Here is a 144,179-nt window from a genome sequence, read left to right as displayed (position 1 = left end):
TTCAATTTTTGCCCCCTTCAATTTTATTGAACAATATAAACACAATTGCAAATTCATATTTCAAAATAAAAGATCTATTTTTCTCAGAATAAAGTACACAAAACATAGATTAGAAAAGAATATATAACAATAATGCAGGGAAATAAACCACACTAAAAAGGGGAAAGAAGAAAAAAGAAAAAAAATGAAAGATTTTGGTTGGGCTTTTGTTGATGTATATTACACAAACACTACCCAAATCACGCACCACTATTACTCCAAACCTAAGTGAAAAGCGTACTTACCAAAACGTGGTTCGGCACCACAAAAAGGACGGGGATGGGAAAAATTCGAGTTTAATACAATATTGGTTCAAAAAATGTAGTAAAAAATGAAAACACAAAAAAATGCATTAAAAATTTTGTCATTTACAAAAAATGTTGGAAAGTTGGGCAAAAAATGTATTGTTTAGTAAACAAAAGTACTAAAAAGGGGGTTTTTACTATAAAAGTTTTAAACAAAGTACTAACTCCATGCCAATAAAAAGAGATTTTTTTCAAAAAAAGAAAAAAAAAACTCTCCTTAAACAGTGTTTCGTTCACTACGGTTAAAAGATACTGTAACAACAACCTCCCGATAAAAACAACTTTGAGATATTTTTTAGCATTTTTTTAGCATTTTTAGTTTTATATTCCATTGAGAGCAATTTGTTGTTTAGTAATAAATGGAATGGGTTTTGGGTGTTTATGTCTTGATCATTTTTCTTGTAGGTATATGTGGCTTGAAGAGACTCACGATTCTACGTCTCAGAGATAACAATCTTCACGATCAAAGTCTTGCATCATGTCTAGGCAACCTCTCCTCCCTTCAAGGCCTGGATTTATCAGAGAATAATCTGACATTCACATCTGGCGCCATCTCAACAGGTACGGGGCATGATATTCCCACCCCCTCTTTTAAGATCTTTTGGCAGTAGCATTTCCTCACCCAAAATGATGATGTGTGAAGTATTTTTTGACAAGATTTTGTTATTTTTCTGACATAATACTACCCGCTTTAAGAAAAGTAAACTATAGATTTAATAAAGAAAATGGGAAATGATATTCCCACCCCCTCTTTTAAGATCTTTGGATCTCACAAGTCAAGTCACAACACAGAGACAGCCAATACAATGGCTGGGCCATATCTTATAGGTATATCATCTCCCCATGTTTACAGGACTAATTATGTTATTACTTTGAGTGGTCATGGTTAAGATGAAGCCTAAGGTCAACATTAAGTTCCACATATGGTCAGGGGTGTAATCAAGACCGTTGATCAAGTTGACCATCATAAGTCAATCCATACTGTCCAAGTCTTATGCGTAACTGAAAGAGTTAGGATTGAATCTTACGATCAAGCCTAGGGTCAGCCTCATGTCATACATAGGGACAAGGGTGCGATCATTGATATGGTGAAACATGATGAGGAAAACCCATGTCTTTTACCTTTTTTTTTTTGAACTAGTGAAAATTTATTACAAGCACCCACAAAAAATGCAAAGAAAACACCAACAAAAGAAATCTGATGAAAGTATAAGGGGAGAAAATAAAGCCTAGGATCAACATTAAGTTCCACATATGGTCAGGGGACTCAGGGGTGTAATCAAGACCGTTGATCAAGTGGCAACCCATATTGTCCAAGTCTTATGCCTAACTGAGATCCCATTCGTCAGATTAAGGCCTACAAATATCAAAGCTTTAGCTTCTTTTAGTAGAATCCTTAAGGCCATATTTTTTTAGCATGAAAAAATAATAAAAACATTGAAAAAGGATGCGGAATGTTTTATCATTTTCCTAACAAGAGGGATATTTTTGTCTTAAAAAATAATTATGACTGTTACGTTACACACATGACAAAGCATGATAACCTCCCTACATATTTTTGTTATGTTATTCTACGTACTACACTGGCCTTTTTATGAAGATAAGCAAAAAAATGAAAAAGGGAAGAAATAGCGAATGGGACCCCACGTTGGAGATTTGATGTATGAGGGCATCATCCAGAGGAAGTTGGTGGTCTTGAGGGTCCCACTTTTGATTGATCTTATCCATTCATCTTATAGGCCTTACAATGAGTCAAGGTGTGAGAATATTATTTCCCAAAATATGACTATTTACATTTACACTAATAAATTGGATAAAAAAGAAAAATAAAATTTTATTAGAAACTTGTTTTTTAGCAAAGAATTTTATCTTGCCTCATAATCATACAATGGGGCTTCCTCGTTATCATTTTGCAACATCAATCTAATTTTGTCACAATTTTCTCTCTGTCTTATTCTTACAGGGATTTGCAAACTAAGGAACTTAAGTTACTTGAATCTTTCGAGCAATTCAATTGAGGGCATTCATCCATGTATGGAAGGCATGCATAACCTGCAAGGGCTTTATCTCTCCAACAATCGCTTTACAGGGAAGATTCCTTCATTCATTTTCAACAACCTAACGAAGATATGGATTATTGATCTTTCAAATAATCAGTTCACGGGTGTGTTCTCATTTTCTAGTTTTGCCAACCTCTCGAAGCTTTCAGGTGTTGACCTTTCAAACAATGTCCAATTAATGGTCGAAACCCAACATCCACATTGGGTTCCTACTTTTCAACTCCAGTGGTTGTCCTTAGAAAATTGCAACCTCAACAAACATAGCACTCGTAGCATTCCTAGCTTCATTTCAACTCAGCTTTATTTACAGAATTTAAATTTGGGTCATAACTCTCTTAAAGGGATCATCCCATCTGGGCTATTGTACAATATGTCAAGTGATTCCTTGTCGTTGATGGGTAACTTGTTCGAAGGCTCAATTCCTCAGTCTACCCACAACACTATATCATTTCTCACTGTTCTAGATATCTCTGAGAATAATCTAAGCGGGTCACTTCCTACAAACATCGGCACACTCTTCCCTCAATTGAATTACTTCAACCTATCCAAAAATATTTTGCAAGGTAGGATCCCCTCATCCATGGGTGAAATAGAACGCTTATATATATTGGACCTATCTTCCAACAACTTTTCAGGAGAAATGCCAAATCAACTCACCAAAAATTGCACTCAGCTGGTTTACCTAAATATATCAAGTAATAGTTTGCAAGGAGACATTCTCCCAGTTGATGCTAATTTGACACGATTGCAATATTTATTTGCCAGCCACAATAACTTCACTGGAAAAATTCCATCTGGCCTGTTAAATAGCCCTGACTTGATGATTCTTGATATGCGAAAAAATACCCTATCCGACACTATTCCTAGTTGGTTATTCTCCCTCGCAAAATTGGTATCAATTCTTTTAGGAAATAATTTATTTCGAGGAAACATTCCAATACAACTGTGTCAACTAAGTAACCTCCATACATTGGATCTCTCCAACAATTCTTTTTCTGGAAATATACCTTCTTGTCTCAACAACATAAGTTCATGGAAGAAAACAGAGCAAATCCAAATTTCTGTTGTTTTCTTAAGTCGTACATACTTTCATCCTAGGCCTTCAACTTCTTTCACCACAAAGGGTGTAACTTACTTTTACGAGGGCCTTCCTTTTAGCTTGATGACTGGAATTGATTTGGCCATGAATCAATTGGAGGGTGACATTCCATTCCAAATAGGAGACTTGGGAGAGCTTCTCTCATTAAATTTTTCCAACAACCGGCTAACTGGCCATCTTCCACGATCCTTTCGAAACCTAAAAGGCTTGGAGAGTTTGGATCTTTCTCACAACAAGTTAGTTGGGAGAATCCCTTATGAATTATCTCAACTGGATTCACTTGGCGTTTTCTCCGTCGCCTACAACAACCTATCAGGTAAGATCCCTTATGAGAAACACCTTACCACATTTGGTAACGATAGCTACGAGGGAAATCCAAATCTTTGTGGACCACCACTAGAAAGAAATTGCTCATTGGAAATCCCTTCACAACCTCCTAGAGATGAGGGAAAAAATTCTAGGGTTCTTGAAAATCCTATGATTTTCTACTCATTCGTGGCAATGTCATATGGTTTTGGTTTTTGGGGAGTCATCGGCTTTCTCATCCTCAACAAAAATGGGAGGCATAAATACTTTAGAGTTATGGATGCATATATTGACCGGTCGATTGAGAAGCTCTCAGAATTCCGTAGTTACTTGAAAAATTGTTGTTTCAAATAATGGTACAATTTTCCTTTAGTTGTAATGCAAAATGATTGTTGGAACCAATAATAAGCTTTATCTTGAGTTTTAAGTTCATAATTTGATATTTTTGCAATGAATGGCTTATGACCACAAAGATCAAACCGCCTACCCAAAGCAATGGTGTTGATCACTCCATATCAACAACTATATGGTTGGGATGGCACAAAAAAAAAACTGCTTGAACTTTTAATAAATTATTGTTAGATAATCATCACCTGCATTGTGAGGATGTTCCCAGATTGTGTTGGTTGTTCCTAGCAATCTCTTTAGACTATAACATCCTCTTAGAGTGATAGCTGAGATATCTTCACTATATATATATATATATATATATATATATATATATATATATATATACTGCTTGAACTTTTAATAAATTATTGTTAGATAATCATCACCTGCATTGTGAGGATGTCCCAGATTGTGTTGGTTGTTCCTAGCAATCTCTTTAGACTATAACATCCTCTTAGAGTATCCTCTTAGAGTGATAGCTGAGATATCTTCACTATATATATATATATATATATATATATATATATATATATATATAGACACACACACACACACACACACACACACACACTAGTAAGAAACCCTGTGCGATGCAAGGGTAAAAAAACAAAAGCCCTAAAAACTTACACTTAAATAGCTTGATTGCATATGTGGAAGGAAAGATAAAAAATACCATAAGAGGTAAATAGAACTGAAAGAGAGATCCAAAGAAGCGGCAAGCCTGTTGGGAAATGAAATTAAAATGTAGCTAGCAATGTTTCATAACTAATATAAACAACCTAACAATAAGGTATTCACCTTTCTAATATGACTTCTCTCCACAGCCTATTGATATGACAGATGCGAGGAAAATAGAAAGACCAAGCATGAAAAGAACCTCAACCACAATATAGTACTATCAATTGAAGAGGTGGATATGAAGGAGGTGGATTTTGATATGGCCGTTTCTAGCACAACCAAACTGATAAACAATTTGGATAATTGAATACGTGGGCCCCACCTTAACAAACGAAAGACCCCCACTCAAAATAACAAAGGACAATTTACTATCCTTCTTTTCATTACAAGGACGAATCCAAATCTTAACCCGTAAAGTGGTATTAGAACATCACAAAAACTTTGAATTCTACATGGACACAGTAATGAACCTCAATTCTACATCCCGTGTGATGCAAGGGCAAAAAAAGAAAGTTTGGCTTAAAATTGTTTTAAAGGCAGAAATATGCATTCGTTAAAAATATTAAGTTTGGAGATGCAGGTTTTGCCTCAAAACATGTGAAAAAAGAGTAATAGCTCTTATAAATTATCTATTTAAAAATGGACATGAAAATGGAGGAAGAAAGAATAACAAATTCATTTTCTTGGAAAGAGGAAGGAATAACAAATTCAGTTTCGTAAACATAAACAGAATGAAAATCGAACAAAATCTCAACTTCTAGCCAACAAATCAAAGACAGACTATCAACAGAAAGTTCAAGTGGCGAACATTGTCTCCTGTTCTTAAGTGATGAAATAAGATGAAACCTCAATTTCCCACTCTACTCCACCCAAGCAACTGTCATTATTGCAAGTAGACCTCTCCAACTGCAACTCAAGCCTGCAAGCTCAACAACAAAGTTATTCACGTGGGACCTATGATCCAAATTTCAAAATACATACCATTTAGGACAAATGTGACAATGATCAAAAGGAGATGCTGCTTTGCTGATAATGATCCATACAGTTGGTTATTCAAGCACAATAAAGAGATCATTAACCTTGGTATGGTGGGTTGAACAGATGAGACTCCACAAACACCCCTTGTTCGGTCAAAGCTGTACCCACTTGGAGGGTAAAGCCAGCTCCTAAAGAATGGCCAGCAACACATACATTGGAGGTTCCTAATCTATCAACCGCCAAATTTAGTGCCTTGAAAGCTACATTATATCTGACATATTTGTAAACCCTACTTGGTAAAATGTTTGGGCCATCCTGTATGCAAACACACATTTGCAAACACACATTAGATTGAAAGTGATTGTATCTGCGTTACATTTTTGTACTGTTCATGTAATAGTAAATAAATTACGTTCTCCTTCTCATAAACATATCTATTTGGGTATGAAGGAAACAAACAGGATTGACATAGTAACATCTGCAACATGGATTCATGACAAACAAATCTGAGTATACTTACTCAAGGAGTCACCTTCTTAGAAGTTCTCCATAGAGTAGCAACCTGCCCTCGCCATTCTTGGATTCAAATGTGTACACATTCGTATCTTGTTACAAATCCGATACAGACACATAATCCAGTGCCGAGATATTGTTGGGTATAAATGGACAGCTTGTATGCCCAGAGACGAATAATCACTGTAAACAATACATGAGGATGTACGGCTTGCCTCTCAGAGGTAGCGGTAGATATCCTCGAAACGTGTCTATTTAAACAAAAATATAGCAGCAAACATAGAAAGAAAAATGTTACCTGAGTTCCGAACTCAAAAACATTGAGGACTATGAGATACCAAAGAAGAATTAACATTCTAGCAATCGTCATGGAAATTGTAATAACTTTTGCCAGCAGACAACTAACAGTCATGAATTTTCTAGGCAAGAGAAGTGAGGGCGGATTTTTATGGAGTGGAGACAAAGTAAACCTGTTTTAAATAAACTTCAACTCAATTTGTAGTACAGTAACTTGTGTTATGGCCATGGTTTAAATTTCAGTTCCGGTTATAATTTCGGTCTTGACCAAAACCAAAAATTTCGGCCAAACACCAGTAATTGGAAAATTTATTAATTAATTATTTAACAAATTTCGGCTGAAATTACCAAAATTTTGGAATAATTTTATATTAAAATTTTTTTTTTCTTAAAATTTCGAATTGTAAAACATGGAATTTCAGATTTCGCCAAATTTGGTTTTCGGTATTTCGGATTTTGGCTGAAATTTGAAACCATGGTTATGGTAAATCCGAAATTTGAAACCATGGTTATGGTGAGATTATATGTATCACAGAAAATACCTTAAGAGTATCTGCAATTGGTGACCGTATAAAATGAATGAGGGATCTGATTAGTAAAGGTGTAGAAATCAGAGGCATCAAAGTGGTCCTTGGCATGAGATTAGAAAGTTTTTGTGCATAAATTCCAAAGTTCAATTTCCTAATAAGTAACAAAAAAAAGGCCACAGAAATGTGGTTATCTAGCATCTTGAAACAATGATCTTTCCATGAAAGAGGGATTGTTTTTTAAGGTAGGGATGTAAAAAAAAAGACCTCGAAACTTAGTTTTCTACCATCTTCAAACAATGATTTTTCCATTTGGCAAGAATTCCTAATAGATGTTTGGACTTGGCAAAAAGTCAGCATAGTAATATTGTAACAAAGTTCGGAATTGGGAGAAAGAAACTTGGTAAAAAAGAAAGGAATATGGAAGGATGTTTGGACTTGGCATTGAATTCCCCTTACGAAAACCAGAGGAAAAAAATCTTAATAGACGCTGAAATACTTGAATCATAGTCCAAGTACACTTGACTTGGATATCTTCCTTTCAAAGAAGGTATCCCATATTGTCGAAGATATGTAAAATCGTTATGAAAAAGAAACCAATATTAACACTGGAATGACGATTGGAGTTGGCATTTCATCCATAACCACGTAAATTCCCCTTACGACAAGCAGCAGGAATTTTTCTATGGAAATATCAATGCAACAAACAATGGCACAAACATAACTAATCCCATAAACATCAATGCAACAAACATAACTACGTGCATGCCCACTAAGAAATGTGATGAAACTTCTTAGAAAAAGGCATTGAGCACTGACATGAATTTCTTCCATTTCAAAGACGGCTTTGAGCTTTGGACACCATTTTCTATAACAAAGCAGGTCTTGAGATAATTACCAATCCCAAAAAAATCAGCCAAGTAACACCTACCAAAATTTGACTGAAAAATATGAAGATAATCTAAATACCAACAGGCCATCAACATGGCAAGATAATCTAAACCAATTCAGCATATTGAGCATCCCATCCAACAACACCATAAAAAAGAAGATGAGACTAAAATAATAGCCCTGTTTGGGTTGCCAGATTTTTTTGGAAATGTTTGGAAAGTGAAAAAAAAATTTACATTAAAAATTAGTAGCCCAAACAAAATTTTTTGGATTGCAGGATTTTCTTGGAAATGTTTGGAGAAGATACCCATCCATTGTAACAAAAAGAGAAGATACCCATGATGATTTGCAAGACTGAAAAGGAATTGGGAGAAGCAGCACCCTCCTCGCTCCACTCTTGCTGATTTCATACAGGAGACAAATACCCCTAAAGCCAATGATATATATATATATATATATATATATATATATATAGCTTCAGCTACACAATTTAGGACACACCAATACATTTTGTGGCTATGTTTGAGCCTGATCCGGTACAATTTTGTACCATATGATATTAGTCCAAATTAGATTCGATGGATCGAACTATTGTGCCTAGGTCTTGAACATTGAAGTTTGGACCTTTTAGATCCATCGGACTGTCTACTCCACCGACACTTCTACTAAATATGTGAAAATAGCATCCTAGAAGATAACGCCATACACAGTATATCACCACGTTTCAACGCACGCCATTATCTTTGCCAGATATTGTTTGGTTGTCATATTTATTAGTGACCTTGAATGTATCCTCAATTTCAAGGTCATTTTCCCTATAAAACAAGGCCCCTTATCCTACCTCTATCTAAACCTTTTCTAGTTTCTTTGGATAGCCACCATGACCAAACTCCAAACCAAGCATTTTTAGTATCACGGTCCGTTGCCATCAATGCCATAGAAGTTGAGAAGCTATGGTAGGGCCATTCCATACGAGGTTCTTGTAATGATCCAACTCCAGAAATAGTCCTTACCAAATAACATTATGGAATCAGTGATATACGAAAAGAAAACGTGGGGATGTTGCAAGCAAGCCTGATTTCTGGTGGTCTACTTCCATGCATGGTTGTCTCAACTGGCAACTCGATCTACTTGGAGGTAATCATAAAATATTCATCCATTATTTGTATGTGTATGCAGATTTATATGTTTGTGTCTTGATGTATGCCCGTATGTTTGCTCATACATTTATGAGTGCATGTATGCAGAACTTTTAGAAAGGGATTTTTACCTATAAGTATTTCATTTATAAAATATACTCTGCTTAGCCATTCTAACATATTATTTAGCCAAAAAATAATTTTTTGAGAAAAAAGTATTTCTACAAAGTATTTATTTATGCTGCATGCATTAGACATTGAACTTGTTTTCTTCAACATGACCTTTTGAGTAACGCTAAAAAGGCAATGTTAAAGTCTGAAGAGTTTGTTGTTATATTCTTCTGTTGTTTTGAATAATTTTTATTCAAAAAAATTGTGTACATATGGGCCATGTGTCCAACAGAAAAATAATCGGAGACCAACATCGATCAAAGCCTTGTCCCCTAATTATTATGGTTCAAATGGGCAGTCTGCCAGACGAAATTTGGTCGGCAGCAGGACTCCACCTGGCATTGAACACATCTAATGGACATACTACTAATTAACCTTAACATTTAGTTGAAAATGTAACCCTCTAACTTTTTCTACTTTACCATTTCGACTTTTATTGGTAAGAAACTAGTGAGGGCATTTCAAGTTATTTTTTCGAAAAATGACTGAAAACCCTCTACATAAAAACATATCTAAAAGAGTATGCCCAAAATTTTCTTGATTACCAATAGCATAGTATTGTGTCCTAAATAGTTTTTAATTTTTTGTCTCTACCAATTTCAACCTTAATTATATTAGGGAAAACTACTAAAAACCGACTACATCACAACATATCTATAAGAATCTCCACGTAATTTTCTTAATTACCAATAGCTTAATCTTCGCCTTAGATAGATTTTAATTTTTTTTCTGCCCATTTTATCCTTATATTACCTAATTAGATAATGTTTACTTTTCCTAAGAAGGGACAAATTCTCCCTATCAATAATCATTTGGAATATCTCTCTCTCTCTCTCTCTCTAAAAAAAAAAGATAAAAATGCAACGGGATGGAAGAAACACCGCAAAGAGTTGTCTTTCTCCTCCTCAAAGAGTCGTCTTTGTCCGTTGTTTCAGAACAAAGGCTCCTTTGAAAAAAGTGGCTCTCCAAGGGGGGAATTGCTTTGTAAAAATAAAAGATAGGTAACCGGATACATAAGTCCCTTTAACCTTTTGAGTTAAAGGATCGCTAAGGGGCGTGAATTTATTGTGAAGAGGGGTGAATTATCAGTGCCCTTTCACTTTCGTCTGTATTTTCCAAACAAATTCCTGTTTTGGAAGTGTTTTCAAGTCCTTTATGAGATGACCTAATTATTGCTAGTCCCACGCCACATGAAAATCAAATCCATAAGATAGATCAACTTTTGATCACCTATGATCGAAAATATTTTTTTATGGAAGTTGGAGCAGGCGGTTGTTTATGGAGATTTTGGTTCTAGAAAAAATTCTTAAGAGGATGAGGACGATGACCTATGATGAAGAGAGGGCTTCTTTCAATGACCCAACCGATAAAGAGATGTCGAGAGATCTTCTCCGAAGCAATGGAAACTATTTAAGCTAAAGACCCAAGATTGCCCTTGGAAACTTTATAGCCTCTATGGGACAGACACGGTCAAAGACACCCACTCGCCGTTGCATAAACATCCTTTCTTCAAACTAATCTTGAATGAATAAAGAGTGGTGAGGAGGTAGAATTGGGAAGCTAACAAGGTGGTGGGCATCCAGCTGGTGGGGGAAATGATTGCTAGCAGAAAAATTCCTGGATTCTTGGATCGGGTTCCGGAGGATCTCCTCACTGAAATGACAGATTTCCAAATCCAGCACATTCTAGAGGAGTTGGAGAAGTGCTCGGCATAGGTGAGTAGTCTAAAGATGCGTTGCTGCTGGAATTTTCCGAAAGTAGGGTGGTTTCCATAGCGTTAGGGACATTGTCAGAATCTTAGGTCTTTTTGGTAACATAAGTACACTTGCGGAGGTTTAGAGGTAGTCTTTGGGTATTCGAGGTCATACTTTAGAATACCTTTTGTTCTGTACTTGGGACTCCTGGTCGCAACCCTTGTAAAGATGTTTGAAAGATTGAAATAAATTGTCAGTTTCAAAAAAAAAAAAAAACTTTCGGTCACCAGATAGATCAACAATATTGATCACATGCAGAAGGTACACATGGGAGCAAAAAAAGCTATAGTTAGGAAAGATTCATCTTTTAGCGAGATAATAAATGCACCTTGTCACGCCTCGACCCACTTTGTAAATATTGTTCGATTCTGGGTCTTCTACCCTCCTCGGTTTTATTTTCCAATAGCATTAACCGAGTCCGACCCACTCCGCGGGGCCCGCCCCTTGGAGATGCTGAAAACACATCTACACATGGAGAAGGAGAATCCACATATATAGCCTAGGAACATTCTGTCGCTTTTCGATGTGGGAACTTACACACCTCATTGTTATACGAGGGACATACCTCCTTAGATCTCCGTTTTGAAAAAAGAATGCGATGGTGGACATTGATCGAATGAAAAACAGCGGAGTATGGGTCCACTGTTTTGCACTCATGCATAGCATGGCCCCCCGGATTCTAGTCTAATATATGTTAGAATATATAAGATCCATTAAGATTTGACCGTTGGATTATTGGGTACTGATTAATTAATTATTTAGATTAAGAAACTTAGTTGATTAGGAGTACCTCGCCATAGTTCTTATCCTTATTACTTACCATGTTCAAGAGAATTCAATGTATAAGAGCATTCCTTCATCCTTCCAGGATAGAAAGTGCCTGCGTTCTTGTGGAACAGAGTTAAATAACACTCGATCTTTAGAAATATTTCCCCATTTTTGGATTGTGAATTGTAGAAAAAAAAATCTTAGGAGTAGTCACTACAACAATAAGCACATATTTAGCTATATCTCTAAGTATATTTGCTACATTTTCATCATAAACATTATTACATTAGGAAACTGAGTTTCCTTCTAATTTCAATTCGTTGGGCAAGATCCATATACTAGTTTAGATTATTTTTTTCCCCTTACCTTGTTTCTCATCCTTCGAATTCTAGAGTTGGATACTGTTGACACCCCATTTTGACCGGACCCTAATTCCCCAAAATCGAATAAGTTCCCGAAACCCGAGCCCCATATATCGACCCAAGTCGCACCCCAACCCAGGTCTTGGGTTCAAGTTGAGCGTAACATAAAGAAATGCGCAAGGGGGGTGAATTATCCAGCCCTAGTGTGCCTATATCAATCTCATGTGCCAAAAAAAAAAATCTAAATGCTACCCCTCCTTCCTACCTGAGCCACTCCTTTGTAGGGAAAAAAGTGTTTATAAATACACTAAAGTTGGGTTGTCTAGGGAGGAAAATGGGGGCAGAATTTATCACTTCCCTTAAAATGGATCGAATTAGGGGCTTCGAAAGGTGGGTTCCATTTTCGTTGAAAAATCAAGGAGAGAGGGGTTCTCTGATCTGCAGAGGGAGAATATCTCTGATTCATCACTTTTACATCAGTGCAAGTGCTTTACAGGTATTTCTCTTACTTGTATTGTTTGAGAGAGGAAAAGAGAGAAGAGAACATGACGAGCTTTAAACCATTGCATCTGTCATCTGTCATCTGTCATTTCATTTTTATTTTTTTTAAATTCGCTTTGGATTCTATTTTGCATGTTATAAATCATTGTGAACTTACTGATCTTATGACATAATGGTGAATCCTGTTCAGTTTCAAATATTTATATTATGTCCAGTGGTGTGTTTAGTATATTTGTGCTACATGGAAAAGACTTGATGAGTAGATCTGCTTTAGATTGCGTGATGTTTAGGTGTTCAAAATGCAGGACCATGTTGATGTCTCGGTTATATTTCACATATATTGTTTTTTCTTTTAATAGGTTATAAGTAGCTAATGATTTTTCTTTTGATAGAATTGACGGATAGTGCCATTTTATTTTGTGATCATTTGAAGAGCCAAATGAGAATTTCATTTCATCATGATTTCTTGAGGTCTTTGTTGTAGATTTCCTTTATAGCTGATTATAGTGTTTTGACTTTTCGCTTGATTCTCCTTATGATTGTGGATGTTATGATAAGGGGTGTAGAATGAGAGTCATCTTTAAGAATAGAGTTTAAGAACTCTAGTTTCAGCTATCTTATTAGAGATTAAACCAACAACATTTTTTATTATTATTTCATAAATGTGATACAAGCCGGTATTTTGACTTATAATTTTTCTTATTAAGTTCTTCCAGAATATACTAGAAGACAAAGCTTTGAACTTATGATTTTGTTTGAATTAAGGTACTGGAATGTATTGTTGTTTGTGTGATGTTTCAAATAAAAATTACCGAGATGGATATCTGAAAATGATGAGCTCTCTTTATTTCTATGGTAATTTTCCTAGTTTCAGTTGAATATTGTAATACAAAATCCTTTATTTCATAATCTTTCACACATCCTATGGATATAAGATAAATGTTGATTAGTTGAGAATTTTCATGATTACTTTAGGTTACCTTGTTTTTTACATGAGTTACTTTGATATGAAGGTATTCAATGCACGCATTTCTTCCTAAAAAAAAAGGGTAGCATTTTCATGATATGTGAAGAGTGAATAATACTCTTAATTCAATAGGTTATACAGTTTTGTGTCTTATTAGTTCATCAAGCCTTGAAGTAAGGTTGAAATAAAACTAACTAAAAGTTCATGGTATACATATCGGGTCATAATCCTTTGTGATATATAGGCGAGTTCCAGGGTATTTGATTATTTCATTCAAGCTGTTAATATGTTTTAGGAAATGGCTTTCACTTGAGAATTGGTTGAGACCTCTTCCTCTGCTTCCTTGAGTGAATGGGCTAAAATTGATCTGTTGTTTGTATTCCTTTTTGTTACTTCAATAGTTAACCACCGTAACCTTGGTCTTTGTAAAGATTGTCGAGATGAATAGAGAAGGTGTAAAATTTGTGTGCCTTGTTGATCCGTTTAACATACTACTTGTGGTGGCACGAAGTTTACAAGCTTAAGTTGGTTGGAAACAGCTATAGTTTTGATAAATACATGAAATTGGCTTGTTCTTAAATGGATATATACTTTATTACAGCAACTTTATCACAGAATTTGCATGCTAACTGACCTGACTTTAAGTTCGCACTAGGTGAAATGCCTAAAACATTAGCCATAATTAAGAGAGACATTTATAGAAATATTGGCTTGTGTTCTTGACTCCATATGTGTAGAGGACTACTTGAATGGAATTTAGGTTGCTTGAATGACAAATTCTTCAATTGGATAGATGGATAGATGATTTGGGAGGGTATATCTGACCTATTATATTCAATTTGTTCCATGATTGTTGTGAATTAAAATTATATGTGATTTCCTTTCTATTAACTTGTTCCAATTTAATCATCCATGGTATGTCATGATAATATGTTCATATTGTCTGTGTAAAGTATTACCCTTCTTCATTCTATAGAAATGAATGGTTTAGACCATTGATTTTATTATATCTTATCCGCATTCTCTTTTGCAAAGAGATTCTGTTCAATTAGAGTTAGTTCCATTTCATTTGTTTTGTAAAACTAGTTATCATTTGTCATTTAAGGTAGATGATGTTTACATTTTTTTTTGAAATCTGTATAAATATTTAAACTTGAGGGGTCTGAGGAAAATGTGTCTATTTGATGATTATTGGTCAGTTGTACATTTCATTGAAATCATGTCTTTACTTTTCTTTAGGAACTTGAGGCATGTTTTGGGTGTTCCATGTATTTCATTTTCAGGAGGTTTTTCAAAGGAATATAAAGGCATGTGTATACTCATTGGATTGGATAACAGGTGGTAGTTATCAAAATAGAGCAATATGTACTCTAACTTTCATAATGATGTTATTATAGCTTAGGCAATCATAAGTAATCTGTTCATCTTTTTCAAGGTAATTGTATCCTTCCTCGAATTCTTAGTTGTCCTATGAAGTCTATTTTGGTTTAGGATTTATCCAAGATATCTGTTAGTCTTTCCAATTGGTTTAGGGCAATGAAAGAGTCATCTAGAGCCCCTATAGGAGACATGCTTTGTCTCTATAGTAAGTTACTCTTTAGGAGACAAGCCATGTCTCATTAGAAAAGTACTCTCCTTTAGGAGACTATCCAAGTCTCATAACTTGCACCCGTAACTAAGTTAAAGACTAACTTAGTCTTTTAGTTGCCATATCCTATTTATCATTGCAAGGACAATGATAGGGATACTTGGAGCCCATCTCTGTGTCTAGGAGACTTGCTCATTCTCACTAGCACCCTTCTTTGTCTCATCTTCTTCTAGGAGACTTGCTTTAGTCTAGTTAGCACTCCCTTTAGAGCTTATAGACTAGGAGTCAGCCCCATAGAATAAGAGTCTACCCTCTAGTTAGGAGTCAGTTCTTCAGTAGGATTCTGTCCTACTATCGTAGAGAGTTAGGATTTTGTCATACTTTCATAGAGTCCTAGGATTCTGTCCTATTGTCATAGAGTCATAGGATTCTGTCATACCCTTGCAAAGTTTAGGAGCCTGTCCTACCCTTGCAGACTTTAGGAGTCTGTCATACCCTTGCAGAGTTTAGGAGTCTATCCTACCTTGATAGACTTTAGGAGTCTGTCATACCCTTATAAAGTATAGGAGTATGTCCTACCCTTATAAACATGATTCAAACCTGAATTTCCAAGATCTACAGCTTAGCCTCAATATCCAACTCTGGAATTCGAAGGATGAGGAACAATGTAAGTGAAAAAAAAAAATTTAACTAGTATATGGATCTTGCCCAAGGAATTGAAATTAGAAGGAAACTCAGTTTCCTAATGTAATAATGGAAATTTACTAAGAAAACACGGCAAATATACTTAGAGATATAACTAAATATGAGCTTATTGTTGTAGTGACTACTCGTAAGATTTTTTTTTTCTACAATTCACAATCCAAAAATGGGGAAACATTTCTAAAGATCGAGTGTTATTTAACTCTGTTCCAGAAGAACGCAGGCGCTTTCTATCCTGGAAGGATGAAGGAATGCTCTGATACATTGAATTCTCTTGTACAACGTTCCGAATTTTGTTGTACATGGAATTTTCTTATATATCTAATTGTATTGATTTGAGTGCAGTATATAGGCCTCAAATTATGGCATATGGATAGTTTTAGTCTATGTGGGACTAAACATCATATAATATATATCTAAAACAGAATCCTGGACGACATGGGGGCACCACATGGCACCCCTTCTACACCCAGTTTCCTTTCTCCATAGAATTCATGATTAGAAAAAGTAGCTATTTTTTGCCTAAATATTTTACGGGAATAAATACGTGCAAATTGGTAGGGTTTAAGAAAATAGAAACAAAAGAGTCCTCCAACTGTGGGATTTTAGGAAATAGAAAAAAAGAAGAAGTGATGACAGTATCCAATTTCCATAGGGGTGAACCAACCTTTTGGGTATGTGTATTGTGTAACACACAAATTAAGGCCCCCCAATTACAAACACGTTAGTGGAGGATATTTCTTAAGATTTAATTTAAGATTTATCTCTAAGTTGCCATTTTAGTTGGTTTAGTATAAAAGGTCCGGAACTAGTTCTACCTTAATTTCGAAATTACATAATTTTGGAAAGTTCTGCTAGAGTTTCAACCAACTTTTGAAATTTGCAGTAATTAGAGTTTCTCACTTGCCAAGGTGGGCCTATGACAATATGACCGTCTAGATTGGCCGAGGTGAGATTTAATGTTAGTCTAATTTATAACACGTTTAATCTTCATAGTTTCTTTACATAAATATTTTGGGAAATTATATTTTCACCCCCTTTTTGTCCTTGGCCACTCTTTCTAGTGTATTTAGGGCTACTTTTTTAAACACTAGAAGGGGGTGTGGCCTAAGGACAAAAAGGGGGTGAAAATTTCACAACCCTTAAAAAATATGGGATTACACCAAATGCTAGTTATTGAGACTATCACCCCTCACGTATGCTAGCAAGACGGGATACGTGCCGAAAAGAGCACAAGATCCTCTATCGTTACACGTGCTCAAGAGACAAAAAGAGAGCGTGTATCCCCACAAATCCAAAAGAAAAAGGGTAAAAATATCCAAATCCTTTGGTTATTCTCATCCCTTCTTTATTTTTGGCACAAGATACCGTTTTGAGATTGTCATGTGGAGTGTGTAGCAGGCCATAGAGAGATTATCTTGACTGTCTTGGTTTTCAGATCCCACACGGACAACCTTGAATTGTTTGCTGGATGGATAAGTAAAATACATTTCTAACATACATGCAAATTTATCTATTTCTTTAAATAATTCAAAAATTCTAATTAGTGGGACTATTTTCTATGAGGGTCTGTTTGGTTGCTTGGCATGGACTTGGAGAGTACTGGAATAAGTAGTCAACATGGAGGAGACAAGCATTGGATTTGCCTGGAATTACCTCGAAGAATAGTCGTTGAAAGTTTTCGGTTGCGTAGCATAGGCTCAGAGAGTAGGGGAATAAGGAGGGGAGGTCATTACCAATGCAGAGAGAGAGAGAGAGAGAGAGAGAGAGAGAGAGAGAGAGAGAGAGAGAGAGAGAGAGCACCGATCTTAAGAAATTTAAAGTGAAATTCCACCTTTTTGGGTGTGTTTGATTGCACAAAGCCAGGATAGTTTAGGGGTTTTACTTTGCATTTGGGTGCCACATCAGCAAAATCTCTTGTTTGGTTGCCAATGTAGCATCGAAATCTCTGGATACTACAAGACAAGATTCATAGGTCATAATTGCATGTCTAGTGACATGACATCCATGTCCCACCCTTATACCTTCCGAGCCATGTGGTGACATGGCATCCATCTCCCCTCCTTATAACTTCCAAGCCAAATTTCTCAAAAAAGGTGGATTTTGGCTCGGAGAATAATGCCTTTTCTCTTTCTCTCTTGCTCTCTCTTTCCTTTTTATACTAGTAATAACACCCCTCCCACTACTCTAAAAAGTTGGCAACCAAGCACAACTTATCACTATTCTAGGAGGTAAATCAAATGTTTGTCTCCTCCCTATTTAGTAGTTATTGTTGGAGAAAATATGTCGGTGGTGATGGTGGGAAATAGAAAAGAAAGAGATGCTTCAAAGCGTTGTCGCTTTCCTTGAGATAATATTTGCCCCCACTAGTTTGTTTGCAAGGGGTATCACGAATTTGCCTCCAACAAACAATGAAGCCTGGTGTTATCTATATCTAATGTTTGTTGATGCTTTGTAATAAACGGAAACAAACTCTAAATCACCTTTGGATAAACAAATATTTGAGACACCGGTTACTGTTTCTATAGAAAACAGTACACTAGAATAGATTTGTGAAAAGAAAGCAAAGAACAAAGTTGATAAACATCCAAGAGAGTAATTTTGGCTATGGATTTACTCAAACTCAAGTCCCACAAGTGTAATTTTTGTATTTTATTTCAAAGGCTGCTACTCTTTTAATAGAGTATTTGGCAACCTTTCTGTTTGATTTGCACCCCTACAAGGGCACCTTTTAAAAGCAGGTTGAAATTTGGCCGTAAGATTGCACCAATCGACGATTCTACAGTCCAGAGCAATCTTGGAGTGATTATTGGTTTGTGTAAAACCTCTGTCCTACCCTCTAACTGCTAGATCAATGATCCACGGTGCAGATTGCACCCTTTGGCTTTTGATCGTTGGGACGATATGGGACATAATCCAACAGTCATCATCACACCTTATCACCCACTAGCCGTTACACCACGATCTGACGCTTTGGATTGCACCCGCTCAAGCACTAGCCGTTGGAGTGTGTTGGACCAAAAGATCAACCACCCATATGACCAAAACCATGGCCCAACCCAACCGAGTGGGACCTTGATCGATCCGACGGTTCATTCGGCCACCTACGCGACCGATCCATGGTCAATCCGAGAGATCAACTGATATTGATTAGACGGCTCATATCAAATCTGGTAAATTTTAAGCGCTCCAGTCGCTCCTAGCGATGATGCGAAGTGCGCCAAAAGAGCGCCACTAGCGCCCTACAGACCTCGCCGCACGTGTAGATGGTGCGTTGTATTGTGTCGTGGGTCTACCTGTTGTGCAACAAAACAATAGAGAGAAGTGGATAACGCTGTATATACCCTTTTCCAACTCTTTGCACTTCCAATGTGGGCCTATCCCCCCAAAGCACTTTTAACCTCTTTTCCAAAGCTCCCACTTTTACAAACCAAATGCACTTTTCTATATAAAACCTTTTCAAAACACTTTTACTTCGAAAATACACTGACAGTTATACCATTAACCTGCAGCCAAGAGCCACATCTACATGCAAAATTCTTGTATGTTACAATGCACAAGAATGTCATATCAACATACATACAATAATTACCCAGGCTACATGTTAGGGAGTCTCCAAGGAGTTCAATGCTATATTGCAACCAAGAATGAAGAATTTTGCCGACATGACACCCAGATGCCAAGCAAAATCCCTAAGCCTCCCCTGCTTTTGTGCGACCAAACTCACTCTGAATGTAAGGATGTGGAGATCGAGGGGTGCCATTCTTCCCTCGAGAGTCCAATAGACTGGGGTGATTGAGACCTAGTAATGAGTGATTGAGATGGTCGTATGGAGTATAAGGCACGTCATAGACATTTGGTGGGGGGTTCTTTTCATGAGAGCAATATAATGGAAGAGAAATTATATGGTGCCCGACCGTCAAGTAGCATCAAGGTGGTACTTCAAAAGTACCACCCTTGATCTTTGATCCAACAGCAGCCTCTTTAAAAGTGGGCTTCTGTTGGATCAAAGATCAAGGGTGGTACATTTTTTACGCTGCTTGACGGTCGGGCAACATATAAAAACTTATAATGGAGACTGAGAAAACGAAGTAGATGGGTGTGTGTGTGTGTGTGTGTGTGTGTGTGAGAGAGAGAGAGAGAGAGAGAGAGAGAGAGAGAGAGAGAGAGAGAGAGAGAGCAACTCATGCTCTTTGAAATTGAGAAAAGTAATAAGAATAAAAAGTTGAACCGACCCCACTCCTCCCTAAGTCCAACTAAACGGCCTAAAAAATCATATTGGAGCCGACCCCACTCCTCCCTATCTCCAATCGCTAAACAGCCTAAAAAATCAAATTGGAAGGTAAACAAAATAAGTATACTCTCTTGATCATACCCAAAATATCTCTTGGATTTTAGATACCGTGGAGACTAGTCATGTGGGCCTGCTATCAATGAATGTAAGGAGAGACGAGTGATTGAGATGGTCATGTGGCGTATACGACACGACATCGACTATTAAATTTTAATTGTTTAAATCTCTATCAACAAGACTGCTTTTTCACTAGAAGACATTAAAAATAGTCCGACCCGCACTCCACACTAAACACAACCGTCTCAATTACTCATCATCTTCCATCCAAGGATGATAAGTCCCACAAATTAAGATATTCGATCTTTTGGGAGATGATAAATTCGCACCTCCTGGCAGACTATAACGCTTTCTTACGTGTAAAATGCGTGCAAATCATCCTACAAGGGGTGTGAATTTATCATCGTCCTTCTCTTATCCTTTCAATAGGAGTGAGAGTCGTCCACAGGAGATGTCATTTCATCATTTTCAGTTGGGTACCATATGCTTTTACTAGTCACAAGCCAGCAACGAGGGAATATCTGGCTAGATATTTTATAAAATTTACTTATTGAATTTTATTAAAAGTTAAAATTTAACCATAAGGAATTAAAAAACCTAAAATACATTTCCTTTTAAATACATCTGCTTGCCCCCATCCTTTTAGCTGGCACTTGTTTTTGCTCTGCCCCATACAAATTTTGTATAACTCAACAAATAGGAAATTTATTATGAAAACATAGTTCTAAATTTTAAATATGATGTCTGTGCTTAGATATGAGTATTTTTCAAAAAAAAGTAGGTCCCGCTTTGTTCAAAGATCCAAACCCTTCATATGGATTACCATAACATAAATATGTTGTGCCTCAATAATCATCTCCACGGGATGATCCTAACCCTGGATCAACAGAATGACGACATTACAGAAAATGGTACAGATCGGAGGGTTAGGATCAACCTAAGGGGATGAATTTTGGGGCACAACCTACTTACCTTACATTAAGGAGACCCAAACAAATTATTTAAATCTAGAGGAATGATAGATGCAAGGACACCCTTGCATAAAGAGCTGGAAAGGTCCCTTGATTTGACCCACATCATTAAGTAAAACTGAATTTACTTTTTTCAACTGATTTGGACGGTTATCGAAAATGATGTGATGCAATCAAGGGCACTTTTCTAACTCTTTACGCAAGGGCGCCCTTACATCTATCATTCCTCATAAATCTGTAAACAAACTTCGGCTCAACTATTTGTTTTTAAAATAAAAACAAAAATAAATAAGCATTATATAAAAAGTCATTCCAATCTGATAATGTTAGGTCATGTGATATGAGTGTAGCCATCTTTTCCTACTCACATGTGTGCATAATCCACACATAAATATTGTCCATGGGTTATCAACCTATCATTCTGCATTAAGATATTGAACAATCCAATGGATGGCCTGATTTTGAACAATTATGGATTATAAAATTGAAGGTACGATCCGAGGAAGAACCAATTAATTTGGATCCGCTTTGAAACAGATTCGATTGTTTACAGTATTTCCTTTTTAGGGTCAATTTGTTTTGCCATAAAATAGGCGTAAAAGTTTACAGTCGTGAATTGTTTACTTTAAAATTTTGCACCTTATTTGTTTTTAGCTGTGCATAACTCGTTTTCTCCTTTTGAAAAATGCCCAAAGCAACTCTCTCATGACAAAAATACTCATATCTCATAAAAATAACCAAAGTACAGCTCGTTAAAAAAATGTAAAACCAGGTGGGTTGTCCTCATTAACAAAACATCGTCGTGGAGATATCAGTCCCACCAGTTTTAAATATGCAGTTTATAGGAAGGCTATTCATTTTGGCACTACTGGGTTTTGATATTTGCACTAAGTTACCTTGTCTTTTATTTCATAATTTGCTTCTATAGCATTTTTTGAAATTGTGATAGCCATTGACAGCTGGATGAATAGTACAAGACAATGTGAGTTTGTGAAATTATCAAAACATTTTCCCAACCGAAATCTTTCTTGTATGGATGAATTACAATATGCATATGCATTACAATATGTATATGCCTGGTTTGGATTGTAGGAATTTTATGAAAAATGAAAGGAAACACTTATCCAATTTTTCCTTCTTTTCCATTGTTTGATTTTTCCTTCTCTACATATATATCTATGTTTAAGCTTAGAGTGAAACTACAACCGAGCTTTTAGTTTGGAGATAAACTTGTTAAAAATATGAGGGGTTTACACGCGTATAGTATTGTTGGGGTGTTGTGGTTTGTGAGTCTGTGTTGCTGCTTTTACGGGGGCCAAGCATGTTTGGAGGAAGAGAGAAAAGCTCTCTTACAATTGAAAGACTCCATCAACGACTATCCAAATAATGCTACTTATTCGGTCTTGGAAGATTGGGTTGGAGAGGATTGCTGTCAATGGGGGGGTGTATATTGCTCTAATTCTTCATCTCACGTGATAGGAATCGACCTTGAAGCTGCAAGGGATCCTTCTTGGTTTGGAGTGTGGTATCCTAATGCTACTCTGTTTGCCCAATTCAAAGAATTGGAGTTTCTAGATTTGAGTAGTAATCGGATCGGTGGATGGGTTATGCCAGAATGCAATGCTTGTTTCCTCCAATTTTATAAAATCCTTCCTCAAATTGCATAAAAACCGTCAATCTCTTTTCAAGAATTCAAAGATATTGATAGATGTTTAGCAAATCAGGTTTTTCTTTTAGTTCAACAAATACCTAAAATGGATTCACTGTCTATATATTTTTCTGGAATTCTCCAAAAGGAAAAAGAACAAAAACAACAATGGACAAATGGTAATTTGAAAGCAGTGGTATCGGACAATCATTCCCGGCATGAGGCCCCTCACTCTCTCATCGTCTCTTCCTTTTTGCAGGGTTCATTCAAATGAAAAACTTATAGACATTGTATCTTATGGGGAATATGCCCATCCTTGTCAGGTATCGAGTCTAGATCGAATTTTACAAACTCAAACACATACAAAAATTCGAATAAATATTTAGTGGAGTAACAGTCGATAGAATCATATTCTAACGACATGCTTTGGATGGAAATTGAATCTCTTTTATGATTTGCATGAAACATCTTCTATTCTTTTCTTCTTTGTTTTCTCATTTGTAAAAAGCTTGTTTTCACTATAATTTGCTCATTTTTTGCATGATTATGTGGTTTGAAAAGCCTCTATATTTGGATCTTAGCTACAACAATTTTGAAGCACTTCCACCGTGTCTGCTAGGCAAGCTCTCTCCATTGGAAACATTGTTCTTATATATGAATAACTTGAAAGGAGACTTACCTGATATTCTGCATTTTGCCATTTCATTTCTGTGTTTCTTGAAGTGGTGTGAAAAAATCAAATAGTAGATTTTTTCCATTTAGAATTAGTGATGTGGAACAGGTGAGTAGGAAATGGGTCTTAAGCTGAAAAACTTTAATCTCTATAGACTGAGGTGTTTTAGGTCAAAATTCAAGTTTAATTTTTAGAGAAACAGCACACTCTATCTTGGAACATTGTTATGAATGAGGATTTATCAATAACAACTCAGAACCGATCGGCCGAAAAGAAACACTTAAAACAGAACGTTAACTCCAACTCATGAAAGAACATGTTTCTATTTTTCTTGGCCCACTAACCGCTTTACCTTTGAAAACTGCCAAAAATGAAACTCCTCTCCTTTATTTATAGAGGAAGACAAGTCTACTAGAAGTTGTTGCCATCTTATGACAGCTCAAGCCAGCTGGCTTGCCGAGGTGGCATACCACATGGCTTCTTGTAAGGCTCCCAATCATGTGGTACCTTCTTGCCCAAAGGCCCTCCTTCTCGCCTTCTCTAAGCTCCCAATTGAGTGACACATGGTGTGTTCTTGTGCTTTAACGCCTTTTAACAATCAGTCCTCCCAACCGACTATGTCCTACCATCCTTTCTACCCGATATTGCCTCTCATATGACAACATTGACATTACTACATTTAACCCCCTGTACGCATAAAGGAAAGTAAAAATACGACTACTCTCCCACTTCAAAAGAGCATTCCCTCAAGCTCACGTCTTTCTCCAGGTAGACTCGACACAGGTTCTAGGAGGCCCTTCGCCCGGGGCCGATCCGTGTCAACACCTTGCCTCATTGTCAATGGTGTATCGCACCACCTGGCTACTTCTGATAGTGCCTTGTCTTTATCTCCATCTTGAATTTCAAGTAAGTTTTATGTCCCAAGGCTATCCTCGTGAATCAAATGTTTTTGCCATAATGTTCTATCATGATCCACAAAAGGATCATGAATGAAAAGTTCTATTAAGTCAAACTGGTCCCTTGTCATCTCAAGATCTAGGCCGTCCACTGCCCACACCCCTGGGCACAATATGGTCGTCCTATGCAAATGCCATCCATTCTCCATCATCCTCTATGAAGTGTTCCTTTTATCTACGACATCAGACTGACAATCCTCCCAAATCTCAACTTATGTACCACAATCCTCGCAAGTCTCACTTTGTGTGCCAAACTCCCCTGGCTCCACACAAGAATCTATCATCAACTTGCTCATGTACACACATCAATTGATGTAGATCGCCATGTTTAGATCAAATTGTGATGCTAGTTCCCAAAGGTTAGCGGAAAACTCTGAAGATCTGATCTTCAAGACTTGGATCTAAATGCAAAGCTTTCAACAACAGTGATGAAGTTCGATCTACTCACTCTTCATAAATGAGTTTTTAGAATTTTGGTTAGGCTGAGGCTTCGCTATCACTATATTCTTTGTGAAATTAATGCTCGCGAATGTATACTACTGCTCTGATTGAGCTCTCAGATTGAAGATTCGTCTAACCAAGGACTTTTGATTCTTTGGGATTCAGTTGTGTTTCAGTGATGGAAGCTGCAAAGCAATCTCAGATTTGCAAGCTTCAGGTTGAAACAAACTCCTCCAATGATTGCTCCTTAGTGAACTCAATTTGGCCAGATCCTCTCACTTGTTGTTTGACAATAGCTAGCTGGATTAGAGTTCAACGAGGTTTCCTTCACTCTCTGAACTGGTTCGAGTTTATTGTGAAGAGGAGAAGTAGATCCAGAGAAGATATTAAGAAGTATCAAATTGGTAACTGAATACCTTCAGCTCTGAGTTTTCCTGTTCTAGGAAACTCAGATCTAACACTTGAACCCAAGTATTGGAGGGGAAAAATACAAATCAGAGAGAAGGAGAAATAGGACCTAGAACTTGTAGAATTCTAGAGTGGAGAGCCGGAACTTGTAGATCCGGAATGCCTTTGTATTCAGGTGGACCGAAGCTCAGCTTCAGAAAACTATCGCCTCAAGCCAGGATACGACAAGCAGGTGGCGACTCAAACTCCACATAGTTGATTTTCATGATAACATAGCACGATGTCTTTTCTCCTTCCAGCTCAAAATGGATCAAAGGTTCATCAATACCAATTCTCAAATACCTGTTTGGATCGAACAACCAGAAAGCATAGAATTTTCTCAAAAACAGAGTGTCGGTGGTACTCTGTTTCTGTGTTCTTCTAGAATATAAGAAACAAAAGTTGAATCCTTTAAGATCAAGTAGATTTGTTGTTCTGTAGAGATGTAAGAAGATAATAAGTATAGGATCCACAATACTTGTTTTTAACAGTTAGCACTCTGTATTCCATTAAGACGAATGATCAGTTTTCCCAAAGACGAATTATCTGCCATGAAGTAGTGTAAAAGCACAGTGGTTTTATTGCCTCCTAGATGACTCCTTTCCTCATTTCAATTTTGTTCAAGGAAGGCTTTTGAAATTTCATGAAAAACATGAATAGATTCATGCATTTTCTATTTTGATCTATTAGATCTTTATGAGGAAAGATCTCAGAGATGAAGTCCAGCAATGAAGGCAGAGAGGACCGAATGGATTGCACGTCCAGAACAAAGCAAAAAAGAACACTCAAGGATATGGAATCGAACAACGAGGCTCTCCTCCAATTGCTAAATCTCTAAAACTCTAAGTCTAAATGAAAACAAAGAGAATTCCTCAAGTATCCTAATAAGCTGCAGTTCGTGTGATGGGGATGGTTTTCCTGGTATGATCCAAGGAAAACAACAATGGAGGCAGAGCAATGTGTGATGCTCTGTTTTTTTATTCTATGAATAAATTCAATGGAAAACTGTAACACTCACAATGGAGGAAATATGATCGACCAAAGAAGAAGGACTTTGTCACTCCTTGATGTGTTTGTCATGAGGCTTTCCATTTGAGTTGCTTGTGGAGTAATCTCATATTGACCTGAACTTAATCCACGATACTAACAAGCGAATCATTAGATTATAAATTTCAATCAATTTGGGTTTGGGATCAATCAAAATAGGGGTGATCGTTGAACCATTGGGCTTACAAAATTTTCTCAAATTTGGTGGACTTTTCGACAATTTCTGTGGGAATTTTGGTGGACATCTTTAAAATTTCGATGGGAATATTTAAAATTTGGGTGGAAATCTTGTAAATAAGCATGAAAATGAAATTTTGGAATTTCAATGAAACAGTGTAAAACAAATGACTCATTGTGAATTTTGTTTCGGTCTTGGCCGAAATTCGAAATTTCGGCTGAAATTTAAAACCATGCCACCAGTCTGATGTCTTGGAAAGCAGCCCTCACGTCCGCTTTGTTAGATTCCTTGATACCAAAAGGCCCAGGGAAGGCTCGCTTAGTATCACCAGTCTTGTCTCTAATAAGGCCTCCGACGCCGGTCAGGCCTGGTTGCCAAAGCTAGAACCATGGAAATTTAGCCTCAAACAACCGGGGTGTGAGTGACATTTTTAGCATTTTTCAAAGAAGTGATATAGAAATTTGTGTTAGTATCTAAGTCAAATAAAAAATGTGGAAAATTGATCGTACCTCTTGCCATGATGATCATATTGACATTGCTTTATGATATGTGCTACTATTGAAAATGCTCCTATCTTCGAGTATTGTTGATCACTGGAATGATTTTGCAATATAGCAAAGTCATGATGCTCATATCAATAGAATCTTTGGCCTTACCTTTGGTATATCAAAGAAAAATCATAAGAAATCCTGAGATCTGAATATCTCTTGCTCCCATCAATCATAAACCCATATTAATAAAAGAGATTAGGGTTAATCCTCCTAGTGAAACACACCTTCCTTCTTAAAGTTGAACTTCTAATAGATTTAATCTTTAATTTATCTAAAATCCATTTTAGCAAAAATCCTAAACACGGATTAATAAAAAATGTAAGGGGCAATGTCGGCTACCCTATTAGATCTCACGAGAGATTATTCCAGCATTCTCCCAGTGATCCATATTGACACTGCTATGTTCTGGGTAAAAAAAGATTGGGCTTTGGACATTTTAAATTTCTGATGTATGGGCATACATCATTTCCTTTAACAAATAATCTCTTTAGTCTAGTCTTTCAGGGAAAATATACATTCATGTAAAGAGAACTAAATATATAGATCATGGCAGCAAATACCCAAATAATGAGCATTACATTCCATATATCACAGAAATAATGATTTCCTTTTATGAGTACTTAATGTGGTGCACTCTTTATGATAAGACTAACTAATATCCATTCCTTTCCAACGTTATTTTGTGCTCATGGTTAATCTTCCTTTGACTATATCCAAATGTTTAAACTTTACCTATGATACGAATCATCAAATTTAGTTTCAACATTGTTTGTGAGTCCCAAACTGATTATTGGACTCAAAATTACATTTAATTTTTAGTCTAGTAATCAGTTTTGAACTCACAATCCATTCTCAAAATCTAAAACAAACAGGGCCTTAGTGTTTGATCTCGATTACGAGACGCCTTTATGTGTTCATACGGCCTTTCAGCATATAATTTCCTTCTACAAGGGGAGGGAGAAAGATATTTTGGTACAGGCAGATTTTAGCTATAATATAAAATTTTATTTCTTTCTAGATTTATGTATTTCAAATTTAGATGTTTACAACATCCTCTGTAGAAGAAGATGAAGAGATTAATTTCATACTTGCGCAGGGGTCGGGCTGTCTTAAATGTAAGCAAAAGTGTGAGTGTTCTTGATCTTTCTGGCAAGGAAAAAACTGCTAAACCACCCAGACGCCTCTCAATTCCTGCCAAGTCTTCTGTCAGCCCACTACCGAGACCGGTTAGCAGCATTATTAGAACAAAGAAATCAACTAGCAGCCAGGGAAATTGTGATACACCTGCCTTTGATGCGTCAAAGACGACAAACAGACGGAAATTCAGTGTTCTCTCATCTGTCTCTTATTGGATATCACAGATTAAGATATCTGAATCTCCTGCTCTATGCATTCAATTTCACTTGGGTTTTTCAAGCTTGCCTTAGAGTCTGGATGTGAGGTATCTAGGCCCGTATATTCTTCAATTTCACAATGACACGCTGCTTGTATTCTGTCACAAATATCTCCAATATTTTCAAATTATCACGTTTTTATTGCGACATTTTGATAAAACGACAATTCCGAAATAATCCCTAGATTTGAAAAATATAGCTATGTTTTTCATTTTTATCATAAAATATAGCCATAATATCATGATATTATCCTGACATTTTTACGATATTTTTATATTATGCTTTGGATATTAGGGCCTTATTATTTCCCAAATTTGTAGTTCATGGCTTCATGCATTGCCAAAATTTGAGCATGATTATCCTACCTGTTTGTACTTCTTCGTACTTCATATAAGTTTTGCATTGCCCAAATTTGTGCCTGTTACTATTACTGTTAGTGCTTGTAATTCATATATAAACAGGGCCATTGGTGAAGGTTGGGCAAACCCAGAACCGAACTGAACCGATTACATATGGTTCTGGTTCGGTTCGGTTCCACACATATATGGTTCAGTTCCACACATATATGGTTCGGTTCTGGTTCCAATTTCAGGGAACCGATTATATATGGTTCGGTTCTAGCCCAAAACCGAACCGAACTGAACCATGTCCACCCTTACTTAACAGCCAACAGATGATCCCTAATGTTCTCTCTAACAATATGATACTATATGTAATTATGCCTACTTTCATTGTCACCCTTCTTACTTCTTAGAGAAGAAACCTATTGTAGAATTATCCCAATAAATAACATATAGCCGAGAGATATGAGTTCACGACTCCAAGGCTTGTGATGAAATTTTGCAACCATAGTGCTCCTATCGCAGTCTTGTAGCACGAAACAAAGTTTGCCTCCATACTAGGAGAAAAGATCTGACACTAATGCTTCATGTTTTCTATGAGATGAGATTGCCCTCGTTCCACATAAGTAGGAGGACATACCCTAAAGTAGACTTCATATAATCGAGGTATTCAATTTATAAGAGAAAATTAGCAGGTTAGCCTTTTGTGACTGATCCTTAAACAGAACATTGCTCAAACAAAACCCCAAATGAGCCTTACGATCAAGCCTAGGGTCAACATCATGTCATACATAGGGACAAGGTTGTGGAATCAAGATCATTGATCGGGTGAAACATGATGAGGAAAACCCATATGGTTCTAGTCTCGCACCTAATGGACATCCCATTCACCCAATTAACTGCTATAAATAATCAAAAAGCTTTAGCTTTGATAGGGAAAACCTTAACGAATCCTAATACTCAAGTGCTAGTATCATTTAATCAAGGTTGGGCAAACAATAATGGGCTAGGTCTGTGTTCGCCAGTTAGTTAACGAAACAGATCACGTCCACAGGGCACAAGTGGCGAGCCCAGGAAGTGATATGTCTTCGTGGATGCGAAGATTTGATAATGACTATTTATCTCGTAGACTATGAAAATATTTTTGTTGTAAGGTGGGGTAATCTAGGATTATGCCTAGGCTCAACGTCAAGTCCAACAAATGGTCAAGGGTGTAATCAAGACCATTGATTTAACGGACTATCATGAGGCAACGTTAACTATCTGGCAAACCATCATTAAGCAACGCATATGGCCCTAGCACCACACCTAACGGCCAAGTGATTTTATATCACTAATACAACAATTTAGATCAACGGATCTGATCACTAATACACGGTAAGAGTGGGCCCAATATCGAAGATCACCACCCTGATGAAATGATGTAGGTCATTACAGTTTAGTCCTGCTCACCTACCTAGGGGCTCCATTCTCTGATTATGCTGATGCTTTTTGTTTTCTCTAGGGCTGCAGTGTGTGGAGTTTTTTCTATGTGTCTCATATTCCCTCGAGCCTTTTTTGCTTTTGGTTTTTCCCCTCTTCATGTGTTAGGGGTTGTTTTTTCTGTTCTTCATGTTGTATCTTTTTTTTATCTTTAATATATCTGGTAGGGGTCTGCCTAACCCCAAGTTACCCATCAAAAAATAAAATAAAATAAAATAAAATAAATGTCGTATTACTGTTTTTTTCTGGAATTATGAGTCAGATCTCTAAATGGGCTGGACCCATGGGCTTATTGGATCCAAATTGGCCATGAATTGGTTCAGTCCGGGTTACAGCCAATTCATTTGACACGAACACTTTGGCTGGCCTATCCCATTGATGCCTATGCATCAACCAATTATTAGCACAAAAGAATTGAGTTTGCCGACCATGAAGAACGAAAGATTGTAAGCTAGCTCTCACTAGCAGAAAGCTGGCACGTGAGAACCCGGATCAAATTATATAAGTGGGCCCAATGCACCCCCATGGCTAGCGATTTTCTACGTATCACTTGTACAAATCTTTCCATTGCCGTGACTCTCTTTCATATTCTTCCAATTCAACTTGGGAGATTTGAGGGATTCCCGTTGAGATTTTACCATAAAATCAGGTCAGATTCAGGTTGATTCCAATTCAATTTTTTAGGAAAAACCCAACCCAAATTGTTGATCTGATGGGCCACCACTATGCTCCCTGGAGAATCTGGATTTATCAGAGAATAATCTGACATTCACATTTGACGCCATCTCAACAGGTACGGTGCATTAGTTTATCCTCCCCCAAAATGATGATGTGAGGAGTATTTTTTGACAGGATTTTGTTATTTTTCTGACATAGTACCCGCTTTAAGAAAAGTAAACTATACATTTAATAAAGAAAATGGGAAATGATATTCCCACCCCCTCTTTTATGATCTTTAGATCTCACAAGTCACGAGGCAACCAATACAATGTCTGAGCCATATCTTATTGGTCTATCATCTCCACATGTTTACATAATGGAATGTTTTTTCATTTTCGGAACTTCTTTCACGATTTGCTATTAGAGGGGCTGGAGGAAGTTCCTCCAGACCGGTCTGGAGCCAAGTTTTGTTCCATGGTTAGGATCAAGCTTAGGGTCAACATTAAGTTCCACATATGGTCATGGGTGTAATCAAGACCGTTGATCAAGTTGACCATCATAAGCCAACCCATACTGTCCAAGTCTTATGCCTAACTGAGATCCCATTCGTCAGATTAAGGCCTACAAAACATTGAAAAACTTCCTTCACGATTTTCTCAAACATAACGGAATGTTCTATCATTTTCCTAACAAGAGGGATGTTTTTGTCTTAAAAAATAATTATGACAGTAACGTTACACACATGACAAAGCATGATAACCTCCCTACATATTATTGTTATGTTATTCTACGTTCTACACAGGCCTTTCTAGAAGTTGTCTTTTTTACCTTTAATTTTCTTTTTTTTCTTTTTTGAACTAGTGAAACTTTATTCCAAGCAGCCACAAAAAACACAAAGAAAACACCAACACAAGAAATCTTATGAAACTATGAGGGGATAAAATAAAAAAACTCTATGGGTTGCCTTATAAAAAAGCATGATAACCTCCTTACCTCCCTACATCTTATGAAAGTTGCATGATCTCCTTAAAACATGGAACTGGACATGGTGACCCTTCACGTGATCAAGTATCTCAAGTTCTCAACAATGAACTCTGAAATTCTCCATGGAGAGGGAGATCTCCCATCCAGCCCATCGAGCCACCTGATAACAATTAGGGAGTCAAAAGTTATCTTTTACCCTTTTTTGGCATGCTAATTGGATCCAAAATTTATCATTTTTTACAAAACCCGTCGTATCACATGTGCAACCTGAATACGTTTAAAGGGAACACAGTAAAAGACAGTCTTACAGTCTCACCGGATTGTGTCCATCTATCCCAACTAGTGTAAAAGTCCTTTTGTTCCCAACAGGCTAGCCTAAAATAGTTATAAACAGTTTCTAAACAGACACTAGTCACCGAGAAACCAACCTTTGCCTTCATCAATAGCAGTCATCATCGTAGGAAAATGGGATTGTCGGACCCAACGTCTCCTTGTACTTTCTATTGATGCCAGAATCCATAATCCAGAATCGAGCCTAGGGTGTTAATTCAAAATGAACGAGGTTACGAATACCCTTTATTGGCTCAAGTATCAATTTTCCTTCCATTAATCAACTAACATACAAATTCACAGACGGAGGCCCGCAAACTCTGTAGCGGATGCTTTAGCAAAGACTGGAGTGAATCGTAACGATACCATTATTGGGGACGCGGCTCTTGTGGGAGATCATATATTGTAAACTTTATCCCGAATATTGGGTAAATTATCATGAATATTGGGTAAATTTGTAATACTTATGGGCCGTTTGGATATGCTGATTTTCGAATCCAGGTTTTAGTTTGAAAACAGTGTAAAAGAGGGTCATGATCAAGCTTTTGGTATGCTGTCCTGGCCGCGTTTCTTGAATTTTAAGTAAGAAAACCAGGTTTTAGAAATCTCTCCCGCATCCTTCGATTTCTAAAACTTGGAAACATGGGACGATCGCCAACTTTCTTTCTGTCGGAAAGAAGGGATAGAAATCAGAAAACGATGGCTACTCTCTTTCTTCTCGTCTCCCAACACTACAATTTTGACGAAATCCAGGATTCTGAAATCTGCGTACCCAAACGGCCCCTTTGTGTTTTGGGGACGTCTCGTCCCCAGCACTTGTGTTTTGGGGAATTAATAAAATTCATTACCTTTTCAAAAAAAAAAGAAGTCAAATAACACAAATACACTTAGGCCACGTTTTGATACCTCATGTTTTTGTATTTGGATTTGGATTTGAGTTTTGGATACAAAATACAGCCATCATCCTCGTGCTCGTGTTGTATGAATTAGACTGAGAGAGTTAGAGAGGGAGGGACGTGTGGCTGCTTATGCAGCAAGGTCGAGGAGCAGCGAGGGTGAAGGTAACTGCGACAAATATTGATTTCCAAATAGTCATGTAGAACAGATTTGAAAATCGGATTTTTTTCACTGTTGCAGCTGTTTTAGAAATATAAGGATCTAATCCACTTCCAAATCTCAACTGCAAATGTGAGAAATCCAAATCTAAATCTCATGGGTATCCAAATGTGGCCATAGGTCAATTGCCTTCGTTGTAAGGTGGGGTCCATTGTTTGGCTATCCAATCCATTCAACTAAATATATATAAAAAAATATTTTTTATGGAAAAGATAAGCAAACAAATGAAAAAGAGAAGAAATAGAGAATGGGGCCCCACCTTGGAGATTTGATGTATGAGGGCATCACCCAAAGGAAGTTGGTGGTCTTGAGGGTCCCACCTTTGATTGATCTTATCCATACATTTGATAAGCCTTACATTGAGTCAAGGTGTGAGAATATTATTTCCCAAAATATGCTATTTACATTTACACTAATAAATTGGAAAAAAAGAAAAATAAAATTTTATTAGAAACTTATTTTTCAACGAAGAATTTTGTCTTGCCTCATAATCATACAATGGGGCTTCCTCATTGTCATTTTGCGACATCAATCTAATTTTGTCACCATTTTCTCTCTCTTATTCTTACAGGATTTGCAAACTAAGGAACTTAAGCTCCTTGAATCTCATGAGCAATTCAATTGAGGGTGGTATTTATCCATGTGTGGAAGGCATGCATAACCTGCAAGTGCTTGATCTCTCCGACAATCGCTTTACAGGGAAGATTCCTTCATTCATTTTCAACAACCTAACGAAAATAAACTTTATTGATCTTTCAAATAACCAGTTCATGGGTGTGTTCTCATTTTCTAGTTTTGTCAACCTCTCTCAGCTTTCACAAGTTGACCTTTCAAACAATGTCCAATTAGTGGTCGAAACCCAACATCCACATTGGGTTCCAACTTTTCAACTCTGGTACTTGAGTTTAGAAAATTGCAGACTCAACCAACTAAGCAGTCGTACCATTCCTAGCTTCATTTCAACTCAACTTTATTTATTCCATTTAGATTTGCGTCATAACTCTCTTGAAGGGATCACCCCATCTTGGCTATTGTACAATACATCAGGTGCGACCTTGTTGTTGAGCGATAACTTGTTCGAAGGCTCAATTCCTCAGTCTACCAATAACACTACATCATCTGTCAGTTTTCTAGATATCTCTGAGAACAATCTATCTGAGCCACTTCCTACAAACATCGGCACATTCTTCCCTCAGTTGCAGTACTTCAACCTATCCAAAAATATTTTGCAAGGTAGGATCCCATCATCCATGGGTGAAATAGAACGCTTAGAGGTATTAGATCCAACAACCTTTTAGGAGAAATGCCACATAAACTCACCAAACAATGCACTCGACTGGTTTACCTAAACTTATCAAGTAATAGATTGCAAGGAGACATTCTCCCAATTGATGCTAACTTGACACGATCGCAATATTTACTTGTCAGCCACAATAATTTTACTGGAGTAATTCCATCTGGCCTGTTAAATAGCCCTGACTTGATGATTCTTGATATACGGAAAAATACCCTATCCGATACTATTCCTAGTTGGTTATTCTCTCTCTCAAAATTGGTATCAATTCTTTTTAGGCATAATTTCTTTCGAGGACACATTCCAATACAACTGTGTCAACTAAGTAACCTCCATATCTTGGATCTCTCCAACAATTCTTTTTCTGGATATATACCTTCTTGTTTCGACAGCATAAGTTCATGGAAGAAATAGATCAAATCCAAATTTCTGATCTTTTTATAAATTATATATCCTTTGATCCTAGGCTTCCAATTTCTTTCACCACAACGGGTATAACTAACATGTTCCACTTTCACCCTAGGCCTTCAACTTCTTTCACCACAAAGGGTGTAACTTACACTTACGAGGGTGTTCCTTTTACCTTGATGACTAGAATCGATTTGTCCATGAATCAATTGGAAGGAGATATTCCATTCTAAATAGGAGACTTGGGAGAGCTTCACTCATTAAATTTTTCCAACAACCTGCTAACTGGCCATCTTCCACCATCCTTTCAAAACCTGAAAAGCTTGGAGAGTTTGGATCTTTCTCACAACAAGTTAGTTGGGAGAATCCCTTATGAATTATCTCAACTGAATGCACTTGGTGCTTTCTCTGTCGCCTACAATAACCTATCAAGTAAGATCCCTTTTGAGAAACACCTTACCACATTCGATAAGGATAGCTATGAGGGAAATCCAGATCTTTGTCGACCACCACTAGAAAGAAATTGCTCCTTGGAAATCCCTTCACAACCTCCTAGAGATGAGGGCAAAAGTTCTAGGGTTCTTGATAATCCTGTGATTTTCTACTCATTCGTGGCCATGTCATTTGCTTTGGGATATGCTTTGGGATTTTGAGGAGTCATCGGCTTTCTCATCCTCAACAAAAATTGGAGGCATAAATACTTCAGAGCTATGGATGCATATATTGACTGGTCGACCGAGAAGCTCTCAGAATTCCGTAGTTACTTGAAAAATTGTTGTTTCAAATAATAGTACAATTTTTCTTTAGTTGTAATGCAAAATGATTGTTGGAACTAATAATAAGCTTTATCTTGAGTTTTAAGTTAATAATTTGCTATTTTTGCAATGAATGGCTTATGACCACAAAGATCAAACCGCCTACCCAAAGCAATGGTGTTGATCACTCCATATCAACAATTATATGGTTGGGATGGCACAAAAAAATAACTGCTGGAACTTTTAATAAATTATTGCTAGATAATCATCACCTGCCTTGTGAGGATCTCCCAGATTGTGTTGGATGTTCCTAGTAATCTCTTTAGACTAGGGCATCCTCTCTAGAGTGATAGCTGAGATATCTTCACTATAATATATAGATATTTTACTAAGTAATTACACAAAGTTTCTGAATTTCTGGATGAATGGTTGTTTAAAAACTATTGACCTAGGAGGCATGTCTCACTGTTCAAAAGAGCATTTTGTCCTCTTCTTCTCATATAATTTGTCCTATATTTTCATCTCCTGCAATTGTGTTCGTTGCATTGCCGACTACCAATGAAACCCGGAAGTGGAAGAAGAGGAAGAAATAGTAATATGCAGCCAATGAGTGCATATATCTAGTCCTAGACAATAAACAATTGACATTTGGTTTTTTTGTTTTAAAGTAGAAATTTTGAAAAAGTAAATTTGATACTTTCTTTTGATAGTCTAAGGAAGAAAGCTATTATTTTTCTCAAATATTTGAGAAAAGAGAGCTCAACTTCCTCATATACAAATTTTCCAAGAATGAAGAAAAGATCAATGTGTAAAATAGGGCTTTATAAACCTTGTTCTCGTCATGTTCCACAGATTGCCACATCCAAGGTGGATGTTATATATGTGTCAGATATATCGACTGATAATATATGGCACATCATACACACTAAAGAGAGATAATATATGGTGAAAACAAGGTCCCATGTATGATTTATCATCACACTCAAAAGTAGCTTCATATCACATAATACATATCCACTAGTTGCAGACCCGTGCGTTGCAAGGGGCGACTAAAAACGAAAATGATTCATAAAAAACTGTGGGAACCATGTTGAAAAGTTATTTTATAAATCATAATTTTAAATATTAAAATTTAAAAAAAATAAACACCACGAAGACTTCCCCTTCATTTGCGATACCCTTTTGAGATTCTTCTACTGTTATTTTGCCATCACACACATTGAAGATTATTATCTCAAGGTAAAATTGATTCTAAAATTTTCTTCTTCTTCTATTAATAAATTCTTTATAGTCGTATTTTTGAACTCCTTGAGTGTTGATGGGGCTAGAATTTACACCTTCGCTGTTTTGATATGTACAACCCATTCTCTTTATTTAAAACTTTTCTTCCTGAGTCCTAAAATTCTAAATTACTTCCAATAGTGAAAAGGGTTAAGAATAAAGATGAGATATGTTACCCACAAAATGGCGTAAAAATTATCAACGACTATTGAATCACAATATTGCGCGTAAGGTAAGAATATTGAATCACCATGGTAGAAATATGGTTAAGATTCGTGTTTCGCCCCACTGCACAGAATATATATAACTATCTTGTACACAAATCTAATGGCAGAAATGACCTAAAGGGAAATGTTATTGTTATGGTTCATTTCAACGATTTAAGGGAAATGATTTATGTCTTTTAATAATTGCTCAATTGTATGTACTTAAAAGTACCCATTAGGTTTGTATTTTAACCACAGACCATTCCTCTAAAATACAGGAAAAATGAAGACATGTGCGCAGATATGAGCCGCAACTACATACTATAGAAAGAACTAATGGTAATTCACTCAATGGTACAACAGGAGATGGTGCATTTTATACGGTTAGATTTTCTTTACAATCTTTTGAATGACAAAATCTCTTCTTTCTCCTTTTTTTTCGAATGCTATCATAACAGTTCTAAGTGATGAATATTGCTCATGGTTAGATTTTTATGGTAAACCACAAATTTATTAAGTGTACTGCGAAGTTCTAAAAAATGGTGGGCAAAAAAGGAAAATAAGACTAAAGAAAACCAACCTTCTTGGTGAGCATTTTATCATGTACCTTTTCAAGAATAATTTCATGTGACATGTACTCTACTAATCTGCACATGGAGTTCGACCTTGCATCTCCTCAAATTGCTGTGCCAAGCCAAAGTCAGTCAGCATAGCCTAATCAGAACAAAAGCAAATTATCAAAAAACTGCATGCATCTATGCTGGGGGGCAGAAATGAGAAGCATAAACGTAAAGACTCTATTTTTAACCTACTATTTTTATAGGCTCTGAAACTACTTCATGGAATACCTTTGGAAGGAGTTCCCGTTCACTTAGAGAGAGAAAGAGAGGGGTGACAACGTCTCCTTCCAAAGCGTTTAGAGATAGAATAAATAGAAAGTCTTGTTTTTGGGTATTTATTAAGAGACGACGTGAAGAATTTTAGAAATTGGCTTTTGAAATTCCGATTATGACTCTTTTCTATTTCCAACTTTTCTACTTCTGTGGTTGCAGTACCTATTTAGAGTGGAAAATATATGTGTCCCTATATTTTACTTGAGACAGCCCCATTTAGTGTAAAAGAGTAGTCATAAATACACTATAGGGGAGTCTCCTAATTAATAATAGGCCCAAATATAAAGCTTCACATTAAAATATTGTGGAGAGAGAGAGAGATTGAAAAAAATCGGCTTATGGGGTCTCTTTCCGTAGAAATACGGTTTGCAAAGATTCGTAAAAAGCAACCTAGCTAGAGAGAAGTTATAGGAGATTTATTGCCACGTTACATAGAGAGAGAGAGAGATTAAAAAGGATAATTAACTGGGCGTAGTAGAAAATCATTCTATCATTGCTCATGGTATACGTTAATGGTTTTTAAGAGATAATATATGGGATACGTTTAGGAAGAAAATAGGTGTAGAGGAAATTATGGAGGAATAAATATCGAGTTAAAAACGTTTGGATTTCTAATCGAAGTAAAATCGGGAATGTGAATAGTCAAGAAAAAAACAGAAAGGATGGATGGCAGAATAATTATCTAATTATTTGTATTTACACAGGGATTGATTGAGTGAATCGGCAGATTTCTGGAGATTTTGCGTGTGAGTAGGAAACCTAATCGTTTCCTCTTTTTTTAATTAAATGGATGTATACGAAGATATGAAGGAGGCAGGGGAGGGCTGCCATGTGGGTGTTAAAAGCGAAACAACCCTTACTAAAGATTATTATTAGTAAAAGAATGGGTAAATCCCTTAATTATAGCATATCAAAATTCGGGGAAGTGGAAACATTTGCGTGTATAGTTTTTGTATTCGGAGGGTCTATACACAGAGGATGCGTCGATAGTGAAATTCTCAATAACACCTCTAGGAGGCTTTAGGCAGAAGTTGCGTGTATAGGAGCGTGCAACATGGGAGCTCCACGTTGTGCCACATTTAGCTTTACTTATATATAATTTGATAACAAACAATATCGAATCCCTTGCTCAAAACATTCTACTATCTGGTCAATCCATATAACACAAACTCATCAAGATATATATCATTTACCTCAGCACCCCTGGTAGGATGATTCGCACTCATTTAAGGTGAATTGACGTCAAAAAGCATAAACAAGCTTCAGATTTTGACACTTTTTGACGTCAATTCACATTAAAGGGTGTGAATAATCCTAAAAGGGGTGCGAATTTATCATCGCCCCATAGTAAAACCATAAAATATGCCAAAATGGTTGATGTCAAATTGTTAACTATCTATAGCCATCAAATATAGTTGTGGACCCCGATCCGATGATGCCAAGGGGCAAATCCTCCTACATCCTTTGGATCTCCACATGTGAAAGAGAACTCTACCAAGAAACTCTCGAAATGGTGCCCTCACAGCATGAGTGGCGATATGTGCAATACCTCTTGATTCGGAGACAAAGCCTAGAACCAAGACGTACCTAAAAATGAAGAAGAGTCGCCATCCAGGGAAGGCGGCCCTGGAACCCATAAGATACTCTATGCAATGGATAAACCAGAGATAATTGGGTCCGTGCTTGATTATAAGTGGGGAAGGTGTTAGGCATCCTACTCGCCCGAGCGCACTCGGTCTCTTATGCCATTTTTATTAACTTTGAAGAATTTTGGGCGAAAATCATATGAAATGGGAACAAGTATCCCCGAGAGACCACGCATGACCCAGGGATGGGCAAATAACCATGCATGACCCAGGGATGGGCAAATAAAACAAACAAGCCCTAACTCATAAAATCTAATCCTAACTCATCAGATCTAAGAAAGCAGTAAACAACCACATGCACAGCTATAGTTAAGTAGGTAATGGTAGATATGATGAGATAAGTAAATGCTACAGCTAAGTATGTGAATATAAGCATAAGATATAGCAATAAATAACCAAAGCAGTAGAATAAACACACTAGCATGCGAGCCTATGTAAGAGATAATGCTAAGAAAATAATAATCAATCATATGCTAGAAAAGTAAGCAATCTAAAAGTAACACATAAGAAACCAAAGACAAGTACACAATGAGCTAAAAGATGCAAGAAAAGAACGGAATAAAAAAATCAACGGTATACGAAGACCAAAAAATGCCAGGGAAAAGACAAGGGGACATACGATAGGCTCAGGGAGCGATTCTAAAGGAATCAAACGCAGCGACCCTGATCCGCTAAGATCGGACAAGTCTCGCGGTCGTCATAGCCTATCATTAGGCTCAGCGAGGACAATCCATGTGAAGGGGCCACGCTACGTCATCGACCGTCCCAAAACCCGATAAAACGTCGGGAAACAGATGAAAACTAGAAAACCATGATCAAAATTGGAAACGGAATGAAAGAGGGCTCCGAGTGACCTGGCAATCACCATTCTTGCCCATTTTTAGTTTTTGTTTTGAAAGTTTTGAAAAGGTTTTATTTAAAAGGTTTGAAATGTTTTTTACAAAGGTTTGACTGGACTTGTGATGCTGGTCCCAAGCTGCCTACGTACCCTGTGGAAAGGGATCAAGCAAACGTAGTTCGAAACAGCTTTTCGAAAAATGTTCTAGTGTCTTTTAAGTTTTTCATTGTTTTTGTGATTTTTATTGTTTTGTATTTTTTATATGTTTTTATTTATCCTTTTGATTGAAAAAAGGGGTTTTGGCTCAAGAGGTCGCCGTCCGTCATAGCCTAAACCCGACAAGTGTTCCCACGATCGATGGAATCCCGAGAAGCTCAAAGAAGATCCTGAACTATGAAGCACGGGTACGGGTACGGGGTGCGGGTACGTGGGTACATGATTTGCCAAAAAAACCGGGTGCGGGTACGTTCGAGTACGCCGAATATAATAATATATTTTAATATTTTATTATATATTTATAAAAATTAAAAAAAAAAATTATAGAGCAATCAAATAACAATAATATCACCAAAATGAAAAATTCTAATATTACTCTTCATTTCATAAGTGATTAAATTCCATATTTCATAACATGAGGCATCAATACATCATTCATTAGAAAAAAAAGTCAGTGACCAGTGTGTTGACCAGTGCCTGACAAGATGAATAATTTTTAGAGACCAAATTATGAGATTTTATTACCGGACTTTGGGATTTAATAATGTTTGGACAAAATAGATTTTATGAATTTTTAAACTTTGAAAAATACCCCACCGTTTGGAAGTTAAGAAAGTTAAAATTTTGACCCGACCCTTCTTTGAATATTGTACTAGAACTGGAGAGTTGACTTTTTTTTCCTGTTAGATTTGGGTGTTGAAACTATTTTTAATAAATCCAAAAGGGGGGTATTCCGTTATTTACATGTAAATCTTAAGTAAATGTCTTTACTATTTTATTGTCCATTTACTTAATGTCTTTACTAAATGTCTTTACTATTTTATTGTCCATTTACTTAATGTCTTTACTAAATGTCTTTACTATTTTATTGTCCATTTAGTAAAGACATTTACTTAAATGGTCACCGAGTACAGGAAAGTAGAGAGAAGTTCAGGAGAGGAAAGAGAAGCAGCAGGAAGAAGCAGGACGTGGCGGGTATGCGTGGTGCGCACCCTACACGCACCCAACCACCAAAACTGGTTTTTTTTTTTTTTTTAAATGGGGTTACCCGGGGCGTACCCGGACGTACCCACACCCCATACGTGTCGGGTGCGGGTGCGGGAGCCCCGGGAGAGTACCCGTGCTTCCTAGATCCCGAGGAACGTGAAGAGTAAACCCGAAAAAGAAGAAAGGCAATTCTAAACCCTGTGGAAAATGATAATCTCAAGGAGGAAAGAACCCCTAAGCCCTGCAAGAAGTAATGATCATGAAAAAGGAAACCCCTATGCCCTATAAGAGGTGAAGATAAGAAAAAGACATGAAGGGCAAAGGGGTGGCTCAAGAAACACTCTATCATCTCCTTACCCAAAGGAAACTCTTGAAAATTAGCAAACTTCTAAGACTTGTAGTGGATCCCTAAGAGATGTACATGTCGCGATCTTGGAAACGCAATTAACACAAGATAGGGGTACCCTCTAAACCCTATGTAATCAAGATAAGCAATCATAAAAAAATTCTATGAAGGTTTCGGACACTGGGTATGTCAAAGAAAAGCTACACTAACATCATCAGTCAAATGGAAAAATAAAGTTAAACCCCAAAATCAAGACTAATGACAATGATGACATGAATACCCGTAGCCACTCCATCTTACAAGATAGAACCAGTACATTCAGTACTTCCTACCCGACTACATAATGTTGGCATTAATGCAAAATGTAACTAACAGTTCCAAACATTTTTGCCTAGTTTTATAAGGTTGCCTTGATTATCAAAATCAGAGCAATACCCATCAATCCAAGATCACTACCGAAACTGAAAAGTATGAATATTAGCAAGGACCACTTCAAATAATATTTGCATATTTAATGAAATTTTTTTTATGCCATCAACAAGATCTAATGATATGGATATTACAAATAGGTCTAATGGCTACCAACAGACATCAGCAAATGCCATGCTATCATTAAGGCCAAACAGCATTGATCAACGAGAGATAAGTATATTTGATATCCTTATTTGAGTCCAGTTATATTGACCACGATGGAAACTTTACACGCAAGTCACACTAAAATCAACATCATGCTATATATAGAGATAACAACGAGACAAGCAGATTTAGTGTTTTCATGAAAACCCAAACAATATTGACCAAAATAAGTGCACTATACACAAATTTTATGTTAAGCTTAACATAAAGTTATGTGAGTAACATGAAGACCGGTGTATATTGTGCCTTGTGCATAAAGGGAATTAAGTATGTGTTATACCCTTATCCTGAAACCAAAGGTGTTTGAACCCAACAGAGGCAATACCTTGGCCCTCCACACTGTGTTGCATGAATCAAATAAACACAGGTATCTGAACATAGCTGAACCAGATGACGACAAAATATGAGGATTTTGGAACCATTAACCTGCTCTGTGTGAACAATGTAAGAGCATACGTAGAAATATCTTTCACCATCATAAAACTCCTACAGTTGACTCGAGCAGACATAAAATGACCTAAACAAACATAAAGTATTGAAATTTGTGAAATCTTCCAATTTGGTACTGTTTGATCAAGATTGATGCACCTATTCCATTACGTCAGAAACCAAATTCATTTTTGGTCAACATCTCTACAACAATTATCTCAATGACCTCAAACACTCATCAGACCATAAACTGATATTTTTTTTGGCAACCATATTGAAATAATCTCATTTCATGCTATCAAATAATTTCTGCACTGAAAATCAAATCATGGTTAAGATCAAAATGCCTTATAATTCCTTACGAAGATCCTTGCAAATCATACAAATAACAGAAATCAAGCTGCGATTGCGAAAACACCAAGACATAGTACTGCTAATTTCATTCATTAACAAAAGCCATAAAGGGAATCACTTTTTTTTTTAGGCTGTCGACATTGGCATCACTATGACTAAACAATTATATAAATGTAGCAAGTCATTTCCAAATCCAGTGCACAAGATTCTTTGAGAATAGTAATGACTTTGATAATTCCTTGAACAAAGTGAAATGGAATGTGATAAATCAATTCATGACCATATTGATTACACTTCCTTTAGAGCCCACTCAAAGCTATGTATGCATTTTTTTTCAGACATGGCACAACAAAAATATAAACACTTAAAGAAATGTCCCACTGCCCACATTGATTTCCAAATGAATTCAATACAATTGTTGTTGTTATGCAAATTTTAGCATCTTAAATCAGCCCCACATACTTAAAGAAGGATTATGTAAAATTTGCAACATGAATGGAGATCCAACAGGTGTTTCTCAACAATAACAAGAACTGACTCACACAACAACGGAAACCTTACTACACTTCGATGGCCCAATTAACCAAGGGATACTCACAGGGCTGATGTATTGATTTTCACAAAAGTGGTAACGTGATAGTTTGGCATAAATATGATAACACTAATGCAAACAGTAATACGTTTTAACAACAGCACTAACTGGTCTCAACTTTTATTAATCAACAATAGGAAATTCATATGACTTCAACATCTGAGACATGTTAGATAACACAAAGATCATTGCCAAAGATAACATCAGTCTTTACGCCTTTGTTAATAGCATTAAAACACAAGTTTCCACATTCCAGTTACTATCATTGCCAAAGTGAAATAACCCATATAGTGGATGCAAACAACATTATGAAATTAATCGCCTGAATGAGAAGTTTGTAGGACAAAATCATTGCAATCCCAACAAGATTTTCAAATGAAGCACTGATTTCTAACACAACTCAGAGAACATTAACAAACAATCAACGAAATTGGAATACCATCAAAAGACCATTTCAATGATTATTACATATTCTGAGGAAAATCATCTACACAATCAGAGAAATCAAAACAAAGGCATATAGTCTGATTCCTAATTACTGTTGTATTCCACAAGCAACTAAGAATTCAATATGATGAGAGAGATTCAATCTTAAGCTACCACCAGATTCTAAGGAAATCACTACAAAATCACTGAAATCTAAGTAGAGCTTCTAAAATCTAAGCATCAGGCTATGCTAATACCAAGGAAATCAACAGGAAAATCAATGGAGATTGAAATAGTGCTTGTACAATTTGTGAAGGGTATTTTTACCTGTCCTAAAAAAAACTCAGAAATCCAACATGCAGAGCAACACATTTCTCACTTTAAATCAAAGAGATACAAAAATAAATATACCTGATGAGATGATTACCTGAACGACTGAATGAGGATTGGAACTAGATAAACAGAGCAAAGCGCAAATGACCCCTAGCTTGCAGTTCATCGGAATTTGAAGGGGATTTGCCGGATTCGATGAGAGATCACCAGGGATGGTGATAGACTAATGGAATCTACAGATAATGGTAGATGTCAAAGAAGAAGAAAAAAGGGTCTGATGGTAGAGATGAAGAAAATGGGTTTGGAAATATTGTAGGGGTAAGTTTTAAGGAGATGATGACTAGATTTTAGGTGTGATAGTGATGAAGAACATGATGAAGGGGGCTGATTTTTGGGGGAAAGGGTAAATTGGGGTCGGATTTAATGGGAAAAGGGTAAATTGGGTAAATTGGGGTCGGATTTAATGGATGTGGAACAGTGGTGGCTGCAAGGAGAAGATGATGGGTTTTGGGGTAGAAATGTAGGTGTAGGGGTTATAAGAAAGAAATGAAGATATAGGTGGTTCAGCCCTTTAATGGAGGTGAAGATGTGGCGGGGGAGATTGGATCGGAGAAAGGATGGAGGGCCGGATTCCGGCACGTTTTGCCGGAGAAAGAAATCCTCTCTCTCTCTCTCTCTCTGTGCTATTCTCTCCTCTAATTTCTTCCAATATAAAAATCAGACAGACCCCTGATGCCCTAATCGTTTGGGTTTACGAAGGAAAATGATATTTCGACCTCCCCCTTCTTACTTGGACAGCCACTTCAAGTGCATTATGACTACTCTTTTATACTACCAGGGATGCTTGGGTAAAAACTTGTGGCAATGAAATTGATATATTTGACTCTTTTCTACTTCCCTTGGACAGTCCCTATCTAGGTATTGCTCACTCTCCTTTTACTCTACAAGGTGGGGTGAGATGAAAATAGGGGTGTGATTATCTTGCAACAAGAAATGATATTTTCACATTCATTTCCTTCCGTGGACAGCCAACTTAAATGCATTTATCACTACTCTTTCATCCTAAAGGGGGTGGTTAGGCAAGGAGAGGGGCAAATATATCACTTCTCTTTCAGCACAGGTGATTGGTATTGGCACTCCTATGTTGGGTGTTTCACCCCACTGCTGGTTTAAGCAAAAGAAAATGATATCAACACCACCATGCTTTGATATTTGTACTAACTCAGCTTGTCTTTTCCATTCTCGGGAAATGCAATAACCTTGGATAATCTTTTAAACAGTAAAAGACAAGATGGGTTGATGCAAATACCGATACAAGTAGGGGAGTGTCAATACCAAAAACTCGGGGGTATTTTTGTAGGCTTTTCTAATTTTTGCAAAAATGAAAGAGAAGGTCAGCGCAATTGAACGGAGGTTATCAATGGGGGCTCAGGAATCGCTTGGACTTTCAGAATATTTTGAAAAATGGTCTCCAAATGAGCATTTTCAGATTTTTCAGGTTCTTTCGCAATTAGAGCTCAATTTTTAGAACTTTCGGGACTTGGTTTCAAACACTTTGGGAACTTGAGACTTGATTATGAGGGACTTTGAATTTGGATTTGGGACTCAAATTTCAAGAACTTTATTCAATTTCGGGATTTTTATTAAATTTGGGAACTTGGGGGGTCAGGTCAAAATGGGGTGTCTACAATAGTATATCCACAACTGCACAAGATAAACTAGAGGTCGGCAGTTCAATCGCAGCTTACCTACCGAAAAAGGAAAGTAATAACCTTTGCTTGCTTATGAAAGCTTTCTAAAACTTACAGAAGACTTCAAGATCTTGCTAGCAAACTTGAAATCCTTTAGGCCTTATTTAGATGGCAAGAATTTTGCGGAAAAGTTTGGAAAGGAAAAATATTTCTAAAATTTCCTACTTGCTTCACACATGAAAAATAAAGCTAATTTGAACCACCACTATTCAAATTTTATTAAGAAGAACTTACAAGTTATAATAATATCCTTCCAAATTAATCATAATCATATCATTTCCATCTAAATAGTGGAAAGAATAAAAATTTTCCAAGAAAGTTTTTTCCATCTGAAATGTTTTTCTTGCAATTTAAACAAGACCTTAAGGTAGATCTGAAAAGGAATCTTAATGACTAGCTTAATACATTCCAAAGGAGGACTTCAAGGCACCTAAAAAATACAACACTTGCTAAAGACTGGCATAAGTTTGCTAGCTAATGCTGGTTGTTGACGGGTCAGAAATGCTACACGCTTTAACACCAGACAGTATTGTTGGAAGGATTTTCCAAATCAAACCAACTGAAATGCATAATCCTGATCCTGGAGAGCTCAAGATTAATACAGATGCCTCTCTTGATATCGAAGGAGCTGGAATTGGTGGAATTCTTCAAGACGACGAAAGAATGGTTCTTGGTTTATTGTCCATTGAAGTCATGAAAGAACAATTTTTTGGACTAGAGCTCTCATCCATTTTCGTGGGAGTGAAAATGGTGCAAAAATGGGGAACCCCAAATCTATAGATTGAAGCCGATTAATTATTTGACGTAGATGTAATTACTAGGAAAATCCAAGCCCCCATGGAAAATATCCCAATGATAACCCACATTTGAGAAATCCTCAACATTGTCAAAGCCTGGTGCATAACTCACGTGTCGATGGAAGCAAACTCGGCCACAAACTTCCTCCCAAAGTGAGGTTGCCCATGCAAAGGAGAAGATATCCCTCTTCCCCTCATCCCTCCAATGCTCATGGAAATAATCCAGTCAGATAGGGAAGGAAAATTGTACTCTAGTTTGTAATTTGTTCTCTGCTTTTGTCTGTTCTTCTTGTATTCTTTCCTTCTATTCAATGCAATGGTAGGGGTTTTGCCAAACCCCAGCTCACCCATAAAAAAATCTAGTTACAATTCATTATGGCTATCCATACCTTATCTGTAGACACCCAATTTTGTCAAGATGTAACTAATGATAGGTTGTCGCGAGTAAGAGTCTCATGACGAGTTCCAGAGCCCTATTCCTTTCCTTCAATCTCTCTTTCTAGGTTATTGAAATAGGAAAATACTTCTCGAAAATTATTTTTATCCCAGAGGTACAACAAAAACTTGTCTTTACACGGCACCCGCCTTTTACGGCACGGCCAAAATGCTCGTTTTCACAAGGCATTTCAAGCGAGAAGTTAGCTTTGAGTAAAAAAACATTTGTTTTTTCCTAAAACACGGCATGGTCCGAAAACTAACAATATTAGACTCATTCTGAATCTCCTCGCAACGAGGAATCCAACAAATCTGACCCCACGCAATTCGAAGTCCAAACGGAAGAGTACGGCTTGCCAAAACTCCCAAAAAATCCCCCAAAAAAATGAAAAATCACATTTTTCGAAATAAAAAAGAAAAAAAATCACATTTTTTGAAAATTTGCCAACCTGACAATGACGCCCAAGTGTCAAGTCCAATTTCGTAGAGTGCGAAATCAAATTTTTCCAATTTCGCACTCTCCGAAATTTTGCCTCAAACCCTATATAAGGAGGAGAGGGGTAAACTAAAAGTCAAATTTCAAAATTACTGAAATTAGAATTTAGAATTTACAGAATTCAGAGAGTTTTCCTCTGAGAATTTTCTGATTTTTCGAGTTTAGAATTAGGTAATATAGAAATCCTAGTCTTCTGCTTTTCAAACCCCTCTTGAAAGAAGGTTCTGCCCCAAAAAACCCTAGTTTCTTTGCTCTAGAAGAGAGAAAGTAGGGAAATTCATAGGTAGTTCACACTAGACGTCGGCACTCTGTTGAATTTTCGAAGACTCAGAGCGGAATCCTCCAAATAGCGCCGTTGTTTTGCCGAATTTTAGAAAGACCTAAAGCCCCTTTGTCCGAATAGCGCCGTTGTTCTGCTGAATTTTGGGAGAACACGAAGCTACACCTTCCAAATAGCACCATTATGGCGCAAAATTTTGGAAAACGTGTTCGCTTCTCTGGTAAAATTACATATGTTTCCATGCTTCTGCATTTCTATTATAAAAATCAGTGCAGGGTAGTTGTAGGATTTAGGGCTTGTTTTGCCCCAGATCCTGTAACGTAAACCCCTCTCATTTCTTTGTAAATAGGACTACGTTCCCTCTCCTTATCCCACCACTCTGTCTTTATTCCTACCATAGACAAAAGAGATAGAGACGAGAGCCCTGGTGCTCTACGGTGTTTGAAAAACGGAGGGAATTATAAACCTAGAGTTTTCTTTTCCTTTTGCATTGTCTTTTCCGTTTGATTTAGTTATCCTGATTGTGGTCAGCTGCGAGATCTTTCGGGACTCATGTTACAGCATACGACTTCAATCCAGATAACGACCCGAACCGATACTTTTGATTTTTTCTTTATACTTCCATTTTATTAACGTACGTGAATTAATTTTAAACATAATAAAGGGTTAAAAAGTAAAGATTTGTGATAAATTTCTCCAAAAATGCCAAATCAAGTCAAGAGACAGGGTTTACTCGGGCATGACGGGTGCCTAACACCTTCCCCGAATATAACCATAACCCTTACTCAGAATTCTGTAAGGACCATGCCTTAACAAATAGAGTAAAATTATGGGTTCTAGGCACCCGACCTAGAGTACAACTGTGGCTGCTGCTTTTCACATGAAATATGGATCTATCCTCATTTCATAGGAAAATTAGATACGGGTCCTAGGTCCTAACCTAGGCGGCGACTCTGAAAGTTCTCTTTCTCGTGAAATCCGGATCCCGATCTCGAGTTCACAAGAAATGCAAACAAAGCAAACACTCCAACAAAGAGAACCCGAAGTGGTGATCCCGCCGCACAAGGCGGGAAAAAACCGGATCCCTCATTATCTGTATGGTTTTCGTAGTGTGGAGATTCACACCTAAGACATACTTTCATTGTAGTTATCCACACTAGAACATATGATAGCCATCCTCACTAGCTTAGCTTTTCTCACTGTATCCATTCATACTTTATAAAAAAAAATCAGTGTGGGTGTCCACACTACCGACAATTTTCGGTGTGATTATCCATACTAATAACATTTTAAGTATAACTATTCACTATAGTACATGTTTTCAGTATGCTTATTCACATTTATGGGGTTTGCTTTTTAAATGTAGCTTTCTACACCTGTAGTAAAACTTTTACTGCCTATAAGGTCCTACTTGTGATTCAAAATGAGCATGGGCTTTAGGATTATACTAATAAATGGTGGAAATGAAGTAATTGATCGTAAGAAAGTAATGTAAGAATCAAATGGTAAAGAAGTGGCTTATCGACTGAATTGAGGAATAGAGATGAAGAGACCTCACGAGAAAGTGGTCGTTCTCCCTTTTTGAGATTATCGAAAGAGAGATTTTGTAGGAAAGAATAGACATGAAACGTCTCCACCCCCCCTAAAATCCCTCTTAACGTTTCCACTTTCCCTCATTATTTTGTTTTAATGTCTCCCACCGTTTCAACTCATAAAAAGTAGGTAGTAAATAAAATCGTTTGATTTCTTTAAACATCCAGAAACGTTAAAACCAAAATGTCTTAAAAAAATTTCAATCACAGAAATCTAGCATGTAAACGAAGCAGAAGTGGTTCTTGATAAATGTCTTATAAAAAGGAGAATAAAAGGGAAATGATAAATGTGCCCCTTTTCATTGCTTGGGACACCCAGCTACAGTGTATCAATGAGTGCAAAGGGGCTTATGTACTTCACATTTAAGGAATGAAGTGTCCTGATTGCCACGTACAATGCAGCCAGGTGTCCCAGGCGATGGAAAGGGGCACATTTATCATTTCCCGAATAAAGGTGTCTTTCATTTTACCATTTTCCATTTCCATTTAGGCCTTGATTGGATTGCAAGAATTTTTTTGAAAAGTACGAAAAGGAAAAATATTTCAAAAAATTCCAAACTTGTTTTTACACAAACCAACCCTATTCAAATTTTACTCAGGGGCCTCAATTTATGATAGTATCCCTCTAAATTAACCAAATAGGGTCACAGAAAGAAGAAAAAAATTGAAGAAAATATTTTCATTCGGAAATATTTTTCTTGCAATCCAAACAGGGTTTTAAGGTTGGTCATCTTTTGCATGCATATTTATTTTCGATTGAGCGGGGTTTGGTGAAGTTTTATTTCAATTACTTAAATCAAATGTTCTTTACCTACATGTATCAGAATATGTTGGTCCCAACCATATCATTTAATCTAGACCATGTAACAGATCAATACACTCACAGAATCTTAACTATTTCTAAAAAGGCGGCCCAGTGCACGAGGCTCCCGCCATTGCGGGGTCTGGGTAGGGCTAGATGTACACAGCCTTACCCGTGCTTTGCAGAGAGGCTATTTCCGTGACTCGAACCCATGACCACTAGGTCACAATGGAGCAACCTTACTGTTGCACCAAGAATCTTAACTATTTCGGCAAATGTTTTTTTTATCATTATTTCTTCTTTTCTTTTCTTGATCATCCATTTCTAGGATCTTGACCTGATGGTTATGATCATTAGCTATGTGTTTTTGCATGGTTGTAGATCAAGGTGGGCCCGTGATGATCTGATGAGTGATTCAGACGATGGTGTTGTATATATGAGAGATTCTCCCCACTTTTGTAGTTTCCTTTGGACCCCATGCTTGCAACATTGCCTCATGTCGGATGGGGATGAAAATGGTGGATTGGAAATGACCTTCCGTGTCCTTATATGGGAAGTGATACATTCGCCCGCTTTTCTTTCTCGGGCCACCGTTCTAGTGTATTTATGAGTTATGACTACTCTTTTCAACAGGGGTGGCCAGTGAAGAAAAAGGGGTTAGATATCATTTCCCTTTCAAAAAGAGAATGTGGAATACACAATTGCTAATTAGTGGGATCACCACCCATGAATGTAAGGTGGGAAACTTGGTGGGTAGGGATTCAGATGGTCGTCTGAAGTGTATAACACGGCATAGATGGATTATTGAAATGGAGATTAAGAGATGACCTTTCATTGAAATTGTGGGTCCTCATTTGGAGTATATCAGGGAAATGATATTTTTTTCATTCTTTCCCAATATTTTCGTCCATTTTCGTTTATCTTTTCCTGAAAAAAGATTGCATTTCCAAACTTTGTTTGACTTTTGACGTAAACAAAAGGAAGGAAAAAAAATGCAAGAAAACAGAGTAAGAAATATGCCACCAAACCAATACTCAATTCGTGATAGAGTAGAGTAACTGTCAATGTGCTTCATTTGGACACACCTCATTGTATGACAATGGGGCATGCCCCACTAGGATATAGTGGGTCCCAACTTAGGTTGATCTAAATCGCCCATTTCATGTTGTGACAAATTGTATCAGTGGATGAACAAAGTGACTCTTTAGAACAAAGAATCAAAATAGGAGAGAAAGAGAGGTAGGCAAGGCACAACGAAGCTTTCTCTTATGGATTCTTTTTCCCCACTTATGAAGGGGGTTACACGGAAATAAGTCCCATGGAAATTATGCATACGCCAAGAAGAGTGAAAGGGGAGAAAGTTATCTTATAATTGAGACCGCAAGCCTTTCTTTTCTTTTTTTTGTAATCGAAGATAAAATGGATATGAAGGCAGCTCGTTAAATGAGAAGTACTCTTTTATTTTAAAACAATACCTTTTTACAACATAAGTGTCTTCTAATTGGAAACATAATTTCACACAAAAAGAAGTGTCTCTTTGAAATTTCTCATTAAAAAATCTCATTTTTCTATTTTAAAAAATAAAATATTTTAAAAATATCCAACATTTCAAACGCACACCAGTCATGCATTATATCTTAATACTATGTGTTTTATGTCTGACCCCTTGATCATGAGATGAATATCACGAGATGACCAACATGATCTATGTACTTTTTGGATTGTTGTAGATCAAGGTGGGCCCACAATAATTTAATGGTCTAGATTTACCAAAGATGGGTTGTGTGGAGTGAAATGAGTTTATGGCCGACTCTTTTGACTCTTGTTGTTTCCTAATGATCCCCTGCCGACATCTTTGACCCGTGTTGAAACCAAGGTTTTAAATTTCGGTTTTGGTACCTATTTCGGACCCCACCAAAATCCGAAATTTGGTACTAAGCTTCGAAATTTGGAACTGAAATTCCAAAATTTCGGACGAAATTTTGTAACATTTTTTTTTTTTTTTAAATTCCATTTTCTAAAAATTTCGGACTGAAATTCCAAAATTTGGTATTTCGCAAAATATCAAATTTCGGGAAATTTTGGTTTCGGTCCCCACCGAAATCAGAAATTTCGGTCCGTAATTTCGGATTTCGGTCAAAATTTAACCATGGTTGAAACGATATTAGAAAATAATTATACAAAAATTGATCACCTTTCACTTTCCTCACCCTCTCCTGTATTTCTATTCACCTTTTGATGGCTTAGGATTAGTGGTGCTTATTCACATTGGAGACTTTAGAGGTGTGGTTACAAATTTCTATTCAATTTGTTTTTCCATAAAATGGGTGTAAAAGTTTACAGTCTTGAATTATTTACTTTGAAATTTTGTACCTTATTTGTTTTTAGCTGTGCATAACTCGTTATCTCCTCTTGAAAATGACCAAAGCAAAACTCTCACATAATAATAACCCCCGACCCCACCACACACACACACACAATTTTTAATATAAAGTCTATAAGAAGGTTATTGATGTTGGGAGTGGGACTTCCGCACTTTTTACTTGCATTAATTTACCTTGTCTTTTATTTCCTAATTTGCTTTTACGAGATTTTTTTTAAAGGGATTTGCTAGCGTCCATCGCAGAAGGCATTTTGCAAAGCATCTTATTCATTTAATTCATCTGAGCTGGCTGAAAAGACTCTCCGCGAAATGCCGTCTGCGATGAACGCCAGCAAATCCCTATTTTGAAATTGTGATACCATTGACAGCTGGTAAAATAGTACAAGACAATGTGAGTTAGTGAAATTATCAGAACATGGTGTGCAAATTTCAGGAGCTTATCAAAATTATTGAATGTGCTACAACAAAGTCTGTGTATCATATCACATACTTAAGAGATGTTATTTGGATTGCGTATGACGGTAAACTTTTAATACAATTTGGTCGAATTTAATTTGAACAGTGAACTTTTGGGTCTTGCACACATAGCATGAGGGGTGCCATGGCCCCCACTGACTGGCAAAATCTCTTTTATGATGCATGGTTAGCTAGTTTAGTGATCATGTCCCCCAACGACCAATGCAGCCAAGTGTAAATTAGCCCGGCCCCCAAGTGTAAATTCCTGTGCAAATCGTTGTATCTTATAGATTAATGGATATGAAAATTAATGTTTTAATTTTTCTCCACCCAACTCTGAACAAGGATACATGGATCACCAAGCCAATTTGAGACGAAAAGATGGGGCCGACCCTAATGGATGGTCCAGGAATTTTATGAAAATGTTTGGGAAGGAAAAACTTTTCCAATTTTTCCTTCTTTTCTTTTGTTTGATTAATATGAAAAATTAAAATAACTTGAACCGACCAGTTCAAATTTTAGTGAAAAAGGAACTTTCAATTTATGAAGGTATTCCTCTAAATAAGCCACAAGGCCCATAACCATATCATTTTCCTCTATATTCCTCAGAGAATTCCTATAATCCGATCAGAGCCTATATTGAAACAAATCCTAACGGACACTTTTGTGGATAATCCATTGGTAGGGTTTGACGGGATTAGTATCATGGACAGCTCTGTAGTTTTTGACGGTCTAGATTGACCAAAAGTGTCTTTGATCTAATTCTCATTTTGTAATATATATATATATATATACCTGCATCTTCTTTAAATAAATAGAAAATAAATAAATAAAGGTTACACAAAATGATAATGAGCGTGGGACCTATCATCCTTTAATGTAAGGTGAATGAATTATTGATGAGTGATTTAGAGTGTGAGGCACGCAGTGGAAGTATTCTCTTGACTCTCATGTTAGACGGATAGAGAAAGAGACGACCTTTCCTGTCACGGTTGTGGGTCTCACTCTTTATGAGATGTCACTATTAGTACGCGTTTTTCCCTTATTTGTGACCTCAGCTTCTACTTTAGACATTTGGATGGTCCAGATTTATGAACGGTGAGGTGGCGAAGACTCGAAGACTTTGGATATCCACCTTTCCTTCTCTACATATATCTATGTTTAAGCTTAGAGTGAAACTACAACCGAGCTTTTAGTTTGGAGATAAACATGTTAAAAATATGAGGGGTTTACACGCGTATAGTATTGTTGGGGTGTTGTGGTTTGTGAGTGTGTGTTGCTGCTTTTACGGGGGCCAAGCATGTTTGGAGGAAGAGAGAAAAGCTCTCTTACAATTGAAAGACTCCATCAACGACTATCCAAATAATGCTACTCATTCTGTCTTCCAAGATTGGGTTGGAGAGGATTGCTGTCAATGGGAGCGTGGGCGGATATCATGCTCTAGTTCTTCATCTCGCGTGATAAGAATCAACCTTAACTTCGAAAGGGATCCTTCGTTTGGAGTGTGGTATCCTAATGCTACTCTGTTTGCCCAATTCAAAGAATTGAAGTCACTATATTTGAGGTTTAATCAGATCGGTGGATGGGTTATGCCAGAAGGTAATGCTCGTTTCCTCCAATCTTATAAAATCCTTCCTCAAATTGCATAAAAATCCTCAATCTCTTTTCTTAGGCAATTCAAAGATATTGATGGATGTTTAGCAAATCAGGTTTTTCTTTTAGTTCAACAAAGACCTAAAATGGATTCACCGTCTGTATATTTTTCTGGAATTCTCCAAAAGGACAAAAGAACAAAATCAACAAGGGACAAATGGTAATTTGAAAACAGTGATATCCAACAATCATTACCGGCATGAGGCCCATATATTTTTATATTTTTTAGTATTATTATAAAGGGGGAGGAAATATAGTCATCAGCACCTCACTCTGTCATCGTCTCTTCCTTTTTGCAGGGTTCATTCAAATGAAAAACTTAGAGGGGTTGTCTCTTGGAGGAAATATGCTCAACCAAAGCAGCCAATCCTTGTCAGGTATCGAGTCTAGATCGAATTTTATAAACTCACACACATACAAAAATTCCAATAAATATTTAGTGGAGTAATAGTTGATAGAATCATATTCTAACGACATGCCTTGGATGGAAATTGATTCACGTTTATGATTTGTATGAAACATCTTCTCTTCTTTTCTTCTTAGTTTTCTCATTTGTAAAAAGCTTTTTCACTATAATTTGCCCATTTCTTGCAGGATTATGTGGTTTGAAAAACCTACAATATTTGGATCTTAGCCGCAACAATCTTGAAGCACTTCCACCGTGTCTGCTGAGCAATCTCTCTGCATTGGAACGCTTGTTCTTATATTGGAATAACCTGAAAGGAGACTTACCTGGTATTCTACATTTTGCCATTTCATTTGTGTGTTTGTTGAAGCAGTGTGAAAAACCAAAGAGTAAATTTTCCATTTAGAATTAGTGATGTGGAACAGGTGAGTAGGAAATGGGTCTTAAGCTGAACAACTTTGATCTCTATCTTAGAACATTGGTAACAACTCAAAACCGATCGGCTGAAAAGAAAGACTTAAAACAGAACGTTAACTCCAACTCATTAAAGAACATGTTTCTAATTTTCTTAGCCCATAGATCGCTTAGGAAAAATGATCAGATCTGATCACTATGGATGCAGAACTGATTTAGTAGGTGAGAGCTATGGAGATTCCTTAATTTCTCTTCACACTCGTCATTTGAATATAGAGATAACATGAGATGGGCAAGACCAGATTCAAAGCTGACTTGAAAGAGAAATTTTACAAGATTGGGACTGATTACATTCAAACAAATTCAAGATAAAGGAGATGAAATGGAGCAACTTACTTGGAAGGAATCTCTCACTACTTTTCCTCGGTGGGATTCGTCCACTCCTTAGAGGTTGACGCTCTACCCAACTCTTACCAAAACTTCCAATCTTACCTTAGAAAACTACGACAAATGAAACTCCTCTCCTCTATTTATAGAGGGAGAGAAGTCTACTAGAAGCTGCTGCCATCTTGTGACAGCTCAAGCCAGCTGGCTTGCTAAGGTGGCATGCCACATGGCTTCTTGTAAGGCTCCCAATCATGTGGTCCCTTCTTGCCCAAATGACCCGGTGTGTTCTTGTGCTTTCAAAGCAGTCCCACTTCTTCATGGCATCCTCTAGTTGCCACATGGCTGGTAATGTGGCAAACTTGTGGCCTCCAAAGCCTTTCAACAATCAGTCCCCCTCCCAACTAATTATGCCCTACCATCCTTTCTACCCTATATTGACTCTCATATTACAACATCGACATTACTACATTTAACCACCTGTACACATAAAGGAAAGTAAAAATCTGACAATTGTATGTTAAAAAGAAACCTGCGCTCCCCGTACTCTCCCCCTTCAAAAGATCATTTCCTCAAGCTCGCATCTTTCTCCAGGCAGACTCGACACAGGTTCTAGGGCTTTAGGGATTCCGTCCACTTTGTTCGGCCAAGGAGGCAATGAAGCCAATTCCTAGGTCAAAGACAAAGCTTTCTTTAGCAGGGCTCTTCGCCCGGGGCCGATCCGTGTCAACACCTTGCCTCGTTGTCAATGGTGTATCGCACCACCAGGCTACTTCTGATGGTGCCTTGTCTTTATCTCCATCTTGAATTTCAAGTAATTTTTATTCCCCAAGGCTATCCTCACGAATCAAATGTTTCTGCCCTAATGTTCTATCATGATCTAGAAAAGGATTGTGAAAGAAAAGCTCTATTAAGTCAAAATGGTCCCTTGTCATCTCAAGATCTAGGCCATCCACTGCCCACACCCCTGGGCACAATATGGTCGTCCTCTGCAAATGCCATCGACTCTTCATCATCCTCTATGAAATGCTCCTTTGTATCTACGACATCAGACTGACAATCCTCCCAAATCTCAACTTGTGTACCACAATCCTCACAAATCTCACTTTGTGTGTCATACACCACTGTCTCCACACAAGAATCTATCTTGTGTACCACAATCTAAATGCAGAGCTTTCAACAACAGTGATGAAGTTCGATCAACTCACTCTCCATAAATGAGTTTTAGAATTCTGGTCAGGCTGAGGCTTCACTATCACTATATTCTTTGTGAAATTAATGCTCGCGAATCTCTATATTGCTGCTCAGATTGAACTCCAAGATTGAAGATTCTTCCAACCAAGGACTTTTGATTCTTTAGGATTCAGTTGTGTTTTAGTGATGGAAGCTGCAAAGCAATCTGAGTTTTGCAAGCTCCAGGTTAAAAGAAACTCCTCCAATGATTGCTCCTTAGTAAACTTGATTTGGCCAGATCCAGATTAACACAATCTCGCTTGTTGTTTGACAATAGCTCGCTGGATTGGAGTTCATCGAGGTTTGCTTGAACTGGTTCGAGTTTATTGTGAAGAGGAGAAGTAGATCCAGAAAAGATATTAAGAAGTATCAAATTGGTAACTGAATACCTTTAGCTCTAAGTTCTCCTGTTCTAGGAAACTCAGATCTGGCACTGGAACCCAAGTATTGGAGGGGAAAAAATATAAACGAGAGAGAAGCAGCAACAGGACCGCAGAATTCTAGAGTGGAGAGCCGGAACTTGTAGATCCGGAATGCCATTGTATTCAGGTGGACCACTTCAGAAAACTATCGTCTCAAGCCAGGATATGATGTTGATGAGTAACAACAAGCAGATGGCAACTCAAACTCCACATTGTTGATTTCCACGATAACAGAGCACGATGTCTTTTCTCCTTTCAGCTCAAAACGGATCAAAGGTTCAACACTACCAATTCTCATATACCAGTGTTTGGATCGAACAACCAGAAGGCATTGAATTTCCTCAAAAATAGAGTGTCGCCTGGTACTCTGTTTCTGTGTTCTTGTAGAATATAAGAAACAAAAGTTGAATCCTTCCAGATCAAGTGGATTTGCTGTTTTGTAGAGATGTAAGAAGATAAGTATAGATCCATAATACTTGTTGTTAACAGTTAGCATTCCACATTCAATTAAGGCAAATGATCAGTTTTCCCAAAGACGAATGATCTGCCACGAAGTAGTGTAACAATACAGTGGTTTCATTGCCTACTAGATGACTCCTTTCCCCATTTCAATTATGTTCAAGGAAGGCTTTCAAAATTTCAGGATAAACATGAACAGATTCTTGCATTTTCTATTTTGATCTATTAGATCTTTATGCGGAAAGATCTCAGAGATGAAGTCCACCAATGAAGGTAGAGAGGACGGAATTTTTGCACGTCCATAACAAAACAAAAAAGAACACTCAAGGATGTGGAATCAAACAGCGAGGCTCTCCTCCAATTGCTAAATCTCAATAACTCTAAGTCTCATGAAAACGAAGAAAATTCCTCAAGTATCCTAATAAGCTGTAGTTCCTGTGACAGGAATAGATTTCCTGGTATGATCCAAGGAAAAAAAACAATGGAGGCAGAGCAATGTGTGATGCTCTACTTTTTTTTATTCTGTGAATAACTTCAATGGAAAACTGTAAAACTCTCAATGGAGGAAATATGATCGAGCAAAGAAGGTCTTTGTCACTCTTTGGCGTGCTTGTCATGAAGCTTTCCATTTGAGTTGCTAGTGGAGTAATCTCATATTGACCTGAACTTAACTCATAGTACTAACAAGCAAATCATTAGATTATAAATCTTAATCAATTTGGGCTTGGAATCAATCAAAACAGGGGTGATTGTTGAACCATTGGGCTTACAAAATTTCTACAAATTTGGTGGACTTTTCGACAATTTCTGTGGAAATTTTGGTGGACATCTTTAAAATTTTGATGGGAATATTTAAAATTTCGGTGGAAATCTTGTAAATAAGCATGAAAATGAAATTTCAGAATTTCAGCGAAATTTTGGAATTTCAATGAAACCATGTAAAACAAATGACTCATTGTGAATTTCGTTTCGGTCTTGGCCGAAATCCGAAATTTAAAACCATGCCACCAGTCTGACGCCTTGGAAAGTAGCCCTCACTTCCACTTTGTTAGATTCCTTGATAGCAAAAGGCCCAGAGAAGGCTCGCTTAGTATCACCAATCTTGTCTCTAATAAGGCCTCCGATGACGGTCGGGCCCGGGCTACCAAAGCTAGAACCATCGAAATTTATCTTCAAATAACCGGAGTGTAGGGACCATCTAGGGGTCATTAGCACCTTTCGATCCAACTTATGAAATCCCCCCCCCCCCCAATATCGCCTGATATTTGTGCCCGGGTATAATTTAAAGCAAGGGAGAATTCTAGCATAGTAGATTGTACGCAACATAATCCTCTCAAATGAGTAGGACGCACTTCTGACCATGATTTTGATTGCATGACCATTCCATTCCATCCATAATCCCCAGTATGCGGCTAAGAGAATGAACTTCCATAAAATTAGCCTTTCCTAGGCCAAGGCGCAAAAAACCAAGACCGAGGAGATCAACAGTATGACTAGGAACATCCAGATTCCAAACCTATCGAGAATTTTTGCCTAGACATAGGGCTGGCAATTAAACCCACGAAAGAGGGGATCCGCCCCGACCGGGGCGAGAATTCCCCTACGGGGCCGGGGGTTCGAAAAATTCCCCGAAGCTGGGGCACGGCAGGGATGGGGATTGCTCCGGACCCCGCCCTGCCTTGCCCCGCTATCCAAATACAAAATTGAATTTTCTGCTAAGAAATTTGGGTTTGCCGCTTTTAATTTGGGTAGCCGCACTTGCCATCGAACACATTTCCTTTGGTATTCTTAAATTTTCCCTAATATCTTTTTCAAATGCATATTTAGTAGAATTTTTCAATTAAAAAATCCATCAAACACGTTTCACCGTAGTGGCAAAGCTTGGATCTAAATGCAAAGCTTTCAACAGTGGTGATGAAGTTCGATCTACTCACTCTCCAAAAATGAGTTTTAGGATTCTGGTCAGGCTGAGGCTTCGCTATCACTATATTCTTTGTGAAATTAATGCTCGCGAATCTCTATATTGCTGCTCAGATTGAACTCTCAGATTGAAGATTCTTCTAACCAAGGACTTTTGATTCTTTAGGATTCAGTTGTGTTCAGTGATGGAAGCTGCAAAGCAATCTGAGTTTTGCAAGCTCCAGGTTAAAAGAAACTCCTCCAATGATTGCTCCTTAGTAAACTCGATTTGGCCAGATCCAGATTAACACGATCTCGCTTGTTGTTTGACAATAGCTCACTGGATTGGATTTCAGCGAGCTTTGCTTCACTCTCTGAACTGGTTTGAGTTTATTGTGAAGAGGAGAAGTGGATCCAGAGAAGATAATAGGAAGTATCAAATTGGTAACTGAATACCTTTAGCTCTGAGTTCTCCTGTTCTAGGATGCTCAGATCTGGCACGTGAACCCAAGTATTGGAGGGGAAAAAATAAACGAGAGAGAAGGAGCAATAGGACCTAGAACTTGCATAATTCTAGAGTGGATAGCCGGAACTTGTAGATCCGGGATGCCTTTGTATTCATGTGGACCAAAGCTCAGCTTCAGAAAACTATCGCCTCAAGCTAGGATACGATGTTGATGAGTAACAACAAGCAGATGGCAACTCAAACTCCACATAGTTGATTTCCATGATAACAGAGCACGATGTCTTTTCTCCTTCCAGCTCAAAATAGATCTAAAGTTCAGCAATACCAATTCTCAAATACAAGTGTTTGGATCGAAGAATCAGAAAGCATAGAATTTTCTCAAAAACAGAGTGCCGGTGGTACTCTGTTTCTGTGTTCTTGTAGAATATAAGAAACAAAAGTTGCATCCTACAAGATCAAGTGGATTTGTTGTTTTGTAGAGATGTAAGAAGATAATAAGTATAGGATCCACAATACTTGTTGTTAACAGTTAGCACTCTGTATTCCATTAAGACGAATGATCTGCGACGAAGTAGTGTAACAACACTGTGGTTTCATTGCGTCCTAGATGACCCCTTTCCCCATTTCAGTTTTGTTCAAGGAAGTTTTTCGAAATGTCATGAAAAACATGAATAGATTCATGCATTTTATTTTTGATCTATTAGATCTTTATGAGGAAAGATCTCAGAGATGAAGTCTAGCAATGAAGACAGAGATGACCGAATAGTCCAAAACAAAGCGAAAAAGAACACTCAAGGATGTGGAATCAAACAACGAGGCTCTCCTCCAATTGCTAAATCTCAATAACTCTAAGTCTCATGAAAATGAAGAGAATTCCTCAAGTATCCTAATAAGCTGCAGTTCGTGTGACGGGGATGGTTTTTCTGGTATGATCCAAGGGAAAAAATAATGTACGCAGAGCAATGTGTGATGCTCTATTTTTTTAGTCTATTAATAAATTCGATGGAAAACTATAAAACTCTCAATGGAGGAAATATGATCAACCAGAGAAGAACATCTTTGTCACTCCTTGACGTGCTTGTCATGAGGCTTTTCATTTGAGTTGCTTGTGGAGTAATCTCATATTGACCTGAACTTAATCCACAATACTAACAAGCAAATCATTAGATTATAAATTTCAATCAATTTGGGTTTGGGATCAATCAAAACAGGGGTGATCGTTGAACCATTTGGCTTATAAAATTTCCTCAAATTTGGTGGACTTTCCTGTGGAAATTTTGGTGGACATCTTTAAAATTTCGATGGGAATATTTAAACTTTGCGTGGAAATCTTGTAAATAAGCATGAAAATGAAATTTCGAAATTTTAGCGAAATTTTAGATTTTCAATGAAACCGGGTAAAATAAATGACTCATTATGATTTTCGTTTCGATCTTAGCCGAAACCAAAATTTCAGCCGAAATTTAAAACCATGCCACTAGTCTGATGTCTTGGAGAGCAGCCCTCACTTCCGCTTTGTTAGATTCCTTGATACCAAAAGGCCCAGAGAAGGCTCGCTTAGTATCACCAGTCTTGTCTCTAATAAGGTCTCCGATGCCAGTCGGGCCCGGGTTACCAAAGCTAGAACCATCGAAATTTAGCTTGAAACAACTAGGGTGTGGGTGACATTTTAAGCATTTTTCATAGAAGTGATATAGAAATTTGTGTTAGTATCTAAGTCAAATAAAAAATGTGGAAAATTGATCGGCCTCTTGCAAGGATGATCATATTGACATTGCTTTATGATATGTGCTACTATTGAAATTCCCGTATCTTCGAGTGTTGTTGATCATTGGAATGATTTTGCAATATAGCCAAGTCGTGATGCTCATATCAATAGAATCTTTGGCCTTACCTTTGGTATATCAATGAAAAATCATAAGAAATCCTGAGATCTGAATATATCTTGCTCCCATCAATCAGAAACCCATATTAATAAAAGAGATTAGGGTTAATCCTCCTAGTGAAACACACCTTCCTTCTTAAAGTTGAACTTCTAATAGATTTAATCTTTAATTTATCTAAAATCAATTTTTGCAAAAATCCTAAACACGGATTACTAAAAAATCTAAGTGGCAATGTCCGCTACCCTAATAGATCTCACGAGGGATTATTCCAGCATTCTCCCAGTGGTCCATATTGACACTTCTATGTTCTGGGTAAAAAAAGAATGGGCTTTGGACATTTTAAAATTTTGAAGTATGGGCATACATCATTTCCTTTAACAAATAATCTCTTTAGTCTAGTCTTTTAGGGAAAATGTACATTCATGTAAAGAGAGCTAAATATATAGATCATGGTAGCAAATACCCAAATAATGAGCATTACATTCCATATAACATAGAAATAATGGTGCAAGCCTCTCCTAGGCTTCTTCGACTAAGGATCAGGAGAGTGACAAACAGACACTCAATTGCTCAATAACTCGGATATAAAAAAAAAATAGATTTACGTAAGATCAGTAAAATGAGCGTATCTCCCTCGATATAGGTCGGACTGACTTGATTCCAAAGCCAAAATTCCAATGACTCAAAGATCTACAACTTTGCTTGCAAAAGTGTTCTCAGATTATCATCATAGGGTGCTCAAAAAATTACTTGAAGTGGACGAATGAGAATGGACAGAATTCTGGAAACAGAGTGGGATATGATAGGAAAAGATAACAACTTCAATGGCTACTCTTCAAGGTTGCCAATAAAGGTGGGTAACATCAATTCTTCTAGATTGATGTCTACAACTCTTCAAGGATGCGAATGATAGTGAAAGCTCATACTCTTAAAGGAATGAGTGAAACTCTTCTAGGTTTCAATGATGAACTTTCAAGGTTCAAAAGAAATGCTCTAGGCAATTTTTCATTCAATAATCAACTAAAAAATTCATTACAGATGTTTGCTCGACTCTTATAGAGAAAATACAAGAGAAAAAACGTTCAAGCTAGCCCACTAATTATTTTTGGGACTTACATACATCATTAGTAACTTAGGAACTCAAAACACATTGACTAGTCAAAGACCTACATACATAGTCTACTAAAATAGTCATAACTTTTCAAATACATGGCAAAATAAATACCCTAAATATCCGTTGGAAAGATAATTCAAATACCTACAACTTCTTAGTTAATTATTTTCCATTATTAGTCCATATAAAGGTCCAAAAAGGTGCTTAAAAATGACTAGAATCATTATGACGGAAATTGCAACTGGATCAGGCCCGAATTGGCGTGTCCATGATCTTGGGCTGTACCTGGTCTTTATTCTTGGTGGATTCAAGTTGGGCTTGGGCCTTGTGTTACGAACCCGAATCGGTTCGCAACGCAATTGATCTTCTTAGAGGGAAGATCGGCCTCTTGATCCACTTCGAGGGAAGGATCAGTCCTCCTTTGTGCACAAGACACAATTTCTCAAACTAGTTTCTTCATTGATTTCCCTTAACAGTAACATCTGCTTATATAAAACACTCAAAGATAAACATAGAAAGATCTAGAAATATCTTATTATAAGAATAAAAACAACTAATTAGAAACTATCATATCTAACCTAACTACTAAATATATTAAGATATGATCTTATTCACTAAAATATCTAAGTAACCTATTCCACTAAGTGGGACCCATCTAGGTACGTATCACCTTGTGTTGGGCTTGAATGCGGGTTCTTCTTCTCATTGCTTAGGGTGGTTCATGTGGGCTTCAAATTTGTCAACCACATGGGTGTGGGCTGCATCAAATAATGATTTCCTTTTATGAGTACTTATTGTGGTGGACTCTTTATGATAAGACTAACTAATATCCATTCCATTCCAACTTTATTTTGTGCTCGTGGTTAATCTTCCCTTGACTATATCCAAATGTACACACTTTACATATAATATGAATCACCAAATTTAGTTTCAATATTAAATTTAAGTCTCTAGTAATCGCGATCAAACACTAAGGTCCTGTTTTTTTTAGATTTTGAGAATGGATTGTGAGTTCAAAACTGATTACTGGACTAAAAATTAAAAGTAATTTTGAGTCCAATAATCAGTTTAGGACTCACAAACGATTCTTAAAATCTAAAACAAATAGTGCCTAAATGAACTAATCAATCCCATATGCTCTACATGCCCCTTATGTGATATGTATGGAAGCCTTTTTTGTCACTTGGTATGCAACTATCATCACAATGTATATGTGCTTAACATCCAACTGATGATCCCTAATATTCTCTCTAACAATATGATACTATATGTAATTATGCCTACTTTCGTTGTCACCCTTCTTTCTTCTTAGAGAAGAAACCTACTGTAGAATTATCCCAATAAATAACATATAGCCTAGAGATATGAGTGCACGACTCCAAGCCTTGTGATAAAATTATGTAGCCATAGTGCTTGTATCACAGTCTTGTAGCATGGAACAAACTCTACCTCCATACTAGAAGAAAAGATCTGACACTAATGCTTCATGTTTTCTATGGATGAGATTGCCCTCCTTCCACCTAAGTAGTTACCCTAAAGTAGACTTCATATAATGGAGGTATTCAATTTATAAGAGAAAATTAGCAGGTTAGCCTTTTGTGACTGATCCTTAAACAGAACATCGCTCAAACAAAACCTCAAATGAGTCTTACGATCAAGCCTAGGGGCTTTGATGCATGCAGTCATCATCGTTGGGAAGTTGGTGGTCATGAGAGTTACACCTTTGATTGATCTAATCCGTTTTTCTCTCTAAAAACCCAAGTGTCATTCCAAACGAACACTCCTAACATCTCACAATGTGTCTATCCAAAATAAAACAAGGCCTAAGAACCACATTTTTAGCATTTTTCTTATAAGTAATATAGAAATTTGATTTGTTTTCCTTTGCATCGAAAGGAATTTGTTTTTTGGTAATAGATGAAATGTGCTCATATTTATGTCTTCATCATTTTCTTGTAGGTTTATGCAGCTTGAAGAGACTCAAGACTCTATCTCTCCAGGATAACCAACTTGATGATCGAAGTCTTCCATCATGTCTAGGAAACCTTTCGTCCCTGAAAGATTTAGATTTATCAAATAATAATCTTAGCAATCCACTCGGCATGTCAACAGGTATGGAGTGGCAATAGTATTTTCTCATCCAAAATGATGATGGTTAAAGTAGTTTTTCTCTTCACTTTCGCTTATCTCATAAGCGATTTTTCTAGCAATTTTCTTGTAAGTAATATAAAACTTCAAGATTTTTTCCCTTGCAGCAAGAGCAATTTATTGTTTAGTAATAAATGAAATGGGTTTTGGGTGTTTTATGTCTTGATCATTTTCTTGTAGGTTTATGTTTCTTGAAGAGACTCACGAAGCTGCGACTTGGCCATAACAATCTTCACGATCAAAGTCTTGCATCATGTCTAGGCAACCTCTCCTCCCTTCAAACCCTGGATTTATCAGGAAATAATCTGACATCTACATTTGTCATCTCAACAGGTACGGGGCAATAGCATTTCCTCTCCCAAATGATGATGTGTGGAGTATTTTTTGACAGGATTTTATTATTTTTCTGTCATAGTACCCGCTTTAAGAACAGTAAACTATACATTTAATAAAGAAAATGGGAAATGATATTCCCAACCCCTCTTTTAAGATCTTTGGATCTCACAGCCTCACAGGCATCGTTTTAAATTTCGACCTAAATCCGAAATTTCTGTTTTCGGTGAGGACCGAAACTGAAATTCTCAAAATTTACCAAATTTCATCTAAATTTGGTATTAAAATAATAATATTTTATTCCGTCAAAACAATTTCAAACGAAATTACAGAAATTCCGGGTGAAATTTCTGTAATTTCGGTTGAAATTTCGTCCCAACAATTAGCCGTTTCGGTAGCAAATACTAAATTTAGCCCGAAATTTCCGGTTGAAATTTCGATTTAGGATAAATCCAAAATTTTAGCCAAAATTAAAATTTAAAACCATGCTCACATGTCACAGCCCAGAGACAACCAATACAATGACTGGGCCATATCTTATAGGTATATCATCTCCACATGTTTACAGGACTAATTATGCTATTACCTTGAGTGGTCATGGTTGGCTCCAGACTGGAGGAACTTCCTCCAGCCCCTCTAATAGCAAGGGGTGTGGAAATATCAAATCCATGTCTGAAAAAAATAAACATGGAATTGAAATTTACACACCCCTTGCTATTAGAGGGGTGGAGGAAGTTCCTCCAGACGGTCTGGAGCCAAGTTTTGTTCCATGGTTAGGATCAAGCCTTGGGTCAACATTAAGTTCCACATATGGTCAAGGGTGTAATCAAGACCGTTGATCAAGTGGACCATCATGAGGCAACCCATATTGTCCAAGTCTTATGCCTAACTGAGATCCCATTTGTCAGATTAAGGCCTACAAATATCACCATATTTTTTTAGCATCTTTCTTGTGAAAAAATAATTAAAAATTTGAAAAAGGAATGTTTTATCATTTTCCTAACAAGAGGGATATTTTTGTCTTAAAAAATAATTATGACTGTTATGTTCTACGTACTACACAGGCCTTTCTAGGACTTAGAAGTTGTCTTTTTACCTTCTTTTTTTTTGAACTAGTGAAAATTTATTACAAGCAGCCTTAAAACTCACAAAGAAAATACCAACACAAGAAATCTTATGAAACTATGAGGGAAGAAAATAAAAAAACTCTTGAGGGTCCCACCTTTGATTGATCTTATCCATACATTTGATAGGCCTTACATTGAGTAAAGGCGTGAGGATATTATTTCCCAAAATATGACTATTTTTTTTACATTTACACTAATAAATTGGAAAAAAAGAAAAATAAAATTTTGTGAGAAACTTATTTTTCAGCGAAGAATTTTATCTTTCCTCATAATCATACAATGGGACTTCCTCGTTATCATTTTGCCACATCAATCTAATTTTGTCACCATTTTCTCTCTCTTATTCTTACAGGGATTTGCAAACTAAGGAACTTAAGTTACTTGAATCTCAAGAGCAATTATATTGAGGGTGGTATTCATCCACGTATGGAAGGCATGCATAACCTGCGATGGCTTCATCTCTCCGGCAATCACTTAACAGGAAGGATTCCTTCATTCTTTTTCAACAACCTAACGAAGATAAGGACTATTGATCTTTCAAATAATCAGTTCATGGGTGTGTTCTCATTTTCCATTTTTGCCAACCTCTCGCAGCTTTTAGATGTTGACCTTTCAAACAATGTCCAATTAGAGGTCGAAACCCAACACCCACATTGGGTTCCTACTTTTCAACTCACGTCCTTGAGTTTAGAAAATTGCAAACTCAACCAACTGAGCACTCGTACCATTCCTAGATTCATTTCAACTCAGCTTCATTTATACGATTTAAATTTGGGCCATAGCTCTCTTAAAGGGATCATCCCATCTTGGCTGTTGTACAATACATCACGTGGTACCTTGTTGTTGAGCGGTAACTTGTTCGAAGGGTCAATTCCGCAGTCTACCCACAACACTACATCATCTGTCATTTTTCTAGATATCTCTGAGAACAATCTGTCTGGGCCACTTCCTACAAACATCGGCACACTCTTCCCTCAGTTGAATTACTTCAACCTATCCAAAAATATTTTGCAAGGTAGGATCCCATCATCCATGGGTGAAATAATAAGCTTACAGGTATTGGATCTATCTTGCAACGAACTTTCAGGAGAAATGCCACATCAACTCACCAAAAACTGCACTCAGCTGGTTTACCTAAACGTATCAAGTAATAGATTGCAAGGAGACATTCTCCCAATTGATGCTAACTTGACACGATTGCAATATTTACTTGTCAGCAACAATAACTTCACTGGAATAATTCCATCTGGCCTGTTAAATAGCCCTAACTTGATGATTCTTGATATGCGAAAAAATACCCTATTCGATACTATTCCTATTTGGTTATTCTCCCTCTCAAAATTGGTATCAATTCTTTTAGGGCATAATTTCTTTCGAGGACACATTCCAATACAACTGTGTCAACTAAGTAACCTCCATACCTTGGATCTCTCCAACAATTCTTTTTCTGGAAGTATACCTTCTTGTCTCACCAACATAAGTTCATGGAAGAAAACAGATCAAATCCAAGTTTTCGATGTTTTTTTAAATGGTACATTGTTTCATCCTAGGCTTTCAACTACTTTCACGACAAAGAGGGTCACTTACTTTTACAAGGGCCTTCCTTTTAGCTTGATGACTGGAATTGATTTGTCCATGAATCAGTTGGAGGGTGACATTCCATTCCAAATAGGAGACTTGGGAGAGCTTCTCTCATTAAATTTTTCCAGCAACCTGCTAACAGGCCATCTTCCACGATCCTTTCAAAACCTAGAAAGCTTGGAGAGTTTGGATCTTTCTCACAACATGTTAGCTGGGAATATCCCTAATGAATTATCTCAACTGGATTCACTTGGCGTTTTCTCCGTCGCCTACAACAACCTATCAGGTAAGATCCCTTATGAGAAACACCTTACCACATTTGGTAATGATAGCTACGAGGGAAATCCAAATCTTTGTGGACCACCACTAGAAAGAAATTGCTCCTTGGAAATCCCTTCACAACCTCCTAGAGATGAGGGAAAAAATTATGGGGTACTTGATAATCCTGTGATTTTCTACTCATTCGTGGCAATGTCATATGCTTTGGGATTTTGGGGAGTCATCGGCTTTCTCATCCTCAACAAAAATTGGAGGCATAAATACTTTAGAGCTATGGATGCATATATTGACTGGTCGATCGAGAAGCTCTTAGAATTCCGCAGTTACTTGAAAAATTGTTGTTTCAAATAATGGTACAATTTTTCTTTAGTTGTAATGCATATGATTGTTGGAACTAATAATAAGCTTTATCTTGAGTTTTAAGTTAAAAATTTGATATTTTTGCAATGAATGGCTTATAACCACGCAGATCAAACCGACTACCCAAATCAATGGTGTTGATCACTCCATATCAACAATTATATGATTGGGATAGCACAAAAAAATAACTGCTTGAACTTTTAATAAATTATTGTTAGATAATCATCACCTGCGTTGTGAGGATCTCGCAGATTGTGTTGTATGTTCCTAGCAATCTCTTTAGACTAGAACATCCTCTTAGAGTGATAGCTGAGATATCTTCGCTATAATATATAGACATTTTACTAAGTAATTACTCAAAGTTTTTGAATTTGTGGATGAATGGTAGTTTAAAAAATATTGACCTAGGAGGCGTGTCTCACGGTTTGAAAGACCATTTTGTCATCTTCTTCTCATATAATTTTTCCTATATTTTCATCTCCTGCGATTGTGTTCGTTGCACTACCAACTACCAATGAAACCCAAAAGTGGAAGAAGAGGAGGAAATAGTAATATGTAGCCAATGGGTGCATATATCTAGTCCTAGACAATAAACAATTGACATTTAGTTTTTTTGTTTTAAAGTAGAAATTTTGAAAAAATAAAATTTGATACTTTCTTTGGATAGGGCTTTATAAACCTTGTAAAAATTTCTTTTGATAGAGCTCAATTTCCTCATATAAAAATTTTCCAAGTATGAAGAAAAAATCACTGTGTAAAATAGGGCTTTATAAACCTTGTTCTCGTCATGTTCCACAAATTGCCACATCCAATGTGGATGTTGTGTGTTAGATATGTCGACTGATTATATATGGCACATCATACACACTAAAGAGAGATAATATATGGTGACAACAAGGCCCCATGTATGATCTATCATCACACTCAAAAGTAGTTTCATATCACATAATACATATCTATGACAAACAATATGAAATACCTTGCTCAAAACATTCTACTATCTAGTTAATCCATATAGCACAAACTCATCAAGATATATACCATTTACCTTAGTCATTGGAATATAGTAAAGGGAGATGATAAATTCGCACCCCTGTAGGATGATTCGCACCCATTTAAGGTGAATTGACGTCAAAAAGCGTCAAAAATCATAAACAAGCACCAGCCTTTCAACGCTTTTTTTACGTCAGTTCACGCTAAAGGGTGTGAATAATCCTACAACGGGTGCGAGTTTATCATCACCCCATAGTAAATCCATAAAGTATGCCAAAATGGTTGAGGTCAAATTGTTAACTATCTATAGCCATCAGAATATAGTATAATATTATATCCACAACTGCACAAGATAACCTAGAGGTTGGCAGTTCAATCCCAGCTTACCTACCGAAAAAAAGGAAAGTAATAACATTTGCTTGCTTGTGAAAGCTTTCGAAAACTTATAGAAGACTTCAAGCTCTTGCTAGCAGACTTGAAACCCTTTAGGCCCTGTTTAGATGGCAAGTATTTTGTGGAAAAGTTTGCATAGGAAAAATATTTCTAAAATTTCCTACTTGTTTTACACATGAAAAAGCTAATTGGAACCATCACTATTCAAATTTTATTAAGAGGAACCTACAATTTATAATAATATCCTTCCAAATTAACCACAATCATATTATTTCCATCTAAATCGTGGAAAGAAGAAAGTTTTCGAAGAAAGTTTATTCCATCTGAAATTTTTTTCTTGCAATTCAAACAAGGCCTTAAGGTAGACCTGATGAGGAATCTTAATGACTAGCTTAATACATTCCAAAGGAGGACTTCAAGGAACCTAAAAATACAACACTTGCTAACGACTGGCATAAGTCTGCTAACTAATGCTATTTGTTGATGGGTCAAAAATGCTACACGCTTTAACACCAGACATTATTACTGAAAGGATATTCCAAATCAAACCGTATGAAACGAAGAATCCTGATCCTGGAGAGCTCATGATTAATATCGAAGGAGCTGGAATTGGTGGAATTCTTCCAAGATGACGAAAGAATGGTTCTTGGTTTATTCTCCATTGAAGTCATGAAAGAACAATTTTTTTGGACTAGAGCTCTCATCCATTTTCATGGGAGTGAAAATGGTGCAAAAATGGGGAACCCCAAATCTATAGATTGGAGCCGATTAATTATTTGCAGTAGATGTAATTACGAGGAAAATCCAAGCCCCCATGGAAAATATCCCAATGACAACGCACATTCGAGAAATCCTCAACACTTTCAAAGCCTGGTGCATAATGCACGTGTCGATGGAAGCAAACTTGGCCGCAGACTTCCTCTCAAAGTGAGGTTGCCCATGCAAGGGAGAAGATATCCCTCTTCCCTCATCCCTCCAATGCTTATGGAAATAATCCAGTCAGATAGGGAAGGAAAATTGTACTCTTGTTTGTAATTTGTTCTCTACTTTCATTTGTTCTTCTTGTATTCTTTCCTTCTATTCAATGCACTGGTAGGGGTTCCACCAAACCCCAGCTCACCCATAAAAAAATCTAGGTACAATTCATTGTGGCTAACCATACCTTATCCGGTATGGTTTTCTTAGTGTGAAGATCCACACCTAAGGCATACTTTAATTGGAGTTATCCACACTAGAACATATGATAGCCATCCTCACTAGCTTAGCTTTTCTCACTGAATCCATCCGCACTTCATAAAATACTCAGTGTGGGTGTCCACACTATAGTAAATTTTCGGTGTGGTTATCCATACTAATAACATTTTAAGTATAACTATTCACTATATTACATATTTTCAGTATGATTATTCACATTTATGGGGTTTTCTTTTTTAAATGTAGTTTTCTACACCTATAGTGAAAATTTTACTGCCTATAAGGTCCTACTTGTGATTGAAAATGAGCATGGGCTTTAGGCTTATACTAATAAACGGCGGAAATGAAGCAATTGATCGCAAGAAAGTAATGTAAGAATCAAATGGTAAAGAAGTGACTTATCGACTGAGTTGAGGCATGAATATGAATCTGCTATCCATAAGGCAAATATTGACCTCATAAACGACCAATGTATGGTACATATGGGATTGCCAATGTATGCCTCCAGGATACAATGACTCCGCTCCAGAGTTGTGCACTCACAACCTGGACACCTTGAGAACATGATTATGTTTGCCATGATTAAAAAATAGAACGGAAAAGGGAGCAAACTTAACAGGAGAAGCAGGGAGAGAACAAACATATTCTAGAATGACTTTTACGTATTCTCGATCGAATATTTGAAAAAGTTAAAGAGACGCGATTAATGAACAGTTATGTTGAAAACTGTTTTGAAATGTTTCCATAACGATAGTTTATGCTATACTAATGTGACCCGGCTCGGCCCATCTCGGAAAACTCGCTACTCAAGCCCCAAAATTGTATTTCAAATCAAAGTAATTGAAAACATGCTACCCAAGCCCCGGAAAACGTGCTACCCTTGGAGACGATGCGCCCCCTTCGGCACTAGGTTGATCGGCATTCGGCTCCCAAGATACAACGATCCATTGGGTCTCTTCCGGAATCGATCTGTAGGGACAAGCGTAGAACTCACCCTTAAAAGCTAGCCGTTAAGGGGAGGGTGCCCATTCCCTTTTAAAGCCCATCTACATCTATTACACTTCCGATGTGGGATCCTTTCTTTCACGTGGATCCCCCAACAATCTCCCCCTCCATGTGGAGACAATGTGGGAACTACGAGATCTTCCCCGAGGGTGTCCACACTATCATAAATTTGCGGTGTGATTATCCATACTAATAACATTTTAAGTATAACTATTCACTATAGTACATATTTTCAGCATGATTATTCAAATTTATGGGGTTTTCTTTTTTAAATGTAGCTTTCTACACCTATGTGAAAGTTTTATTGCCTGTAAGGTCCTACTTGTGATTGAAAATGAGCATGGGCTTTAGGATTATACTAATAGATGGCGGAAATGAAGTAATTGATCTCAAGAAAGTAATGTAAGAATCAAATGGTAAAGAAGTGACTTATCGACTGAGTTGAGGCATGAATATAAATCTGCTATCCATAAGGCAAAATTACCCTCATGAACGACAAATTGACGGTACATATGTGATCTCCAATGTATGCCTCTAGGATGCAACAACTCTGCTCAAGGGTTGTGCACTCACACAGCCTGGACGCCTTGAGAACATGATTATGTTTGCCAAGATAAAAAAAATAGAACGGAAAAGAAAGCAAACTTTATAGCAGAAACCGGGAGAGAACAAACATATTCTAGAATAACTTTTACGTATTCTCGATCGAATATTTCAACAAGTAAAAGAGACGCGATTAATGAAAAGTTATGTTGAAGATTGTTTTGAAATGTTTCTATAACGATAGCTTATGCTAAACTAACCTGACCCGATCCGGCCCAGCCCGGCCCGGCTTGGCTCGGAAAAGTCGCTACCCAAGCCCCTGAAGGATATTCCAAATCAAAGCAAAAGAAAACACGCTACCCAAGCCCCGAAAAATGCGCTACCCTTGCAGGAGATGCACCCCCTTCTCCGCTGGGTTGATCGGCATGCCGCGCCCAAGATACAACGATCCATTGGGTCTCTTCCAGAATCGATCTATAGGGACGTGGGTAGAACTCACCCTTAAAAGCTAGCCGTTAAGGGGAGGGTGCCCATTCCCTTATAAAGTCCATCCACATCTATTACACTTCTGATGTGGGATCTTTGCTTTCACGTGGATCCCCCAACAATCTCCCCCTCCATGTGGAGGCAATGTGGGAACTACGACGAGATCTTCCCCGAGGGATATTTTACCATCCTCAGAGGCATACCGGGGTTACCGAGATCTTCCTGAGGAATTTTCCGTCCTCGGAGGCACACTGGGGTTACCACGGCCCGGATTTGATACCACTGGTTGTTTGACATGGTATCGGATGCAAGGGTCTCAAGTTCAAACCTCCTTGATAACAAAAATCCATATGCAATGGCCAAATCCAAAAGAAAGGACACATATGCCACATGTAGGCCAACCCTAAAAGAGGGGCCACAAGTGACGGGGGCGTTAAAGTATAAAAGATTAAATAACGCCTTATCCAACCGCTTAAGCTTTTGAAGCAACTGATTGTTTGACACGATCCCTCGAACTCTTCACCACCTGTGTCACAAAAGATGATAAAAGATGTGACCAAAAATGAATCAATGGAGTTTCTGGAGAAGAAAACATATAGCTTTTATAGAGATGAAGAGACCTCACCAGAAAGTGGTCGTTCTCCCTTTTTGAGATTATCGAAAGAGAGATTTTGTAGGGAAGAATAGACATGAAACGTCTCCACCCCTCCTAAAAGCCCTGTCAACATTTCCACTTTCCCTCATTAATAGGTTTTAATGTCTGCCACCGTTTCAACCCATAAAAAGTAGGTAGTAAATAAAATCTTTTGATTTCTTTAAACATTGAGAAACGTTAAAACCAAAATGTCACAGAAATCTAGCATGCAAACGAAGCAGAAGTGGGTCTTGATAAATGTCTTTTAAAAAGGAGAATAAAAGGGAAATGATAAATGCACCCCTTTTCATAGCTTGGGACACCCGGCTAGAGTGTATCTATGATCGCAAAGGGGCTGATGAACTTCACATTTAAGGAATGAAGTGACCTGATTGCCACGTACAATGCAGCCGGATGTCCCAAGCGATGGAAAGGGGTGCATTTATCATTTCCGAATAAAAGTGTCTTTCATTTTAGCATTTTCCTTTTCCATTTAGGCCCTATTTGGATTGCAAGAATTTTTTGGAAAAGTATGGAAAGGAAAAATATTTCAAAAAATTCCAAACTTCTTTTTACACAAACCAACCCTATTCAACTTTTACTTATGCCCCTCAATTTCTGATAGTATCCCTCTAAATTAACCAAACAGGGTCATAGAAAAGAAAAAAAATTTGAAGAAAATATTTTCATTTGGAAATATTTTTATTGCAATCCAAGCAGGGTTTTAATGCTGGGCATCTTTCGCATGTGTATTTATTTCCGATTGAGCAGGGTTTGGTGAAGTTTTATTTCATTTACTTACATTTGCCTTGTACTTTCCTAAATGAAGTGTTCTTTACCTACATGTATCAGAATATGTAGGTCCCACCCATATCATTTAATCTGGATCATGTAACAGATCAATACACTCACAGAATCTCAACTATTTCTAAAAAGGCGGCCCAGTGCACGAGGCTCCCGCTATTTCGGGGTCTGGGTAGGGCTAGATGTACGCAGCCTTACCCTTGCTTTGCAGAGAGGCTGTTTCCGTGACTCGAACCGTGACCGAGAATCTTAACTACTAGTTGGAGACCCGTGCGATGCACGGGCAAAAAAGCTTTATAACTTTTTTTTTAAAGAAAAGAAAAACTTTTTAAAAAAGAAAAGAGAAGAAAAAGAAAGAATACGCATTCATAAGGAAGATATAGAGAAAATTTCAACAGAAAGCCATAAGAAATCTCTAAAGAGGCAAGACACATATATTTAACCAAAAGTAAAGAATAATTGAAATACATAACAAATTTAAGCACGGAAACAAAGGAACTAATAAAATTTTGCCAAATAGATTCTCAACGAATCCATAAGAAGTGTTCCAATTTTTTCATTGGTCTAGGTGGAGACCAAAGATCTTGAGCGACCGATCCGGCAGAACAACTCATGAATCTGAAACAAAATTAGAAATAAAACACCTAACTTTTGAAAGAATGAAGCAAAATAAGCACGGGCAGTTATGAAAAAAAGAAAAGAAAAAAAGACAAAAAAATCAGACATTAATAAGAAATTTGCATATAAGCAGATAAAAGGAAAGAAGAAAAGAAAGCGAGAAAGAGGAACAGAAACTTGCAGTTTGGCTAACCGATCGAGCCTGCTGCTTGTTCTCTGTAGCCATGGTTCGGATCCCGAGCTTCAGTTTTGGAAAAATCACACGGACGTGCGAGACAGAGAGTTTACCAAAATTTTGAGATTTAGAACCCTAAAGTAGAGTTCGTTTCTTTATATATAATGAAAAAACACTGGCTGTGCAACGTTGCGCAGGAACCCCGCGCAACGCACTAAAATACACTAATAGCAGGGGGTGTGGACATGGTCTGAAACAATCAAATTAATCAGTACATTATACATAACACATACCCCACATTTCACACAACACATGCTGATATTTGATTTACACATCAGAGGATGGTATTCCAGCTCAATTCTAGGGTAAATGTGGTAAATGCTGAATAATAAACCATAACTACATGAAGAAATATAATATCATGGCAACTAAATTCTTGTAACCATTTCTTCAAACCGGCATACATCTTAAGAAGCCTTTCATTTTAAGTAGACAAAAGGAAATCCATGGTAGCCAAGTAGAACATTTGTAGACATTATGACCGTTTTCCCAAAAGAGCCAAGAGACCTTGAGCATAGAAAACACAATCAAATAAAGAAACAATCAAGAATATGAAAGAGGTATATTAAAATTGTTCATAAAATTGAAGGCGCATAATCATACTGAAATCTAAACGAAAATGCCACCTCTGCTCTTCATCATGAGGATTCCCCTCATCAGAAATCTTCATATGAGCCCCTGATTAGGGAGGACTCTGATGATGATGTTCCCCCCCAACCCTTTGGCCATCTTAACATCAATTGGTCCCTTGGGCTTCATAGCAAATCCAATTTGGAAGCTCCTCCATCTGATCTGTCAGGGACACCTCCTCTCATATTGCATGCTTGTCCTCTGGAGTCCCCTTCTTCTCTTTCCTCCTCAGCCAATACAAAGGACACTGCTTCCTCATCCCAAAAGAAGAAGAAGAATAAGAAGAGTAGGAAAAAAGGGTTATATGGTTGTTTCTACATAATCTTCTAATCCCTAAACCAATTAAAACACCTTATGCTAAAACACCTTCCTCATCCCTTAATTCCTACATAAACTATAATTTTGATGTTAAGTGGGACCCCTTAATTACATCTTTTAATCCCTAAACTAATTAAACCCCAATTTAGGAATATAAATAGGGGTATTTAAGTAAATAATGAATAAAAGAGATAAAATAGGATCTCTTAGCAAAAATTTAGGAGGTATCCGATCTCCAAATTTGGAGTGGTTGTGCGGCACATCCAAAAATTTGGAGTGCGTGCACACCAATAAGTGGGCCATGTATAAAAAAGAAAAAAAAAAGAAATATCTTATTCCTTTGTGCCTTTGTGGTTGTTAATTGATTTAGATAAGAATTAGTAAATTAGGGAACTTGCTAACCTTTTCGTAATTGAATAAGAAACAACAGCTAAAAAGGAAAAAAAAATATATATACACGCATATCTTGGCTTCTCTTTCTCTCACGCTCAACTTGTGCAAGTAGAGAGAGAGAGAGAGAGAGAGAGAGAGAGACGTATTCTCTGTAAAAAAAAAAGAGAGAGGAAAGAGTGAAGGAGAGGAAAAAGATAGAGGGAGGGAGATATACCTTAAAGAGAGAAAAGAAATAAAGAAAAGGAGTTGGTGGCTCTTCTCTTCCTCATCAATCTTTAACATTCTTCTCCGTTAAGTAAGTAGCTATGACCTAAATTCCCTGGATGTCTCTTCAATTTTCTGAATTTGTAATTGTTTCCTCATTCTAGCTTCTCATCATGATTCACCTTATTCAAACCCTGTTTGCCTAATTTCCAGCCCCTGAAATTTCATCAAGCCATCTGTTTTGTCTATGAGAAATTTAAATACACCTAAATACTGTTTGAGAAATAATTCTGTATCTGTTGGAAAGAAAAAACAGTAACCAGTTTGCTTCAAGGCGCGAAATCGCTTTCCTTAAGACAGATTTCGCCCCCACTAGAAGTGTGCAAAGGGGATCCGCGAACTGCCTCCAAGATACAATGAAGCCAGTAGAAATGTCCTACTAATTTGATGACGCTATGCACAAACGGAGTCAAATCCGAAATGCCCTTAGAATCTTACAAGCCTGAGAGAATCAGTCTAATTTCTGTTACTGCAGTATAACAGTAATTAGATAAACAATAAGAAAATAGTTTAGTAAAACGAATTTTGGTGGGAGCAAGAAAGAGAGTATAATGCACTAGAAGTCTTAAGAATTTATCCAGAAATGAGTAAATTCTATTGTACTTTGAAATGGTTGGGTTCTACAACTTTTATAGAGCCTCTGGTGTCTTTTCAGTGTGAAAAGCACCCCTGTATAGAGTCTTTCCAGATCGGTTTGAATTCTGGCCGTTAGATCGCGCCCATACGCGATTCAACGAACCAGATCAATCCTAGAGAGTCTGTTGGGATATTTAAATTCCCGTCCTCCCATCTAACCGTTAGATGATCCATCTATGGTACAGATCGCATCCCTTAGATCCTTGACCGTTGGGAAGGGACACAACCCAATGGATCGCACCCACTGACCGTTGGAGCACTGGGCCCGCTGGGCCGTCCGTTGTGCTCGAATCAAAGCCCAACCCAATCGAACTATTCGACACTGGGCTTGGGCTTGATGGGCCTTTGAACTATTCGGCCCACCCACTAGACCGATCCACAATCGTCTAGATCCAACGGTCCAGATCAGATCTGGAAAAATTAAAGGCTCCAATCGCTACGATGCGGCGTGCGAAGTGCAAAGTGCGCCTAAAAAAGCGCCAATAAAGCGCCACTATGCGCCGCGCGTGCGCGAACGGTGCGTTGCACCGTCCCGCGGGTCCAACCATGGGTTCAACCCAATGTGCAATCAAACAAGTAATAGAAAAGTGTAGTGCTTTATAAGCCCTTCTCTTTCTTTTCTCTCATCCGATTTGGGAGTATCTTTTCAACTACATTACACTATTCTCTTTCTCTTGCAAAAAGCAACTATTTCCAAAGAAAAGTTTTTCTTTTTCCAAAACACACTTAAAGAAAATATTTTCCAAAAATTGTTTTGACCAAAAACACTTGATTTTGAAAAATCTTTAACAAATACAACAAAGGAAAATGAAATATTAGCCCTTATTCTTTTCTTGGGTCAGCTTCCTTGGTGATTATATGACTGCTCTTTTGCACTAACAGGAGCGGCCCTGGAAAAAAAAAAGGAGGTACGACATATGGGAATGAGGTGATGGCAGTATGCCCATATATGATATCTACACCCTTGTTTCTTGTCATCTAGCATTATATAAGGGGGTGGCTTTGGAAATAAAGGGGGTGATTATATCATTTCCTCAAATACAAAAAAAAGGTCTATTGCTGTGGGTGCTACCATATTTTGATAATCGCACAAGCTCCACTTGTCCTTTATTATTTATTGAAATTATAAATGAAAATACAGTTGTGTTGATGTCATTCCCTAGAGTAGACTAACATAAAATGTACCCAAATAATAAACACATAAGACACCCAAATATGGATTTTTTAAACCATAGGAATCAAGAAAACTTGGAAAATTAATCTACATGCTACCTTATATTTCAGGTCGATCACAATCTCTTCTCACTTAGAGATTTTCAGGTTTTGCCCCACAAAATTTCCGGTTTGAATTCAAGGCAGGTGACGGTACTCTATTTAAGTGCTTTGAATAATTATTGATTTTAATTGTGTATGATAGGAATTATTTAGCGAGCATGAGATTTTTATTATTTGATGGTTGAAATGTAAAATCATGAAATGTTGGTGGTTTCATATCCTGATATATTAGTGTTACTTTAAAAATAAAAAATTGAAGTATAGAAATTGTTTAAACGGGTATAGGAATATGATTGGTAAATAATACCAATACACTGGCAAAAGATATAAATGCATAAGCAACAGGGTTATATGGTTGTTTGGGTGGAGGTATGAGTCGTCCAGGAATCATAGAATTCCAAGCCGGCCTTGGGTTTTAGTACACCCCCTTAGCGGTAAATGCATCCTCTTAGACCTTGACGTTAAGAGGCAGAGCGGCCAGTAGGCGCATCGTAAAAAGTCCCCCATCCCCACTATCTTTGGCAAGGGTAGTGGAACGTATTGGTGGGAGAGGTAACATGTAATATGGGAGCCTGAGTACCTTGGGAAAGCTGTCACATGTTACCCATTTCGTAATTAAAGAAATTCTAATTTTTGTGTTACACATTCAGAGTTTAATAATAACTATAATTGTTTTGATATCCCCTGTGTAGTGTAGTTACGATGAATTTTTGGTAAGTAGTTTCTCTTCTTAATTATCTAGTTGCTAAATTCTTGTAGATATCATTGTTAATCTACGCTTACAAATAGTTCAATTATGCACTCTAATATCGTAATTGTTTTTAGTACTTCTTTAGAGTATCAAATTGTAGACACCCCATTTTGTTTTGTTTTAATCAACAAAGAAATTAGTGTGTTAAATCCATGTGAGAACCCCCTCTATCATTGATTTATATGTTTTAGGTCATTAATATCTTGATCTGACTTTACGAATCATCAATCAGGACAAAATAAGCTAGGGTCACTTCATAGCCCGGACCCTGATTCCATTCCGAGACCCGATTTCCGTAAATCGTTAGATCAATGGCAGATCTTGACCTGGGTCTAACCATCCAAAACCACCTAACCTCTCCTCTCATCCTAACCATCCAAACCTCACCTAACCTCACATAACCTCTCCTCTCATCCTAACCATCCAAACCTCACCTAACCTCACCTAACCTCACCTAACCTTACCTAACCCCACCTAACCTTACCTAACCTTACCTAACCTCATCCTCTCATCCTAACCATCCAAAACCACCTAACCTCACCTAACCTCCTATCCCATTCTCCTATAAATACCCTCTCATCCCACCATCCAAGAGAAGAAAAAAAGAACCCCTCTCTTAGAAAATTCATCCCTCTCCCTCATCTCTTCAAGGGTTCGGCCATCCTTGCCGGATCGGGTGATTTTATACGTTGGGTGATATATATCAAAAGCAGTCATTATCAAGCAAGGAATCATCTTCAAGGAATTAACATCAAAGAAAAATCAAACACAAAGTGGGTTTCCAAAGAGGTAGGCATTTATTTCAATTCTATGTAGGGTCTGTTTTCATGCATATCTTTTACTTTAAAAGAAAAACCATGTTAGGAAGCATGTAGGGTCCGTTTTCCCCCTGGTTAGCCTCTGGTTAGACCCTGGTTGCACCCAGGTTCGCTGCTAGTTGCACCCAGGTTCGATGCTGGTTGCACCCTGGTTCCCTACTGATTCGCACCCTGGTTCCCCTGCTGGTTTCACCCTGGTTCCCTACTGGTTGCACCCTGGTTCCCTGCTGGTTGCACCCTGGTTCCCTACTGGTTCGCACCCTGGTTCGATATTGGTTCGCACCCTGGTTCCCTGCTGGTTCGCACTCTGGTTAGACCCTGGTTGCACCCAGGTTCGCTGCTGGTTGCACCCAGGTTCCCTCCTGGTTGCACCCTGGTTCCCCTGCTGGTTCGCACCCTGGTTCCCTGCTGGTTCGCACCCAGGTTCGCTGCTGGTTGCACCCAGGTTCGCTGCTGGTTGCACCCAGGTTCCCTCCTGGTTGCACCCTGGTTCCCCTGCTGGTTCGCACCCTGGTTCCCTGCTGGTTCGCACCCAGGTTCGCTGCTGGTTGCACCCAGGTTCCCTGCTGGTTGCACCCTGGTTCCCCTGCTGGTTCGCACCCTGGTTCCCTGCTGGTTCGCACCCTGGTGCACCCTGGTCCGCACCCTGGTTTGTACCCTGCTTCCTCCTGGTTAGACCATGGCTAGTCTCGGGTTTGCTCCTAACTTAGACCCGACTCACTAAACCCCATACCCATAAGCCTTAAACCCTATAACCATAGCCACACATCAACCCAAGCCATACCTTTGTCCACTCACTGAGGCACACCATTTATCCATAAATTTGGTTACATTAAATCTAACCCAGCCAGGCCACCTGCAGCTTAAGTCAAAACGCCCCAATACAATCCAACCAAGTGGGATCCCAACCCAGCTCAACTGAGTCAACTCTAGCCAACCTCCCTAGTCGAGTTGACCCAACTCTCTAGTCGAGTATGCTCAACCTCTTTAACTAATTGGACTCTCCCCTTAGTTGACTCAATCCAATTCCTTAATCAACCCATCCCAATGCAACCGAGTCGCATTCGACCAAGTTGCGGCCTTCCATGTCACAACCGAGTCATTCCCCTATTCTACTAATGCCCTTTTACACCTAATAGAACTTCCTCCCTTTTGCCTAACCAAGTCATATCCCAACACAATCTGAGTCGCATGTTTGAATCCATTTGGCCGAATCTCATAAGCCCGCCCATTTTGAATTCCCAAAATTCAAACCCTTGATGATTCCTGTATGCTCAATTCTTTGATGCAAATTCCCAATTCCAAAATCCCATTGCTAAATCAATGTTTCTGAATCTCAAGTCCAATGCTCAAATACAAACCCGATTCCTGATCCAAATACCAATCTTGTTTTCCAAAATCCAAGCAACCTCCCCAGTGGAACTACGTGTGGCTTGATCCCCATCACGGGGTACGTAGGCAATTTGGCACTCCCAAGTTCAGTCGCACCTTTCTCTATCTTTCCCATTCCCTCACACTATTCATCATCTCGATTCATCTCGTGTCTCTCGGAACCATTGGATTATGGTTTCCGTCGTAAGAACCCTTAGAGCCCAATTTAGGAACAATGGTGTCGGGTCGTGTCGTGTCCTAAGTTTTAGGGAGTCTTAGGTTTTAGGGAGTCCTAGAGTTAGGAGTCCAGCCTCATCACGGACGTTTGCTATGTATAGCAACCGTGCCATAGGTCTAGTTACACTAGTCACCCAATCTTTCCCTAGGACAAGCCTAGTAAACTAGGATGTAGGCAAACCTGCATTAGTCTAAGGGACCATTTGCATTTAGATGAGAATCATATAGCATCTTAGATGAAATCCTAAGATAATAAAATCCTCAACTTGAATTAAATAACTTCTCCTAAAACTGTTGAAACAGTCAATCCCGTCTAGGTCGGTGTCCTAGTTGAGTTAGGCATAAGTAGCTTAGCTTAGGTGCACCGAACTACGTCGACTCTGATCCCAGTGAGGCTTGGGTACGTAGGCAGCTTGGATGTCTGATGGCATACCACCCGCGAGTCGGCACCATAACAAATTGTGGTGTTTTGGATATTAATTTTCTTGTAAATGCTTAATCAAATCATTTAGGGCTTTCCATGAAATTAGAATTCTAGGAGAACTTTCACTTAGATTGAACCCAGACAAATTAATAAATCAAGATACACATTTAGGATTCCCATTGAAATTAGATTTTAGGATGCATGTCACTTAGTTCGCACATTAACATAGAGTTGAATGAGCCATTTAGAATAAATTTAAAAGAGTTAGCTTTTGGAATCGAAGACCGATTATCGGACAGGAATGGTGCATGTGGTGGATAACTCCCCATACCTTCCATTCTCGTAACCAGGTAGCGAGTCTAGATTTCTGGTTAATTATGGGTCCTAGATCCCACATCTAGGTGGCGACTCTGTCATTCTCTTTCGTGTGGAGTTCGGATTGCCTTAGTGATCCCAAGTTCACATGAAAGATGAATTCAAATCAATAATTAAAAAACACACGCCAATCGCGTGGGTATGGGAGACCAAGAGAGAGCGCGCGGCGGCTCGCGTCCCACCCTCTCGCGGGATCGGGTACCACAGTCTGGCGACTCTGCTGGGGACCACCTAACTTCATTAAAATTTCAAAAGATAATTCATTTGAATTTAATTTAACTGGCTCATAAAAACTCTATACTTGTTAGATTAGTTTGTCTTGTTTTATTTTCTCTCATCACATTTTACTCGAACTTAATTTAACAAAACCTGAAGGCATCATAGATTGCGCGAACTTATTGCACACACTTACATCACTTGCATCTAAACCCTTGCATCTCACATTCACACACGTCCTATTTTAGGAACCCGGAGTGTTATCTAGCATGGTTGACTGGGATTTCATCACCTGGTGCCTCTGTGCTAGAGAAGCATTCCACCCTTAGCCTAGTACCTTTATGGTGCGTAAACGGATCTATTGTTCACGTACTGATACGCCGGACACTGGTACAGTATATCGAACATGGATTCGCGCTAAGGGAACTCTTGGCCTTACCCCTAGATTAACCCACACATGCATGTAGTATACGAACACATGTGCATCACATGTGTGAGCCTAGTTTAGGATATCCTACCCATTTGTGTCTAGATTAGACCGTAGTCCATCTTCCAATGGCTACGATCGGTCCTAGGTACACAAACAAAGTCATGAGTTGAGATCCTATCTCCACTCCGCTAGATTAGGATTAGGGTTGATGCCTTCAGGTAACACTGATAAAATGTGTGAAGAATAAAAACTTTCCCTTTGGGGTTAGGATATAAATCCCATCATTTCCAAAGATCTCATAGGATTAGTCATTCATGATCTATCCGTTGAAAGTAATCCTATGCAATCTCATCTTTTGATCATGTGTCTATCATTCGTCTTTTGTGGGATTCGATTGTGTCTTCATTGGCGGAAATTGTGTCTCAATCATTTGATCGTGCAATCTTGATGATCCAATCTTGCCTGTACCCTTGATCTCTTCCTCCTCTAGGGGCTACCTTTTTCAAGAATATTTCTGCTAAATCCTTCAGAGTTTACTCTCAGAATCCTTGAGCTAGGGGCATTTCCCTATGCGAATCAGTCATCATTGTCCAAAATTGAAAGTATCAGCCATGATGATGTTCAGAACGAACAAGCCTTCGCCGAGCCTTCAACGCCAAACAGTTGCAGCAGTTAAAGTTTTAGTCACTTACTATTTTATGTTGAGTCAGTCATCATGGTCAGTATAATTGTTGAGTCCGGTCTTACAGTTAAAGGTCAATGCCTAGTCCAGGCAAGTTATCTTCTGTTTCCCTTTCTTATTTAGAGTTGTGAATCCTGAGCATGTTCAGGATAGGTCGTCTGATGTAATAGCTTTTCTTTAAATAAAATTTCGGTCAGTTCCAAAAAGTTCACTTGTGTCTGTTCTTAAGTGTGCTTCTGATCTTAAAATAAGACTCCCTCTTCAAATGAGGACAAAATTGACGAAACTCCACTTGAGTCACAACAATTACTTGAACGAGAGGAGGAGCGCCAATCCCAACCTTTCAAAGATGAAATTGAAATGATAAACACTGGCACTGAAACTTTGATTCAGTGAATGCCGATTGAAAATACATTACCCTCTAAAGAGTGTGAAGAATTGATAAAATTATTTCAAGAATAAGAAGATTGTCTAGAAAAGCTACAACCGATACCAGGGGCAAGACATAGATGGAAAGCTCAAAGAAAATGAATGAAGTGAATATCATATGCTATGCAAGGGGCATGGAGTAGAAACAACTTTCATATTTCCAATCGATGACCTTGGTTCTCAAATTCATAACATGAAGCCATCAAATTCGAGATAAGAAGTTCAAGAGCAAGCATTGAAAAGTGATCATCAGATATCAAGAGTTACAAATCCATAGATGGAGGATGTCGAAGAACAAGTTTCGCTCTATGAAAGCCGAAAGCACGCATTAGAATCTTGAAAGAAGAAAATCCATTATCTTACCTGGAAATGCCGTCAAACTCCGTGAAAAAAAAAAAGAGAAAAAAAAAGAAATAAATAATCAGTACCAGACAGACTCTAGTAACCTAGATCGATTCCCAATCTGAACATCGAAAGGCCTCCTTTGGCCGATTAAATCCCAAAATCAAAACCCAATGTCAAAAGAATACCGATTTGCAAACCCTTCGAGCCTAAATCAAATTTTCTTGAAAAACCATCAAACTCGGGGCATTCGCCCCGAACTACGCGAGACCTGATCCCTACACTGGGGTACGTAGGCAGCTCGGTTAAACCGAGTTCGGTCGATTCAAAAGAAAAAGAAAAAGAAAAATCAATCGTTCCAAAAAAAAAAAGAGGGACAAGTTCCAAAAGAAGAGAAGATAATTATTCCAGAAAGAAAAGAAAAAAAGAAAAATCAATTAACCTTCAAACAATTTATTTTCAAACTAGGGGCATTTGCCCTGAACTACACACGTCCTAATTCCTACATGGGGATATGGAGGCAACCTGTTCACAGGTTTGGTCGAAATCTTTGTTGAGCCTTAAGCCATTCTTTGTAAAGCCCTATCCTACCTATAAAGTCCCTCCGGTGTTCAGATTTAATGATCTAGGTCCCGAAACACAAAAAGAAAAAAAAGAACGGAGTTTGAAGATCTGCTAGACTGAAAACCTGAAAGGGCGGTCTAGGCAAAATTTAAGATCATTTCCCTGCTAAGTTGAAAACCCGAAAGGGCGGCTTAGGCAAAAGCTAAGTGGATAGCCTGCTGGATCGAAAACCTAGAAAGGTGGTTCAGGCAAAAGTTAAGGCTAGCGCGGTCCGCCAAGTTAAAAACCCTGAAGAGGTAACTTGGTCACGGTAAGAGAATCAGTATAAGAAGGCTACAGCCGGTATCATGACTGAAGATCAACTGAAATTCAAGCAAATTCAAGTGATATCCTCAAAACTGGGGGCATTGAAGCTAAGCAATCTTAAGGGGCGTAATTAAATCCTTGAGGCATTACTGTTTCAAGGAAGAAGTCCCATGTGCACCAATTGAAAAAAAACATTCCTTGAAAGGATAGACTTACCAAATAAAATATTAACTAAGTCAGAAGTATTACTGTGTCTGTCAGTGTAGTCAGTCAATCTTTGTCATTCTATGTTCACTCCTTCAGAGTTGCTCAATCTTTTGAGTAGTGCATTTTATCTAAGTTTTCTCTTTAGAAAGAGTCAATCGTCGTCCTGGTGTCCAAATGATGCAACTGTCTCAGTGAAGAAGGCCCAGCCTCGTCAGCTCCCTGCGATCGTATGAAGGAGTTCGAGAATCTAGTCAAACAGCTACATTTCAAAGAAGATCAACTCAGAAGAGTTCAGAAGTAGAAACATCAGAAAGCCCAACTTTCGTAAAAAGATCATACCCCAGGAAGGCACCTTAAGCTTGGAAGAGCCCCAGATGCAATGGTGGTTGAGCCAATTTCTCAGAAAGATGAACCATTAAAATTCGGAATCTCCTTCCAGTTGTTAAATACTATCCTGGTCAAGAAATGTTTATCTAAACACCTGTCAAGAGGCAAATCCCACTTTTCCATGATTATATCCAAGAGAGCCATTGTTCTAAATTACCAATCTCAACTGTCTTGTTCAAGGTTTCAGTTATCAAAATCCCCATAAAACAAGACCAACAGTCTCATTGAGAAAAATCTTGTTGAAGTTTCATAAAAGTGTTCCTAATCCATTCTTGTTACTAATGGTTCTCTCATCATTCGTCAAAGTCTTGGTTTCCAATATCTTTACTGGGCACGATCTATAATGTCCCCGATTTCATTGAGTTCAAAAAAAAAAAATCTAAAATTCATCAAATCCAATTCTACGTCAAATTCAAATTCATGAAAACCTCTAAATTCTTCGAGCCCATTTGTGAACGGTGCCTCTTTTCTCGAGGCCATTTGTGAATGGTCTCATCTTCTCCATGAGCCCGTTTGCGGACGGTGCCACATTTCCCAAAAATACAAAAAAAATAAATAAAAATAATAAAAATTCATCAAATCAAATCCCAATTCAAAAAAAAAAAAAACAAATCCAATCTTACGTCAAATTCAAATCCTACGAAAAATCTGATGTCCTCTTTGAGCCCGTTTGTGAACGGCGCCTCTTTTCTCGAGGCCATTTGTGAATGGTCTCGTCTTCTCCGTGAGCCCGTTTGCGGACGGTACCTCATCTCCCAAAAATAAAAAATTTATCAAATCCAAATCCTTAACTAAAAAAAAAATCCAATCCTACGAAAAATCTCATGTCCTCTTTGAGTCCGTTTGTGAACGGTGCCTCTTTTCTCGAGGCCATTTGTGAATGGTCTCGTCTTCTCCTTGAGCCCGTTTGCGGACGGTACCTCATTTCCCAAAAATAAAAAATTTATCAAATCCAAATCCTTAATTCAAAAAAAAAAATCCAATCCTACGAAAAATCTCATGTCCTCTTTGAGCCTGTTTGTGAACGGTGCCTCTTTTCTCGAGGCCATTTGTGAATGGTCTCGTCTTCTCATTGAGCCTGTTTACGGACGGTACCTCATTTCCCAAAAATAAAAAATTTATCAAATCCAAATCCTTAATTCAAAAAAAAAATCCAATCCTACGAAAAATCTCATGTCCTCTTTGAGCTCGTTTGTGAACGGTGCCTCTGTTCTCAAGGCCATTTGTGAATGGTCTCATCTTCTCCTTGAGCCCGTTTGCGGACGGTACCTCATTTTCCAAAAATAAAAAAATTTATCAAATCCAAATCCTTAATTAAAAAAAAAAAAAAAAAATCCAATCCTACGTCAAATTCAAGTTCATAAAAAATCTCTAAATTCTTCGAGCCCGTTTGTGAACAGGGTCTCATTTCTCGAGTCCATTTGTGAATGGTCTCGTCTTCTCCTTGAACCCGTTTGTGAACGATGTCTCATTTCTCGAGTCCATTTGTAAATGGTCTCGTCTTCTCCTTGAACCCGTTTGTGAACGGTGTCTCCTTTTTCCGAGTCCATTTGTGAATGGTCTCATGTTCTCCTTGAGCCCGTTTGTGAACGGCGCCTCATTTCTCGAGTTCATTTGTGAATGGTCTCGTCTTCTCCTTGAACCCGTTTGTAAACGGTGTCCCATTTTCTGAGTCCATTTGTGAATGGTCTCGTGTTCTCCTTGAGCCCGTTTGTGAACGGTGCCTCATTTCTCGAGTCCATTTGTGAATGGTCTCGTGTTCTCCTTGAGCCCGTTTGTGAACGGCGCCTCATTTCTCGAGTTCATTTGTGAATGGTCTCGTCTTCTCCTTGAACCCGTTTGTAAACGGTGTCCCATTTTCTGAGTCCATTTGTGAATGGTCTCGTGTTCTCCTTGAGCCCGTTTGTGAACGGCGCCTCATTTCTCGAGTTCATTTGTGAATGGTCTCGTGTTCTCCTTGAGCCCGTTTGTGAACGGCGCCTCATTTCTCGAGTTCATTTGTGAATGGTCTCGTGTTCTCCTTGAGCCCGTTTGTGAACGGCGCCTCATTTCTCGAGTTCATTTGTGAATGGTTTCGTCTTCTCCTTGAACCCGTTTGTGAACGGTGTCTCGTTTTCTGAGTCCATTTGGGAATGGTCTCATGTCCTCCTTGAGCCCGTTTGTGAACGGTGCCTCATTTCTCGAGTCCATTTGTGAATGGTCTCTTATCCTCCTTGAGACCGTTTGTGAACGATACCTCATTGTCCGAATCCATTTGTGAATGGCCTCCTATCCTCTTTGAGCCCGTTTCTGAACGGTATCTCATTTTCTGAATCCATTTGTGAATGGTCTCATCTTCTCTCGTTGCCCGTTTGTGAGCGGCACCGCAGCGGGATTTTTTTTTTTTTTTGCATTCCAAATTCCAGGATTTCATCTAGGGTATTGCATTATGTGAAGGTTGCATTATGTTAAGGTACATTGTGTCTAGAGAGTTCTTTGTCGATTAAAGCTACGCAAAATGGTTTTGTCATTTTTTGCTTTGGTATTCAATGACTACGTCATCTCTACCAAAGAGGGGCATCTGTAGACACCCCATTTTGTTTTGTTTTAATCAACAAAGAAATTAGTGTGTTAAATCCATGTGAGAACCCCCTCTATCATTGATTTATATGTTTTAGGTCATTAATATCTTGATCTGACTTTACGAATCATCAATCAGGACAAAATAAGCTAGGGTCACTTCATAGCCCGGACCCTGATTCCATTCCGAGACCCGATTTCCGTAAATCGTTAGATCAATGGCAGATCTTGACCTGGGTCTAACCATCCAAAACCACCTAACCTCTCCTCTCATCCTAACCATCCAAACCTCACCTAACCTCACATAACCTCTCCTCTCATCCTAACCATCCAAACCTCACCTAACCTCACCTAACCTCACCTAACCTTACCTAACCCCACCTAACCTTACCTAACCTTACCTAACCTCATCCTCTCATCCTAACCATCCAAAACCACCTAACCTCACCTAACCTCCTATCCCATTCTCCTATAAATACCCTCTCATCCCACCATCCAAGAGAAGAAAAAAAGAACCCCTCTCTTAGAAAATTCATCCCTCTCCCTCATCTCTTCAAGGGTTCGGCCATCCTTGCCGGATCGGGTGATTTTATACGTTGGGTGATATATATCAAAAGCAGTCATTATCAAGCAAGGAATCATCTTCAAGGAATTAACATCAAAGAAAAATCAAACACAAAGTGGGTTTCCAAAGAGGTAGGCATTTATTTCAATTCTATGTAGGGTCTGTTTTCATGCATATCTTTTACTTTAAAAGAAAAACCATGTTAGGAAGCATGTAGGGTCCGTTTTCCCCCTGGTTAGCCTCTGGTTAGACCCTGGTTGCACCCAGGTTCGCTGCTAGTTGCACCCAGGTTCGATGCTGGTTGCACCCTGGTTCCCTACTGATTCGCACCCTGGTTCCCCTGCTGGTTTCACCCTGGTTCCCTACTGGTTGCACCCTGGTTCCCTGCTGGTTGCACCCTGGTTCCCTACTGGTTCGCACCCTGGTTCGATATTGGTTCGCACCCTGGTTCCCTGCTGGTTCGCACTCTGGTTAGACCCTGGTTGCACCCAGGTTCGCTGCTGGTTGCACCCAGGTTCCCTCCTGGTTGCACCCTGGTTCCCCTGCTGGTTCGCACCCTGGTTCCCTGCTGGTTCGCACCCAGGTTCGCTGCTGGTTGCACCCAGGTTCGCTGCTGGTTGCACCCAGGTTCCCTCCTGGTTGCACCCTGGTTCCCCTGCTGGTTCGCACCCTGGTTCCCTGCTGGTTCGCACCCAGGTTCGCTGCTGGTTGCACCCAGGTTCCCTGCTGGTTGCACCCTGGTTCCCCTGCTGGTTCGCACCCTGGTTCCCTGCTGGTTCGCACCCTGGTGCACCCTGGTCCGCACCCTGGTTTGTACCCTGCTTCCTCCTGGTTAGACCATGGCTAGTCTCGGGTTTGCTCCTAACTTAGACCCGACTCACTAAACCCCATACCCATAAGCCTTAAACCCTATAACCATAGCCACACATCAACCCAAGCCATACCTTTGTCCACTCACTGAGGCACACCATTTATCCATAAATTTGGTTACATTAAATCTAACCCAGCCAGGCCACCTGCAGCTTAAGTCAAAACGCCCCAATACAATCCAACCAAGTGGGATCCCAACCCAGCTCAACTGAGTCAACTCTAGCCAACCTCCCTAGTCGAGTTGACCCAACTCTCTAGTCGAGTATGCTCAACCTCTTTAACTAATTGGACTCTCCCCTTAGTTGACTCAATCCAATTCCTTAATCAACCCATCCCAATGCAACCGAGTCGCATTCGACCAAGTTGCGGCCTTCCATGTCACAACCGAGTCATTCCCCTATTCTACTAATGCCCTTTTACACCTAATAGAACTTCCTCCCTTTTGCCTAACCAAGTCATATCCCAACACAATCTGAGTCGCATGTTTGAATCCATTTGGCCGAATCTCATAAGCCCGCCCATTTTGAATTCCCAAAATTCAAACCCTTGATGATTCCTGTATGCTCAATTCTTTGATGCAAATTCCCAATTCCAAAATCCCATTGCTAAATCAATGTTTCTGAATCTCAAGTCCAATGCTCAAATACAAACCCGATTCCTGATCCAAATACCAATCTTGTTTTCCAAAATCCAAGCAACCTCCCCAGTGGAACTACGTGTGGCTTGATCCCCATCACGGGGTACGTAGGCAATTTGGCACTCCCAAGTTCAGTCGCACCTTTCTCTATCTTTCCCATTCCCTCACACTATTCATCATCTCGATTCATCTCGTGTCTCTCGGAACCATTGGATTATGGTTTCCGTCGTAAGAACCCTTAGAGCCCAATTTAGGAACAATGGTGTCGGGTCGTGTCGTGTCCTAAGTTTTAGGGAGTCTTAGGTTTTAGGGAGTCCTAGAGTTAGGAGTCCAGCCTCATCACGGACGTTTGCTATGTATAGCAACCGTGCCATAGGTCTAGTTACACTAGTCACCCAATCTTTCCCTAGGACAAGCCTAGTAAACTAGGATGTAGGCAAACCTGCATTAGTCTAAGGGACCATTTGCATTTAGATGAGAATCATATAGCATCTTAGATGAAATCCTAAGATAATAAAATCCTCAACTTGAATTAAATAACTTCTCCTAAAACTGTTGAAACAGTCAATCCCGTCTAGGTCGGTGTCCTAGTTGAGTTAGGCATAAGTAGCTTAGCTTAGGTGCACCGAACTACGTCGACTCTGATCCCAGTGAGGCTTGGGTACGTAGGCAGCTTGGATGTCTGATGGCATACCACCCGCGAGTCGGCACCATAACAAATTGTGGTGTTTTGGATATTAATTTTCTTGTAAATGCTTAATCAAATCATTTAGGGCTTTCCATGAAATTAGAATTCTAGGAGAACTTTCACTTAGATTGAACCCAGACAAATTAATAAATCAAGATACACATTTAGGATTCCCATTGAAATTAGATTTTAGGATGCATGTCACTTAGTTCGCACATTAACATAGAGTTGAATGAGCCATTTAGAATAAATTTAAAAGAGTTAGCTTTTGGAATCGAAGACCGATTATCGGACAGGAATGGTGCATGTGGTGGATAACTCCCCATACCTTCCATTCTCGTAACCAGGTAGCGAGTCTAGATTTCTGGTTAATTATGGGTCCTAGATCCCACATCTAGGTGGCGACTCTGTCATTCTCTTTCGTGTGGAGTTCGGATTGCCTTAGTGATCCCAAGTTCACATGAAAGATGAATTCAAATCAATAATTAAAAAACACACGCCAATCGCGTGGGTATGGGAGACCAAGAGAGAGCGCGCGGCGGCTCGCGTCCCACCCTCTCGCGGGATCGGGTACCACACAAATGACCTTGTATAGTTCTATGAACTAACACAAAAATCACCCTACAGGTTTCGCAACTTTGGACGATAACGAGATGAATTCAAATGGGGGCAAATAGATAAATGTGTAGAGCGTTGGAATAAGACTTGATAAATGTGTAGAGCGTTGGAATAAGACTTAGTAGCGTGACGGATGTCGTCATTTATCTTCTTTATTTTCATTTATGTTTGGTATTTAAGACTTGGTTAACTGGTCAGGAGTTTTAAATAAACTCAATTTGGAGGGATTTGATTTTGGATGTAGTGACATTTTATTTAGATGGTTTCATTTTAGTATGTTAGTATAGTAGTGGATATGGATATTGATGGTTCCTTTATAGTTTTAAAAAATTGTTGGTAAATTTATTACAGGTTTTAATGTCTTTTTGTGGTAACGGCCCGATACGGTTTTGGGTCGTTACAATATTGGTGCAATGGCTCCTAAGGCAAAGATCTGAAGACCTGTCCTTACAGTTTTTTAACTTCCGCAATCATCAGGTTCAACTCCAAGCTAGCTCCACATAGCATGAAGTTATAGGACTGCAATTGTGGAACACCGAGTTACTTAAAAAGAAAACGTTAATTCTCACACCCATTACCCTCAAAATTGAGCATCCAGACCATGTAGTATGAGATCTGATGTACAGCCCAATTGAGTTCATCTGCAACCTAATTCAAGTTGTCAAAATTCAAACTTGTTGTCAAAATTCAAGAAAAGAACAAACTAAAAAATAACATAAACCCAAATACCCACAAAAAAAACATATTAATTCCAAAAAAAAAAAGGCCATAAAAATAAAATGAATAAACCGTCAAGCAGAGGTATCGATCTTTTGCAATTACCTCAGAACCCTAGAAAGTCCCTATTCTTGATTAAAAAACCCTAAAGCGTAGGGTGCAGAGGACATCTAGCACACATAGATATTGTGGTGTCTTTGACAATAGGAGAACGTAGTGGTTTATACAGAGAAGAAATTGTAGTGTCGGTGGAAAAAATAAAAAAACGTAATTTATAAAAGGAAAGAGGAAGATCGAATTTTTTTTTAGAATCTGTGGATAGCCATTGCCGTTTTCTATTTTCTTTTGATATAGGGTCTGTTTAGTTGCGCGCAGGAAACAGAAAGGAAAAGGAAATGACGTGGCAGAAGGAAATGGAAAGGAAAAGAAACTGCAAGAAGGCAGTAGGAATGCGCATTCAGTTGCCAGGAAACGGAAAAGAAACAGTAAAGAAATTGCAGGAATGTGCATTCAATTGCCAGGAAACGGAAAAGAAACAGCGCAGAATATGTTCTTTACCATATATTCTTTACCACATATAAAGCAAGTTACGCCCCTAAGCCCTTCCAAATAGTCCACTAACACAAATAAATAGTCAAAAAAGCTTAAGAAGCAGATTTTAAAAGCAATATAATGGAACCAACAAGAAAGAGGGACATCCATGGTACCATCGATGTCGCCGCCTATGGCACCGCCTCTGCCCTTTTATTTGGCATCTTTACTACCCTTTGCGCTTCCTCAACCCTTTTACAACTCCAATATTTGGCTCTCTCCAAATATGTGGCTAGCTATGAATGGTAGCATGCTCCGCTAAATTTGTCAACTTGCTCACGGTACTCTGGCCAAGTGTAGTAAATCTCAGGCTGCCTGCCATTAAAGACAATATAGTACTTCTGCTTCCCCATACTCACCTAACAAAACGACAACATATCACATCCAAATATATAAGATAAGAATATGACAATAGGCATGAAATTCCACCACCAAAAGTTTATTACATCCATCAAAAGTAATTAACATCATTACAGATAAGTTAACTACAACATCACTTATCTTAACACTACCATAGCAAGATAACCACCATCCAAAATAAAACAAAGACTGTAAAGTTCATATAACAGTAACTACCACCATAACAACCAACATAAAGTTTATATCACCATAACTACCACCCAAAAAGTGCCATAAAAGTATTCTTCTATGAAATGAAAATATAGAAGATATGTCGCCCATCACCATATCCTCCCTCAACCATCCATCTCCTGCCTGATGAAACGAGTCATCTTCCTTCGGATGTATAACCTCTCATCCTCCTCGTACATGATGAAAAGATGCGCTTGAAATAGATTTATTGTGAAGTACTCCGTGGTCCTCAACAAGATCTCCTGCGAAAAACCACCAACTCCTTTAACAGCTTCGCAAAGCTGTGCAAGGTAAGCAGGGGCACTCGAACCTGTGAGGGCATCGACAACCTTGTCCATGCTTGATGACAGGCGCGACATACTGTCCAAATGTGCCCCACCCTGGCGAGTCCTCTGTCGTCTTGTACTAACCCGCCTTAGGGGAGATGTCTCACTACCATCATTAATGGGATTTGCTGCCGGAGATGGTGAGCGTTGAGATATCATTGTTAATCTATGCTTACAAATAGTTCAATTATACACTCTAATATTGTAATTGTTTTTAGTACTTCTTTAGAGTATCAAATGACCTTGTATAGTTCTATTAACTAACACAAAAATCACCCTACAAGTTTTGTAACTTTGGACAATAACGAGATGAATTCAAATGGGGGCGAATAGATAAATGTGTAGAGCGTTGGAATAAGACTTAGTAGCATGATGGATATCGTCATTTATCTTCTTTATTTTCATTTATGTTTGGTATTTAAGACTTGGTTAACTTGTCAGGAGTTTTAAATAAACTCAATTTGGAGGGATTTGATTTTGGATGTAGTGACATTTTATTTAGATGGTTTCATTTTAGTATGTTAGTATAGTAGTGGATATGGTTATTTATGGTTCTTCTATAGTTTTTTAAAAAAAAATTCTTGGTAAATTTATTACAGGTTTTTATGTCTTTTTGTGGTAACGGCCCGATACGGTTTTGGGTCGTTACAATGTTGGTGCAGTTTTTTAACTTCCGCAAGGCAAAGATCTGAAGACCTGTCCTTTCAGTTTTTTAACTTCCGCAATCATCAGCTTCACCTCCAAGCTAGCTCCACTTAGCATGAAGTTATAGGACTGCAATTGTGGAACACCGAGATACTTAAAAAGAAAAAGTTAATTCTCACACCCATTACCCTCAAAATTGAGCATCCAGACCATGTAGTATGAGGTCTGATGTACAGCCCAATTGAGTTCATCTGCCACCTAATTCAAGTTAGCAAAATTCAGACATGTTGTCAAAATTCAAGAAAATAACAATCTAAAAAATAATAGAAACCCAAATACCCACAAAAAAAAACATATTAATTCCCAAAAAAAAGTCCATAACAATAAAATCAATAAAAAGTCAAGCAGAGGTATCGATTTTTTGCAATTACCTTGGAGCCCTAGAATGTCCATGTTCTTCATTAAAAAACCCTAAAGGGTAGGGTGCAGAGGATATCTAGCACACATAGATATTGTGGTGTCTTTGACAATAGGAGAACGTAGTGGCTTATAGAGAGAAGAATTTGTAGTGTCGGTGGAAAAAATAAAAAAGTAATATATAAAAGGAAAGAGGAAGATCGAAATCTTTTTTTAGAATCTGTGGATAGCCATTGCCGTTTTCTATTTTCTTTTGATATAGAGAAAGTTGCCGAATTTCTTGAGAGAGAGAGAGAGAGAGAGAGAGCAACTTTCCCAAATCTAGTTCTTTCTAGTATAGTTCATGTATATCTCTTTGGAAACGTGGAGGGGTAGAATTCTTTCCAATGTAGTACTTCATGTATATCTCTTTGGAAACGTGGAGTGGTAATTTAACTAAAATTTTAATTTTTTCCACCTAGGATATAAGCCGGATGGGGGAGCTGTCCATGTGGGTGTGAACAGTGAAACCCCATCCTGCTATATATTATAAATACATTTCTGCAAATGTATTTTTTCATCATTATTCCTTCTGTTCTTTTCTTGATCATCCATTTCTAGGATCTTGACCAGATGGTTACGATAATAAAAATACAAGAAAATCGAGTAAGAAATATGCCACCAAACCAATACTCAATTCATGATAGAGTAGAGTCATTGTATTGTCCATGTGCTTCATTTGGGGAGACCTCATTGTATGACAATGGGGCATGCCCCACTAGGACATAGTGGGTCCCAACTTAGGTTGATCTAAATCGCCCATTTCATGTTGTGACAAATTGTAATGGTGGATGAACAAAGAGACTCTTTAGAACAAAGAAAAAGAGAATAGAAGGAGAGAGAAAGATAGGCAAGGCACAACAAAGCTTTCTCTAATAGATTCTTTTCCCCCACTTATGCAGGTAGCTACACAGAGATAAGTCCCACTAAAATAATGCATATGCCACGAACAAGGTCTGCACCCTGAGTTCAAGACAACAAGTATGCCCTTACATATAGGAAAATAGAAGAGTCAAAAGGGGAGATAGTTATCTTAAAATTGAGACCGCATGCCTTTTTTTTTGTGAATAGAAAAAAAAACGGATATGAAGGCACCACGTCAAATTGAGACCGCAAGCCTTTGTGCTTAAACACACAATTTTTGGGATAAATTTCTCCATTCATTTAAGAAAGAGTACTTACGTGTTATTTATAGAAAACTCACTTGACCACTTCCTCTAAAACTCCTACCCAAGCCAATCTAGATAACTCTTATCTCTAGGACTCCTATCCATACCAAACAGCTAGAGAGAAAATTCCAAGAGCTATAAAAAATATAAAATAATTTATTCTACCCTAAGTGAGACCTATCTAGGCACGTAACATTCCACCGCCTTGAAATCAACATTGTCTTCAAGGTTGGGGATTAAGAGCTTGACAATTACTGAAAAACGAGATCTTGTGCAAAACTTTTTGAAATCCTTCTCTCTTCTCTTTTTCTTATCCCCCTCCCCTCTTCTTCTCTTCTTCTTGCAATTAGTCACCATTTGGTATGTCATCATCATCGACTGAGGCATCTCCATTTTTAAACTGATCTCATTGTGTCATTCATCAAAGCTTCTCTGTTGTATTTTTTGGAATGATTGAAATGTTGATGGACGGATGATTGTGGGTGAAGACCTTCTTAATGGGGTTGAGAGATTTGAGCAAAATAATAGAGTTTTTGATGACGACATTGTCGGAATTGACAACGCTGATAATCATCGACGCCTTTCTTTTGTGGGTTTTTTCTCTTTTTTCTTCTATCCGATTTCTTTCTCTCTCTCTCTCTTTTCTTTTCTTCTTTTGCTTCTTTTTTTCATGGAAGCCTTCTCGACATTGCTCCTGGTGCATAAATTAAACTCTTCGCTCAGCTTATTCAAACATGAAGGTTCCTCCAGCTTTAGACCGAATATCGATGCCATTCAATTGTAATTGGAATTTAGTAAAGCCATATGCCTTTTGATCTCTCTCATTGTCCCCTCTCAATTATTCATTGTTGCTCAGATTTGTTTCTACTTGAGGGCGCAAGATCGTGCTTCTCTAATACCAATTGTTATGAACACAAATTAGTTTGCAATGTGATTGATCTTCTTAGAGGGAAGATCAACCTCTTGACCCACTATGAGGGAATTGTTAGTCTTCCTCCTGACCCCACTTCTAGGGAAGGGTCAGTCCTCCTTTGTACTCAAAGACACAATTTCAAAGATAAATTTATTCATCCATTTGAAAAAGACTGCTTGTTATTTATAGAAAACCCAGTTGAGCAGTTCCTCTAACACTCCTACCCAAGCCAATCTAGATAACCCTTATCTCTAAGTCTCCTATCCATACCAAACAGCTAGAGAGAAAATTCCAAGAGTTATAAAAAATATAAACTAATTTATTCTACCTTAAGTGGAACCTATCTAAGCACGTAACACTCCCAATGAAAAAAATTTCAGAAGAGAAATCAAATCTCGGCTTGTAGATATGAAAATCCACAGTAGCTTGAGGTAACAAAGAGTCCACTTGAGGTAATAAATAGTTTTGATTGAAAAATTAGAACTTGCATTCTCACCTCACCTGATCTCTCATTTACAATGTCAAATCATCATCAAACTTTTATCTTCAAATATATATCAAACCTAATCATTTTGGTCAAGGCAACACCCAAACCTTTCGTTACAATATGCTAGATGTAATCTTTGAATGGAAACAAGTGTTATATCTATGTTTTAAATTCTATCCATGTATATGCCTATTTGTACCTCTATTTCCCCCCCTAATTTCCTCCTCTTCATCCTCCTCCTTCCCAGACTTTTAGGAATTTTTTATTCTTCTTCTTCTCTGATGAAGTTTTAATTTCCCCCCGTTTTTTTGCCTGTATTTTTCTCTTATTTTCTTCTTCATCTTCTTTCCCAATACTTAGGTATTTTTTGTAATTTTCTCCTTTTTTCTATTTTTCTTCTTTCTTTCTTCCTCGTTTTATTATGAGGGTTTTATGATTTTTTCTGTTTTTCTTCTTCTTCTTATTCCGTGAGAAAAAAAACCCTTAAAATATTGAATAAAAAGATTTTAGAAGGAAGGAAATGTGTTATTTTTACCCTTTAAACTTAGTGTATTGGTAGTTTCTTTAAAACCTTGGCAACTTTTAATAGCTTCAACAAATGATAGTTGGTCCTTAAAAAATATAATCAACAGGTAGTAGCTTCGACAATGATAGTTGGTCCTTAATGAAAATGTAATCAACAGTTATTCAGCAGGATAAAGCAGAGCATAAGACCATCCATTCAATTACGGGAGTCTAGAGGTGTGACCCACATGGTATGGCCCAGACACCATTATCAACTTGCAAATCTCACCAATGGTGGAATTTGTTAGGGATTTAACGATGCAGCAGAATAACGATATGAATAAGATAAACGAAAATTCACACACACAAAACACACAGATTTACGAGGTTCACCCAACCAGTGTGGTATGGGCTACGTCCGCGGCAGAGCGACAAGCCAACAATTCCACTATTCTGAAGAAGAGATTACAAAAGCCCTCACATCCTTCTCTCCGGTGGCTCCTAATATCACACCTTTTTATATGGCGTTCTGAGACGCGTTACAATTAAGGGAAAAACCCTAATTCATGAAAGTACAAAACTATCCCTAGTATAAAAATACCTTAAAAAAGATCTCTGAGAATGCTTTCATGAAAAAGATATGTGGCATACTGTACTCACTCCTGCATCTTCCAAAAGGGAAAAAGACCTCTGAGAAGGCTTTCATGAATAAGAAAGAGAGTACTTAGGTTCTCCCAATAACTAATAAGGGTATCATACCAAACCTAATTGGGGTTCGATCGGAATAAAGTGGGTTTACTAATTCGACAAAAACCAACTGCCAAAGGATCAACTCACAACAAGTCACATCAATTACCAAACCAAACAAACATATTTCACTCTACCATTGAACTAATGTTCCTATAACGTTTCCTTCATAGGTTACATAATTGGTACATCCACTTCCTGAAAAGCGAATAAATCATATTCTTACAGACAAGAGAATGGCCAAAATTTTGTCATAGCAAAATATTGGTTATTGCAGCTCATTAAGAAAAAAAAAGACCAAGAAAAAAAAATTGTCAGGATCTTGGATATCACACCATATTTAAGATTTAGAAGAATATACAATCTATGATATTCAGGAAGCATTGTAGAACAACGTGGAAGATTAGATAACTATAACTTTACCTAAGGCTGATCTTCAACTCCCATATAACTTAACTAGCCAGGAGGGGATTGAGAACATGTCCAAAGAAAAGAACCACTCCAATCATATCTTCTCTGATCAGAAACACGAATGGGTGATCAGCTACGAAGTCCATGGCCTCTTTGGGAGAAAAAGACCTCAAGGTTACCATAGCAGCAGAAGCAGCGGCTGCTTCAGTTCCTTCTTCATTTACTTCGATTACAGATTTATGGGAAATGCTCGAAACATATAGGCTCCGGCTCAAAGGTGAATCCACCATCTCAGTTAGATCACCTCCATCGGAGAAGGGCAATGTCAGTCCTAATTCCTTTAGAACTGTAGAAACTTCAAACCCAAATGAGAATTTGAACTTTGGAATCCTAAACTCTCCAACTTGGACTTTTTGGACTGGTAGATGACAATCTATGAATCCAGAATCAGAACCCAACTTCTCTAAGAAATTTTGCAGCCCGTCTTTCTCATCAGGAAGAAAAAATACATGGAGAACTGCCTCTTATCTGTGCCTTGTTTGTAAGGAAGTGTAAGGACTTTGAACCCATTGAAGGAGCTAAGAAATTGCTTCTTCATGCTGGTCATGAAAGGCACTTGAACAGAGCCACCATCAAGAAGGTGGAAGTCATAATCTTTGGTTTTAGAGCTATCAAACTTCTCATTCTAAGCTCCTTTAAAATAGAGTGCATTTGCAAACATTAGTTTAGTCAAATTGTCAACTGATGTGGCAGGAAGCTCTTTGATAAGGCCATTGGTCTCATTTTCGGCCCATGAGTTCACTTCACTAGCTACTTGGGAAGCTTCAAGAACACCACGACAAACATATTCAATTCATCAACATCAACAATATCAATGACACAATGGCATGTGAATCATGCATGCATAAAAATCATATCACCAGCATTAGCATAGTCAATAACACCATTCTAAAGACCAACATAATCTTGAGAGAATTATATCATTAAAAAGGAAAAAATGGAGGTTTCTAAAGCTTGAATGAAAAGTCATTCAAGAAAAAAAACACCAAGAATTGTACAATTATTATCAAATGTTTATGCCTCATTTTTTATGTCAGAAGGCCTCCAACATAAAGGAAATGGAGTTGCCAACTAAAACTAAAACAGATTAATGTGTATCAATTTGGAATATCATGTTAATTATTTTCGCATACGCATGCCCAAAGGCCAAAATAATCTATTTCTATACAGCTCAGCATTTAATGATGACAGGTTCTTGCAGTTTATCATCATTTCATGGATAAAGGTTGAAATGGCGCAGATTAAAAGATTCCACCGTATGGAGATGATGAAGAGATGGTTTGCATAACAATTACATGGATTCAGGTAACTCCTACCAGTCATAATTCTGTTAGATGAACTTTCTCGGAATTTTACTTCAATATTATGTGTATGCTTTTGACAAGCTCTCAAGGAATATATTAGTAAGGGATTTGAAATGAGGTATCTGGGTAAAGTTAGTTATCTCTGGGGCACACTGCAACAAATAAATAGGAGTACAATTTAGTGTCATCTGGCAGTTGGACTGAGCCATACACACTGCTAATCCTCCTGAGGTCACTTCAGATAAGTTGATTAAGTTCTATGTCAAGGGATTTCAAATGATGGTGACCACACGTTATGTTCATATGCAGCTGTGCTTGTTTCAAGCCTCTGTTTGTTTTTCAGAAATTCATTAAATTTGAATGAAATCGGAGACCAAAATTAAGTTCCATCACTACACAAAGTTCCAGACAAGGTACTCCTGTTTAACAGATTATTGCAAAATTTAAAATATTATAGATTGCTTTATGCAACCTAAGAATGGGCATAGACTTCACTGGTTATGTTGCTTAAATTATCTTGAACAATTTTTTTTTTTGAATGGCAAATTACCTACATTCTCTCCAACACATTGTAGTACATTGTAGTAAAGACATTTAAACCATTTTCGGTGTAAATATAGACATAAATACCTCGTACTAGGCAATCTGTGTCTATAAAACGTGTATATAGTATTATGGCTCTAGAGGATTGTCCTAAGACTTATCGTAAAGTATAGCAACTCCCTCTTTATTATTCAGCAAATCATTTCTTAAAGGTAACAAGAATTTTGTTAATATGGCATCACCGAAATACATCATTGGTGATGAGGCATCTCACCGACGCTATGACAGTTGCATCATAACCCTATAAGAAAAAGCAGCTTTAATTATTCAGCAAGTCTTGTAGATCAAACATATTTATTCTGGACACTGAAGTCCTTTCCAAACACTAATTTGTTATTGATGCAGCTCAAAAACCTTCCAAGCAAGGGCCCATGGATGTTAAAGACAGTGTTTAAAAACGTGGATGTGATGCAAAACGCTGCGAAGAAAAATCCTTGTCGACTCAACGCGGACACAGCCAAGAATGCGGTTGACGCGGTTACGTAGTCATAACTTGGGAAGTCAAAGGAGTTTTTATTGACGCTCTAAGGCAAAACGCGAAATGCGGGTGAGGTGCAAACACGGAACACGGCTAAGAAAATTTTTTCTCGACTCGGGAGAGTTCCTTGTTGTGTTAACGAGTTTTTAAACACTAGTTAAAGATGCTTCGGCTTTGTTTTTTTTATAGATAGCTGAAACTAGTTGTTGCCTAGAAGATGTGGGCATATGAACTACCAAGATTCATACAAGTTGGCAAAATCTGCTTATATGGAAAGCTTATCCTGCAAATTTGCATGAGTTGGCAGATTTGTTCAGATTTTTGTACATTTGCTGAAATGGAAAGGCTATCTTGCAGGAGAAAGGGTTGCAGTGGGCTTTGGAAAAGAGAAATGATCTAGAAGGAAAGACTTTTGTTTGCTGTCTTTTCTCATATCGTATATTCTGTATAGTTATAAATAAGATCTCCCCAAAATCTTCTCCATGTATTATTTGCCAACTTGAATTCCACATTAGTTACAAAAATTTATTCCTTCATTCCAGTAATAAATATAATGAAATCTTAAAAAGAGAATCAAATCAAATATCTGTCTGGGAGTTGTGGCAAACACTATTTGATGTCAAAATTACAACAAGCAGATAGAACTTAGTATGTGAGCATCAACATAAATTATCGCCCTGCCAATTGTGTCATCGTGAGTAAATATCGTGTGATCAGATTCGCATTGGTGAAAGCCTCAGTCGTGTATCATTGTGTCAAAATGGTGAAACCATGCTCGTAGTGACTAGTCATATATAGACTCGGTGACACACCTTTCCATCCTCTCCTTGAAGCAGAGAACCAGGAGTCGTCATGTATACTTCCTCTATATGAGTCCTATGCAAGAAGGCATTCTTCACATAAAGCTGTTGAATAGGCCAACCCTGGTTGGCAGCAATTGCCAGAAGGCCCGAACCATTGCTAACTTAAACGCATGGGCAAAAGTGGAACTTTAATCAAGGTCATACGCCTGAGTAAATCCCCAAGCAACAAGAAGCACCTTATACCTCCCAACAATGCCATCATAGCGATGCCTCACTGTAAAGACCCATCTACAGGCTACAGATTTCTTCCTAGGAGGAGAGATGAGAACCGAAGTATGGTCGTGCTGAAGTGACGCCATCTCCTCAACAATAGAAGCCTTCCATGCTGGATGACTCAAGGCAACGTGAGTAGTATAAGGAATGGCGAGAGAATCAACAACAGTGAGGAAGGAGCGCTAAGACTAAGAGTGTAGGACACAAAGTGGGCAATAGGATGTGCAGAAGCACACTGGTAGACCCCTTTGTGAGGTACTACAGGGAAGTCAAGGTCAAACACAACATGAGGGTAAGTAGAAGCAACAAGAATATACAGTAAAGATGAAAGCGATATACCTGGAGGAACTTCTTGCGTAGAGGAAAGAGGAAGCAACAAGACCAGGACGATCATGATGTCAAAGGAACATAAGCAACTAGCCCCTGGGGCGAAGGAGTAGGAGGTGCAAGTGCAGAAGATTGCTCTGAGACAATAGGTCAAGTAATGGGCAAAGACACATGTAGAGCACCCACAAGCACTGAAGATCATAGGCAGCCAAAAAGCCAAAAAGGAGTGTCCTGAAAAGTAACATCCATAGTAGTATAAAAAGATGTAAGAGGGCAGAGTAGCACCTATAAGGTGCCTACTCTTGCTCTCAGCCTGTGGGTTTATGGGCAAGAAAATGATGAGCAATACTCTGTTTTGAGAAAAGTTGAGCAAGGGAACAAGAGGTGTACTCGCCTTCATTACCAAATCAGAGGGCTTTGATAAGGCCCCCATACTGAGTATGGATCATGGCATATACCATATGAAAAATGGAAAATGCTTCATCCTTAGATTTCATTACATACACCCATGTCATACGAGAGTAAACATCGATGAAGGTCACAAAAAAGAAACAGAAAAAATCATCAAAGAAGGTGATTGGAGATGATTCACGAATATCGTAGTGAATCAAATCAAAAGAAGATCTACATCTATGCATTTGAAAATGATAAACAGTGTGAATATGTTTCAACAACTCATAAAAGTATCGCAATAAAACTTGAACATTTTATGTAAGAATTAAATATGGGAATCTCAGTACATAGAGATTGAAATCCTACATATGCCCCAGTATGGCATACCACAGAAAAAATAGTTTCATGACCAGTTACAATATGAAAAGAAAAGCAACAAATAGAAACAGGAGGCAGTGCAGTAGAATCGATAGTTGCAGCATCAAGACATCCTAAATCAGTAACAAAATAGTAAAAGCTCCTGAAAGACACATTGAAATCGGTAAAACATCACACAATGATTCCCCCCCCACACCTCTTTTCAAGTGAATTGTTGCAGACTTTAACGCTTATTGACGTCAAATCACATGAAAAAAGGGGGGCGCATAATCCTACGGGCGGGGGGAAGTCATCGCCCCTACTAATAGAAAGAAGGATAGCGGAGAGATGAGGAACACACAAAACTCTAGAAAGTGAAAAAGAAGAGAATATGGGAATGGTTCCAACACCTTCATCGGAATGGAGGAACATTAGCCAAACAAACCCCGAGTAGGTGTGAAAGGTAGAGAAGTCAAAAAGGGACTACCAGACTCACCACTCATATCATTGGTCGCGCCAGAGTCAATTAGCCAACTAAATGATGAAAGGAATAGGCGGAAATTGCAGATGTAACATGAATACCTGGGAGCTCGACCTCGGCAGTAGATGAAGGTCTACATGGCACCCTAGTATGACGAGCCAGAGCGTGCAAAGTCGCATGGATAGTATCCAACTCAGCTCTCATAGGTCAGCAGCAACAATGTGGCAGAGGGGTAGGAAGGAGTGAATGATGATCCAGGAGGATCTGGCATAAATGTTAGCCCAGTTCAGGGGTCCCATAGTTGGAAACATCAAAGTGGGCCCACAAGAGGCACCACAATCGGAAATAGAAGTGGCTCCATTGTATTTTTTACAATCCCAAGCGGGTGGTGTGTTTTGATATGTGGAGGCATCCTTTGGGGGAAAATCAAAGGAGGAGGAGATAGTGATGAAAAGTCGTATGGAGGTTTCCTATTGGTGGAAAATACGAGTAGAAAAACAAGGAGACTAAGAAGGAGCTTTGACTTAAACAAGGATAATACGTTGGAATTCGAGTCCAACAACAAAAAATGCAGTTGCCATCTTTTTTTTTATATTAGTACAAATAGGACTCCTCATTGGAGGAATAGGTTGTTTTTTGCTCATTAATATCAATGTAGAAGAGAGGAGACAGTCAATTGGCTTCTCTCCTCTCCTTTATCTTGCCTTATGTAAAACCGAAGAAATGCAAAATATTAGTTTATGGGTTGTTAAAAACCGTAAGCTACCTTCGCGTGTGATCCATTTTTGGGTTGATCCCATAATCGAGAACACCATTCATCCTCAAATTGGAGCTGCTCCCAACTACAGGCCGCGAACTGCCTCCAAAACTACTGTAGTTGTCTTGATTCTACAGAAACCGAGTAGTATTTTGTTTTCATGTAACTCATGGGTCCACAAGAGGGATCTTGTCTGTTGCATCTTAGATCAAGTGGTATAAGAGCCGCTAGACTCTGTAGTATCCAAACCCAAGTTTGGATCAAAGGAGCAGAGGGATGTGTCAAAGGAAGGTCCAATGTATCAGATGATAGCCATTGAGCTTGTAGCAGTAATCATACTCATATCCTGACCCACCATAGTATATACATGTAAATGAGGATCACCAATGACCACAACCACCTCAAGGGCCTCTACCCTCGCCACAAGTGACTCTACCATCACCAAGAACAGGGAAAAGGTGAGTACCAGAGACAAATGCAGTACACTCTGGACTCTGGATGTGTCTCAGGAACATTAGAAAGCTAACTATAATAGAGCGAAGCACTTCCTCAGCAAAAAGAATGGCATACAATGTTGGGGGAGGAAGACGCCATGTTGATAGAATCAACCGCCTGCATCTGCTTGGACTCAAGACGTAGGCCACCAAGAAAGGTGTATATCTGATGCCATTCCATACACTGGGATACATTAGCCGTAATGTCTACTAGAAATTCCAATAGGGGCTCATATTGACTAAGCTCCTCCCACATACACTATAGAGAGCCATAATGCTCTCCTATACTAGGATCTCCATGCTTACATCCGGCGATGGCTTGCACGAGTTGACAAATGCGATGATTATGCTTATTAGGTGTGAACGCAACAACCATTTTGTTTTATAACCTCGAGTTGAAGTCATACAAAATATAAACCTGAGTAAGGGACGTCTCCATAGAGTCGAAGAGCTATCAAAAAATGATATAGTTGTCAGCATCCCATTTCTATGCATCAAGGGTGCAGGCCTTCGACCTTGGAGTAGCACTAGTGAGGAGACCCTTCTTCATATGACCTTGAACGTACAAAATAATTGCCTGGGATCATTGCAAATAATTAGACGATGAAAGTTTAAAACTCGTAATGGTCGTGAGGTTATTCTCCAAGGCTAGAGACTGACAGGAGTCAAGAGGGTTAGGATATTACAAGCGCAGCCAATGTGATTATTCTCTTTGTTCAGTACACAAGTTCGTGTATGGTACTAGTTTAAGTTTAAGTTGACAATATTATAATTATTGGAAGTGCTATTGCTAAAACTCAGAGAAAGATGGTTTGGAAAGCTTATCAACCACTTAGATAACAGAATTACAAGCGCATTAAATGTGATCAATCATTCTTTGCTTAGTACACAAGCTCATGTATGGTACTAGTTTAAGTTTAAGTTGACAATTTTATAATTATTGAAAGTGCCATTGCTAAAACTCGAACGAAGAGTTTAATATGAAAAATCTGGGTTAGCTTAATTACTTCCCTGGTGTCAAGATTAACCATTAAAAAAATTATAATAATTAAGGAATGGCTTTAACCCAAAGAAAGCATCCATTTGATCTTCTCAAAAAGTTCAAGTACAAAGGTATACTGATGCAAGCTGGGCTAGTCACTCCGATAAGCACCAATTTGTAACTGGTTTTTGTGTGCTTGTGAATGGCTACATTGTATAATTGAGCACTAGATGCACCAAACTGTAGCATGTCCCAGTGCAAAGGGCGAATATAAGTGCATGGCATCAACCAGAACTGAACTTACATGGATATGACATCTCCTACACGAACTGCATTTGAAGGTGCATATAAAACCTCTTTTGTGCAACAATCAAAGTGCAATCAAGATGTCCCAAAATATCATTCTCCATGCTAGAACCAAATACATCGAGATTGACTATTACCTTGTTCAAAAGTAAGTTGCTAGAAGTGGAGTGCTTCCTTTAAATATATCTAGTCAAGATCCGCTTGGCAATGCATTCACAAAAGGGGGCCACTCAGACCGACATCATAACCTGATTAGCAAGCTGAGAATGTTCAAAGGGACATTTCAGCTTGAGGAATGTTGAAAAATACCACGAAAAGATACTTTAGATATTTTACAGAGTATTGTATATAAGTCATTGTATGTCTTATCTTCGAAATTAATGAGTCACTCTCCCCACGTCGGATGGTATCTCTCTTCTTTTCTCCTTCACGGTATCATTTTATCTAATTTTAGTATTTTACTAACCACGTGCTTTGGACTTATCACCACGTATCACATTACCAGCTCAAGTTCTTGTACTTCTAGCAACCTTAAATAATCAAAGGGTAAAGAATACACCATCGACTACACCACTCTCAATCAACTTTCTAGGTTGTGTGTGAAATACAGAAAAAATACTATGGGATCTGCGTGGCTGCCTACAAATACAAGAAGACAAGGTCATAGTTGCCTATCAGCACAATTAGTTTTTTTAATATAGAAAGGTGAATGCTTTATTAAGAGAAGAAATGTATAGCCCAATGACCGAGATGATTTAAAGGCACAATCCAATAATAAAGAGAAGAAGAAAAAAAAGGAAAGATGGCTCGTAGAGGTAACCAAAAACAAAGAAAACCCACAAGAGATTATTTGCCACCAAACTATACACTCTATAGCTGGTCAGTTGTATGAAAATGGGGTCTCCTCTCAGCTAACCCCCGATCGCAATAGCAAATCAGCCATAGTATCTCAGTATCAAGTTCTTCCAAAGAATCCCTAATCTCCTCTTTGGCATCCACGAAGCTCCATGGGTAGTTAATCTCATCTCTCACCTATTTGACCACATTGAGGGAGTCTCCTTCAATGATCATATGTTGAATCTGCTCCTAAGAAGCGTCTTGAATCCCAAATTACCTCTTTGTTTGCATTTTTCAACAGCTCCCCAATGCATGTCAGACCAACATTACCAATACTCGAACCATCAAAAGTACAGTCTTAACGTCCCACGAGGTCAAGGGGTCCATTGGGCTTGGGGTGCTTTGAATGAATGCTACTTAGCCTAATCACCTCCCATGACCTATCAAAAGATGTTATCAAAACTCCACTGAACATAGAAAGGATTGATGCCACCGAGCAATTACTGAGAAAATTTGTCTGTGTAAACTTTGCATGCCTCTGAAAGTACCTTTAAAGAACTCTCATGTTTCTTTCCTTCCATACCAGCCGGAAAGTGGCAGCTAGGAATAGGGTTTATAAAGTCCTACATCTGGAGGGTCAAGGGGCAAAACTCCATGACTCAATATGATATGGGAGAACCCAACAAACCTATGATTTGTGGACACGGACACGAGTGTCGCGTGTCGACACAAACACGAAGTGTCGGACACGGCAAACTCCCAAAATTTAGAAACGGAGACATGGCTAAAATAGAAAGTACGTATACTCATGATTGTTGGACACGGTTTCGTGTGCCAAGTTTCAACACAGATACGAGGGATCTGACAAGGAAACCCCTAAAAATCTAGAAATAGTGTCATACATATACATACAGACATATAAAGTTATTAACACTTCTAGAGTATATTTAAAAGTGTCTAAAGGAGTGTCGACATGTGTGTACAGGGGTGTCGTGTCGGACACGACAGGACACGTGTGTCGGCAATAAATTCGAAGTGTCGGACAAATCATAGCAACAAACTCTAAAGAGACACGGATAAATTACCACAACTCACGAGCAAATTGATAGTGAAGAAGAAGGTGGTCAATGGAGTCGACTGAAAGACAAATGGCAGAATGATTAACTATAATATTTTGTCTATTAAGAAGCTAATCCACAGTGAGGATTTTATGAAAACAAGTGGACCAATAGAATACATTAATTCTCGTAGGGGTTTTAAATTCCTAAACTAGCTGCGCTAGTGATGAATTATGACTCAAGAACAAGTGTTTATAGAAAGATTTGAAGGTCAACATGCCCATCGAGGTCCATTGCCAAACTCTTTTGTTCTTTTCCCCGTGTTGTATTTAGATTGAGTTAATTCTTCATTGAAAGGATGTAACTTCTCTCATTTCTTGCCTAAAGAAATTCCTCCTGAATCTGAAATTACAATCTACTCTATCATTAACCCTGCACAAAGATTTAACCACCAAAATATCATTTCTAGATGTTGCCTTAAATAATGTTGGAAAGTCCTCCATTAATGTTCCATCGCCACACAAGTTATCTAACCAAAATCTAATCATTTCCCCATCTCCTATCCTGAATCACAATCCTTTTTGAATGAAACTCGAGAATTTCATAATCTCTCCATAGTGTAGTCCCGATAGATATATACTCATCTAAAGGGGAGTACTCTCTCGAGCCAGAACCATATTTTGCCTTAATAACCCTTCTCCATTGCATATCTCTATCATTGCCAAATTTTTAGAGCCATTTCCCAATTAACGCCTTGTTCATTGCTTTCAGCCTTCTAATCCCAAGACTTACCTAGCTACAAGGCCTACACACCACATCCAAACTGACCAAATGATAGTTCCAACATTCTTCCTTATTGATCTATAAAAAAATTCCTTTGAAGTTGTTCAGTTATATTATCGATGGAAGTGGGACAGAGGATGTCAACATAAAATAGAGTGGAAGGCTAGCCAAGACTGCCTTGAGTAAGGTGATTCTCCCCCCTAAAGGCAATAATCTTTTTTTTCCAAAAGAAGAGTTTCCTTTCCACGCATTCAATTACTGTTCCCAAAGCCTTTTTGACAGTCTTCATGTACATGGAGGAAGCCCTAAGTATGTATTAGGGATAGAACCCATCTTACAACCCAATATTTTAGCCCAATACTCTAGATATGAAATTTCCCAGCACAACCCCTATGACCACCGATTTGGCATAGTTCACTCGTTGAGCAGATATTGTTTCGTAGCATCTGATCACTGCCATAAAGTTTTTTAAATTGCACGGGTCTGGGCTGCTGAATAATAATGTACTAACAACATATCAGCACAATAAGTGCTACTAAATTGTATATGTTCGAGAATCTAGTCCAAGCAGATGTGGCATAATTTTGCTTGGATATTAAATTATTAATGTTAAATATTTTAGTAGATCATATATACATATGTGATATAAAATTGTACACCTTAAAGACTACAAAAATCTCAACCTTCCAAAGAACTCAGATGAATATTTAATACAAAGGGAAAAATGCAACATTAGCAATATAAACTATAAAAGCAAAGACCTTCTAGTCCATTTAGAAACTTGAAAACACCAAATTAGTGAAGCCTAAGCAGTAAGTATGGAATCAACCCACATAAATATAATCCCAAAGCAGCTAATTGAACACTAGTTTCAAGAAGGAAACAAACAGCAATATAAATTTGCAAAGCCAAAGCAAAGAACTAGCCCACCAAATATTATAATCTTAAAGCAGCCAATTAAACAATAGTTTCAAGTATAAAACACCAATCTAAAGCAAAAGATTTTGTAAGAGAAAAATTACTTTTTATACCCTTCATCAAGTAATTCACAACAAAGGCCATATGGGTATTCTTCAAAATCAGAGATTATCCATACTAATAACATTTTAAGTAACTATTCACTGTAGTACATATTTTCAGTATGATTATTCACATGTAGGGGGTTTTCTTTTTTAAATGTAGTTTTCTACACCTATAGTGAAAATTTTACCGCCTATAAGGTCCTACTTGTGATTGAAATGAGCATGGGCTTTAGGATTATACTAATAAACGGTGGATATGAAGTAATTGATCGCAAGAAAGTAATGTAAGAATCAAATGGTAAAGAAGTGACTTATCGACTGAGTTGAGGCATGAATATGATTCTGCTATCCATGAGGCAAATATTGCGTTCATAAACGACTAATCGATGGTACATATGGGATCTCCAATGTATGCCTCCAGGATACAACGACTCCACTCCAAGATTGTGCACTCACACAGCCTGGACTCCTTGAGAAAATGATTATGTTTGCCATGATAAAAAAAATAGAAGAGAAAAGGGACCAAACTTTACAGGAGAAGAAGGGAGAGAACAAACATATTCTAAAATAAAGTTTATGTATTCTCGATCGAATATTTCAAAAAGTTCAAGAGACGCGATTAATGAAAAGTTATGTTGAAAACTGTTTTGAAATGTTTTCATAACGATAGCTTATGCTAAACTAACCTGACCCGGCCCGGCCCGGCCCGGCTCGGAAACTAGCTACTCAAGCCCCGGAATGATACTCCTAATCAAAGTAATTGAAAACATGCTACCCAAGCCCCGGAAAATGCGCTACCCTTGGAGACGATGTGCCCCCTTCCGCACTGGGTTGATCGGCGTTCGGCTCCCAAGATACAACGATCCATTGGGTCTCTTCCGGAATTGATCTGTAGGGACGCGAGTAGAACTCACCCCTAAAAGCTAGCCGTTAAGGGGAGGGTGCCCATTCCCTTATAAAGCCCATCCACATCTATTACACTTCCGATGTGGGATCTTTGCTTTCACGTGGATTCCCCAACAATCTCCCCCTCCATGTGGAGACAACATGGGAACTACGAGATCTTCCCCGAGGGATATTTTACCATTCTTGGAGGCATACCGGGGTTACTGAGATCTTCTCTGAGGGATTTTTCATCCTCAGAGGCACACCAAGGTTACCACGGCCTCGCATTGATACCACTAGTTGTTTGACATGCTATTGGATGCAAGGGTCCTGAGTTCAAACCTCCTTGATAACAAAAATCCATATGCAATGGCCATATCCAAAAGAGAGGATGCATGTGCCACATGTAGGCCAACCCTAAAAGAGGGGCCACAAGTGAGGGGGGGTGTTAAAGTATAAAAGATGAAATAATGCCTTCTCCAGCCGCTTAAGCTTTTGAAGCAACTGGTTGTTTGACACGATCCCTCGAACTCATCACCACTTGTGTCACAAAAGATGATAAAAGATGTAACCAAAAATAAATCAATGCAGTTTCTGGAGAAGAAAACAGATAGCTTTTATAGACATGAAAGGACCTCACCAGAAAGTGGTCCTTCTCCCATTTTGAGATTATCGAAAGAGAGATTTTGTAGGGAAGAATAGACATGAAATGTCTCCACCCCTCCTAAAAGCCCTCTTAACGTTTCCACTTTCCCTCATTTCAACCCATAAAATAGAATAGGTTTTAATGTCTCCCACCATTTCAACCCATAAAAAGTAGGTAGTAAATAAAATCTTTTGATTTCTTTAAACATTGAGAAACATTAAAACCAAAATGTCACAGAAATCTAGCATGTAAACGAAGCAGAAGTGGGTCTTGATAAATGTCTTTTAAAAAGGAGAATAAAAGGGAAATGATAAATGCACCCCTTTTCATCCCTTGGGACACCCGGCTAGAGTGTATCTATGACTGCAAAGGGGCTGATGTACTTCACATTTAAGGAATGAAGTGACCTGATTGGCACGTACAATGCAGCCGGGTGTCCCAAGCGATGGAAAGGGGCGCATTTATCATTTCCCGAATAAACGTGTCTTTCATTTTAGCATTTTCCATTTCCATGTAGGCCCTGTTTGGATTGCAATAATTTTTCAGAAAAGTATGGAAAGGAAAAATAGTTCAAAAAATTCCAAACTTCAACCCTATTCAATTTTTACTTCGGGGCCCTCAATTTCTGATAGGATCCCTCTAAATGAACCAAACAGGGTCATAGAAAAGAAAAAAATTGAAGAAAATACTTTCATTCGGAAATATTTTTATTGGAATCCAAACAGGGTTTTAATGCTGGGCATCTTTCGCATGTGTATTTATTTTCGATTGAGTGGGGTTTGGTGAAGTTTGATTTCATTTACTTACATTTGCCTTGTACTTTCCTAAATGAAGTGTTCTTTACCTACATGTATTAGAATATGTAGGTCCCACCCATATCATTTAATTTGGACCATGTAGCAGATCAATACACTCACAAAATCTTAACTATTTCTAAAAAGGAGGCTCAGTGCACGAGGCTGCCGCTATTGCGGGGCCTGGGTAGGGCTAGATGTATGCATCCTTACCCCTATTTTGCAAAGAGGCTGTTTCCGTGACTCGAACCCGTGACCATGGTTTAAAATTTCGACCGAAATCCGAAATTTCGGATGCCGGTGGGGACCGAAACCAAAAATTTCCGAAATTCAATTTTTCGGCATTTATCAAATTTCGGATTTCGGTCCGAAATTTCGAAATTTGGGTCCGGAATTTGGAACCAAATAACCAAATTTCGGTTTTTTTTTTGGGGTCCGAAACGGTTACAGAAACCAAAATTTTAAACCTTGCCCGTGACCACTAATGGAGCAACCTTACCGTTGGACCAAGAATCTTAACTATTTCTGCAAATGTATTTTTTCATCATTATTTCTTCTGTTCTTTTCTTGATCATTAATTTCTAGGATCTTGACCTGATGGTTACAATGATTAGTCGTGTGTTTTATCCATGGTTGTAGATCAAGGTGGGCCCATGATGATCTGATGAGTGATTGAGACGATGGTGTTGTATATATGAGAGATTTTCCCCACTTTTGTAGTTTCCTTTGGATCCCATGCCTGTAACATTGCCTCATGTCGGATGGGGATGAAAATGGTGGATTAGAAATGACCTTTCGTATCCTTATATGGGAAGTGATATATTCGCCCCCTTTTCTTCCTCGGGCCACCCCTCTAGTGTATTTATGACTACTCTTTTCAACAGGGGTGGCCAGTGAAGGAAAAGGGGCTAGATATCATTTCCCTTCAAAAAGAGAATGTGGAATACACAATTGCTAATTAGTGGGACCACCACCCACGAATGTAAGGTGGGAAACTTGGTAGGTAGTGATTCAGCTGGTCGTCTGAAGTGTATAACACGGCATAGATATGGATAATTGAAATGGAGATTAAGAGACCTTTCATTGAAATTGTTGGTAATCTTTTGGAGTATATATGGGAAATGATACTTTTTCCATTCTTTTCTAATATTTTCACCCATTTTCGTTTATCTTTTCCTAAAAAAGATGGCATTTCCAAACTATGTTTGATTTTTAAAGGAAACAAAAGGAAGGGAAAAAATGCAAGAAAACCGAGTAAGAAATATGCTACCAGACCAATACTCAATTCGCGGTAGAGTAGAATAATTGTATTGTCAATGTGTTTAATTTGGGCACACTTCATTGTGTGACAATGGGGCATGCCCCACTAGGACATAGTGGGTGCAAACTTAGGTTGATCTAAATCCCCCATTTCATGTTGTGACAAATTGTAACGGTGGATGAACAAAGTGACTCTTTACAACAAATAATCATAATAGGTGAGAGAGAGGTAGGCAAGGCACAACGAAGCTTTCTCTTATAGATTCTTCTTCTCCACTTATGAATGTGGCTACACAGAAATAAGTCCCAAGAAAATTGTTGGGGTTCCACGCAAAAGCAAAATAGTCCCACATCGGTTAAGTAAGATGGATGGGGATGGGTTAAAAGGGAATGGGCACCCCCCTTCTAACAACTAGCTTTTAGGGGCGAGTTCTACCCGGTTAAATTCCCTACAGATGGTATCAGAGCTGGGGTGTGTCAACCCCGGTTTGCTTTTGAGGGCGGGAATGTACCTCGGAGAAGATCTCGGAAACCCCGGTTTGCCTCTGAGGGCGGGAATGTCCCTCGGGGAAGACCTCAGAAACCCCGGTGTAGTATCTCCTGGTTCCCACGTTGCCACCACGTGGAGGGGGAGATTTTCCATGTTGCTCCCGCGTGGAGGGGGAGATTGTTGGGGTTCCACGCAAAAGCAAAATAGTCCCACATCGGTTAAGTAAGATGGATGGGGATGGGTTATAAGGGAATGGGCACCCTCCTTCTAAAAGCTAGCTTTTAGGGGCGAGTTTTACCCGGTTAAATTCCCTACAAAAATAATGCATACGCCAAGAACAAGATCTGCACCCTGAATTCAGGACAAAAAGTATGCCCTTACATATAGGAAAAGAGCAGAGTTAAAGGGGAGAAAGTCATCTTAAAATTGAGACCGCAAGCCTTTTTTTTGTTTATAGAAGATAAAAAGGATATGAAGGCATCACGTCAGATGAAAAGTACCCTTTCATTTTAAAACAATACTTTTTTCACAACCTAAGTGTCTTCTAGTTGGAAACATCATTTCACACAAAGAGAAATGTCTCTTTCAAATTTCTCATTGAAAAATCACATTTTTCTATTTTAAAAATTAAATATTTTAAAAATATCCATCATTTCAAAGCCACACCAATCATGCATTATATCTTAATAATATGTGTTTTATGTCTTTGACCCCTTGATTATGAGATGAACATCACGAGATGACCAACATGTTCTATGTACTTTTTGGATTGCTGCAGATCAAGATGGGTCCACAATAATTTGATGGTTTAGATTTACCAAAGATGTGTCGTGTGGAGTGTAATGAGTTTATGGCCGACTCTTATGACTTGTAGTTTCCTAATGATCCCCTGCCGACATCTTTGACCAGTGTTGAAATGATATTAGAAAATGAGAAATTCTAGAAAGGTTGATCACCTTTCACTTTCCTCACCCTCTCCTGTATTTCTTTTGACCTTTTGATGGCTTAGGATTAGTGGTGCTTATTCACATTGAAGACTTAAGAGGTGTGGTTACGAAAGACACCCTGTGCCGCACGATTTTAGAATACCATGGGAGTTGTGTCTCTAGTAGTAGAAAGAGAGATTGGTTTGGAAATCAAACTAAAGTTGGGTTTCTTCTTTTGTCTAAGCTGAGCTTCTTCTTTGAAGTTTGGACAGTGGAGGACACTTAGTCTGAGTGGATGACTTTGAAATTTCGATCATCATTCCACCTTTCTTTCTCTACATATATTTAAGTTATGATCGGAGGGCAATTAAAGTTGATATTTTAGTTGGAGTTTTGGGTTTGGGCATAAAGGTGTTAAAATCATGAGTAATTTATGTGCATATAGTATTGGGGTGGTGGTAATGATTGTGAGTTTTTGTTGCTGTTTTTATGTGTGGCAAGCTTGTTTAGAGGTATGCTCCCCCTCACTTATGTATTTCTATAAAGAGAGAACATAACAATGACCATTAAGCCCTTAGGCATCTACATTGCGCACACACACATGCATCTAACATATACAAAAAATTAATCAAAGGATTACAAGCTACCCTCGACTAGGCAAATATCCAGTATGAAAATATATCTAATGTGCCCTTAATTACAACAAGACTAAAATGAAAAAAAAAAAATAACCTGATTCTATACTACAGGATTATACAGGTTGATCTTGACACTAGCTTGGGAGGAGAGCCGATGAAATAAGTTAGTTTCTTGTTGTTTCTCACTTTCAAAGTTAAGTATAGTTTTTCTTCTATACAGTGCTACTATTGTTAATAGGGATTTGCGGGCGCCCATCACTGAAGGCATTTCACGGATGGGCTGCTGCATGTGAGAGCAGCCACACAGGCTCACTTTTCAGCAGATTTTGTCTTCATTCACAAAGTGGCTGCTCTCACATGCAACAGCCCATCCGTGAAATGCCTTCTGCGATGGACGCTAGCAAATCCCTTGTTAATAAGGGGGGCATTATTCTTTTTGAAAGATAATGAGTATATGTTATACTCGGTTTTCTTTTCAATTGGTATGCATTCAAAAATAAATTAATAGTATGAATAATTCATCTTCGTGGAACTGAATTTGAATATCGACAATTATGAAACCAAAATTTTCCAATAGAACAACTAATTCATCATGCAAGTGCTGAAACCCACGTTCAATTAAATGTTAATTGAATTCCATATTCTGGTCAGAAAGATTCTCATCTCTTTAACAGAAACAATATGTAAATATTAAAAAATGACAACCCAAGTGCAGCAAAACCAAAGACGAAGGCCAATAAATCCGGCCAATTATGGCATCATTACAACTTCAATAAAGATCTACATTCGGAAAATAATTAAGGGTAAATAGTTTACAAGCTTGGGTGAACAAATTTAATACGTGGAGATTATAATAGTTGAGAATACGTACCACATTCAATGAGCGTGGGAGACGCACCAAAGCCAGAGGAAGACTCCCAGTGTCATTCTTATAGGTTGCGTTATACCAAATGCTAACATTGAAATTATTTCCGTTCGTGTTTAAGAGATCATAAGCTGCAAAAAAATGACTTCTGCATCTGATCCACACATGATAAATGATCGCAGAAAATATGTGAAGAATCAAAGCAAATCTGACCAACCTGCAATAATTGCATTAATCTTCCTCTCTTGATTCCCTCCACGGTAACCCTTAAACAGCTCATCATTTACCACTGAAGAACTATCATGCCACAAATGTACACCTTGCACACATGTTACCTTTGAGAACAAGATAAAATAAGTAAAGACTCAGATTGAGCCAACTGAGTGGGGAACTGTGTTGTGCAAGACACACAACAAGGTTATGTGATTGGTTTGGTCAGGTCCAAAAGGGGTGTACGGATGACTCTTTTTTTATGACATATGGTATCCCCACCCCATTTTAGGGCGGGACTAATCCCTATGGTATCCCCACCCCATTTTAGGGCGGGACTAATCCCTATGGATGCATGTGTATGGATGGCTATGTCAACCTGAAAAGAGACAGGTGGATATTGGAAAAACATTGATACATCTGATTGTGAAAAAAGCATAAGTGTATTGTTGAACTCAAAAGCTTTATCAAATGAAAGGGGTAACAGAAAAATGCCCTGGTAACAAAAAAGAAAAGAAAAGTGGTTACACATTGTTAGAAATGAGATTAGGGTTAGAAGAGAGGAAGAAGAAGAGGAGTGAAGGATGGAGAGTCTCCACTCGGGAGCTCCTCATGAATATGATGTATATATAGGCCCAAACTAGGGCAACAACATACAATGACTGCAATACCCCTAACTAATACAAGTAATGTCTAAACTAACCTAATACATTATTCAACACTCCCCCTCAAGCTGGAGTGTATATACTATGAAGCTCCAGCTTGCTACAAAGAACTACGTCAACAACTAAAAAAGTACAAGAAGCTCATGCACATCTAGCTTGGTATAACACTCATCCTCAAGCTGGTGTGGTACATACATAATGAAAAACATAAACAAAAAAATAGAGGCCACCATGAACAGCATCGAGATCAATGTCCATCAAAAGAGTAGCTCCCCTGAAGTAGCACAACAACGAGAGCGATCAAATAGGGCCTCTCCCTGAATGAGAGCACGACGAACATATCCGCATATCTTGGGCAATGGAGGCGCCATGGCAAGAACAACTACAATTCAGCAAGCAAAAGAGGCACACCAAAGGTGCGCACAACGAACATTGGTGTAGCAGCACAACGCCAAGTGAAGAGGATAGCAACTGATGGGGAAACCATCGAAGACAAGGTCGAAGGAGAAACTATTGCCTGGAGAGAAGGGATAGAGAGAAAGAGGATAACCAACCAACGATGGGGAAACCATCATCTGGAGACTAGGTTGACGGCATGAACATCGTCACCTGAAAAGATAAGAAAATAGGAAGAGGATAACCAACCAGCGATGGAAAAACCATCGTCTGGTGACAACGTCGACGGCATGAACATCGTCGCCTGAAGATAAGAAGAGGAAGATAACCAACCAACGATGGGGACATCATCGCCTGGAGACAAGGTCGACGGCATGAACATCGTCGCCTAAAAAGAGCATACCAACGATGGGGAAACCATCGCCCGGAAAGGAGAGGTCGACGGGAAAAGACAGTCGCCTGTAAGAGAGCCGACCAACGATGGATATGGAAGCCATCGCCCGGAAAAGGAGGAAGAAGATAACATGAAGGGATAAGGCAAAAAGCCGAACAACACGAAGAGACATGAAAACAAGACAACGCTCCCTCAAGAAGACAAAGACAACACTAACAACACTCCCCCTCAAGAAAAGACAACAAAGTGGACAACACTCCTAAGAAAAGACACAAAGAACTAAATGAAAACACTCCCCCTCAAGTTGAAGGTCAAATAACGCACTACACCGCTTTCGGACATTTGATCAAACACTTGATGTGCGCCGTAGAGAAGAAGACAAAGGAAAGATGACAAACAAGGCACCACACCTCTCTTAGACATTTTATCAAATACTTGGTGCGCGCCTTGAAGAACTACATAAAAGACATAGAAGGTAATCAAAAGAAAGAGCTGATAAGAAGACGACAACAAAACAAGCACAAGAGAACAACAAGAAACAATACAAGACAACACTCCCCCTCAAGTTGAGGCCAAAGGCCTTCAACCTGAAACAAAAAGAACACTTTCAAGGCACAAAACCCCTTTGAGACATTGCATCAAACACTTGAGGTGCACCTTGAAGATGAGATGAGAAAGACAAAGGCCATAGGCCAAAAAAGCTATAAAGAAGAGAAAATAAAGAGAGCTTTGGAGTGGAGGAGAACCCAAAATAGGTTTAGACAAGTAATACAAACATGATTTTTGTTTTGTTTTGAGATATACGATAGAGGGAAAATGGGTTAAAAACGAAATACGTTTGACGAAATGAAAGAGAAAGAGTGAGATTTCTAGGGTATAGAAATGATTTTTTTTTTTTATTTGGGTATTGTAACGGGCTACTGTAGCGATTTACTGTAGCGGCACTGTAGCGGTTACTGTAGCAGTACTGTAGCAGTACTGTAGCAGGGAATGGAGGGGTTAGGGAAAAGGGAAGAGGGGCAGTGGGGGGAGGAGGAGGAGGAGGAGGAGAAGGGAAGGACACGAGCGAGGAGAAGAATTGAGGGAGAAACTATAGAGAGATAAAGAGAGAAAAATGAGATACGAGAGAAAGGGATGATGGCATGGAGGGAGATACTCTTCTTCTTTTCTTCTTGAAGGAGTAGCCCATTGGCTCTGATACCATGTTCGAAATGAGATTAGGGTTAGAAGAGAGGAAGAAGAAGAGGAGTGAAGGATGGAGAGTCTCCACTGGGGAGCTCCTCATGAATATGAAGTATATATAGGCCCAATCTAGGGCAAATTAAGATCGTGAAGTCAAAGATAAGGGATGAGTGGAAGTTGCCAAGGACTCAAAGAAAATTCTATAAATAGAGGGAGAATCATTTTGAAAGAGATCTGATCTTTTGGAGAAAAGAGCGACGTGAAGGATAAGAAGAACCAAAAAAAGAAGAGGGAAAAAAGAGAAGGTAAAAAAAGCTCTTGAACTGATTGCTTTCTTTTGCTTTTTGCTAACTCCCACTCTAAGAAAAAGGTTGGTTCTTTTGAGTTTCTTCTAGAAGACTCAAAACGAGGGTTCCTCAAAAGAGAAGGTAGATTCTTTTGAATCTCTTCCGGGAGACTCAAAAGGAAAATTCATCAAAAAAAAAAAAAACAAGGAGAAAGTCTCTTCAAGGCATAGTTGTAAATTTCGTTTCGGTGGCCATTTCGTTTTGGCCAGTGAAACGAAATTTCGGAAAATTTCGGACAATTTCGTTCGGAACTTTTCGGTAAATTTCTGTAAATTTCAGTCAATTCCGGTCAATTTCGGATTTTCGTCACTTCGTTCCGATTTTCCGCTGAAACCAAAACGTTTCGTCCATTTCGAACGAAACGAAACGAAATTTACAACTATGCTTCAAGGAGACTCAAGTCTCTTCCGGTCTGTGTTGCATGGATTCTTTGCCCCGTATGCCACAATTGGTGACACATTTCGACATGTGAATTGGACATGGATTCTCGTGGGACATGTCCGGATTCTTGCATGTCCGCACGAATCCTATTTTTTCGGACGAATATGACACATTGTTGTCTCTTTTAAAATGTAAAACTTGCATATTTTCCCTTTAAATACATTTTCTTTCTAACTTTTTTTAATGAAAAAAAGCCAGTCTTCTCTTAATAAAAACCTTAATGCATTGACCCTCCACGCTTGAACATAAATCCCCTTCCCCTTTCTTTGACTCTCTTAAAATAAACCCTAATAACTCGACCCTCCATCCTCAAATTCTTCATGAATATATATATATATATATATATATATATATATATAGAGAGAGAGAGAGAGAGAGCGAGATGGTCAAATACAACAAAAGAGGCAATACAACAACAATAAAAGCAAAAGAAGAGGAAAATCAAGGTGGCAAGAAATCAAAAAGCTCCAAATCATCTTTAGCTACACATCCCCAGCAAGCGCGTAGGCCACCCGATTAGCAGAATGACGCACATGCTTATAAACAATAGACATAGACCCCACTTAATCTTGAATCTCATCAAAGAATCTAGGAGATCTCCAAGGATAAGGGTGAAGTCCTTTGAGCCATCGTATCACATTCAAGGAATCTCCTTCAATCACCACTTTATCAAGTGTATTTTTATCAAGCAATTTGAAGCCTTGATACACCGCCCTAACCTTAGCTTCATTGGAATCCACTATACCAATGGGGCCCGCGAAATCCCAAATCACCTCCCCACTATCAACTCTAAGCACACCCCCACTCCTGCAGGACCAGTTCCCCAAACTGAACCCATCAAAATTGAATTTCAAAAATCCTGGAATCGGAGGCTCCCAATCCTACATTACCTTCGGCTTCACCTCCTTACTTTGACACACCTCTCGCCACCCAAACCAAAAATCATAGGCTGACACAAATTTGTATGAGTAATTTTCTTTCTTTTATTGATGTATTGCAATAAAGTTAAAGTTTTAAGTAATAAAATGTGGTTTTTTATTAAATTTTGTTCATATAATGATTTTTATATTTTTCTAGGAATATTTTATTTTTTGAATTTTTGAATTTTTCAACCATAAAAAAATTTCTGGTCGTAGCGTCTTTTTCCGAAACGAAAAGCCGAAACAACGAAACATTTTGTTCCACTAACCAAAACAAAACAGCGAACGAAACAGAATTGACAACTATGATTAGTAGCATGGATGTTGCCTTATATATGATGTAAAAGATCTTTTGTTTTTCTGTCTTGGGGTCACAGAACCATGGACAGCCCTTTGATTTTAATGTTACAATTATTTCTCGAAAACATACCTTTACAAAAACCAAATACCAGAAAACAAGATACAAAAAAGTTTTCTTCCCTACTAGCTGTTTCCATGTGTGTCAAGCAGGTATGTCCAACTTGCAAATTTGGGGGTCGATTTATCAATCCCCATAAAATATTGTAGAATATTATGTTAGTTATTTTGCATATACATGCCCAAAGGCCAAGAGAATCTATTTCTATACAGCTCAGCATAAAATGATCCATGTAGACGAACCCAACTTAGTGTTAGGATTAGACTTAGTAAATTTGATCCGGGTAGATTATTTTACCTTCTTCATGAAAATTTTCTAAATGATTCATTAGCCGACCCCAACTAGTTTGGGACAAAGGCTTAGTTGAGTTGAGTAGAAGTTCTTGTAGTTTATCGTCATTTCATGGATAAAGGTAGAAATGGAGCAGATTAAAAGATTCCACTGTATGGAGATTATGAAGAGATGGTTTGCATAACAATTACATGGATTCAGGTCTTTTAAGAAAAACTCCAACCATTAATAATTCTGTTAGATCTTACTCAGAATTTTACTTCAATGTGTGTACGATTTTGACATGCTCTCAAGGAATATATTAGCAAGGGATTTGAAATGAGGTATCTGGGTAAAGTTAGTTATATTTGGGGGCACACGGTAACAAATAAATATGACTATAATTTAGTGTCAGCTGGCAGTTGGACTTCAAGAACCATACACACTGCTAATCCTACTGAGGTCACTCCAAATAAGTTGATTAAGTCCTATGTCAAGGGAATTCAAATGATGGTGAACACATGTTCTGTTCATACGGGACATTGCTTGTTTCAAGCCTCTTTTTCAGAAATTCATTAAATTTCAATGAAATCAGGGACTTAAATCACTGCTCAAAGTTTCAGAGAAGGTACTCCTGTTTAAGGATCCATCACTGATCTTTTCCCAGATAACGTGAACATCCACTTTAATATGCCTCATTCTCTCATGAAGAATTGCATTGGAAGCATTGTGGATAACAGCTTGGTTATCAGTTATCACAAAGAAATGGCATGGGACCCTTAGTATGAAATCACAACTCAGAATATGGAACGAAGTCATAGAAGCTCACATGAACCATCGGATGCGACCTTGTATTCAGCCTCAATACTAGAGCCAGAAACCACCGATTGTTTCTTGCTATTCCATGTAAATTGCCCCTAGGAAGGTACAATATCATGCTATGGAGCATTTGCCAGTGGCGAATCCGGCTCAATCCGCATTGGTACAAGATGAGATATCCAAGTGGCCATGACCGTAGAGAAGCCCACAATCGATGCTAGACTTGATGAAGCCAGGATGCGATACACCCCAGGAAGGTAAGGCGAACAAGGAGCATGCATGAATTGACTAACCATGCTAACTGCAAATGTGATCTTTGTCCAAGTAATTTTAAAGTATAAGACAACCTACCAAATGCTGATACTCCTAAGGATCAAGGAGTAGCTCCCCTTCACTGCATGAACAGAGGGCTTTAGATCCATAACAGAATTATAGGGTTTGCGCCCCAATATTCCAGGGCAGACTTTCACCGAGATAAAAATATCCCTTTTCTGGATTGAATGACCTTAAGACCCAGAAAGAAGTTCATAATTCCTTCACTTAAAAAATCTGACCACGTGCCCCTTTCACATGGGAGATGAACGTCGTATCCTCTCAGTGAGAATGATATAATCAACATAAACTAAGAGAATCATCCTGCTAATTGTATCGTCGTGAGTAAATACCGTGTGATCAGATTGGCATTGGTGAAAGCCTATCTCACATATCACTGTGCCAAAACGGTGAAATCATGCTCGTCGTGACTGGTCATATATAGACTTATGAAGGCGACATACCTTTCCATCAATCCATCCTCTCCTTGCAGCAGAGAGCCAGGAGGCGTCGTCATGTATACTTCTTCTGCGAGAGTCCCATGCAAGAAGGCATTCTTCACATAAAGCTATTGAAGAGGCCAACCCTAGTTGGCAGCAATCAACAGAAGGACCCGGACCTTCGCCAACTTAGATGCATAAGCAAAAGTGGCAGTGTAATCAATGACATAAGTCTGAGTAAAACCCCAAGCAACAAGACACACCTTATAGGCTTGTACCTCTAAACAATCCCACCAGAGCAATGCTTCACTGCAAAGACAATTTTTTTTTTTTGAAAGGCTACAAATTTCTTCTTAGGAGGAATAGATAAGAGATCCCAAGTATGATCGCACTGAAGTGCCACCATCTCCTCAACAATAGCAGCCCTCCATGCAGGATGACACGGGGTAGCATGAATAGTATGAGGAATAGAGAGAGAATCAACAACAGTGAGGTAGGAGTGCTAAGATTGAGAGTGTAGGACACAAAGTGGACAATATGACGTGTAGAAGCACACCGGTGCACCCCTTTGTGAAGTGCTATAGGGAAGTCAAGGTCAAACACAACATGAGGGTCAGTAGAAGCAACATGAATATCCAGTAAAGATGAAAGAGATATACCAAGAGGAGCTTCTTGCATAAAGGAAAGAGGAAGCAATGCGAGAGAGGGACAATCATGTTGTCAAAGACAAACATAAGCAACTAGCCCCTGGGGTAAAGGAGTAGGAGGTGCAAGCATAGGAGATTGCGCTCGGACAATAGGCCAAGTAATGGGAAAAGGCATAGGTAGAGCACCCACATACAGCTCAACTCAAAACTCAACTCAACTAAGCCTTTGTCCCAAACTAGTTGGGGTCGGCTAATGAATCCTTAGAAAATTTTCATGAAAAGGTGAAAGGATCTACCCTGCTCAAATTGACTAAGTCTAATCCTGACACTAGTTGGGTTCGTCTACATGGATCATTTTCTTCCATTCTATCCTATCCAAGGTCATGTTCTCTGTTATGTTCCTAGCCCTCAAGTCTTTCCTTACTGTTTCTACCTAAGTTCTTTTCGGTCTGCCCCTACCTCTTTTTACTCCATCAGCCTGGCACGAGTCACTTCTTCTCACTGGAGCATCCAAAGGCCTACGTTGGATATGCCCAGAACCATCTTAAGCGGTGCTCTCATCTTCTCCTCAATTGGTGCCACCCCCACCTTTTTACGGATGTCTTCATTTTTAATTCGACCTAACCTTGTGTGGCTGCACATCCATCTAAGCATTCACATCTCCGCTACACTCATCTTATGCACATGCTGCTTCTTGGTAACAAGTGTACTAGAAAATCATAGGCAGGCAAAAAGTAATGAGTGTACTCCTGAAAAATAACATCCATAGTGGTATAAAACACAAGAGAGGATCAAAATACAGATTGTCGTTAGAGAAGCTAGTGTACCCAAGAAAGACATAACAGACACATCAAGTTTGTGTCTATTAGGACAAAGATCCTAAACAAAACACAATCATCCAAATAGACAAGGTTTAACCTGAAAAATAATTACCATGGGCGCGCAGAATCTGAAAGGGGGTATAACACTTTAAGATACGGGAGGGAGTGTGGTTAATTAGATATCAAGCAGTATGAAGAACCATAGACCAAAAGGATTTTGAGATGTGCACATATAATAGAGACAGAGAAACACCTATAACGTGCCTATTCTTGCTCTCAACCACCCTATTCTGTTGTGGGTTTATGGGCAGTAAATGATAAGCAATCCCATGCTGAGTTGAGCAAAGGTACGAGAGGTGAGCAAGGGTACAAGAGGTGTACTCGCCATCGTTACTACATTAGAGGGCCTTGATAAGGTCCCCATACTGAGTATGGAAAACAAAACCATCAACGAAGATGATTGGAGAACATCTGAAAAATGGAGAATACTTCACCTTAGATTTCATTAGATACACCCATGTCGTGTGAATCGATAAAGTCACAAAGGAAAACAAAACCATCAACGAAGATGATTGGAGATGATCCACATATACCAGAGTGGATCAAATCAAAAGAAGACCTACATCAATGCATGCGAGAATGATAAACAGTGGGAACATGTTCAACAACTCACAAAAGTATCAAAATGAAATTTAACCATTTTATTTAAGGATTTAAAACGAGGAATCAGAGTACATAGATATTGAAATCCTACAAATGCCCTAGTATGGCATGCCACTGGAAAAATGGTTTCACGACGGGCTACAATATGAAAAGAAAAACAGGAAATAGACACTGGAGGCTCTGCAGTAGAATCGACAATTGCAACGGCAAGTCATTATGAATCAATAACAAAATAGTAAAAGCCTCCTCTCTCAACACCTCAATCAACTAATCCTCCTCGTAGTAAGCTCCTGATAGACACATTGAGATGGGTAAACATCACACAACAATTTAACTATTTTGCAATACCACTAATAGAAAGAAGGATAGAGAAGAGATGAGGAAAACACAAAACTCTAGAAAGTGAAAAAAGAACAAGATATGGGAATGTCTTTAAAAAAAAACAGGATATGGGAATGGTTCCAACACCTTCATAGAAGTGGAGGAACATTAGCCAAACGAACCTGAGTAGGTGAGAAAGGTGGAGAACACAAAAAAGGACTACCAGACTCACCAGTCATATCATTGGTCGTGCCAGAGTCAAATAGCCAAATATAGGAAGGATGGAAGGAAAAGGCGGCAAATGCGGATGTAAAATGAATACCTTGGAGCTCAGCCTCTATAGTAGATGAAGGTATGCATGGAGCCATAGTGTGATGAGCCTGAGCATGCAAAGGAACACGGATAGTATCCAACTCAGATCTCATAGAGATAAGAGGGTCAACAACAACAGCGTGGGTAGAGGGGTAGGAAGGAGCAGAGGATTTGTCGCAGGACGTCCCAAGGTATCAGAAGACAACATGAAAAGAAGAAAGGATGTAGGGTAGAAGTAACAAAAATCAAAGAAAATCCACAAAAGATTATTTGCCACCAAACTATACACTCTCAGGCTGGTAAGTTATATGAAAATGGGGTCTCCTCTCAACTAACCCCTGACACTAGCGAATCAGCCTTTGTATTAGCCAATCTCCATACATATTGAATCTCGGTATCAAGTCCTTCCAAAGAATCCCTAATCTCCTCTACGGCATCCACGAAGCTCCATGGGTAGTTAATCTCGTCTCTCACCCATTTGTCCACATTGAGGGAGTTTCCTTCAATGATCATATGTTGAATCTGCTCCTAAGAAGCGTATTGAATCCCACTAAGAAGCATCATAGCCTCGTCCTTAATAGCATTTCTCAACAGCTCCCCAATGCATGTCAGACCAAGATTACCAATACTTGAACCATCAAAGTACAGTCTTAACCGGCGAGGTTGAGAGGTTCATTGGGTTCGGGGCGCTCCGAGTGAATGCTGCTTAGCCTAATCACCTCCCACAACCTCTGCAAAGTTGTTACCGAAACTTCACTGAACATAGAGAGGACTGATGCCCACCGAACAATTGCCGAGAAAATTTTGCTGTAAACTTCACATGCCTCTGAAAGTACCTTTAAAGAACTCTCATGTTTCTTTCCTTCCATACTGGGAAGAAAGTGGCAGCCAGGAATAGGGTTTATAAAGTCCTACTTCTAGAGGGCCAAGGGGGAAAACTCCATGATTCAATATGATCAGGGAGAACCCAACCAACCTTAAAGAGACACGGACAAATTACCACAACTCATGAGTAAATTGGCAATGAAGAAGGTGGTCAACGGACTCGACATCTGAAAGACAAATGGCAGAATGGTTAACCATAATATTTTGTGTATTACGAAGGGGATCTACGGTGAGGATCTTATGAAAACAAGTGGGCAAAATAGAATGCATTAATTCTCGAAGGAGTTTTAATTTCCCAAACTAGCCGTGCTAGTGATGAATTATGACTCAGGACCAAGTGTTTATAGAAAGATTTGAGGGACAACGTGCCCATTGAGATCCATTGCCAAACTCTTTTGTCTTTTTCGCCGCGTTTTATTTAGATTGAGTTAATTCTTCATTGAGAGGATGTAATTTCTCTCATTTCTTGCTCAAAGAAATTCCTCCTGAATCTGAAATTCCAATCTACTATATCATTAACCCAGCAGAAAGATTCAACCACCAAAATATCATTGCGAGATACCGCCTTAAATAATGTTGAACAGTCCTACACTAATGTTCCATCCCCACACAAGTTATCTAACCAGAATCTAATCATTTCCCCATCTCCTATCCTTAATCATAATCCTTTTTGAATGAGACTCTAGAATTTCATAATAGAGTGTCAGGCTATTTTCTTCCTTATTGTTCCATATAAAAATGATTACTGCAACCCTTAATTAGTAGCATCCAAAGGGATCAAATGACAGTTTCTATTTTCTTCCTTATTGTTCCATAAAAAAATTCTTTGAAGTTGGTCAATTCTATACATGGCGGAAGGCCTACGTATGTATTAGGGATAGAACCCATCTTGCAACCTAATATTTTAGCCCGATACTGTAGCTTTGAAATTCCCAGTCCCCATAACCCCCCCTCACCCCCTAACCCACGCACGCACGCGCGCGCGCGCGCACACACACACACACACCAAACCACCAATTTGGTGTAGTTCACTCTTTGACCAGGTATTGGTTCACTGCATCTGATTACTACCTTAACATTTTTTTTTAAAACTTGTACAGGCTAAATAATAATGTATTATCTGCATTTCAGCACAATTAGCACTGCTAAAAATGTATATGTTTGACAGTCTAGTCTGATCAGATGTAGCATAATTATGTTCTTATATTAAATTATTAATGCCAAATGTTTAGTAGATAATATATGTGTCTGTGATATGGACATGTACCCTTAAAGACTACAAGAATCGCAACCTTCCCAAAGAACTAAGATGAGCATCTAATACAAAGAGAAAAATGCAACACTAGCAGCATATACTCTAAAATTTAGAATCTTGAAAACACCAAGTTAGTTAAGCTTAAGCAATAAGCTTAGCTAACTTGGCAAGAAGGAAACAGCAATACAAATTTGAAAAGCCAAAGCAAAGAACTAGCCCACCAAATATTATAATCTTAAAGCAGCTAATTAAACAATAGTTTCAAGAAGAAAACAGCAATCTAAAACAAAAGATGTTTCAAGGGAAAAATTACTTTTTATACCCTTCATCAAGTAATTCACAACAAAGGTCATATGGGTATTCTTCAAATGAGGGTTTGAGAAATGAAAGAAAATCTGACCTGGGTCTGAAAATCTACAAGCTTATTAGCAGTCTCTTCAAATGAGGGTTTGAGAGGGAAGATTTCTCAACCAAAACCCCATTAACGAAAGAGATAAGGGTGTTGAGTTCTTGGTTGCTTTCTGATCTTAAAAAGGAAAGCAACTGTTCTAGGGATTTTCCCTTCGGTCCCTTCTTTCATAGGGTTTAGAATCAAACCAACAAGGTATTGTATTTAGCTTTCTCCTTTATGCCACTCTGTTTTTGAAAATTAAATAAGCGAGTGAAAAAAGGAAGGCTAATGATATTGGCAATATCATGTTTTGATAATTATACGAACTCACCTTGTCTTTTATAATTTAAGTAGCTGTCAAATGTTACGACAGTTCCCAAAAGGCTCTCAATAGCCCATTTAAAAAAGACAAGCTGGGTTTGTGCAATTATTAAAATATGTAGCCAAAAAAAAGAAAGGAGGGTTTATCTGGAATATAACTTCGAAAGTGTCCCTTTACCAAGGGGGAAGAGGTCCTCGATTCTGTGAAGTAATTTATGCATGCATCTTCACTTAAAGTTATTCTCAAATCAATAGGGCAGTGCTATACCCCCTCCCCCTTCTACTCCACAGCCGGTACGACACCACTCCAACCGGCCTTCGGCCCAACAATTAATTTGTGGAGATCTTTGAACAAGGTAGGCTCCACCCATATTTTTCAAAATGATCTGTATGCCCACACCTCTATAGAGTGGAGGGTTGCGATCATTCTATGGAAATGATTTTGGGGGCACAACCTATTTTTGTTGTGGCCCATCAAATGGACGGCTTGGATCATCCTATGGTGTGGGTCCTGCAGTAACATTAAAGCCCAATTGTAGGCCCCACCCATATTTTTCAAAATAAAGTGCAGGGTCCGTAGCATAGGATGTTGTAGCATAGGATGTTCTGAGCTGTCCATTTGATGGGCTGCAACGTAAATAGGTTGTGCTCCAAAATCATTTCCATAGGATGATCGCAACCCCTCGATCTATAGAGGTTTCCATAATATGCAATTTCTCATTTGATCAAAAGGGCTAGGATTATCCTGTGAAAATGATTTTTTGGGACACAATCTATTGACGGTGTGGCCCATCAAATGGACACTTTGGAGCATCCTATGGTGTCGGCTGTACATTTCATTTTGAAAAACAAGGTGGATATCCATACCTATATCTAGTATGGTTTTCTTAGCGTGGAGATCCACACCTAAGACATACTTTCATTGTAGTTATCCACACTAGAACATATGATAGCCATCCTCACTAACTTAGCTTTTCTCAGTGAGTCTATTCGCACTTCATAAAATACTCAGGTGTCCACACTACTGTAATTTTTCAGTGTGATTATCCATACTAATAACATTTTAAGTATAGCTATTCAGTATAGTACATATTATCAGTGTGATTATTTACATTTATGGTAGGGGTGCAACTCAGGTAGGCTCAAAACCCAAAAAAAAGTCGGCTTGGGTTGAGTTCAGGTCAGGTTTAGGTTGGGTTTTCTCAACCCGGGTTGAGTTCAGGTCGGGTTCGGGTTGAGGGCTTGGGCAACCCAACCCGAGTTCAACCCGACATATTTTATTTTTTATTTTATTTTTTAAGCTTAAAATCTCGGGTTGGTTCAGGTTGGGTCGGGTTGAACTCGGGTTCGGGTTCGGGTTCGGTTCGGGTTGGCAAAACGGGTTCCTCGGGTCAGGTCGGGTTGAGTAAATGGTTCGTCGAGTTCTTATTTTGATTTGGGATCTCTACTTGAGGAGTTCTTTTCTTGTCTTTGATTTTGGCTTTCTTTGGACAAAATCCTCGCGATGAACCTCTACATTTCATTGCGAGTTGCTGAATTTTAAGTCCAATTTGCGGTGGAGAATTATCAAGAAAAAAAAAGGCAGATCAACTTGTGTTCGTATGTTAGCTGCATGAAAGCTGGTGAAATGGCTGTTTGATTTGTGTTGGACCTCTGGAAACTCTGGTGTAAAATCCTTCACTAATAGGTATTTTGTAAGTCTTGCAGCCTACTCACTGAGTCACTGATCAGTCCTCCAATCCTCTGGGTGAAATTCTCAATGCGTACAATCTATAATAACCCCTCATATTCCCAACCTTGTCTTGGATTTATATTTGACCTAAGGGTTTTAATCTTAATGGGATTGACAAAATTAGGTCCAAAGTTAAATATTTTAAGGCTTTCATTTGATCAGCAATTACGGAAGTATATGTGGTGACTGGCTCTCTCATGTATGCACTCAAGGTGTTTGAGATAAGGCCTGTGCTACATTCTCATAATTAAAGTCTTATAGAGACCTTTGTGTTAAACTTCTTTTGAGTATAGATTAAAAACTTTGTCAGGGTTTTAATTAATATTCAGCTAGTGAGCCTTTTTGCCTTCACTTTTCATGGTTGATGGCAGCTGAAATCTGCTATCTTGATATAGGAGTTGTTACAAATTGATTTTTTTTATGTGAGTTACCAAACGTGATCCGGTTTTTTAAAATCACAATCAGAATTAAAAACAAAATCAAAATCAAGAAACAGAATTAGAATTGTTGCCAAACGCACCCTTAGTTCCTGATGTAATAATGGAAATTTACTATTGAAAACGCAGCAAATACACTTATAGATATAACTAAATATGGGCTTATTGTTGTAGTGACTACTCCTAAGATTTTTTTTTCTGAAGTTCACAATCCAAAAGTAGGGGAAAATTTCTAGAGATCAAGTGTTATTTAACTGCTCCACAAGAACGCAGGAACTCTCTCTTGGAAGGACGAAGCAATGCTCTCATACATTGGATTCTCTCATACAACGTTCTGAATTTTATTGTACATGGATTCATGGAATTTTCTTAAATATCTAATTGTATTGATTTGAGTGCGATATATAGGCCTCAAATTATGGAATATGGATAGTTTCCTTAATTTCAAAATTGCAGAATTTTGGATAGTTTTGCTAGACTTTCAACCAACTTTTGAAATTACAATTTGCAGTAATTAGAGTTTCTCATATGCAAAAGCCAGCCGCGAAATGGGTTTCTGCGAAATTGCCTAGCCAAAAATATACTTTTTTCAACTAAATATGGATCTTTGCTTCTTTTTCTTTTGTTGATCATCCATTTGTACGGTCTTAATTAGATGGTTAGGGTTATTGGCTCTATGTGCTTTTGGATGGTTCAGGCCAAGGTGGGCCTATGACAATGTGACCGTCTAGATTGACCAAAGGTGAGTTTTAAAGTTAGTCTCCACAGTTTCTTTACATAATTATTTTGGGAAATGATATTATAATCACCTTTTCTACCTTGGTCAAACCCCTTCTATTGTATTTAGCCATTTAGGACCTAGGACTTAAATTTCAGTTTCGGGGTTAATTTCGGTCCTCACCGAAACCGAAATTTCAGCTGAAATCCTGAAATTTCAGCCGAAATTTGATAAAGGAACTTGAAATTTCATTTTTTTTTACCGAAATTTCGGTAATTCAGCTGAAATTTGGTAAAGAATTTAAAAATTAATATTTTATCCGAAATTTCAGTGAAATTTCGCTGAAATTTCCAAAATTTCGGCCCTTTTGGTTTCGGTCTTGACCGCAGCCGAAATTTAAAACCTTGTTTAGGACTACTCTTTTTTCACTAGGAGGGTGTGGCCCAAGGACGAAAAGGGGGTGAAAATATCACTTCGCTTAAAAAAAATATGGGATGCACCAAATGCTAGTTATTGGGACTATCATCCGTGAGGGTAAGATGAAGGCAATATAAAAAGTGATGGGGGTTGTTAGCAAGACGGGATCCTGTGCTGAAAAAAGCACAAGATCCTCTATCGTTACACGTGCGCAAGAGAGAAAAAGAGAGAGCGTGCATCCCCACAAATAAAAAAAAGGATAAAAAAATCCAAATCCTTCGGTGATTCTCATCTCTTTATGTTTGGCACAGGATCCCGTTTTGAAGTGTTTTCCAAGAATGATTGAGATTGTCACTTGAGTGTGTAGCACGCCATAGAGAGATTATCTTGACTCTCTTGGTTTCTAGATCCCACACGGACAATTTTGAATTGCTAAGTAAGATACATTTCTAACATACATGCAAGTTTATCTAATTCTTTAGATAATTCAAAAATGCTAATTCGTGGAACTATTTTCTATGAGGGATTTGTTTGGTTGCATGGACTCATAGAGTAGTGGAAAAGGTAGCCAATATGGAGGAGACAAGCATTGGATTTGCCTAGAATTACCTTGGAGAATAGTCGTTAAAAGTTTTTGGTTACGCGGCATAGGCTCGGAGAGTAGGGGAGTAAGTAGGGGGTGTCATTACGAATGCAGTGAGAGAGAGAAAGCACTGCTCCCAAGAAATTTAAAGTGAAATTCTACCTTTTTGGGTGTGTTTGGTTGCACAAAGCCAGGATAGTTTAGGGGTTTTATTTTGCATTTGGGTATCTGTACTTGAGGAGTTCTTTTATTATCTTTGATTTTGGCTTTCTTTGGACAAAATCCTCTACATTTCATTCCCAACCTTGTCTTGGATTTATATTTGACCTAAGGGTTTTAATCTTAATGGGATTGACAAAATTAGGTCCAAAGTTAAATATTTTTAAGGCGAATTTAACTTTGGACATGGCATCCTTATACCTTCCATGTCCCCTCCTTATAACTTTTAAGGCAAATTTCTCAGAAAAGGTGTATTTTGGCCTGGAGAATAATGCCTTCTCTCTCTCTCTCTCTCTCTCTCTCTCTCTCTCTCTCTCTCTCTCTCTCGCTCTCTCTCTCTCCTTTATATACTAGTAATGTCACCCACTCCCAATACTCTACAAGGTTGGAAACCAAACACTACTTATCGCTATTCTAGGAGGTAAATTCTAGGTAAATCAAAATGTTTGTCTCCTCCCTATTGGCTAGTTATTGTTGGAGAAAATGTTGGTGGTGATGGTGGGAAATAGAAAAGAAAGAGATACTTCAAGGCGCGTTGTCGCTTTCCTTCAGATAATATTCGCCCCACCAGTTAGTGTGCAAGGAGTATCACGAATTTGCCTCCATGATACAATGAAGCCCTGTGTATTCTACATCTAATGTTTGTTAACGCTTTGCACTAAGCGGAAACAAACCCTAAATCACCTTTGGATAAACAAGTATTTAAAACATCGATTACTGTTTTTGCAGATAGATAACAGTACACTAGAATGGAATTTGTGAAAAGAAAGCAAAGAACAAAGTTGATAAACTTTCAAGAGAGTAATTTTGGCTTTGGATTTACTCAAACTCAAGTCCCACAAGTTTAATTTTCATATTTTGTTTCAAAGGTTGTAGTCTGCCGTTTTTATAGAGTATTTGGCAACCTTTGTTTTTTATTTGCACCCTTACAGGGCACCTTTTCAATGCAAGTTGAAATTTGGCCGTTTGATCGCGCCCATCCATGATTCTACAGTCCAGATCGATCCTGGAGTGATTTGTTGATTTGTGTAAAACCTACATCCCCCCTCCCGGTAACTGCTAGATAAATGATCCACAGTGCAGATTGCACCCTTTGGCTCTTGATCGTTGGGACGTGACTGAATAGAATCCAACGGTCCACATCACACCCGATCACCCACTAGATGTTACACCACGATCCAACGCTTTGGATTTCACCTGCTCAAGCATTAGCCGTTGGAGTGTGTTGGACCGACATATCGACCACCCATATGACCAAAATCATGGCCCAACCCGATCGAATGGGATCTTGACCGATCCAACGGTCCATTCGGCCACCAACGTGACCGATCCATGGTCAATCCGACCAATCAACAGAAATGATTAGACAGCCTAGATCAAATATGATAAATTTTAAGCGCTTCAATCGCTCCTAGCAATGATGCAAAGTGCACCAAAAAGCGCCACTAGCACCCTACAGCCCACGCCGCATGTGCGGTTGCACCGTCTCGTGGGTCCACCCACTCTGCAACAAAACATTAGAGAGAAGTGACTAATAATATATATACCCTTCAACAACTCTTTGAACTTCCAATGTGGGCCTATCCTCCCAAAGCACTTTTCACCTCCTTTCCAAAGCACCCACTTTTACATACCAAATAGACTTTTCTTTATAAAATCTTTTCAAAACACTTTCAATGCAAGTGTTTGGCAACCTTTGTTTTTTATTTGCACCCTTATAGGGCACCTTTTCAACGCAAGTTGAAATTTGGCCGTTTGATCGCGCCCATCCATGATTCTACAGTCCAGATCGATCCTGGAGTGATTTGTTGATTTGTGTAAAACCTACATCCCCCCCCCCTGTAACTGCTAGATAAATGATCCACAGTGTGGATTGCACCCTTTGGCTCTTGATCGTTGAGACGTGACTGAATAGAATCCAACAGTCCACATCACACCCGATCAGCCACTAGCTGTTACACCACGATCCAACGCTTTGGATTTCACCTGCTCAAGCATTAGTCGTTGGAGCGTGTTGGACTGACATATCGACCACCCATATGACCAAAATCATGGCCCAACCCGATCGAATGGGATCTTGACCGATCCAACGGTCCATTCGGCCACCAACGTGACCGATCCATGGTCAATCCGACCAATCAACAGAAATGATTAGACAACCTAGATCAAATATGATAAATTTTAAGCGCTCCAATAGCTCCTAGCGATGATGCGAAGTGCACCAAAAAGCCCCACTAGCACCCTACAGCCCACGCCGCACGTTGCACCGTCTTGTGGGTCCACCCACTGTGCAACAAAACATTAGGGAGAAGTGAGTAACACTATATATACCTTTCAACAACTCTTTGAACTTCCAATGTGGGCACTTTTACAAACCAAAGTGACTTTTCTTTATAAAATCTTTTCAAAACACTTTCATTTTGAAAATAGACTAACATTTATACCACTAATCTACAAGGTAATTACCTGCAGCCAAACAGAGCGACATCTACAAGCAAAATTCTTGTATGTTACAATGGACAAGAATGTCATATCAATAGACATGAAATAGTTAATTCTTGTATGTTACAATGGACAAGAATGTCATATCAATAGACATGAAATAGTTACCGAGGCAGGGGCGGACCCACGTTTATGAGTACAACCTAAAAATGGTTTTACCGACGTTCATGAATGCTGCTAAAAGGAACATACATTTACCAGCGTTTAGGAACGCCGGTAATTGTAAGCTGCCCACCCAAAATTATTCTGGCCCCCCAAGTGTAAATTCCTAGCTCTGACCCTGCCCAGGTAACATGCTAGAGAGTCTCCAAGGAATTCAATGCTATATTGGCAACCAAAAATGAAGAATTTTGCTGACATGGCAACCAAATGCCAAGCATAATCCCTAAGCCTCCCTGGCTTTTGTGCAACCAAACTCACTCTGAATGTAAGGAGAGACCTAGTAATGAGTGACCGAGATGGTCATATGGAGTAAATGGCACAGCATAGACATTTGGTGGGGTGTTGTTCTTTTCATAAGAGGAATATACATGGAAACTGAGCAAAAGAAAGTAGATGGGTTGAAAGACAAATATATATACATAAAAGTATAGAGAGAGAGAGAGAGAGAGAGAGAGAGACAGACAGAGAGAGTTTAGTGGGCAACCCATGTTGTTTGTAATTGAGAAAGTGATAAGAATAAAAAGTCGAACAAACCCCACTCCATTTGCTAAAGTGGCCTAGAAAAGCAAATTGGAAGGTAAACAAAATCACGACACCTTTTAATCATCATGCCCAAAATATCTCTAGGATTTTAGATGCCGTGGAGACTACTTTGAGTCTTGTGGTGGGACTATTATCATTGAATGCAAGGAGGGACTTCGTAACGAGTGATTGTGATGGTCATGACTCAAGGATGGGACGTGAATCGTACTCCAATATTGCTTTCTACGTCTCTTCATCATATAAAAACTCTTAAATCTATATTATATCAACAAGGCTGCTTTTTCACTAGTAGACATTAAAACAGTCCGAGCCACACTCCACACTAGACACAACCGTCTCAATTACTCATCATCTTCCATCGAAGGATGATAGGTCTCACAAATTAAGATTTCCGATCTCCTATGAGGTGATAAATTCGCACCCCTTTTAACGTGAATTGTGGCAGACTTTACCACTTTTTTATCGTGTAAAAGTGGTGTGAATTTATCATCGCCCTTCTCTTATCCTTTTCATAGGAGTGAAAGTCCTCCACAAGAGATGTCCTTTCATTTTCAGTTGGGTCCCATATGTTTTAAATAGTCATAAGCCATCAACGAGGGAATACCTGATTGCTTATTTTATAAAATAGTACTTATGGAATTTTATTAAAAGTTAAAATTTAACCATAAAGAATTAAAAAACCTAAAATACTTTTAAGTTTTGTCATTTCATCTAAAAAATGGCCCCGTCCTGCTGGCACTTGTTTTTGCTCTGCCCCATACAAATTTTGTATAACTCAACAAATAGGAAATTTATCATGAAAACATACTTCTAAATTTTAAATATGATGTCTGTACCTAGATATGAGTATTTTTCAAAAAAAGAAAAAAAGAAAAAAAAAAAGAAAATCAGTCCCACTTTGTTCAAAGATCCAAACCCTTCATTTGGATTACCATAACATAAATATGTTATGCCTCAATAATCATCTCCATGGGATGATCCTAACCCCGGATCAATAGAACGACGGCATTACAGAAAATGATACAGATAGAGGGTTAGGATCATCCTAAGGGGATGAATTTTGGGACACCACCTACTTACATTAAGAAGGCTATTGATTTTGGCATTACTGTGTTTTGATATTTGCACTAAGTTACCTTGTCTTTTATTTCATAATTTGCTTCTATAGCTTTTTTTGAAATTGTGATAGCCATTGACAGCTGGTTGAATAGTACAAGACAATGGGAGTTACTGAAATTATCAAAACATTTTCCCAACCGAAATCTTTCTTGTATGCATGGATCACAATATGTATATGCCATCTACCTTGTTCAATCTGGACCAAATCATCATGGCCTGGTTTGGATTGCAGGAATTTTATGAAAAATGAAAGGAAACACTTATCCAATTTTTCCTTCTTTTCCATTGTTTGATTTTATATGAATAACTTGAAAGGAGACTTACCTGGTATTCTGCATTTGGCCATTTCATTTCTGTGTCGTTGAAGCAGTTGTGAAAAATCAAAGAGTAGATTTTTTCCATTTAGAATTAGTGATGTCGAACAGTTGAGTAGGTAATGGGTCTTAAGCTGAACAAATTTGATCTCTATGGACTGAGGTGTTTTAGGTCAAAATTCAAATTTATTTTTAGAGAAATAAATTGGTAAGATTGAGGATTTATCAATAACAACTCAGAACCGATCGACTAAAAAGAAAGTCTTAAAACAAAACGTTAACTCCAACTCGTGAAAGAACATGTTTCTATTTTTCTATTTAGTAGATGGAAGCTAATGGAGATTCCTTAATTTCTCTTCATACTTGTCATTTGAATATAAAGATAACATGAGATGGGATAGACCCTTGCAGATTCAAAGTTGACTTGAAAGAGAAATTTTACAAGCTTGGGACTGATTACATTCAAAGAAATTCAAGATAAAAGGAGATGGAATGGAGCACCTTACTTGGAAGGAATTGTAGAAAACAAGAGCTCAAAGAAGCAAAGCTTTGATACACTTGTTACACACAAATCCAAAGCAAGAAGCAATACCCACAAAAGATACCCACAAAAGACAAAGGACAAAGTATCAAAGGAGATGGAGAGAGGAGATAGAGAGAGAATTCTTGAATATTATTCAATGACAATAGCCGTACACCCACTTCATTATTCAAAACGTTAATTAACGTTTCTCCAAACACACTACTGTGCAGACGGGGCTATTCTCCTCTCTGTTATTAATGTTGTGCTCTCTATACTCACACACAACTCTCTCTCTCTACACTCTGCCACTTACGTTCCAAGAGTCTTTATATAGACAAAAAAAAAAAATCAAGTCCTACTCTAATAAGACTTCTATAGCAAGGTTCAACCGAACTCTAAAACAAAAAAGTAACTCCTATTCTAACTACAATACAGCCACACATCTCTCCTAATCTAACTAGGACTCGACTACTTATGTGGGACCCTCATCGTGCTGCGCCGGCCCGGCCCCTCCGGTACCGTGTTACGAGTCAGCGATGACTTTCAACACTCCCCCTCAGCGCTGACTCTCCACTAGTCACGCCAAGTTCCTATCGAAACTTCACAAACTTCTTGTAGTTCAGCCCTTTGGTGAATATGTCGGCAACTTGATCATCTGAACGAACCGCATGAGAGAAATTTCTCCACGAAGCACCTTCTCTCTGACGAAGTGATGATGTACTCTTTTAAGTGATGTCACTATTAGTACGCGTTTTTCCCTTATTTGTGAGCTCAGCTTCTACTTTAGACATTCGCACGGTCCATCCGAGGGAAAACCCAATTAATTTGGATCCGCTTTGAAACAGATCCGAGTGGGACAGTAGGCTTGTTGACTCCCCAAAAATCAGGTTGCCAGTTTTAAGCCAAGGGCGCCAAATGGAAGAAATTTTGGGTGTGAATTTATCAGGTAGTACCCATGAAAAAAATCCAATCATCATGTATTTCCTTTTTAGGGTCAATTTGTTTTGCCATAAAATGGGCATAAAAGTTTACAGTCGTGAATTGTTTACTTTAAAATTTTGCACCTATTTGTTTTTAGCTATGCATAACTCATTATCTCCTTCTGAAAAATGCCCATATCTCATAAAAATAACCAAAGTACAGCTCGTTAAAAAAATGTAAAACCAGGTGGGTTGTCCTCATTATCAAAATATTGTCGTGGAGATATCAGTCCCACCAGTTTTAAATATGCATTTTATAAGAAGGCTATTGATTTTGGCACTTCTAGGTTTTGATATTTGCACTAAGTTACCTTGTCTTTTATTTCATAATTTGCTTCTATAGCATTTTTTGAAATTGTGATAGCCATTGACAGCTGGTTGAATAGTACAAGACAATGTGAGTTAGTGAAATTATCAAAACATTTCCCAACCGAAATCTTTCTTGCATCTTCTTTAAATAAATAAAGGTTACACAAAATGATAATGAGTGTGAGACCTACCATCCTTTAATTATTGATGAGTGATTTAGAGTGTGAGGCACGCGGTGGAAGTATTCTCTTGACTCTCAGCAAAGGGGTTAATGGTAAAAGAGTAATGCTGACGTGTAAATCCCAGATAAAAAGAAAAGAAATTTCTTTTTCCTCCCGCTATATTATAGTAGATATATATATATATACCTGCAACTTCTTTAAATAATTAGAAAATAAATAAAGGTTACACAAAATGATAATGAGCGTGGGACCAGTGTAGCACGCAGTGGAAGTAATTATTGATGTGTGATTTAGAGTGTGTAGCACGCAGTGTTCTCTTGACTCTCATGTTAGATGGATAGAGAAAGAGATGACCTTCCCTGTCACGGTGGGTCTCACTCTTTAAGAGATGTCACTATTAGTACGAGTTTTTCCCTTAATTGTGAGCTCAGCTTCTACTTTAGACATTTGGACGGTCTAGATTTATGAACAGTGAGGTGGCGAAGACTGGGAAGACTTTGGATCCACCTTCCACCTTTCCTTCTCTACATATATATCTATGTTTAAGCTTAGAGTGAAACTACAACCGAGCTTTTAGTTTGGAGTTTGGAGTTTGGAGTTTGGAGATAAACTTGTTAAAAATATGAGGGGTTTACATGCGTATAGTATTGTTGGGGTGTTGTTTTTTGTGAGTGTGTGTTGCTCCTTTTACAGGGTCCAAGCATGTTTGAAGGAAGAGAGAGAAGCTCTCTTACAATTAAAAGACTGCATCAACCACTATCCAAATAATGCTACTTATTCTGTCTTGGAAAATTGGGTTGGAGAGGATTGCTGTCAATGGTCATGGCGTGTATCATGCTCTAATTCTTCATCTCGCGTTATACGAATCGACCTTTCAGGTGCAAGGTATCCTTCTTGGTCTGGAGTGTGGTATCCTAATGCTACTCTGTTTGCCCAATTCAAAGAATTGGAGTCACTATATTTGAGCATTAATCAGATCGGTGGATGGGTTATGCCAAAAGGTAATGCTCATTTCCTCCAATTTTATAAAATACTTCCTCAAATTGCATAAAAACCCTCAATCTCTTTTCTTAGGCAATTCAAAGATATTAATGGATGTTTAGCAAATCAGGTTTTTCTTTTAGTTCAACAAAGACCTAAAATGGATTCACCGTCTATATATTTTTCTATAATTCTCCAAAAGGAAAAAGAACAAAAACAACAATGGACAAATGGTAATTTGAAAGCAGTGGTGTCACATTCTAACGACATGCTTTGGATGGAAATTGAATCGAGTTTATGATTTGCATGAAACATCTTCTATTCTTTTCTTCTTTGTTTTCTCATTTGTAA

At 38.3% G+C, this 144,179-nt stretch overlaps 2 protein-coding genes, 4 long non-coding RNA genes and 1 pseudogene across 6 annotated transcripts in view; 5 read left to right on the top strand and 2 right to left on the bottom strand.

The window, feature by feature from the left end:
• LOC143883276 (cuscuta receptor 1-like) overlaps window positions 1-955 on the top strand; it is a 15,468-nt gene extending 14,513 nt beyond the window's left edge. The window contains exon 4 of the mRNA XM_077386621.1: window positions 750-955. Within this exon, the coding sequence (XP_077242736.1) occupies window positions 750-955 (206 nt within the window). The remainder of the gene's footprint in view (window positions 1-749) is intronic.
• Window positions 956-37,901: 36,946 nt separating this feature from the next.
• Window positions 37,902-46,027, bottom strand: LOC143885550 (uncharacterized). Its single transcript, XR_013253455.1, has 2 exons — window positions 45,340-46,027; window positions 37,902-38,263 (listed from the first exon to the last, which is right to left on the bottom strand). It is a non-coding gene; the product is annotated as an uncharacterized LOC143885550 (long non-coding RNA).
• Window positions 46,028-55,417: 9,390 nt separating this feature from the next.
• On the top strand, window positions 55,418-70,472 carry LOC143885549 (uncharacterized). The gene is made up of 6 exons (XM_077389775.1): window positions 55,418-55,836; window positions 56,190-56,267; window positions 56,485-56,625; window positions 66,533-66,685; window positions 66,902-67,054; window positions 68,534-70,472. Exons 1-6 carry the CDS (start codon window positions 55,458-55,460, stop codon window positions 70,390-70,392), a joined length of 2,763 nt encoding a protein of 920 aa, XP_077245890.1. The 5' UTR covers window positions 55,418-55,457; the 3' UTR covers window positions 70,393-70,472.
• Window positions 70,473-78,773: 8,301 nt separating this feature from the next.
• Window positions 78,774-104,896, top strand: LOC143885548 (uncharacterized). Its single transcript, XR_013253454.1, has 4 exons — window positions 78,774-78,942; window positions 80,832-80,902; window positions 103,117-103,220; window positions 104,168-104,896. It is a non-coding gene; the product is annotated as an uncharacterized LOC143885548 (long non-coding RNA).
• Window positions 81,709-86,332, top strand: LOC143885547 (uncharacterized). Its single transcript, XR_013253453.1, has 2 exons — window positions 81,709-82,362; window positions 85,935-86,332. It is a non-coding gene; the product is annotated as an uncharacterized LOC143885547 (long non-coding RNA).
• On the bottom strand, window positions 101,549-103,052 carry LOC143885585 (serpin-ZX-like; annotated as a pseudogene).
• Window positions 104,897-143,401: 38,505 nt separating the features above from the next.
• LOC143883797 (uncharacterized) overlaps window positions 143,402-144,179 on the top strand; it is a 4,307-nt gene continuing 3,529 nt past the window's right edge. Inside the window, exon 1 of the long non-coding RNA XR_013252547.1 lies at window positions 143,402-143,848. This is a non-coding gene — a long non-coding RNA (uncharacterized LOC143883797). The remainder of the gene's footprint in view (window positions 143,849-144,179) is intronic.

The sequence above is a fragment of the Tasmannia lanceolata genome, unplaced genomic scaffold (assembly GCF_043159265.1).
Source record: "Tasmannia lanceolata isolate RefF3 unplaced genomic scaffold, GAP_Taslan_0.1 ptg000008l, whole genome shotgun sequence".
NCBI lineage: Eukaryota > Viridiplantae > Streptophyta > Magnoliopsida > Canellales > Winteraceae > Tasmannia > Tasmannia lanceolata.
The sequence above is the reverse complement of the archived record's forward strand: the minus strand, read 5'-3'. Positions and strand labels throughout refer to the sequence as shown.

Bases quoted from the DNA above. Each gene is read 5' to 3' on its own strand.
- LOC143885549 (XM_077389775.1), top strand. From the start codon at position 55,458: ATGAGGGGTTTACACGCGTATAGTATTGTTGGGGTGTTGTGGTTTGTG. The intron at 56,268-56,484 runs GTATCGAGTCTA...CATTTCTTGCAG, and splicing joins AAGCAGCCAATCCTTGTCAG to GATTATGTGGTTTGAAAAAC. The intron at 67,055-68,533 runs GTACGGGGCAAT...TTATTCTTACAG, and splicing joins TACATTTGTCATCTCAACAG to GGATTTGCAAACTAAGGAAC.